At 45.2% G+C, this 144,179-nt stretch overlaps 1 protein-coding gene across 1 annotated transcript; it reads right to left on the reverse strand.

Moving 5' to 3' along the window:
- Nucleotides 1-57,968: 57,968 nt before the first annotated feature.
- On the reverse strand, nt 57,969-119,870 carry LOC120979804 (beta-1,3-galactosyltransferase 2-like). The gene is made up of 2 exons (XM_040408761.1): nt 119,807-119,870; nt 57,969-59,148 (listed from the first exon to the last, which is right to left on the reverse strand). Exon 2 carries the CDS (start codon nt 59,052-59,054, stop codon nt 57,969-57,971), a length of 1,086 nt encoding a protein of 361 aa, XP_040264695.1. The 5' UTR covers nt 59,055-59,148; nt 119,807-119,870.
- Nucleotides 119,871-144,179: the final 24,309 nt, after the last annotated feature.

Genomic DNA, 144,179 nt, shown 5'->3' on the forward strand with positions numbered 1-144,179 from the left:
TACCAGAAGCTTGAATTGCATGACAAGTGTCAAAGGCCAGTGATGGTCAGTTCGCAGTGTTCGCCAGCCCGTCCGGCGCTGCACAGGTAAGCCCTTACCTGTGCCTGTGCCGGGAGCCGGTCAGAAATCAAATGCAGTCACCGGGAGCAGGCAGTTCCGAGAACAGCCGCCGGGGGCCTTCATCGGGCTGTTCTCGGAACTGCCTGCTCATGGTGACTGCATTTGATTTCAGACCTGCTCCCAGCACAGGCACAGGTAAGGGCTTTCCTGTGCATCGCCGGACGGGTGAGTCTACCTTACTAAAGATAGCAGCCCACGAACACTGCGAACTGACCATCACTGTCAAAGGCATTTGTTGCCAAGTAATCGGCAGACAAAGTAAATGTAATGGTGCTGCTTAACCGTGTGACTTGATGTGATCCATCTTTAACAATGAATATTGTGGCTCTTCTTTTGCAATAAATAATTTTGTGTTTGCTTAAGGCAAAAAAATGGCAGATTCTTGAAAAGTAAAAATACATTCCATCAAAATGTAGGTTAGAAAGACCCATCCAGGATGTACCTCAGTGGTTTATCAACTCTTGATATTAACTAGAGTAACTATGAACACTTGTTTTGCAGTAATATTTTTGCATAATAGTAGAATGAATTATCCAAAAATGTCCACAAAGGCAGCAATTATCATAACATATTTGTCATAACATAATGAAAGAATGAAGAACAAGAGAAAAATCCAGCATCAAATAAAAGGGAGATTTTTACTGTCTTAAAACTATAAAACAATAAGGCACTAAAAATTGAAATGAGTAAACAAAAGCTATTACTGGGAGAAGCATGCTGCAAACTCTGGGGATATAAATATAAGATGAAAATTACAGATACATTTGCAGTTTCCAATCTACACCATCCAAGTTACATTAAAGGGGTACAGAGCACTTCTAGCCCATAAATATCTGAAACCGGATGACCCCTTTAAAGGAGGTATGCAATTAATATTCCAGGGACATGTGATATATCCGAAAGCATTTATTAATGCATACATCAGGTTGTTTGGGGCAGGTTTCTTCTTCTGTTTCTTCTGTGACGCACTGCACCTTTTATGTGTCCTTACCCATGGAGGAGACTTCACTAAGAAAGTGTTGCCCTGGTATAATACGACTGGAATCAATTTCAGATCTGTTGGGGTCCTCTGTTTGCTGGCTCTCAAAAATAAGGGCCTTGATAGTAACTTCCTGGAACTCCAGAAAGTTAGCTCCTTGTTCTGCGCATGGCGCTGTACAATTGCAATGATTCACTCCTCCATTGTACCGATTAAAATCAAGTATACAATCTGGCTTTATAGATTCAGTAGTGGCCCCTCAGAACTGGAAGGGGCTGCTGCTATGACCATGTACTGTATTGTGGTCAGTACAAGGAAATCTTTTTTATTCTTGTATCTGACACAAGTGAAGATGTTTTCCCTTCAAAGGGACCTGTTCTGACTCATTGTTAGCAGTTGCCCAAGCAGTGAATTTGGGAGGTCCTTATTATTTCTTCTTATATTGTCACAGCCCACAGTTCCTCTGGTAGCAAGGTTTCTGAAGAATGACACACTCCAAATACAAATTAAAACTATCTAGAAGTAGTGTTGATCGCAAATATTCTAATCACAAATTTTTATTGTGAATATCGGCACTTCGAGGATTTGCGAAGATGTAGAATATAGTGCTATATATTCTTTTTTTTTTCATCAGTAACCACCCTTCTTGCTTGTGGGCCAATGAGAAGGCTGCAATGTCTTTGTCTGAGCTTAGCAACATCCCTAGCAACCAATAGGAAAGTTGACTACCCCTTACTATATAAGAACCTCCCCAGCAGCCATTTTCTACAGTTTTTTTGCAGTTCTCAGAGAGAGCAGTGACATTGCTGTGCTCTGTGCTTTCATCTGGATCCTATTCCTTATCTAATTACATTAGATAGTTAGTTAGCTCATACTTTATTTTATTTATTTATTATTTATTATTAAAGCGCCATTCATTCTATAGCGCTGTACATATAAAAAGGGGTATACATACATAATACAAACAATTGCACTAATCATAAACAAGACGAGTTACAAACTGGTACACAAGGAGAGAGGGCCCTGCCCGTGAGGGCTTAAAATCTACATGGTATGGGAGTAGGACACAGTGGGTGCGGGTGAAGTTGGTCATGGCGGTATAGAGGCAGCAGGGTCACTGGTTGTAGGCTTGTCTGAAGAGGTGGGTTTTCAAGTTTCTTTTGAAGGATTCCACTGTAGGTGAGAGTCTGAAAAGTTGGGGTAGCGAGTTCCAGAGTGTGGGGGATGCACGGGAGAAATCTTGGAGGTGATTGTGGGAAGAGGTGATAAGAGGAGAGCAGAGAAGGAGGTCTTTTTAAGATCGGAGAGTGCGTGTGGGGATGTATCGGGAAAGTAGCTCAGAGATGTAGGGAGGGAACAGGTTGTGGACAGCCTAGTATGCATTTGTTAGAACTTTGAAGTGAATTCGCTGGGTAATGGGGAGACAGTGAAGGGATTGGTAGAGGGGAGAGGCAGAGGAGTAATAGGGTGAGAGGTGGATTAGTCGGGCAGCAGAGTTGAGGATAGATTGGAGGGGTGCGAGAGTGCTAGATGGAAGGCCACAGAGAAGAATGTTGCAGTAGTCTAGGCGGGAGATGATGAGGGCATGTACAAGCATTTTTGCAGATTCAAAGTTAAGGAAAGGGCGGATGCGAAAGATATATATACTTTGCAAATAACGAGGCAGCACTTCCAGCTTTCGGTGACAGGGTGAAGACCCCAAAACTTTATTCCCAGCAACGTTTCGGCCTACTCAATGAGGCCTTTGTCAATATATATATATATATATATATATATATACACACACACTGCCTGTCCAAAAAAAAAGTTGCCACCTGGATTTAACTAAGTAAATAGTTATGAGCTTCCTATTGGATTATTACTGCATGGACGATTATCTTTCAGCTGCCAACAAGTTATTTAACACCAACTGGTGCAATGAGTTGCTTCTCATTTTTTAAACAACCATGTCGAAAGATACATCTCGTGCTCGTGGAAAAGATGTTAGTCTGTTTGAGAAGGGTCAAATCATTGGCATGCATCAAGCAGAGAACATCTAAGGAGATTGCAGAAACTACTGAAATTGGGTTAAGAACTGTCCAACGCATTATTAAAAACTGGAAGGATAGTGGGGACCCATCGTATTCGAGGAAGAAATGTGGCGGGAAAAAAAATCCTGAATGATCGTGATCGGCGATCACTTAAACGTTTGATGAAATTAAATCGAAGAAAAACAACAGTAGAACTCAGGGCTATGTTTAATAGTGAAAGTAAGAGCATTTCCACACGCACAATGCAAAGGGAACTCAAGGGATTGGGACTGAACAGCTGTATAGCCGTAAGAAAACCACTAATCAGTTAGGCAAACCAGAAAAAAGGCTTTGCTAGGGAGCATAAAGATTGGCCCCTGAAGCAATGGAAGAAGGTCATGAGTCCAGATTTACCCTGTTCCAGAGTGATGGGTGCATCAGGGTCAGGCCTCTTTCACACTTGCGTTGTTGGGATCCGGCGTGCACTTCCAATGCCGGAGGTGCCCGCCGGATCCGGAAAAACGCAAGTGTACTGAAAGCATTTGAAGACGGATCCGTCTTCCAAATGCTTTCAGTGTTACTATGGCAGCCAGGACGCTATTAAAGTCCTGGTTGCCATAGTAGGAGCGGGGAGCGGGGGAGCGGTATACTTACAGTCCGTGCGGCTCCCGGGGCGCTCCAGAATGACGTCAGAGCGCCCCATGCGCATGGATGACGTGATCCATGCGATCACATGATCCATGCGCTTGGGGCGCCCTGACGTCACTCTGGAGCGCCCGGGGAGCCGCACGGACGGTAAGTATACTGCTCCCCGCTACACTTTACCATGGCTGCCAGGACTTTAGCGTCCCGGCAGCCATGGTAACCACTCTGAAAAAGCTAAATGTCGGCTCCGGCAATGCGCCGAAACGACGTTTAGCTTAAGGCCGGATCCGGATCAATGCCTTCCAATGGGCATTAATTCCGGATCCGGCCTTGCGGCAAGTGTTCCGGATTTTTGGCCGGAGCAAAAAGCGCAGCATACTGCGGTATTTTCTCCGGCCAAAAAACGTTCCGTTCCGGAACTGAAGACATCCTGATGCATCCTGAATGGATTTCTCTCCATTCAGAATGCATTAGGATAATCCTGATCAGGATTCTTCCGGCATAGAGCCCCGACGACGGAACTATGCCGGAAGACAAGAACGCAGGTGTGAAAGAGCCCTAAGAAGAGAGGCAGATGAAGTGATGCACCCATCATGCCTAGTGCCTACTGTATAAGCCTGTGGGGGCAGTTCTATGATCTGGGGTTGCTGCAGTTGGTCAGGTCTAGGTTCAGCAACAGTATGTGCTCAAAGAATGAGGTCAGCTGACTACCTGAACATACTGATTGACCAGGTTATTCCATCAATGGATTTTTTTCTTCCCTGATGGCACAGGAATATTCCAAGATGACAATGCCAGGATTCATCGAGCTCAAATTGTGAAAGAGTGGTTCCGGGAGCATGAGACATCATTTTCGCACATGGATTGGCCACCACAGAGTCCATACTTTAACCCCATTGAGAATCTTTTTTTTTTTTTGGTGGCAACTTTTTTTTTTTGGACAGGCAGTGTATATATCATATACTGTATATAATACAGATGGTTAGTGGGAGATAGTCAGTGTAGGTTAGATAGTGATATAGTGTAGCTGATAGGTTCCAGTGCAGGGTGTTAGGTAGTGTGATAGGAATTACTGTTTCTCTGCTGTCCATACATAGATGCTACAGACATAGTGCTGTGATGTCACAACAATACTTAGTGCACCAATCAGTAATATCTACTCAGACCTGATAAAATGTGAAATTGCATGCGTTGCACAAAAAATGTGCGTATCATAAATAAATTCTACATTTATGAGTGTAGCCCTATAGACTGTCACATAGCTTTTACATTTTCACACCATGCCATGCCGTCTTGCTCAGCAGGTATTGATGGAAATGCACCCTCCCTTTGAAGTGAACAAAGGATTGAAATAAGGGTTATATAACTGGGAAAATGTTTTATAATAATGATCAATAATGGGCATAAGATTAAACAATGAATCATAATTTGGGTGATCTTGTGGGCATTGGGAATAATACTATAATGTAAACATTTTAATAGCAAATCGTGCCCTGAAGGCTATATGGAACATAGGTGCGACAGTAAGGTACAGTGCAGCCCTAAAACTCAGCACACATCACTGTCCCTACCTACTTGCATGATCCATTCTAAATAACAGCGGTCCCTTCCTGACTAGGTGCAGGGACCAAAAGCAGTGGTGTACATAGAGAAGTAAGGGCCACATAGCAAGGATTAAACCAGGCCCCCCACACAGGAGAGAAGGGTTTCCACCTAAACCCCTTTCAATGACCCTTGGGCCTCGTTTGCTAAAAGTTGTTTCTTTAGAGGGTAGAGTCCTGACCAAGTTTTCACCTCCAGCAGAAGAGGGGATGATCCCAACTGGGCCCCCTCTTGCCCTGGGCCCCATAGCAATTGCATGGTCTGCCGCTATGGTAGTTACGCCCCTGACCAAAAGTATAATAATGTAATGACAGGCAGGCAACTAAAATGATAGGCTAGAATAGCAAGGCAGGGGGAATAAATGGATGGGCAGGGTCAAAACCAGGAGAGAACAACAGAGCCCAAACACTAGACAAAAGTCAAAAAATACCAAGCTGGGGCAAACACAGAAGGTCACGTCTAAGGGAGGCAGGGTAAAGATCCAGGCAGAAGTCAGGATTCACAATGGTAAAATCGGCAGATAGAGGCAGGTCTAGACCAATGTCCAAAACCAGAGAATAATAATGAGACAAACAGGCTAGTGAGGATTAACAGACCAAATCACAGCAGCTGTGGCCAGCAGTTACCTGTTTAAATACCCCGTCCTGCAGGTAACATGATGCACAATGTGATCTGCATCTGATTGACCAGCACTCGTGAACTCAGAGCTCTAGCCTGATTGCTATAGAAACTGTACGCCAGCGCTGTCATGAAATCAGCTCATGACCAACGAAGATTGGCACTGAGCAATAGAACTTGTCACCAGTGAGCAGTTTATGGGAGTTCACCCATAAGGTTGCAGGTAAAGCTACAGATATTCCAAGTTCCCATATTGAAGCAATTCCAGGAGGAGAGAATTCAAACATCCCAGCAACTAAGGCTACTTTCACACTCTCGTTTTCTGCGGATCCGTCATGGGCGGATCCGTTCAGATAATACAACCGTCTGCATCCGTTCTGAACTGATCCGTTTCTATTATCTTTAACATAGCCAAGATGGATCCATCTTGAACACCATTGAAAGTCAATGGAGGACGGATCAGTTTTCTATTGTGCCAGATTGTGTCAGTGAAAACGGATTCGTCCCCATTGACTTACATTGTGTGCCAGGACGTTTTGCTCAGTTTCATCAGACGGACTCCAAAACGCTGCAAGCAGCGTTTTGGTGTCAGTCTCCAAAGCGGAATGGAGGCGGAATGGAGACGGAACTAATGCAAACTGATGAATTCTGAGCGGATCCTTTTCCATTCAGAATGCATTAGAATGCAAACTGATCCGTTTTGGACCGCTTGTGAGAGCACTGAACGGATCTCACAAACGGAAAGCCAAATCGCGAGTGTGAAAGTAGACTAACTACTACCCCCAGTCTCAGAGATATCCAGAAACACATCCACCCCTCCCCTGTCTGTACTATCACTAGCAGGGGGCTGGGGTTCACTACCCTCACATAGAGGAATGTTTTAAAGCATTGCCAGACCACTGAGACCCCTATAAGAGTATTGAGATTCCAAACCTAACATTTCCTGAGGGTTACAGAGGTCATCAGCATACGGTACCATATCTCTGGTACCAGGGAGATGTGAAGACCATAACTATAACTCCCAATATCTAATACAACACACATTGACTAATAAAAGAATCACATTGACCAGATATAGACCAAATCATAGGAAAATTACACAGTCTACTGGGACAGGTGCTGCCACTTGCTGACAGTCATGGCTGCCGGCATCCAGGATCTAACAACAGGGGTCTGATGCTTGGCTTTCACTTTATTAGACACACTTATAAAAATGGCAGTATGTCTTATAAAGTGAATACTAATAAGCACTTCCGTTAGTATGCAGAAGGCATAGGGAGCAGTGAGCGTAGCATTGGCTGTACTCGCCTCTCACTGGTATTCTTTCTGTGTCCTGACTCCATACAGCGTTAGGACATAGTGCATGTAGGTGTGCACAATAACCTGACGCTGTGCGATGTCAGGTCACAGCATAGTGCTGTGCTGGCAGAAGACCAGAGAGCGATGAACGCAGAGCACCTTCCGGAGCGGGAGAGGAAAGTTGTTTTATTTATTTTACTGTCTAATATAAGGTTTGATGAAGAATGGATTTCTGATTCGGGGGAATGATCTGAGGTCTGATGAGGATTTGGGGTTTGATCGGAGGTCTGATAAAGATTGGGGGGGTCTGATCTGAGGTCTAATTGGGGGATCTGATCTGAGGTCTGATGTAGATTGGAAGGTCTGAACTGAGTTCTGATGGGGGTTTGATTTTGGGGTCTGATGAAGATAGGGGGTCTAATCTGAGGTCTGATGAAGACTGGGGGTCTGATTTGGCAGTCTGATGAAGATTGGGAGTCTAATCTAAAGGTCTGATAAAAAAAAAAAAAAATGATAGTCTTATGATCAGAGGTGTCTTATAAAGCAAAAATTATGGTATAATACAGTACCTCCAAATTTTGCTGATTTCTGCCATTTCTGATCTATTTACTGGGGTCCATCCATGGACTTTAGCTTAAAATGAGTTGGCATTATGGGAAATATACTGCTCTGCACACAAATTGGTCTAAGCAAGCGTTAAATCAATTAAATTATCCCAATGAATTCATATATCTGGGGAACATAAGTCTCACGTGTTATCCATGTAGGGTCATCAAGGGAAGCTGCGGTGTCAGTCCTGGGGTTGTTCAGAGTTGCTAGCGAACAATAATGAGGACATGAGGAATAGTACTATAGGTTATCCACGCTAGTGGACAACAAGGATCACATGAGGAATGGTGGGTTATCCTTGCTAGCAGACTCTTTATTGGAAGTGACAATGGCATAGGCCTCTTCCACAGTATATATACTTTTGTGTAACAACCCAGAGTGGTGTTACCACTCCTGCACCCTGCTACTATCTCTAATGGGCTAACACAATGTCATATTATGTATTTTTGTCCAGGTCCTCCACAATGTGCATTCCTAATATCTTTATTCAACTGTTAGGCTCATGTAATATGCCTGGTTCACCAGCAGGTGGCAGCAAACACGGCAGAGCTATCTTAGATAGAATGGAACTTACCATTCCATTCTAACCCCCCTCTGGAAAGAAGTGGGCTAGTCCTACTTCCTGCAGGAAGGGTGGGGACCAGTTAGTTCCAGTTTAGTCTTCCCTAGGCAGGGGAAGGGTGTGCAGAGGTACGTCTCTGCTGGAGGAGCCGATGCCAGCCAGAGCACCTTAAAGGGGAATTCCTATCTTATTGATTATAGTTTATACAAATATTTTTGTGCCAGTAATAATTTTCCTAATTATATGTTATAAAGAAATTCCTACCGTTCTTCATAAATTTACATGATTCCTCCCTCATTGTTTAGTTCAGTTTCCCATGGATACGGCCACCTTTCGCCTGCTGCATCCATGGGCCGCGCTTGTGTAGAAGAACTCAGGCGATCCAGTGGCCGGCCTCCATTGCAAGCGTGAACGAGCACGGCTCCGGGCGGCCGCGCATGCATTCCTTTGTGCCGTGTCTAAAACAGAGCCGCTCATGCGCCGCTCCATTGTGATAGATCAGCGCATGCACGGTCGCCTGAACAGTTCGGAGAGAATGGTGTAGAATCAACGGAGGAGGAGGGGAGCTGTCAGGGCTTTCAGCGTTCAGCAGCGCAGCCGGGATTTCCTCAGTGAATGGTGACGAGATCATGGCTGCGCTGCTGTGTATAACTGTGCAACCCCCCCTTCTTTCAATTTCAGGATGGCCGAGCGGAACACCATGCCCCCATGACTTTACTGATGTCGGCCGTTAACCCTTTCCATCCCGCGGTCCATAGGGACCGCTGTATGGAAGGGGGAGCTCCCTCCCCATCGAGCGCTGCTGTGTCAGCCCCGATGGTTACCATGGCAACTGGACGCCTTCACAGGCATCCGGCTTGCCATGGTATATCTAAGCCTGATCAGGCATCTGCTAAAGGCAGGAGCCTGACCATGCTAAGTGTAATAGAAAATACACTGCAGTACACTATACAGTGTACTGCAGTGTATTATAAAAGCATCAGACCCAATGGATCTTCAAGAACCAAGTGGGTCTGAGTCAAAAAAGTGTGAAAAAAAAATCTAACATTTTCCCATATACGCACTTTTATAATTCTGTAAAAATTAAGAAAATAAAATACCCTAAACATGTTTGGAATCACCACGTCCATAACGACCGGCTCTATAGAAATGTCACATGATCTAACCCCTCAGGTGAACACTGTAAAAAATAAATAAAATAAAAACAGTGGCAAAAAATAATTTTTTTAGTCACCTACTATCACAAAAAGTGAAACACCAAGCGATCAAAAGGGCACATGCCTCCTAAAATAGTACCACTCAAACTGTCACCTCATCCCGCAAAAAATTAGCTCCTACCTAAGACAATAGGCCAAAAAATAAAAAAGGTAAGGCTCTCAGACTATGGAGACACTAAAACATTTTTTTGTTTCAAAAATGCTACTATTGTGTAAAACTTAAATAAATAAATAAGAAAAAGTATACATATTAGGTATCGCCGCATCCGTAACGACCAGCTCTATAGAAATGTCACATGACCTAACCCCTCAGGTGAACACTGTAAAAAAACAAAAAACAAAAACAGTGCCAAAAAGGAATTTTTTTTGTCACCTACTATCACAAAAAGTGCAACACCAAACGATCAAAAGTGCGTATACCTCCTAAAATAGTAGCAATCAAACCGTCATCTCATCCCGCAAAAAATAAGCCCCTACCTAAGACAATTGGTTAAAAAATAAAAAAGGCTACTAAATAATACTAAAAAAGCTATGACCTGCTGTATAGAAATAGGCAACCCGACACACTCTTTTATGAGGTAAAAATTGCCATAGAAGCCAAGAGGAAGCTTTTTTGGCCTCCATCAGGTGAATAGAGGCCTTTGGCTACATACGCCAACTGTGTCCACTGACTGCAGTGTGAACACAGGTTTATCAACACTGGTGCATGGTGCTGAGCAGCGCTTCATAAATACAGCATCTTGTGCAGAAAATTGACAGATAACCCGTTATTTTTCAGTCATTTGCGTAAAAGGACATGAATATGGGTAGGTTCACACAGAGATTTTTGGAGGAGGTTTTGAGGCAAATTTTCCTGCAGGTTTTTCATTAAAAACCAGAAGTGGGTTCGAAAGGAATCGGAAATGTAAAATAAGGACTCAACGACGCCTTCCTTCTGGATTCACTGCTGGTGTTGGCTGAATAATCTGAAGGGAAATCTGCCTTAAAACCTGCTTCAAAAAATCTCAGTGTGAACCTACCCTTAGGGCTCATGCACAAGAAAGTATTTTTTGTCCGTGTCCATTCCATTTTTTTTTTTCCGCCCGTATATGGAACTATATACACTCACCTAAAGAATTATTAGGAACACCTGTTCTATTTCTCATTAATGCAATTATCTAGTCATCCAATCACATGGCAGTTGCTTCAATGCATTGAGGGGGGGTGGTCCTGGTCAAGACAATCTCCTGAACTCCAAACTGAATGTCAGAATGGGAAAGAAAGGCGATATAAACAATTTTGAGCGTGGCATGGTTGTTGGTGCCAGACGGGCCGGTCTGAGTATTTCACAATCTGCTCAGTTACTGGGATCTTCACGCACAACCATTTCTAGGGTTTACAAAGAATGGTGTGAAAAGGGAAAAACATCCAGTATGCGGCAGTCCTGTGGGCAAAAATGCCTTGTGGATGCTAGAGGCAAGAGGAGAATGGGCCGACTGATTTAAGCTAATAGAAGAGCAACGTTGACTGAAATAACCACTTGTTACAACCGAGGTATGCAGCAAAGCATTTGTGAAGCCACAACACGCATAACCTTGAGGCGGATGGGCTACAACAGCAGAAGACCCCACCGGGTACCACTCATCTCCACTACAAATAGGAAAAAGAGGCTACAATTTGCACGAGCTAACCAAAATTGGACTGTTGAGGACTGGAAAAATGTTGCCTGGTCTGATGAGTCTCGATTTCTGTTGAGACATTCAAATGGTAGAGTCCGAATTTGGCGTAAACAGAATGAGAACATGTATCCATCCTCTGATGGCTACTTCCAGCAGGATAATGCACCATGTCACAAAGCTTGAATCATTTCAAATTGGTTTCTTGAACATGACAATGAGTTCACTGTACTAAAATGGCCCCCACAGTCACCAGATCTCAACCCAATAGAGCATCTTTGGGATGTGGTGGAACGGGAGCTTCGTGCCCTGGATGTGCATCCCTCAAATCGCCATCAACTGCAAGATGCTATCCTATCAATATGGGCCAACATTTCTAAAGAATGCTATCAGCACCTTGTTGAATCAATGCCACGTAGAATTAAGGCAGTTCTGAAGGCAAAAGGGGGTCCAACACCGTATTAGTATGGTGTTCCTAATAATTCTTTAGGTGAGTGTACAGTGTTAGGCGCCTCCATAATGCTGATTATTCTCTTAGCAAAGATGCATATTGTTAATAGAAGATCTGACATTATTTGAAAAGAGGACTAAAACCCTTGGAAAGTTATTTTCCATAGTCTGATTGCCGAGCTGAATATTTTATCACATTAATATCATATATTTCTGATTGCTCATAGGAAAACAGAGTCAAGGGATAACAGTTATTTTCCTGTATAATCCGTGTTTTATTGTTATAGCATGTTTGATAAACAGAAGATCCTAAGTTTATCTTGGTATATGAGTCTGTTTGTTAAAAGTATGACACTGGTTGTCATAAATCACTAAGTCACACTGTGCTGATCAGATAGGGGTGTGTTAGCACCACCGTGTGGTACATTTTGGGTATTATTTTGAAACTCCATGATTTGTTTTGCAATTGTATTGATTTTATATTCTTTGTTTATAATAAACTATATATATATTTTTGCATATATAATTGTCCCTTTGTTTCACTGCTTGCACAAATCAAATTAAGATACTCGATAAAAAGAACTTAGAGGCGTGTTTATGTCCGCCTGAAGGGTCATATAATTTTTTTTTTTTATACATCTTTTTTTTCTTGATCCTCTTTTTTATATGAAGATTTTTTTTTTATATATAGAAGATATATGACATGAATGGAGGTCCGCACCGAGATTGAGTAATTATTTTATTGATTGTGCAAATAGTGAAAGGTTCCACATTTCTTCTTGGCTAGCCAGTGTGGTGTTTGATCATTGATCAGAAGGAAGAGTGCTACAGGCAGTGACCCGAGTAGTGTCGATTCTACAGCAGGCAGTCCACCCAGCCCGATGCAGCTGATCCATAATGTTGTTGAATATATACACTCACAGAGTAAAATTGATAAAGATATAAATGAATGGATTAATGAGCTGCAGGAAAAAGCCAAGGAAGAACGTGGGATATATGGCAGTTAGGTGGCATGGTTGAAAGATACCTGACATATTGATGTGTTACAAGATAAAACAACAAGGACCAACACCTTTTACGCACATTGCCACCTGTTTTGTATGCATTACTGGCGGTCAGTACTCTTTCACAAAAGAGACGTGAGTCTGTGCAGGGAATGGAGATCCATATAGCCCATCTAGAAGCAGATATCAGAGTCACACAGGCCAAGATTACGGACTTAAAATACAACCTTGATCTCAGCCATGATGCATATCAAAAAGCAAAAAGTGACTTAGAGTAGTTACATCTCCGGCATTCCAAAATTCAGCAGACAGGCAAATCAAGCCATACTATAATTGATATTGATCAAGATCCGTCTGATACTGAGGGATTTACAGACCCCCCAAATCTTACGCCCCAACATCTAGACATGTCATCACATGCTCTTAAAGCAGACTCCATTCCAGACCACAAGCCACCCAGAAGTGATGTCATGATTACACAGGAGGCATTAACCCAATTAAGTCGGGCATTCCAAATTGTAACCACCTTACTAGGTGCCAGCAACACAGAAGCCCCTAGAAGTGTCTCTCCACATATTCCCCTGGAAAGAGATGTAAGGGTAAAATCCCCTGCGCCATATGTGTCTTATGGAAGTGATCAAAGTGCATGTGATTCTGACAGTGATACGGGAAAACGTGTGTCTTATTCCCTACCACGCAGGCATGAGTTTGCCCATAAGAAAGATCAGGGTCCCAGGCGACCAACATATGCTGAAGTGGTCTCTAGGAAGAAAAATCCTCAATATTCAGAAAAGGGTCAGAGTTCCTCAAGCATCATTAAGTTTCTGAATGCCACTGTGTCACTACCAGAGCTTTGGGACGTTCTCACAGCTCTGTTTCTCCACCCCTGTGATGATGTCACTACTAGAGCTGGGAGGAGTTCTCACTGCTCTGTTTACTTTTGGTTTCCTTCCTCCCAGCTGTTCCTCATGCCTTTGATTTCCCTCTCTTTATATCACCCCTCCTCCTATTGTAGGGCGTGGATTATAGTTCTCATTTCAGTTGTAGCTCTTGCTTTAGTATCTTCACTTGTAGCTATCAGTACACTGGACCTGTGTTCTGCTGCAGCAAGCACTCCGGATATTACCAGCTGTCCTTGGATCCGTCTTCTCTGCGGCTGCAACACCTTCAGCTAAGTGTACAGACATTGTTGTGTACCAGATTATTTTCTGACTGGATCTGAGGTGGCCACGGTTCCCTCCATATACTGAGTAGGGCACCGGTGGCCGTGCCCCTTCCACTATTGTAGGGGTTACAGTGGTCATCAGTCTTAGGTACGTGGGCATGCCTCGTTCCGCCATTTGGATCCGGGCATGTGCTTAGCAGCATAGGGAGAGCTTTGAGGGTCTGACAGGGGTCACCCTTTATCCTCCCTAGTTTGGGTCCGGTCAGTAGCTCTTTTACTGTGTATACTATTGTTGCTCACATACAGCCGTGACACACTGTGCCCAAGTTCTCTAAGAAAGGTTCTTCTCAAATAGAAAACCACTTAGAACTGTATGAGTCCACAATGGATTCTTTAAAGTTGTACTCTGAGGTTGACAGGATCAGATTCCTACCATGGGCATTTGATGATAGGTACCATCATTACTTTATTTCCTTTAGAGATAGAGGAATTCAAAACTGGCAAGATGTTTTGCATGAAATTAAACTGGAATTCGGACTGTACCGAACCCTTACTGCTGCAAAACGTGAGATATATAAACTTACATGTAGGCCCAATCAGAGTCCCCGTGAATTCCTCTCTGTCCTTAAAAATGCCTATGGGTTAGCATATAGATCCCCAAATTGGGAATCTGAAGAGTTTAAGCAGCTGTTCTATGATGCAAAGCCAACCCAAATCAAACTGAGCCTAGCTAGAGATCTTGATATTGAAGCTCCCCTGGACAGGTTGGTGACAGCTGCCACCACACTGTATCATATCAGTGAGTGCCATGCTACAGGTGAGAGGAGGTTCAAAAAGTCCCCAGAGCAAAATGTAGCTGAAGCTAAGGTAAACCATAGCTTGGGATTTGAAATGCAGCCACGTAAATATCCTCAATCTACAGGTCCTGTCCAACAAGCACAGCGACAACAGGTAGGACCCAAACAGATAAAACCCCAAAACCTCAATGGGTCAGAGGGAGATATTTCTGGTGCTGAGATGTCTAACCAGTGGCATACATACCATATAGGCAGACCATGCAGCTGCTATGGGGCCTGTGAGGAAGAGGGGCCCGCAGTGGAGGAGAATCCCTGCCCCCGTCTATCTTCCTAACTGTCTCCCATCTACTAGCCTCGCCTCCCACCTCCTAGCCCCGCCTCCCACCTGCTAGCTCCACCTCCCGCCTGATTCCTCTGGATTGCCACAACCCCACCAGTAATGAAGTAAGTGACGACTTGTAGGTGAGGAGTCGGGACAGTGCAGAGGTGTATGTGTGGGGGGTCCCTCAGCTTTCCCAGGCTATTCCTCTGCACATATGCCATTCAGAACAGGAGGAAAGCTGGTTGTCACTACAATATGTAATGTGACTCCACTTTCCTAATGTCCTGCATGGCATGATAAGATATGAGGATAGGTGGGAGTTGTTACTCAGCTTTCTCAGACTATTCTCATTTCTCTCCACATGTGCCATACAGGACATCAGAAAAGCTGGGTGCTATTACATCATGTAATGTCATCCAGATTTCCTTCTATCCTGCAAGGCATAAATGCAGATAATAAGAACATGGAAAGGAAGGGGGGAGGGGTTCACTCAGCTTTCCCAGAGACTCATGTCTCTGCACATGTGTCATTCAGGATAGCAAGTAATGTCAGTGTCTCCCAGCTGTCTAGACAGCACCCGATGGTTTAGGGAGGGTGATGAGGGACTGGTGGTTCCCCCACCCCTTCCCGGGTTGTTAATAAATATGGCCCCCTCTTTCAAATGTTGGCCCGACGGGCTGTAAATGGATGAGAAGGGTGGGATGCCGGAGAGGGATCTATAGGGTTAAGAGGAAAGTGGTGGAGTTCTGGAACAGGAAGGGGAGGTGGCATGGGGAAGAGTTAAATACTCCCTCCATGGGGGGGCGGAGCCTGGACGTTGGCGTGGATGGCTGTGTGAAAGACCTGCTCCTCCACGTACTAGCATCTACAGCCTTATTAATAGTGGTGACCAGACCAGAAATGGTCAAATATGGTAGAGATAGGGGCCTAGACCCCCCAGATACCCCTAGATCACATAAAGGTCAGCAAGACATGCAGAAGTTTCTAAAAAAGAGAAGCGCTCACTCACCGGGAGCTGGCGCCAAAATGGCGGCGGTGCGCATGAAAGAAACTGAAGCCGAAGACTCAGGGGAAGACAGTGAACATGGCGGCATATCGGAAGAGCAGGATCCGGCACCCTTGTCTAAATCCTGCCTCACTAAGGTGCTTAGCCAAGCTCTAGACAAAGCTCTTAAACCAGTCCTATCTGAACTTGCGGACATTAAAACAGAGATCTCCCAGGTGGGGAACAGAGTAGAAGCTCTGGAGCAAGCGACGCAAGATTTAAGATCACACGCAAATGGTGTGGCTGAGTGTCTCACCGGCCATGCTGAAGAGCTTAACCGAGCGTTTTCGATGTTGGAGGACCGGGAAAACCGTAGCAGGCGGCGCAATATTCGTATAAAAGACCTACCTGAGATCTGGGCAGCTGAATCGCTGCGCAAGGTAGCTATGGAGATCTTTGCAGACATCCTGGATCCTGATTCGGCGGCGTCGATCATCATAGAACGCATCCATAGAGCGTTAAGACCCCAGCCGAAGCCAAGTGAGAGGCCTAGAGATGCGGTCTGCGGCCTACTGTCCTTTGTAGACACCGCACGGATAATGGAAGCGGCTCGTGCTAAGAGTCGGATTGCATATGGAGATGTTGAAATTGCCTTGTATCAGGACATTGCGCCGTCGACTCTAGCTAAAAGGCGCGTACTGAAACCCCTGCTTGATGCACTCAGGGGAAAGAAAATCCCATATTCCTGGATGTATCCATTTGGACTCTCCATTAACAAGAATGGGAAGCGTATCATCATACATACACCGGACGACTTGGATAAAGCATGGGAACATATCGGCATCCAGCCCATCGACATACCCACATGGCTGCCTGTGAATTATCCGACGGCGCTTCCGAATCTACCGCAACCAGAGTCCTGGAAAAGAGTCAGCCGCACCAAGTCCGGGAAATCGCCGAAGCAACTGATCGGAGCCATGGACTTTCCACCTTGAGTCTCCTTTGTCAGCTCCGGGTCTAGTATTAATGTAACATGGAGGGACGTCAGTGGTAATCCTACCATGTTATCATTGTTTAACATTTAGTTGTACTTGTTGTACAGAATGTTCACTGTTAACCACTCATTAAGGAATATTATGTTCCGCTACCCACATAACACAAGTCATGAGACTATTAAGGTAGCTATATCATGAGATACAGATTAGACATAGTCTTGGTCAATGGTATTAGATCCTGTTCCTACCAGTTATATAGAAAATGTTACTTGACCTGCTAGCATGCGTCTACGCACGCATGAAGTTAGGGAGACAGGGCATTCCTGTTAATGTTAGACATGTAATTACCATGATGAGATGAGCAGAGTACTACAAGAGCTATACCCCAGATTAGTCCCGTATCCCTAACTTGCCAAACAAGCATCGGGTTCCCATTGCGCTCAAATCACTGGGGGCACGGGGTGCTATAAGCAACACCAAAATGTACAGAATGATTACCCGCATGATGGGAGATAAAGCAAGGTTATACCCACTGTAAACGCTATTGTGACTAACTTGATTAGGAAGCGTATTAGATAGAGGCCAATAGTTACCAACCCCCCCCCTCCCATTTCTAATGTGGCTTGAGTACTAGCCCCTACGAACCCCTATCTTTCAAGCTTGGCCCACATGGTGGATTATATACGGAACCAGTCTACCCGGATATAATAAGCTCAATAATTGTATGCTCCCCTTCTCTATACTTGTTCCAATATAGATGCTCTGTTCTCCTGCTCATTTGAATACCAAACACATGTTTTGTCTTACATCTCCATATTTGTCCATAGGATCTAGACGTTAAATAAAAGAATAAGGTCACCAAATGTCGTATTAAACCCTGTGGCTGTGATGTCTATGTATCACGTACAGGCTAGTTATATATTTGTGTTCTCCCCCTTGCTATCTGCATACATAACTATTTGTTCCGGTTCTGATAGCATACTTTCCGGCCTTAATCCCGGTATCTATCAGAATCACAGATTATTTCTTCTTCCTTCTCTTTTTACCTTTTCTCTTTTTTCTTTCTTTTCTCTCCCCCCCCCTCCCCCTCCCTTAAAAACCTTCCCACCACCTCCTTCTAGTGGATATCTCTCTCAGGCTTGCAAAGATATTATAAGGAGACCTTGAGGTTCGCAATCTCATTTTAGCAGCGGATTGCTTATTAACTAAGATGACTAATATTAAGGTTACGACATTTAATGTCAAAGGTTTAAACTCGCCACAGAAACGAGGTCAGGTCATGTTAGCTCTCAGAAAATTGGGATCTCAGATAGTGTTCCTTCAGGAGACTCACCTTCGCCAGAAGAAAATGCCAGGGATGCCTAAACGTCCGTTTGCACATTGGTTTCACAGTGTCCAACCAGCCTCGGCCTCTAAAGGAGTGGCGATAGCAATTCACCAATCCATCCCATTCACATTGTCAAAACAACACACAGATACTGAGGGACGCCTTCTTTTTGTCAAAGGCTTAATGGCAGGTAGAAAATTCACTTTAGCAAACCTTTATGTTCCAAATAAGTCTCCTGTACAATGGCTTCTACAGGCTTTAGACACACTCAAACTCTTCGCTGAGGGTGAGATAATTTTAGGAGCAGACTTAAACCTAGTTCTAAATCCAGCCATTGACTCATCTTCAGCTAAATCCCAAGTGACACAAAGGCTTCTTAGCAAACTCCATAAGAAACTTCATGACTTACGTTTGATTGATGTTTGGAGAAGCCTTCACCCAACTAGTAGGGACTTTTCCTTTTACTCAACTCCACATAAAACATACCAGCGTCTAGACCACGTCTTAACCTCTGCATCTCTTCTTTCCTCTTTCAGGAAGGCAGAAATGGGCAATATCACCTTGTCCGATCATGCGCCATGCTCAGCGACTTTCGCCCTCGCCTCTTTGCCAAAAAGGGATTGGAACTGGAAGCTAAATGAATCTCTGCTGTACAGTCAACTCCATTTGGATCAGGTCAGGACTCAACTTACAGAGTACTTTGCGCTTAACTCCCCCACACACAGCTCGCAACCCATGGTTTGGGAGGCCCACAAGGCTTTTATTAGAGGGTGCTTTATCTCCCTGGGCACTAGAGTAAAAAAGGAACAGCAAAAAAATGTAGACACACTATTAGCAGAAATAGCGAAAATAGAAAGGAAACATAAAGCTTCACTGTGTAATGACTATCTAAAAACCCTGACAGAACTCAGACTTAAACTACGAGATTTGCTTTGGCATAGAGTAGCGAAACAAATGATGAACTTCCAGCATAGGGTTTATGCACATGGAGAGAAAGGGGGAAAATGGATGACATCCTTGCTTAAGAAAGCTAGAAATGTCACTCACATCACCTCAATAAAACAGCCAAACGGTAACATGACTAGCGACACCCCAGAAATAGCTAGTGCCTTCAAGGAATTTTATTCAAAACTATATAACTTGAATCAAGAAGGTGCCCCCGAAGAGGAATCTCAGAAGGAGAAACGCATAAAAACTTTCTTAGAGTCCCTTCACCTTCCGACAATAACATCAGAAGACTCAAGTTACTTAGTTAGGCCAATATCAGTAGAAGAAGTAAGTAACATCCTTAATACTTTTCCCCCGGGAAAAAGCCCAGGACCTGACGGCCTACCCCTACTATATTATAAAAAGTTTCAAGACATTCTCATCCCCAAGTTTAAGGAGGTGTGTAATGCGCTCATGCAGGGACACTCCCTACCCAAGCAGACACTCGAATCTTATGTTACCCTGACACCCAAAGAAGGTAAGGACCCCTTGAATTGCGGCAGTTATAGGCCAATTTCCCTCTTGAACCTGGACTTAAAACTATGGGCCAAAATTCTGGCCTGCAGACTGAGCAAGTTTCTGCCCAACCTAATAGGACATGAACAATCCGGTTTTGTCCAGGGTCGAGAGGGAAAAGATAACACACGTAGGATATTCCACGCTATACACATGGCACATGAAAAGAAGATACCCTTGACTCTGTTAAGTATAGATGCTGAAAAAGCGTTTGACAGAGTCAATTGGCTATACATGAAACAGACGCTGCAACGTTTCGCTTTTCCAGAAGTTTTCATAACAGCGATATTTACCCTATATAAAAACCTGTACGCCAGATTAAAGGTAAATGGGACGCTTTCCCCTTCCTTTGACATTACAAATGGAACCAGGCAGGGATGTCCTCTGTCCCCCTCACTGTTTATCTTAGTAGCAGAATCACTCTTACAACTAGTCAGACAGACACCAGAAATTTTGGGAATTAAATATGGCAAGAGAGAATTAAAATGTACTGCATTTGCGGACGACTTATTGTTTCTAGTCAGGGACCCGGAGAAGGGACTGTTCCCGCTGATTGAGAAAATAAATGAATACAGCGCTCTATCAGACTTCAAGGTTAATCACTCTAAATCGGAGATAATGAATGTCTCTCTGCCTACGGCCAAAATCGCCCCCTTGAAGGCCCGCCTTCCATTTCAATGGTCCAGAGGACCAATCAAATATTTAGGGATCTTGATCCCCAGTAGTACTCATGACCTGTATCAACACAACTACATCTCACTAATGAAAGACATTCAGCGCTTACTACACACTTATAGCCTACCCTATCTCTCTTGGATGGGAAGGAAAAACGTCCTGAAAGCATACGTCATGCCGAAAGTCCTATATACCATGCAGTTAGTACCGATCTGGCTCCCTAAATCCTTCTTACAGAGTATGAGAAGTATGTTCTCTAGGTTCTTATGGAATGGTAGAAGGTCTAGGATATCACACGAAATCCTAACTAGACACAAAGAAAAAGGAGGGCTGGGCCTACCAGACATATCCAGATACTATAAAGCGATACAGCTTAATAGATGGCTTGAAATGGTAGACCCCAAAAGACAACCAGATGTCCAGGCAATTTGTAGCTATAGTGTAGGTAAGTGTTTTCAGAAACACTTATGGCTACCAGATAAAAACATACATAATGACAAAACAATGGATCCCTTGATGTATAGTCTTAGTAAAACCTGGAAAGAATTGAAAGAGAAACTTGCACCTGACCCATCTCCTCTACTACCGATAAACCTGCTACCAGACCTCCTAGAACATAACAACTTAGACAAACCACGGATATGGAACTTTCTAACATCAATAAAATTACGGGAAGCCATCCCAAATATAGAAACTTCCATCTTAACAGCCCTTCCGTCCTCAATTACTGATTCCCCAGGTTTTTTCCTTGCAAAATCACATATCAAAGCTGTGTGTGGGGAGTTGACGGCGAAGTATTCCCTCCAGAGATCCTTAACGGAATTTGAGAAGTTAGTAACGTCACCTCTTCCTGCTGCAAAGAAAGTGGCGAAGTTATACCCAGTGGTAGGAGGCGAGGGTGAACAGTTGAGACCTCAATACATCAAAGAGTGGGAAAAGGAACTGAACAGAGTGTTAACAGATGCAGAGGTAAAAAGGATATTAAGAAGCTCTCATGGCTTCTCCCGTTGCTCTCGACTACAGGAGAATCATTATAAGCTTCTTTCAAGGTGGTATAAAACGCCTGAGTTTCTATACAAAAGGGGCCTGGCACCTACTGGGGAATGCTGGAGATGTGGCAATGAAGTGGGATCCCTCTCGCACATCTGGTGGAATTGTCTGAAAATTAAGACTTACTGGAGTGAAGTAGAATCACTAATTAAGAAACTCACATCCCCCAGTTTTAATCTCACCTTAGAAATGGTAGTACTTGCACTCCCAACATCCCAATACTCCCCTTCTAAAAAGAATCTGGTCTCACATATTATAGCGGCGGCAAAAGCATTGACCCCCCTACATTGGCTAGATGTCAACCCCCCCTCTACGCAGGAAATGATAGCCAAAGTAACCCAAATCTACAGGTTTGAGGAAATGTCTAGCTGGATTGAAAGGACACATGACAAGTTTGCAAAACTATGGAACCCTTGGAGATCTCTCGCGAGGGTGAGCCCTGTGCCCTGAGTCCGAGCTAGTTCTTGTTTTAGCTTTAGGACCTGAATTTGCGATATCCCTCCCCCCCCCCCCCTTTTTTTACCTCACACTCTTCCCCTATTCCTAACTTTTACTTTAATTTCTTACTCTTCTTTTCTCCACTCCTCTGAACTATCTCTCATATTACTCTACTTCTTAAGCGGGGTTTTAATAAGAGGCATCCTGGATACTCTGAAGGGAAAAATATTTACGCTTTTACTTCCGGACTAGAGTGTTATGAGGAGCCAACTTTTGACAATTATTAGGACCCTTATATGTACTAGAATAACATGCGTGATGACTGAGATACAACTATGTAATATGTACCATAAATGCATCTTTTTCTTATGTCACATCAATGCATATATGTTGTTTAACTCTATGAAAATGGAAAATAAAGAATTTACAAAAAAAAATAAAAAATACTCCCTCCATGCTCCTGGCCCTTCCTCTTTACGGCGAAGGCTAGCTGGTGAGTTGTGCTGGCTGCCTGTCCCCACAAGAGATGGCCGCAGGAGACGCTGAGCTGCGCAATGCGCTCCTGGCGAGATTTAGTGAGGAGGGGAGGGCTGGCTTCGCTCCTTTCTGGGAAGCTTGTCTGCTCCCCCTTCCTCTGTCCCTCATGCGCCTGTTTCTGCTGCAGTGGGGACGCCGCAGGTGGTAACCCCCTCCGCCCCTTCCCCATCATACCTAGTGAGCGGCGGTCGGCTCTGACGCATCGCCCTCCTGTGCGTCTGGGGCGTAATCCGGCCTCCTTCAGGGGTCCTGTTTCAACTCCTGCTGGATCCCAAGCTGGTTTCGCGCTGCCGGGAGTTAGCTCCGCCCTTCTGGTTCTGCCGTTTCAGCCACTGTGGTCTCCGGCATGGCGAGCGGCGGCAGAGAGTAGCATGGGGGCTAATAATAGTGCTATTGCGGTGGAGGACCGCCCATTAACCCCTCCTGAGTCCCAGCCAGCCCCACCATCCTCACTAGGAGAGATTTTAACCCCCCCTGCAGCAGGGGTTGGGTTTCCACTGCCGGTGGCTCCGGTTTTGGAGGTGGCTGGTGCGGGTACTCCCGCTGCTGGGCCTTCCCTGACTGCCCCGTTGCCCCCCCCTTGTCCCATTGCGGCTTCCCCTGTCCGCTCACGCAGGCGCAGGGAGGTGTCCTTGTCCCCCTCCTCGTCCAGGGACCGCAGAAGTAGGAGCAGGCGCGGCCGCCGTCGCCGCCGCTCGCGTCATGGTTCTCGGTCGTCCAGATATAGTCGGCGGTCCAGATCCTCTCGGTGGCGCTCTCCATCGTCTTCGGATGTGTCCTCGGGCGCATCAGAGGAGTCTGTGAGAACACTGCATTATAGAAGAAGTAGACCGGGTCTGGCGGATGGATCCAAGGCTCCTAGCCTGGCGACTTCGGCAGTACACAGGGAGGTCATGCCTGTACCTGCAGCTTCGGCGCCGATGCCTCCTTCGGCTGGTGAGTACCAATATGCCAGGGCTTGGGGGGCGGGCGGGTCAAGTACGGGTTTAGAGGTGTTATTAAAGTCGTTGTTGGATAGGCTGCCCTCCTTGTTGCCCCTCACAGCTCCTGTGCCTGACCCGCCGGCGTTGGGATCTAATCAGCGGGAGACTTCGTCGTCTTCCAGTGGGGTTCCCCCAACATTGGCGGGTGTGCATAAAGACTAGTTTTTCTGCGGTGTCAGTCCGTTAGGTTCTCACTTAGATGAGGCGGTGAAGGAAAAAATTTGGGACAATCAATTTGTAGATATTTGGTCCCTGATATCGGTGGACCAGCATACAGTAGATAGGGAGAAAAGTTTTCTGGATAAGCCTAATGATCGGAGGGTTAAGGTGTCGAAGTCAATGAACAACTGGTTACAGGCGTTTTCCATATTGGGTTGTGTTATGGGTCAGCATCACCCTGAGCGCTGTTCTGAGTTGTTCATTTACTTGGACCATTTATAGCGCATATAAGGCCCATGGAGGCAGTGCATGGTGGATATACAATGAGGAGTTTAGGAGACGTTTTTCGCTGAAGCCAACGCTGGGGTGGGGGGGTTAAGGCGACGGATGTTTGGCTTCACCTGATGGTGTCCCAAAGACCACCTTCCTTTCAAGGGGCGGCCACTGGGGCCGGGGCCTTCGCAGCCCAGGGTCCAGTGGCCGTCCGACGACCAGGTGCGTGCTGGTTGTTTAATGAGGGATTCTGCAAGTATGCTGGTTTGTGCAGATACAAGCACGAATGCTCGGCATGTGGGGGCACCCACCCAGCGGGCCGGTGTTCCAAGTCCCAAGTTAAGCCCGGTAAACCTCCCTCCCCTTTTGAGCAAAAGGACGCCGGTCAGCGTAGTAGAGATGGGGCCGTGGCTAGACAGGTATCCTAGTAGGGAGGCAGCTTCCACTTTGAGTAAGGGTTTTTCGGAAGTTTTTTTCATTCCGTTTGTTCCGCAGAGGTCGCCGTTTTTTTCAGATAATCTTAGATCGGCCAGAGAGAATCTGGAGGTGCTGGAAGCTAAGTTGCGGAAGGAGTTGTCAGCTGGGAGGATTGCTGGTCCGTTCGTTGCCCCACATCACCTGTCTCACCCTCCGTTAATGATGCTATACTGCAAGAGGAGGCGTCGGTGACGTATGTCTCGTTCGATAGGACGGTTGCTCTGGTGAGGGCGGCAGGCCAGGGGGCTCTCATGGCCAAATCTGATATAGAGTCGGCGTTTAGACTTTTGCCCATACACCCTGATTGTTTCCATCTGTTGGGGGGTTGTTTTGAGGTGCTGTTTTATTATGATATGTGTTTGCCTATGGGGTGCTCCATTTCGTGCCATTATTTCGAGATGGTCAGCTAATTTTTGGAGTGGGTGGTGCGTGTCGAATCGGGAATGTCGTCGGTGATTCACTATCTTGACGATTTCCTTTTTGTAGCACCGGGAGAGGGCGACGGCTGTCATTTTCTCCTGTCTACGTTTCTGGAGCTAATCGCGCGATTTGGAGTCCCTATTTCGGCGGAAAAGACGGAGGGTCCGGTGACCTGTCTCTCCTTTCTGGGCATTGAGATTGATACGGTTGCTATGGTGTTCCGTCTTCCCTTGGAAAAATTGAACACTCTTGTTGGTTTTTCAGTAGTCAACTCCAGTCTCTCTTGGGTTTGCTTTGTTTTGCTTGCCGAGTTATGCCCATGGGCCGGGTTTTCTCGTGGCGCCTCTCATTGGCCACGCGGGGGGCCCGATCCCCTCAGCATCGCATTCGGCTTCCGAAGTCTCTGAAGGCTGATTTGAGAGTTTGGCGTTCCTTTCTAGGTTCCTATAATGATCACACTTGCTTTATTTCTGCAGAAGTTTCAAACTTGGAACTGGCGTTGTGGTCCGATGTGGCCGGTTCCTGTGGTTTTGGTACAGACTTAGGAAAAGAGTGCTGTGCGGCTTTGTGGGCGGAGGATTGGTGCGATTCAGGGCTTGTTCGGAACCTTACGTTGTTGGAGCTGTTCCCTATAGTGGTGGCGGTGGAGATTTGGGGGGAGCTTCTGGCTAATCGTCATGTTTGTTTCTGGTCTGATAATTTGGGGACTGTTCAATCATTTGTCTTCTTCATCCCTCCCGTTTTTTTCGTTGCTGCGGCACCTGGTTCTACATTGTCTGGAGCGTAATATCTATTTTAGGGCCAAGCACGTTCCTGGGGTTAAAAATCGTATTGCTGATGCTCTTTCTCGCTTTAATTGGCAGGTTTTTCGGGACCTGCTCCCGGAGGCGGAGCTGGATGGAGTGGAATGCCCGCGGTACTTATGGAAGCTAGTGGTCAGCGATTGATGTCCGTTGTGAGTGCGTCGGTGTCTCCGGCGACGTGGCAGGCACATGGTAAGGCCTGGGCAGACTGGTTGGTGGTGCGTGGGGTTAGAGATGTTGCGAGGAGGGATGATCTTTGCTTGGAAGTTACGGTGGAATGGCTGTTAGGGCTGAGGTCTTTGGGGGTTTCGGCCCCGGTTGCACTGCGACGGTTGGCAGGGGTGGCATTCTATTTTAAGTTATGTGGTTGGGCGGATGTTACGAAGAATTTTGTGGTGAGGCAGGCTATGAAGGGTTGGCAACGGGAGTACGTAGTAAGGGATAGCAGATGGCCTATTTCTTTCACCCTACTGTGTAAGTTAATTGGGAATTGCGGGGAGGTTTGTTCATCGGCATTTGAGCGTTCTATGGCGGACGCTAGTTTCAGTCTCGCCTTCTTTGCAGCTTTGAGGGTGGGGGAACTCCTTCCGGCTCCAGACTTGGTGGCCTGTTGGATGTGGATGTGGTGCTTGGCAATAATGCCCTCAGGATCCTTATTAGAAAGTCAAAGACGGACCAGTTTGGGAACGGGGTGTGGTTGCCGATCTCACCAGTGCCGGGTATAGCTTGTCCGGTTCGGTTGGTATCCGAGTATAGGTCGGTTAGGAAAGGGGGCGTTAATTTTTTCGCTCATGCTGATGGGTCCCCTTTTACAAAATTTCAATTCTCTTCGGTGTTGCGCAAGTGCTTGCGGCATTCAGGGGTGGATCCGGGGGAATTCGGTACTCACTCTTTTTCGCATAGCTGCTGCCACGGAGGCGGAAAGGGCAGGTTTATCGGAATCGGAGGTGATGCGCATTGGTAGATGGCGGTCAGCTTGCTTTTGAGATATATTCGCCCCGATTTGCTGCTGTGAAGTTGCTGAGTTTGCAGGGTTTAAAAAAAAAAAAAACAACGTTTGATATGTGCTCATGATTGGTGTGTCTCTAATGGTTTTTCTATTTCAGGGGCTGTTCGTCCGGTGGTGTTACTGTTAGGCCACTCTTAGATCTTTTGGGCGGCACAAAGAGCGGATTGCAGGCCTGGAGCCCGGAGCCTTGGATTCAGGGAAGTGGAAGTTTTTTGGAAGGGTATACGGGGGCTTCGTTGGTCTCAACTGTTACCGAAAGTGGTGGATTTAGGTCTCCGGTCAGCGGGACCGGTTATATTAGTGATACATGCGGGTGGAAACGATCTCTGCGCCCTGCGGCTGACAGAGTTAATGGTGCTCATGTGTTCCGATCTGGAGAGGTTTCCGGCCTTCTTTAAAGAGTTGGTGATCGTATGGTCGGAGGTGGTGCCCCGAGTGGTGTGGCACGAAGCTCGGAATGGGGAGGCACTGGAGAGGTGCCGTAGGACCTTGAATGCCCGGATTTCTCGGTTCGTTCGCTCCCGAGGAGGGGTGGTGGTTAGGCACCGTCAGTTGGAAGGTGACAAAAGGGCGCTAATGAGGCCGGATGGGGTGCATCTCACGGACATTGGGATGGATATATTTTTGTCAGGCCTACAGGATGGCATTGAACAGGGGTTTTGTTTGCTGGGTGGTGGTCGGAGTTCTGTGTAGATGGCGGTCCTCCTCCGTGGCGGCAAGTGAGACAAAAGGAGCTGGTGATAAAAGATTTGGCGCACATGCCCCCTGGGGTCCAGGGGTTGGCACACTGCACCGGAAGAATGGTTGGGGGAGGAGCTTAATTTGCCGTTGTAATGTTTAGCTGTGGCCGATTATCACCCAGTAAAACAAGTTAAAGTTATAAACAGTGTCCTTTATTATGGTAAAGGTGGATAAAGGGGGAGGGGGCCCGTGGTAAGCTCTCCAACCCTGATCCCCGGTCCTGAGTACCAGCAGTCTGGACAGCACCCGACAGTTTAGGGAGTGTGATGAGGGACGGATGGTTCCCCCACCCCTTCCCGGGTTGTTAATAAATATGGCCCTCTCCTATAAATGTTGGCCCGATGGGCTGTAAATGGATGAGAAGGGTGGGATGCCGGAGAGGGATCTATAGGGTTAAGAGGAAAGTGGTGGAGTTCTGAAACAGGAAGGGGAGGTGGCATGGGGAACAGTTAAATACTCCCTCCATACTCCTGGCCCTTCCTTTTTATGGCAAAGGCTAGCTGGTCCCGCACTCCCTCCCTTTTTGTGGTATATTAGTGTTTATTATTGGATGGTCATGTGTGCTTTTCTTTCTTTTGAGGTTCCTGGTTATGGAGTTGGAAGTCAGAGCTGGCGGCAAGTGAGACAAAAGGAGCTGGTGATAAAAGATTTTGCGCACATGCCCCCTGGGGTCCAGGGGTTGGCACACCGCACCGGAAGAATGGTTGGGGGATGAGCTTAATTTTGCTGTTGTAATGTTTAGCTGTGGCCGGTTATCACCCAGTAAAACAAGTTAAAGTTATAAACAGTGTCCGTGTCCTTTATTATGGTAATGGTGGATAAAGGGGGAGGGGGCCTGTGGTAAGCTCTCCAACCCTAATCCCCGGTCCTGAGTACCAGCAGTCCTGCATGACAGAGAGGATGGGGGAAGGGGGGCACTCACTTCCTCACACTTTTCTCATGTCTCTGCACATGTGCCATGCTGGACAGCAGGAAAGTTGGGTGGTATTACATCATGTAATGCCCCAGATTCTTGTCAAAATATGCTGAACACCGCCGAAACCTAATAGATCCCATTCACTACAATGGATCTGTTGGGTTCCGGCATGAGTACTGCCAATTTGTAGAGCAAAATACTGCTGCATGAGATGGGACAGGTCGAGAGGTTAGGGAGGGTAGTGAGAGGAGCCAGGGCGTATAGTGGAGAAGACTAGGAACGGGCATGGGGGCCCAATCTAAATTCTTGCTATGGGGCCTAATGATTTCTATGTACGCCCCTGGGTCTAACTACCGTCCCTATTACAATAGTGGTCCCCAGGGATCTAGGCCCTTTAACAATAGGGGTTCCCAGGGATACAGGAACTGGAATAACAGGCCCAGACAACAAAGGGAATATAGGCAAGAACCCTCAAATTTACCTAGGAGTAGGTCACCCACCAATAACCAGGCTGCCCTACAAAATCAAAATGTACGCAAACCAAACAGGTTTTATCAACTAGCTGAACAAATGACCCAGCTGTATGACATTGTAAGTAAGTTGTCCCAGGGTTCCCAAGGAAAACAGCCTGAACCTTTTTAAGTGCAACTCCAGGTCCCAGCTCAGCCCCATAAAGCAAATAAGGCAGAGTCAGAGCCTAGGCCAACGCAAGGTTATCAAGGTGGTTGAGGAAGAATCTAAATTGATTTCTAATTATATTTTGCCTTGCAGCGCTCGTGACCCTAAAGTTGGGGCCAGGGAGGAGGTGTCTAATATGTTATCTATTTTGCAGACTAATCTTGTCGATCCATACAATCCTGTGTCTTCTCCAACAAGTGATCCTATCGTATCATCGTCAGGCTGTGAACCGTCTATAAACTGTGACGTAGCCCAGCTTTCCCCAAAGGTGGGGCTACTACTTCTGCACCCTGCAACAGGAATGTGAAGGATTCACCAGAGGTTGCGACGATGAAGAGAGGTCACGCTCTCAGAAAACAGGAAAAGAACACTCACCCTAACTTTCTATGTGATATGTTTCAGGTCAAAGGCCGATATTTCGTGGATTCTTATCTTCAAGATGAGCATATCGGGCCGATCTGGGGTTTAATTGATACAGGATCACAGGCCACTATCTTATCACATAGTTATTTCCAACAGGTTCTGGATTTAACAGCAAAGAGACCGATATTGAAATTGTTTGATGGCTCTCTGATAAGTGTAGGTGGAGACGCTTTGCAGGTAAAAGGTACATCATGGTTGACATTCAAAATTGGCAAAAAGACAATTAAACACCCCAGACTGATTGTGGACCTTCCATATCATCATCTGATCATAGGAATTGACCTTCTGTAAAGGTTGAGTTCCATAATAGACTTCATTAATGAAGCAGTTTGGGCTCAGGTAAAGTCACCCATTGCCTATGATTCTTCTCGCAATGCACAAACCCAACGTAGTTGTCATGTGATTGAACAGATGCCTAACTCTGTTGAAGTTCATTTTAGGAAGAAAAAAAGAAAAAGCCAGTGGAGATAATATATCCAAAATAATGTTGATTTAATTGTATATTAAAATATGTAGAAAAAGGCAAGATGGAAAAAAGTATACAGAGAAGTGAAGGGCAAACTATACAGCTGGATTGTCATGTATCCCCACAAGGCTAATAAGCACTTAATGGGTACCAGGTCAGATACTGTGACTCACAGGCACCCAATATATGTATCACTATCAATAACAAACACCCCAATGGGGGACTATACAGCGTGATACCACAATATATGGGAATGCCCTGGATGTCCGTGAGATCCACAGTCTGCGTCCTAAATGGTCATAGACAGCATATATATAACAGGCTTAATAGAGTATATCCGCAGCCTAGTCTATAACAAAGCACATATATACAGCCTAAAGGATAACATAGGCCTAATTTGGATATAATATATAGCAGGATGTGTAGTGGTTAGAGTTGAGCGAACACCTGGATGTTCGGGTTCTAGAAATTCGGCCGAACTTCCCGGAAATGTTCGGGTTCGGGATCCGAACCCGACCCGAACTTCGTCCCGAACCCGATTGAAGTCAATGGGGACCCGAACTTTTTGGCACTAAAAAGGATGTAAAACAGCCCAGGAAAGGGCTAGAGTGCTGCAAAAGGCAGCAAAATGTAGTTAAATCCCCTGCAAACAAATGTGGATAGGGAAATGAATTAAAATAAAAATAAAATAAATAAAAATTAACCAATATCAATTGGAGAGAGGTCCCATAGCAGAGAATCAGGCTTCATGTCACCCACCACTAGAACAGGCCACTGTCAGATATTTAGACCCCGACACCCAGACAGAGGAGAGAGGTCCCATTGCAGAGAATCAGGCTTCATGTCATAGCAGAGAATCAGGCTTCATGTCATAGCAGAGAATCAGGCTTCATGTCATAGCAGAGAATCAGGCTTCATGTCACCCAAAACTGGAACAGGCCACTGTCAGATATTTTTAGGCCCCGGCACCCAGACAAAGGAGAGAGGTCCCATAGCAGAGAATCAGGCTTCATGTCATAGCAGAGAATCATGCTTCATGTCACCCACTACTGGAACAGGCCATTGTCAGATATTTTTAGGCCCCGGCACCCAGACAGAGGAGAGAGGTCCCATAGCAGAGAATCAGGCTTCATGTCATAGCAGAGAATCAGGCTTCATGTCATAGCAGAGAATCAGGCTTCATGTCACCCAACACTGGAACAGGCCACTGTCAGATATTTTTAGGCCCCGGCACCCAGACAGAGGAGAGGTTCATTCAATTTTGGGTTGCCCCGCAATATAATGGTAAAATGAAAATAAAAAAAGGATTGAATGAGGAAGTGCCCTGGAGTACAATAATATATGGTTAAGGGGAGGTAGTTATAAATGTCTAATCTGCACAAGGGATGGACAGGTCCTGTGGGATCCATGCCTGGTTCATTTTTATGAACGTCAGCTTGTCCACATTGGCTGTAGACAGACGGCTGCGTTTGTCTGTAATGACGCCCCCTACCGTGCTGAATACACGTTCAGACAAAACGCTGGCCGCCGGGCAGGCCAGCACCTCCAAGGCATAAAAGGCTAGCTCTGGCCACGTGGACAATTTGGAGACCCAGAAGTTGAATCGGGCCGAACCATCAGTCAGTACGTGGAGGGGTGTGCACAGGAACTGTTCCACCATGTTAGTGAAATGTTGCCTCCTGCTAACATGTTCCGTATCAGGTGGTGGTGCAGTTAGCTGTGGCGTGTTGACAAAACTTTTCCACATCTCTGCCATGCTAACCCTGCCCTCAGAGGAGCTGGCTGTGACACAGCTGCGTTGGCGACCTCTTGCTCCTCCTCTGCCTTCGCCTTGGGCTTCCACTTGTTCCCCTGTGACATTTGGGAATGCTCTTAGTAGCGCGTCTACCAATGTGCGCTTGTACTCGCGCATCTTCCTATCACGCTCCAGTGTAGGAAGTAAGGTGGGCAAATTGTTTTTGTACCGGGGATCCAGCAGGGTGGCAACCCAGTAGTCCGCACACGTTAAAATGTGGGCAACTCTGCTGTCGTTGCGCAGGCACTGAAGCATGTAGTCGCTCATGTGTGCCAGGCTGCCCAGAGGTAAGGACAAGCTGTCCTCTGTGGGAGGGGTATCGTCATCATCCTGCGTTTCCCCCCAGCCAGGCACCAGTGATGGGCCCGAGCTGCGTTGGGTGCCAGCCCGCTGTGAACCTGCTTCATCCTCATCCTCCTCCACCTCCTCCTCATCCTCGTCCTCCTCCAGTAGTGGGCCCTGTCTGGCCACATTTGTATCTGGCCTCTGGTGTTGCAAAAAACCTCCCTCTGAGTCACTTTGAAGAGACTGGCCTGAAAGTGCTAAAAATGACCGCTCTTCCTCCTCTTCCTCCTGGGCCACCTCCACTTCCATCATCGCCCTAAGTGTTTTCTCAAGGAGACATAGAAGTGGTATTGTAACGCTGATAACGGCGTCATCGCCACTGGCCATGTTGATGGAGTACTCGAAACAGCGCAACAGGGCACACAGGTCTCGCATGGAGGCCCAGTCATTGGTGGTGAAGTGGTGCTGTTCCGCAGAGCGACTGACCCGTGCGTGGTGCAGCTGAAACTCCACTATGGCCTGCTGCTGCTCGCACAGTCTCTCCAGCATGTGCAAGGTGGAGTTTCACCTGGTGGGCACGTCGCATATGAGGCGGTGAGCGGGAAGGCCGAAGTTACGCTGTAGCGCAGACAGGCGAGCAGCGGCAGGATGTGAACGCCGGAAGCGCGAACAGATGGCCCGCACTTTATGCAGCAGCTCTGACATGTCGAGGTAGTTGTGAATGAACTTCTGCACCACCAAATTCAGCACATGCGCCAGGCAAGGGATGTGCGTCAAACCGGCTAGTCCTAGAGCTGCAACGAGATTTCGCCCATTATCGCACACCACCTGGCCGGGCTTGAGGCTCACCGGCAGCAACCACTCGTCGGTCTGTTGTTCTATACCCCCCCCACAACTCCTGTGCGGTGTGGGGCCTGTCCCCCAAACATATGAGTTTCAGAACGGCCTGCTGACGTTTACCCCGGGCTGTGCTGAAGTTGGTGGTGAAGGTGTGTGGCTGACTGGATGAGCAGGTGGAAGAAGAGGAGGAGGAAGCTGAGTAGGAGGAGGAGGAGACAGGAGGCTAAGAATGTTGCCCTGCTATCCTTGGCGGCGGAAGGACATGCGCCAAACAACTCTCCGCCTGGGGCCCAGCCGCCACTACATTTACCCAGTGTGCAGTTAGGGAGATATAGCGTCCCTGGCCGTGCTTACTGGTCCACGTATCTGTGGTTAGGTGGACCTTGCCACAGATGGCGTTGCGCAGTGCACACTTGATTTTATCGGATACTTGGTTGTGCAGGGAAGGCACTGCTCTCTTGGAGAAGTAGTGCCGGCTGGGAACAACATACTGTGGGACAGCAAGCGACATGAGCTGTTTGAATCTGTCTGTGTCCACCAGCCTAAATGACAGCATTTCATAGGCCAGTAGTTTAGAAATGCTGGCATTCAGGGCCAGGGATCGAGGGTGGCTAGGTGGGAATTTATGCTTTCTCTCAAATGTTTGTGAGATGGAGAGCTGAACGCTGCCGTGTGACATGGTTGAGATGCTTGGTGACGCAGGTGGTGGTGTTGGTGGTACATCCCATGTTTGCTGGGTGGCAGGTGCCAACATTCCTCCAGAGGCGGAGGAAGAGGCCGAGGCGGCGGCAGCAGCAGAAGAGGCCGAGGCGGCAGCAGCAGAAGAGGTAGCAGGGGGAGCCTGAGTGACTTCCTTGTTTTTAAGGTGTTTACTCCACTGCAGTTCATGCTTTGCATGCAGGTGCCTGGTCATGCAGGTTGTGCTAAGATTCAGAACGTTAATGCCTCGCTTCAGGCTCTGATGGCACAGCGTGCAAACCACTCGGGTCTTGTCGTCAGCACATTGTTTGAAGAAGTGCCATGCCAGGGAACTCCTTGAAGCTGCCTTTGGGGTGCTCGGTCCCAGATGGCGGCGGTCAGTAGCAGGCTTAGTCTCTTGGCGGCGGGTGTTCTGATTTTGCCCACTGCTCCCTCTTTGTCTTTTGCTACGCTGTTGGCTCAGTCTCACCACTGCCTCTGTCTCCGAACTGTGAAAGTCAGTAGCACGACCTTCATTCCATGTGGGGTCTAGGACCTCATCGTCCCCTGAATCGTCTTCCACCCAGTCTTGATCCCTGACCTCCTGTTCAGTCTGCACACTGCAGAAAGTCGCAGCAGTTGGCACCTGTGTTTCGTCATCATCAGAGACGTGCTGAGGTGGTATTCCCATGTCCTCATCATCAGGAAACATAAGTGGTTGTGCGTTAGTGCATTCTATGTCTTCCACCGCTGGGGAAGGGCTAGGTGGATGCCCTTGGGAAACCCTGCCAGCAGAGTCTTCAAACAGTATAAGAGACTGCTGCATAACTTGAGGCTCAGACAGTTTCCCTGATATGCATGGGGGTGATGTGACAGACTGATGGGCTTGGTTTTCATGCGCCATCTGTGCGCTTTCTGCAGAAGACTGGGTGGGAGATAATGTGAACGTGCTGGATGCACTGTCGGCCACCCAATTGACTAATGCCTGTACCTGCTCAGGCCTTACCATCCTTAGAACGGCATTGGGCCCCACCAAATATCCCTGTAAATTCTGGCGGCTACTGGGACCTGAGGTAGTTGGTACACTAGGACGTGTGACTGTGGCAGAACAGCCACGTCCTCTCCCAGCACCAGAGGGTCCACTAACACCACCACGACCATGTCCGCGTCCCTTACTAGATGTTTTCCTCATTGTTACCGTTCACCACAATAAGAAAAATATTATTCGGGCCAATGTATTGAATTCAAATTTAGGCCTTTTTTTACAGACACCTAACACTATCTGGCTATCTATTTAGGTACCGTATTACACTAATACAGGCACTCCAGTAATGACAGATTTAGCTGAATATAAATTTGAGGCCTATTATTTAGATTTAAAGTAGGCCTGATACAGCAGAAACCACTAATTTTGAGAATTGCAAAATTGGGAATTGTATTTCAACCCAGAACAAAAACTGTGCTTTGACGGACACTAAATAACTTGACCAGCTAAAACAGTAATGACAGATTTGGATGAATATAAATGTGAGGCCTATTTTTTAGGCGCTGGGTGACAGGTATACGTTTAATCACAGAATTAGACTTGGATCTGCACTGTAGCGTGTGTGTGAAGTTCTTGAGAATTACCTTATCAGCACCTTGAATCTAATATACCCTTTTAGGGATAGATTTAAAGTAGGCCTGATACAGCAGAAACCACTAATTTTGAGAATTGCAAAATTGGGAATTGTATTTCAACCCAGAACAAAAACTGTGCTTTGACGGACACTAAATAACTTGACCAGCTAAAGCAGTAATGACAGATTTGGATGAATATAAATGTGAGGCCTATTTTTTAGGCGCTGGGTGACAGGCTCAACTTGCCCCTGATGTAGTATATGGCCAAAAAATAACCACACTATTGATGGTTAAATGCACTTGATGACATCTTGACCCTGATGTAGGATATAGCCAAAAAATAACCACACTATTGATGGTTAAATGCACTTGGGTGACAGGCTCAGCTTGCCCCTGATGTAGTATATGGCCAAAAAATAACCACACTATTGATGGTTAAATGCACTTGATGACAGCTTGACCCTGATGTAGGATACAGCAAAAAATAACCACACTATTGATGGTTAAATCTACTTGGTGGCAGCTTGTGCTGGCGCACCACAAGCCACAAAATGGCCGCCGATCACCCCAGAAAAAAGTGACTGAAAAACGCTCTGGGCAGCCTAAAAACAGTGAGCAATTGAATAGCAGCAGTTCAATGATCCACAGCTGTAGATCAATCACTGAATGAAGTCTTTTGGAGGAGTTAATCACTGCCTAATCTCGCCCTAACACCGCAGCTGCAACCTCTTCCTACACTTGTATCAGCAGAGTGACGTGCAGCGCTACGTGACCCAAGCTTATATAGAGGCTGGGTCCCATGCTGCACTGGCCAATCACAGCAATGCCAATAGTAGGCATGGCTGTGATGGCCTCTTGGGGCAAGTAGTATGATGCTTGTTGATTTGCAGCCTTTTCAAAAAGCGCCAAGAAAGCGCCAAACACCGAACTCGAACCCGGACTTTTACGAAAATGTTCGGGTTTGGGTCCGTGTCACGGACACCCCAAAATTCTATACAGTTCGGGTTCGCTCATCCCTAGTGATTATATCACAGAAAAATATTAAATTGAATTTTTTTTATCTGAAAGGTATTTTAGTGAGTGACACCCTGTAACGGTATGAGTGGAGGCCCAGCCAGTGGCCACAATACAGTCTGTGTGGGCCTGACACACACTGACTTGCAACTGTGATTATATTACAGAAAAAGATTAAGTATAATTTTTTTTTATCTGAAAGGTATTTGAGTGAGTGAGTGACACCCTGTAACGGTATGAGTGGAGGCCTAGCCACTAGCCAGTGGCCACAATACAGTCTGAGTGGGCCTGACACACACGGGCTTGCAAATGTGATTATATCACAGAAAAAGATTAAATTGAATTTTTTTTATCTGCAAGGTATTTGAGTGAGTGACACCCTGTAACGGTATGAGTGGAGGCCTAGCCAGTGGCCACAATACAGTCTGTGTGGGCCAGACACACACTGACTTGCAACTGTGATTATATAACAGAAAAAGATTAAATAGAATTTTTTTTTATCTGCAAGGTATTTTCTGTCACACCCTGTATGAATGGTGTGCACACAGTACAGTCTGTGACTGAGCCTGCAGCCTCTCACACAAGGGCAGGCAACTGCAATATATATATATATATATATATATATATATATATATATATATACATTTTTTTAAAAAAAAGCAGACTGATGTACCAGCCCTGAAAAGGGCTTTTTGGGGTGCTGTCAGGACGCTGTCCTTACAGCAGATGAGTCTGTGGACACAGAACACTGCCCTAGCTAACGCTTTCCCTATTGAATCAGCAGCAGCAGCACTGTCCCTCCTCTCACTGAGAATGCAGCTTCCGAATTAATCTAAAATGGATGCTGTTAAGGAGGTGGGAGGGTCTGGGAGGGAGGGTCTGCTGCTGATTGGCTGGAATGTGTCTGCTGACTGTGAGGTACAGGGTCAAAGTTTACTCAATGATGATGTATAGGGGGCGGACCGAACATCGCATATGTTCGCCCGCCGCGGCGAACGCGAACAAGCTATGTTCGCCGGGAAATATTCGCCGGCGAACAATTCAGGACATCTCTAGTGACAACGGAAGCAATTTGTTGGCGGCATTGAATTTGGGCAAGTTGACACATGTGCCGTGCATGGCACATGTGTGTAATCTGATCGTACAACGCTTTGTGCAAAAGTACCCAGGCTTACAGGACGTCCTGAAGCAGGCCAGGAAGGTGTGTGGCCATTTCAGGCGTTCCTACACGGCCATGGCCCACTTTTCAGATATCCAGCGGCGAAACAACATGCCAGTGAGGCGCTTAATTTGCGACAGCCCAACACGTTGGAATTCAACACTCCTAATGTTCGACCGCCTGCTCCAACAACAAAAAAGCCGTCAACGAGTATTTGTATGACTGGGGTGCTAGGACAGCCTCTGCGGAGCTGGGAATTTTTTTGCCACGTTACTGGACGCTTATACGCAATACCTGTAGGCTCATGCGTCCTTTTGAGGAGGTGACAAACCTAGTCAGTCGCACAGAAGGCACCATCAGCGACATCATCCCATTTGTTTTCTTCCTGGAGCGTGCCCTGCGAAGAGTGCTGGATCAGGCCGTAGATGAGCGTGAAGAGGAAGAGTTGTGGTCACCATCACCACCAGAAACAGCCTTATCAGCATCGCTTGCTGGACCTGCGGCAACACTGTAAGAGGAGTGTGAGGAAGAGGAGTCAGAGGAGGAATGTGGCTTTGAGGAGGAAGACCAACCACAACAGGCATCCCAGGGTGCTCGTTGTCACCTATCTGGTACCCGTGGTGTTGTACGTGGCTGGGGGGAAGAACATACCTTCAGTGAGATCACTGAGGACGAGGAACGGGACATGAGTAGCTCAGCATCCAACCTTGTGCAAATGGGGTCTTTTATGCTGTCGTGCCTTTTGAGGGACCCTCATATAAAAAGGCTGAAGGAGAACGACCTGTACTGGGTGGCCACGCTACTAGACCCCCGGTATAAGCAGAAAGTGCCTGAAATGTTACCGAATTACCAGAAGTCGGAAAGGATGCAGCAGTTCCAAAATAAATTAAAAAGTATGCTTTACACAGCGTATAAGGGTGATGTCACAGCACAACGGGAATATAACAGGGGAAGAGGTGAAAGTAATCCTCCTCCTCCCACGACCACGCCGGCAAGGACAGGACGCTTTACAGACATGTTGTTGATGGAGGACATGCAGAGCTTTTTAAGTCCTATGCATCGCCACAGCCCTTCGGGGTCCACCCTCAGAGAACGACTCGACCGACAGGTAGCAGACTACCTCGCCTTAACTGCAGATATTGACACTCTGAGGAGCGATGAACCCCTTGACTACTGGGTGTGCAGGCTTGACCTGTGGCCTGAGCTATCCCAATTTGTGATAAAACTTCTGGCCTGCCCCCCTTCAAGTGTCCTGTCAGAAAGGACCTTTAGTGCAGCAGGAGGTATTGTCACTGAGAAGAGAAGTCGCCTAGGTCAAAAAAGTCTAGATTACCTCACCTTTATTAAGATGAATGAGGGATGGATCCCGAAGGGACTGACAGTGGGCGATACATTCGACTAAAAAAGGCCTGATGAGATGAGCTACCTTGGGCTAAAAATGGTCCACACGCTGCTGTATTTTATCTCTGAATGCCGGATGACTTGCGTGACTTATCCGGCACCAACTAGGGTTCAAGCCACAATGTTTTAGGGCACTTTCTGCCTGGGAAACATCAATTTTTCAGGCCGCTGCTACAGCAGCGGCTGCAACAATATCAAGTTTTTCAGGCGTGTACATGCCTAATTCTTCTGGCCTCTGGTGCTGCACTGTGGCTTCAAAAACCAAACAAAAAAAAGGCACATACATGTGTCAATACCCCTTCGTGATAGTTACCTTGTTGTGGTGAAGGGGCTTGCGTATCACAATGAAGCGACCACCTCTATGAGTGTGTTGGCAATGGCAATGTTGGCACACCCCAGATGATAAGGTCGTTGCTTCATTGTGAACAGACCAAAAGCGATCGGCTGGATAATTTTGCGTAGAAAAAACATTAATTTTCTTTGTGATCATCTAAGGTGATCATTAAAGCCTACTAGGCCAACAATGGGCCCACACTGCAGAATCATTGTTTTCTGGGTCACTTAACGGTCACTGAACTACCTCAGCACGACCATAGGCTTTGAAAAAACCCCATTGCCTGCAATCTCCCATACGTGCGCACAAGCACAGTCATCAGTACACCAACATTGACGCATAGAGATATAAAACTTATGTCATGAGTGTGTCAACTATATTTACAACTCTTTGCGGTTGTCTAAAATCTATTCCATACACGTCCCCTGATAGGGGACTGTGACAAACTGCAATTTGCCACTGGGCATTGTAGAGGACTTATGGCTAGCCTCCTGCCCTACGACTATGGCCCCGGGACATATTACCTTCTTCCATACTGAACTTTCAGCTCCAGAGACTAAGTCCCGTTCGAAGATGGGACTTAGTCGTTTTCTGCATGAAATTGACCGACCGCACAGCCCAAATCTATGGAACTGTTTTGGGCAGGAAATTGTGCTTGCGGTCGGTCATAAAGGACTTCCACTAAACTTTTGATCCGCTGGAGGGATTTGTGTGATTTTTGGAAGTGTTTATGTTTGATGTATGCTGAGTTTAAATATGTAATATGTTTTTATGGAGATGGAATGTATGGTTTTAAAGTTACAGTGTATGTTTAAAAACTGTATTTTTACTGTCTGTGATAGTTATGTTAATCCATAATTATATCCCAGACAGAAGGGAGGATTTTGTGTATTCGGGTGGGGATTCCTCTCCTATTGTTCCCACATGTGTATTGGTGATCTCCCTTTGTCCTGGGAGATAATTGAATGGCACTTCGGGTGTCTCCAGGGCAGAGAGGAGGAAACCATGATGCATTGTGGGGACCTGCATAAATACGGGCGGGTAACCCTCAATAAAGAGTTCGGTTCAGTTCATGTTTTGCTAACCCTTCAAAACGCAGCCTTGTCTCGTTATTGGAGGGAATTGCTGTATCACGCTGGGGATTGCTATGCTCTGCATATTCCCTGGAGGAGAGATCTTTCCCACACGGTCCTGAATTTTGGAGGTTCATTCAGGGTGGAAGGAAGACGGCGCGGCTCCAGTTAAGCTATGGCGGTTGTGGAGTCTGCGGTGGTTGTGGTGTCCAGTGCGGTGCTTGTGGTCCTCGGCGCAAGCTAGGAAGCGTCCATTAACCCCTTAAGGACTTAGGACGTACCGGTACGGCATGGGTCCCGAATCCTTAAGGACCCATGACGTACCGGTACGTCATGGCTTTAATTTGCTATTCCGGCGCCGCAGGGTTAATCGGAACGGGATTTCGGCTTAAATCATTCAGCCGGCATCCCGTAACAATGCAGGGGGGGGGTCAATTGAACCCCCCCCCGTATCGACGATCGCAGAAAACCGCAGTTCAATTCAGACCTGTGGTTTTCTGCGTTTCCGGTCCATTCGGGTGTCCTGTGACCCGATGAACCGGAAAAAGACTGCGATCGGTGGCGTAATTATACACCACCTATCGCAGTCCGAGGATTTGGAGAGGCGGTGCTGGTTCTGGTGCTGAACGCCGCTGTCCAGGGTGCTGATTGGTGCAGGGGAGAGAGGCGCGAGATTCAAACTTCCTGCGCTCCTCTCTCCCCTCCTCTTCCTGTCCAGCACCCTGACCGTGCAGCACCGTCCAGCGTCCAGCTCCTGAGTCCCCCTAATCGTAATCCATCACCCTCCTGCACCCATCGCCACCCAGGTAGGTTAGGGTCAGTGAGGGAGAGGCACCGTTAGGAAGGGAAAGAAGGGAAAAGTTAGGAAAAAAAAAAACTTTTACACTAAACTTTCTTTTCTTTCTTTCTGATCCATCTATCAGACCCCAGACCCCCCCCTGCCACTTGTACAGTATGGTCATGACACGTCCTCGGTTTGAGGCCATCCGGAAATGTCTGCATTATTCCGATAATGCAGCATGTCCACCCCGAGGTGATCCTGCCTATGACCGGCTGTATAAGATACGGCCGGTCATCGATCACTTTGGGGCCACATTTCAGCAGGCCTACGTACCTGGAAGGGAGGTCGCGGTTGATGAGTCTCTCGTTGCGTTCAAGGGGAGACTCAGTTTCCGCCAATATATTCCCACAAAGCGGGCGAGGTATGGCGTGAAGCTATACAAAATTTGTGAGAGTACCTCAGGGTACACTTACAAATTTCGTGTGTACGAGGGGCGAGATTCCCGGATTCAACCCCCAGAATGTCCCCCCACTCTGGGTGTTACCGGGAAACTCGTGTGGGACCTTATGTACCCACTGCTGGATAACGGTTACCACTTGTACATGGACAACTTTTATACCAGCATTCCCTTGTTCAGGTCCCTTGCCGCCAGATCCACGTTCGCTTGTGGGACCGTGCAGAAAAATCAACGCGGCCTCCCTGCCCACCCCCTCCAGGTACCTATCCCCAGGGGTGAGACCCGTGCACTTACCAGTGGAAACCTGTTGCTGGTCAGATATAAGGACAAGAGGGATGTCCTTATGCTGTCCACAATCCACGGTGACAGCACCACCCCAGTCCCTGTGCGAGGTACCGCGGCAACAGTCCTCAAGCCCGATTGTATCGTCGACTACAATCGGTATATGGGAGGAGTTGATCTCTCTGATCAAGTCCTCAAGCCATATAATGCCATGCGCAAAACCCGGGCATGGTACAAAAAAGTTGCGGTCTACTTGGTACAGGTTGCCATGTACAACTCTTTTGTACTATCCCGAAGCGCTGGCAGCACAGGGACATTCCTCCAATTCTATGAGGCAGTCCTCAAAGACCTGATCTTTTCGGACCGGGAGAGAGCAGGCCGGAGTACCTCGGGAATTGGAGGCGCCCGGATCGTCCCTGGCCAACACTTTCCAGGTGTGGTCCCCCATACTGGAAAGAAGGGACGAACCCAAAAAAGATGCAGAGTGTGTCACAAGAGGGGGATACGGAAGGACACCACTACTCAATGTGACACGTGCCCCGATCATCCGGGCCTCTGCATTATCAATTGCTTCAGGGAGTATCACACTTCCATGGAGTACTAAATTTTTATAATCCCCAACAGTCCACTAGAGAACATAAAAAACTATGGCTCTCAGACTTTGGAGACACGGAAACAATTTTTTTTCCCCAAAAAAATATTAGTTTTAGAGCAGGCATCCTCAAACTGCGGCCCTCCAGATGTTGTAAAACTATAACTCCCAGCATGCCCAGACAACCTACAGCCATCAGCAGGGCATGGTGGGAATTGTAGTTTTACAACATCTGGAGGGCCGTAGTTTTTAGGATGCCTGCTTAGTGTCTCTAAAGTCTGAGAGCCATACATATTGGGCATCGTCGCGTGCGTAAAAGTCGTCGCTATAAAAATAACTTTTGATCAAACGCCTCGGATGAACGGTGTTAAAAAAATTAAATAAAAACGGTGCCAAAACACCAATTTTTGGGCAAAATTTCCATTTCAATCCTTTTTGCCGGTAATAAAGCAAGGGTTAACAGCCAAACAAAACTCAATATTTATGGCCCTGATTCTGTAGTTTGCAGAAACACCCCATATGTGGTCGTAAATGGCTATATAGCCGCACGGCAGGGCATAGAACGAAGGGAACTCCATACTGTTTCTGGAAGGCAGATTTTGATGGACAGTTTTTTTTTTTTACACCATGTCCCATTAGAAGCCCCCCCTGATGTAGCCTAGACTAGAAACTCCAAAAAAGTGACCCCATCTAAGAAACTACACCCCTCAAGGTATTCAAAAGTTACTTTACAAACTGTGTTAACCCTTTAGGTGTTCCACAAAACTAAATAGCGAATGTAGAAACAATTTTAGAATTTTTTTTTTTGTTACATTGCCTCAAAAAAGAGTAATATAGAGCAACCAAAAATCATATTTACCCCTAAAATAGTCCCAAAACAACAACCACCTTATCCCGTAGTTTCCTAGATGGGGTCACTTTTATGGAGTTTCTTCTCTAGGGGTGCATCAGGGGGCTTGAAAGGGTACATGGTGTAAATAAACCAGTCCAGCAAAATCTGCCTTCCAAAAACCATATGATGTTCCCCTTCTTCTATGTCCTGCCGTTTAGCCAAATAGTAGTTTACGACCACATATGGGGTGTTTCTGCAAACTACAGAATCAGAGCAACCCATTTTGAGTTTTGTTTGGCAGTTAACCCTTGTTTTACTCCTGGAATAAATTGATTATATTGGAAAATTTTCCAAAAAATGGAAATGTCTAAATTGTTTCTCCATCTGTCAATAACTCTTGTGGAACACCTAAAGGGTTAACAAAGTTTGTAAACCCAGTTTTGAATACCTTGAGGGGTGTACTTTCTTAGATGGAGTCACTTTTTTGAAATTTCTATTCTAGGGGTGCAACAGGGGGCTTCAAATGGGACATGGTATAAACAAAACCAGTCCTGCAAAATCTGCCTTCCAAAACCCATATGGTGTTCCCCTCCTTCTATGTGCTCCCGTTTGGCCAAACAGTAGTTTACGACCATATATGGGGTGTTTTTGCAAACTACAGAATCAGGGCAACCCATTTTTTATTTTGTTTGGCAGTTAACCCCTGTTTTACTCCTGGAAAAAATTGATTATATTGGAAAATTTTCCAAAAAATTGAAATTCCTAAATTGTTTCTCCATCTGCCAATAACTCTTGTGGAGCACCTAAAGGGTTAACAAAGTTTGTAAACCCAATTTTGAATACCTTGAGGGGTGTACTTTCTTAGATGGAGTAACTTTTTTGAAATTTCTATTTTAGGGGTGCAACAGGGGGCTTCAAATGGGACATGGTATAAACAAAACCAGTCCTGCAAAATCTGCCTTCCAAAACCCATATGGTGTTCCCCTCCTTCTATGTGTTCCCGTTTGGCCAAACAGTAGTTTACGACCACATATGGGGTGTTTTTGCAAACTACAGAATCAGGGCAACCCATTTTGAGTTTTGTTTGGCAGTTAACCCTTGTTTTACTTCTGGAAAAAAATTGATTATATTGGAAAATTTTCCAAAAAATAGAAATTTCTAAATTGTTTCTCAATCTGCCAATAACTCTTGTGGAAGACCTAAAGGGTTAATACAGTTTGAAAAAACAGTTTTGAATACCTTGAGGGGTGTAGTTTCTAGAATGGGGTCATTTTTGGGAGGTTTCTATTATCTAAGCCTCACAATATGACTTTTTTGAAGATTTTGAAGATTTCTGAAAAATTTCAAAATTTGCTTCTAAACTTCTAAGCCTTGTAACATCCCCAAAAAATAAAATATCATTCCCAAAATGCTACAAACATGAAGTAGACATATGGGGAATGTAAAGTCATCACAAGTTTTGGGGGTATTACTATGTATTACAGAGGTAGAGAAACTGAAACTTTGAAATTTGCTAATTTTTCAAAATTTTTGGTAAAATTTTTATTTTTTTATGCAAAGAAATTAACTTTTTTGACCCAATTTTAGCAGTGTCATGAAGTACAATATGTGACGAAAAAACAATCTCAGAACGGCCTGGGTAAGTCAAAGCGTTTTAAAGTTATGAGCACTTAAAGTGACACTGGTCAGATTTGCAAAAAATGGCCAAGTCCTTAAGGTGAAATAGGGCTGAGTCCTTAAGGGGTTAACGGAAGCGGATCCGTTACATTTGTGGCAAGCGGTGGGATGGCTTCCCTAGTGCGAGGAGCAGCATCTTGGGAACACCAAGCAATGCTGGAGTATTGGTATAGTCACGTACGGTTTGACGCTATGCTGAAGAGGCGGTTGGCTATCTACGGGCCCCACCTAACAGAGGAACTTGTACCGGAAGTGAGGAGAGAACTGACGGAGTATCTGCAGCAGGAAGCAGAATATCGGGCAGAGATGGCGAAGTATTCCGTCCCTGCGCCCCAGCAAAAACGTGAGTTACAGGGGGCCGAAGGTGTCGTCCTTCCCCCCCAGCGGCAGTGTGTACCCCAGGGGGCCGAAGGTGTCGTCCTTCTCCCCCAGCGGCAGTGTGTACCCCAGGGGGCCGAAGGTGTCGTCCTTCCTCCCCAGCGGCAGTGTGAACCCCAGGGGGCCGAAGGTGTCGTCCTTCCCCCCCAGCGGCACTGTGTACCCCAGGGGGCAGAAGGTGTCGTCCTTCCCCCCCAGCAGCAGTGTGTACCCCAGGGGGCCGAAGGTGTCGTCCTTCCCCCCCAGCGGCAGTGTGTACCCCAGGGGGCCGAAGGTGTCGTCCTTCCTCCCCAGCAGCAGTGTGAACCCCAGGGGGCCGAAGGTGTCGTCCTTCCCCCCCAGCGGCAGTGTGAACCCCAGGGAGCTGAAGGTGGCGTCCTTCCTCTCCAGCGGCAGTGTGTACCCCAGGGGGCCGAAGGTGTCGTCCTTCCCCCCCAGCGGCAGTGTGAACCCCAGGGAGCTGAAGGTGTCGTCCTTCCTCCCCAGCGGCAGCCTGTGTTTCAGGGAGAGGAGCGAAGCACCCTCTCTCCACAGCGGCAGCTTACCATAACAAGGGGAGACACCAATCGCCCAGACGGCGCAGATAGGACCGTGGTCTCTGCGCCTGACCTACCAGGATGCTGGACAGCCTGTCCAGATCCCCCACTACACTCACCAGGACAACAGGAGGAGGGGGTAAGTACAAATTCCCCTCCCCAGTTAACTCCTAACGTGGCCTCAGGGTTAACAGAGGCGATGTTAACCCCTGCTGACTCCCATGTTCCTCTGGCTACTGAGCCGGACTATGGTCTCAGCACCCCAGCAGAAGAGCTGGCAGCTGGGCAGAGTGCAGTCGGCCTCAGCCCTACCTCAAGTCCCCACAGCATGTTGCCCCATCACCACAGCAAAATACCCAGGTGCAGTAACTGTTTCTTGTGGGTGGGTCACCCTTGTACCTGTTTTTTGTGGGTGGGCTACTCGGGCATCTGGTTACTGTGGGTTGGTGGATCGACTAACGGAGGCACTGACCGACAGAAGGTCAGGTGCTTGGTTAGTCTTCCCCCCAAAGGGGAGATGTGTGACAAACTGCCATTTGCCACTGGGCATTGTAGAGGACTTATGGCTAGCCTCCTGCCCTACGACTATGGCCCCGGGATATATTACCTTCTTCCATACTGAACTTTCAGCTCCAGAGACTAAGTCGCGTTCGAAGATGGGACTTAGTCGTTTTCTGCATGAAATTGACCGACCGCACAGTCCAAATCTATGGAACTGTTTTAGGCAGGAAATTGTGCTTGCGGTCGGTCATAAAGGACTTCCACTAAACTTTTGATCCACTGGAGGGATTTGTGTGATTTTTGGAAGTGTTTATGTTTGATGTATGCTGAGTTTAAATATGTAATTTTTATGGAGATGGAATGTATGGTTTTAAAGTTACAGTGTATGTTTAAAAACTGTATTTTTACTGTCTGTGATAGTTATGTTAATCCATAATTATATCCCAGACAGAAGGGAGGATTTTGTGTATTCGGGTGGGGATTCCTCTCCTATTGTTCCCACATGTGTATTGGTGATCTCCCTTTGTCCTGGGAGATAATTGAATTACACTTCGGGTGTCTCCAGGGCAGAGAGGAGGAAACCATGATGCATTGTGGGGACCTGCATAAATACGGGCGGGTAGCCCTCAATAAAGAGTTCGGTTCAGTTCATGTTTTGCTAACCCTTCAAAACGCAGCCTTGTCTCGTTATTGGAGAAAATTGCTGTATCACGCTGGGGATTGCTATGCTCTGCATATTCCCTGGAGGAGAGATCTTTCCCACACGGTCCTGAATTTTGTAGGTTCATTCAGGGTGGAAGGAAGACGGCGCAGCTCCAGTTAAGCTACGGCGGTTGTGGAGTCTGCGGTGGTTGTGGTGTCCAGTGCGGTGCTTGTGGTCCTCGGCGCAAGCTAGGAAGCGTCCATTAACGGAAGCGGATCCGTTACAGGGACGTAACAGGGATTAAACTGATAGGAATAGTACTACTTAACACACCACTCCTATCTGGTGGCACAGTAGATTGCACGCGCAGTGCCCCAAATTGGACGTAGGAGGACCGACCAAGCATCTTTTTCCATCTCCCGGTTCCTAAAATCGATTCCATATACACGTCCCCTGATAGGGGACGTAACAGGGATTAAACTGATAAGAATAGTACTACTTAACACACCGCTCCTATCTGGTGGCACAGTAGATTGCACGCGCAGTGCCCCAAATTGGACGTAGGAGGACCGACCAAGCATCTTTTTCCATCTCCCGATTCCTAAAATCGATTCCATATACACGTCCCCTGATAGGGGACGTAACAGGGATTAAACTGATAAGAATAGTACTACTTAACACACTGCTCCTATCTGGTGGCACAGTAGATTGCACGCGCAGTGCCCCAAATTGGAAGTAGGAGGACCGACCAAGCATCTTTTTCCATCTCCTGGTTCTTAAAATCGATTCCATATATACGTCCCCTGATAGGGGCCGTTACAGGGATTAAACTGATAGGAATAGTACTACTTAACACACCTTATAATAACGCAGAGAGAGGCAACGCAGAGAGAGGAGTCTGAAGAAGAGGAGTCAGAGGAGGAAGGTGGCTTTGAGGAGGTGGAAGACCAACCACAGCAGGCGTCCCAGGGGGCTTGTTGTCACCTTTCGGGGACCCTTGGTGTTGTACGTGGCTGGGTGGAGGAAGAGACCTTCAATGACATCAGTGAGGAAAAGGAACGGGACATGGCTAGCTTGGTATCCAACCTTGTGCAAATGGGGAGTTTGCGGTTGTGCAAATGGACTGTTTGCAGTTGTTTGCGGTGCGTTAAACGGGGAGTTTGGTCTGTCACTGTGAAGCGGGCGTAACCCTTACACTACCTGATCGATACAACATCATACCTGATGTTTTAAAGCACGTTATTCCAAACAATTTAGGAATGTTAGATGATTTATGCCCTTTATGGATTAAAACCAGACTCTGCGTCAACTATGTAATTTTCCATGGCAGTTTTGCCATGGATCCCCCTCCGGCATGCCACAGTCCAGGTGTTAGTCCCCTTGAAACAACTTTTCCATCACTATTGTGGCCAGAAAGAGACCCTGTGGGTTTTAAAATTCGCCTGCCTAATGCAGTCTATGGCGGTTCACCCGGTTCGACCGTTCGCGAACATTTGCGGAAATTCGCGTTTGCTGTTCGCGAACGGAAAATTTTATGTTCGCGACATCTCTAGCTTCTACCTCACAGGGGTTTTTGAGTTCCTTTGGATCAACTTGCAGGATAACAGGCTGAACTGGATGGGCGTCCGTATGTCTTTTTTAGCCTTATAAACTAGGTTACCAAAATGCCTGCCAACTCCATTAAATATAAACAACTTCACCTTTGTTTTAAGTCCTGGTGTTCAGTTCACACCATGGTCACTGGTCAAGTCCTGGTGTGTGTTCAGACCTTGCCACAGATCCGCTTAAAGGGTTCAAGAACCTGAACAAAGTCAACCTGTCCTCCCAGACAAGTTTCAAACATCCACACAGGTACAAACACCAGACCTATCCCACACTCTTGCTGCTTTTAATGAGATTTGGGTGTCTGCAAAGCCCGGACCAGTAAAAATAAAAAATAAAAAGTGAGGGTTAATCAAATCTTAAAGGGGTTTTCCAATCTTAATGATAACTGTTAAATCTGTTAATGATTTGACAGTGATCCTTTTTGTAAATTTATTTTCTTAAGCAATTCCAACCATTTAGGAGAAAATTCATCCCCACTTACCTCATTGTTGTCTTTCGGTCTCCCCTGGTTATGGTCATCGCTCTTCTCCGGAATACCAGTGGCCGCACTTGCGCAGAAGACTCCTTCTTTTCTCCCGGCCGGGCCGCTCGCTGTCCTGAACGTGCACGCTGCCGTGCATGCGCGATGGTGACACGCCGCAAATGCGCACGCCGGCTCTGTACTATACTGGGCAGGAATAAGTCACTACGGCGCATGCGCAGCGGCATGCACATTTAGTCCAGCGCGCGGCCCAGCCAGGAGAAGACTTCAATCAAGATGAAGCCCGCCCCCAGCCAGATTCCAGGAAGTGAAGGATCAACTAGAGACGTCAGTGGGTGGAGAGCACTAGTGGGTAGGCTGGCTATAAGAGTGTTGCGTGGACAGAATACGGATATAGATAGCTAGAAAGGAGGAAACAAGAATGGAGGATAAGGCTGCCCAGTGGGGTAAACCATGCAGATATCAATCAGCATGTAAAACGCATATAGTAAACGTAATGTCCATGGTGGATGGGTGCAAAAGCTGGACCCAAGGCGCAAGGACAATATTGATCGCCATATATGTCGCTCCTGATGGAGGGGTTAACTGTTATACGCCGAAATGCGTTAAGACGGATTTTTAAGAGTTATTAAAGAAGTTGATCAGAAGCCTTTCTAGACGTTTGCTGCATTCATCTTCCACCATCCTAAAGACGATCCAGGCAAGGGGGGTATTTGGTGTCCCGGTGTCTTGAGTTTATCCGGGCTACCACCCTCCCGGTGAACATCTTATGATTTTAACCTTTTGGCACTGCATTTTAATTCTGTGGCACTGCATTTATAATCGATTCTAACATATCACCGGGTATGTTCATCCTGACCAAGGATCCTAAATTGGAAAGGTAATATTGACTAATCTTTAAATTTTTAAAGGGGATTTAGCGCTCTTAACTGGGATCAATATTGTCCTTGCGCCTTGGGTCCAGCTTTTGAACCCATCGACCATAGACATTCTGTTTACTATATTTGAAGGGTAGCAGACAGCTCTCTGCTGGACCCCATTATAGTCAATGGGACCGCCGGGCATTTTGGTAACATCCGACAATACCAGATCCAGAGAGCTCTGGCAGGCTGTTCTCTACCGGAGAAGCTCACTTAGGCCTCCTGCACACGACAGTATTTTTTCACGGTTCGCAAAACAGGGTTCCGTTGATCCGTGATCCGTGACAGTTTTTTCGTCCGTGGGTCTTCCTTGATTTTTGGAGGATCCACGGACATAAAAAAAATGTCGTTTTGGTGTCCGCCTGGCCGTGCGGAGCCAAACGGATCCGTCCTGAATTACAATGCAAGTCAATGGGGACGGATCAGTTTGACGTTGACACAATATGGTGCAATTTCAAACGGATCCATCCCCCATTGACTTTCAATGTAAATCAGGAGTCCCTATTATAACATCGGATCACCAATGATATTACAATAAAGGGAGGGGGGCCGCACTGGCCACCAATGAAATTAAAACTGGGGAGGGAGGGGGGTCTGCCCCCTGCTGCCTGGCAGCCCCTGATCTCTTATAGGGGGCTATGATATGCACAATTAACCCCTCAGGTGCAGCACCTGAGTGGTTAATTGTGCGGATCACAGCCCCCTGTAAGAGATCGGGTGCTGCCAGGCAGCAGGGGGCAGTCATGTACACAGTTCGTAGTATATTCTAACTAGAAGCGTCCCCATCACTATGGGAACGCCTCTATGTTAGAATATACTGTCGGATATGAGTTTCACGATCTAACTCATATCCGACAGTATATTCTAACATAGAGGCGTTCCCATGGTGATGGGGACGCTTCAAGTTAAAATATACCATCGGATTGGAGAAAGCTCCGGCCGGGAGCTCCTCCTACTGGTAAGTGACAGATCATTAAGCAATGTGCCGCACAGACCTGTCACTTACCAGTAGGAGGAGCTCCCGGCCGGTCACAGACAGCGCAGCAGGTAAGTATGATGCTTCTAATATTGTAATATTGTTAAGTAACCATGGCAACCAGGCCTGCAGTAGCGTCCTGGTTGCCATGGTTACCGATCGGAGCCCCAGAGCGATTAAACTGGGACTCCGATCGGAATCTCCGCTGCCACCAATGATCGGGGGGGGGGAAAGGGGAGGCCGCACACTGGCCACCAATGATATTAACCACCTCAGCCCCCATAGCTTAAACACCCTTAATGACCAGGCCACTTTTTACACTTCTGACCTACCCTAATTTCACCGTTTATTGCTCGGTCATGCAACTTACCACCCAAATGAATTTTACCTCCTTTTCTTCTCACTAATAGAGCTTTCATTTGGTGGTATTTCATTGCTGCTGACATTTTTACTTTTTTTGTTATTAATCGAAATTTAACGATTTTTTTGCAAAAAAATGACATTTTTCACTTTCAGTTGTAAAATTTTGCAAAAAAAACGAGATCCATATATAAATTTTTCTCAAAATTTATTGTTATACATGTCTTTGATAAAAAAAAAATGTTTGGGTAAAAAAAAATGGTTTGGGTAAAAGTTATAGCGTTTACAAACTATGGTACAAAAATGTGAATTTCCGCTTTTTGAAGCAGCTCTGACTTTCTGAGCACCTGTCATGTTTCCTGAGGTTCTACAATGCCCAGACAGTACAAACACCCCACAAATGACCCCATTTCGGAAAGTAGACACACTAAGGTATTCGCTGATGGGCATAGTGAGTTCATAGAACTTTTTATTTTTTGTCACAAGTTAGCGGAAAATGATGATTTGTTTTTGTTTTTTTTCTTACAAAGTCTCATATTCCACTAACTTGTGACAAAAAATAAAAACTTCTATGAACTCACTATGCACCTTTGCGCACCTAGGCTGCAAAAAAGTGTCACACATGTGGTATCGCCGTATTCAGGAGAAGTTGGGCAATGTGATTTGGGGTGTCTTTTTACATATACTCATGCTGGGTGAGAGAAATATCTCGGCAAAAGACAACTTTTCCCATTTTTTATACAAAGTTGGCATTTGACCAAGATATTTATCTCACCCAGCATGGGTATATGTAAAATGACACCCCAAAACACATTGCCCAACTTCTTCTGAGTACGGCGATACCAGATGTGTGACACTTTTTTGCAGCCTAGGTGTGCAAAGGGGCCCACATTCCTTTTATGAGGGCATTTTTAGACATTTGGATCCCAGACTTCTTCTCACGCTTTAGGGCGCCTAAAAAGCCAGGTCAGTATAAATACCCCACATGTGACCCCATTTTGGAAAGAAGACACCCCAAGGTATTCAATGAGGGGCATGGCGAGTTCATAGAAATTTTTTTTTTTTGGCACAAGTTAGCGGAAATTGTTTTTTTTTTTTTTTTTCTCACAAAGTCTCCCTTTCCGCTAACTTGGGACAAAAATTTTAATCTTTCATGGACTCAATATGCCCCTCAGCGAATACCTTGGGGTGTCTACTTTCCGAAATGGGGTCACATGTGGGGTATTTATACTGCCCTGGCATTCTAGGGGCCCTAAAGCGTGAGAAGAAGTCTGGAATATAAATGTCTAAAAATGTTTACGCATTTGGATTCCATGAGGGGTATGGTGAGTTCATGTGAGATTTTATTTTTTGACACAAGTTAGTGGAATATGAGACTTTGTAAGAAAAAAAAATAATAATTCCGCTAATTTGGGCCAAAAGAATGTCTGAATGGAGCCTTACAGGGGGGTGATCAATGACAGGGGGGTGATCAGGTAGTCTATATGGGGTGATCACCCCCCTGTCATTGATCACCCCCCTGTAAGGCTCCATTCAGACGTCCGTATGTGTTTTGCGGATCCGATCCATGTATCAGTGGATCCGTAAAAATCATACGGACGTCTGAATGGAGCCTTACAAGGGGGTGATCAATGACAGGGGGGTGATCAGGGAGTCTATATGGGGTGATCACCCCCCTGTCATTGATCACCCCTCTATAAGGCTCCATTCAGATGTCCGTATGTGTTTTGCGGATCCGATCCATGTATCAGTGTATCCGTAAAAATCATACGGACATCTGAATGCAGCCTTACAGGGGGGTGATCAATGACAGGGGGAAGATCAATGACAGGGGGGTGATCAGGGAGTCTATATGGGGTGATCACCCCCCTGTCATTGATCACCCCCTATAAGGCTCCATTCAGATGTCCGTATGTGTTTTGCGGATCCGATCCATGTATCAGTGGATCCGTAAAAATCATACGGACATCTGAATGCAGCCTTACAGGGGGGTGATCAATGACAGGGGGGTGATCAATGACAGGGGGGTGATCAGGGAGTCTATATGGGGTGATCACCCCCCTGTCATTGATCACCCCCCTGTAAGGCTCCATTCAGATGTCCGTATGTTTTTTGCGGATCCGACCCATGTATCAGTGGATCCGTAAAAATCATACGGACATCTGAATGCAGCCTTACAAGGGGTGATCAATGACAGGGGGGTGATCAATGACAGGGGGGTGATCAGGTTGTCTATATGGGATGATCACCCCCCTGTCATTGATCTCCCCCCTGTAAGGCTCCATTCAGACGTCCGTATGTGTTTTGCGGATCCGATCCATGTATCCGTGGATCCGTAAAAAACATACGGACATCTGAATGCAGCCTTACAGGGGGGTGATCAATGACAGGGGGGTGATCAGGGAGTCTATATGGGGTGATCACCCCCTGTCATTGATCACCCCCTGTGAGGCTCCATTCAGACGTCCGTATGTGTTTTGCGGATCCGATCCATGTATCAGTGGATCCGTAAAAATCATATGGACGTCTGAATGGAGCCTTACAAGGGGGTGATCAATGACAGGGGGGTGATCAGGGAGTCTATATGGGGTGATCACCCCCCTGTAAGGCTCCATTCAGACGCCTGTATGTGTTTTGCGGATCCGATCCATGTGTCCGTGGATCCGTAAAATCATACGGACATCTGAATGAAGCCTTACAAGGGGGTGATCAATGACAGGGGGGTGATTAGGGAGTCTATATGGGGTGATCACCCCCGTCATTGATCACCCCCCTGTAAGGCTCCATTCAGACGTCCGTATGCGTTTTGCGGATCCGATCCATGTATCAGTGGATCCGTAAAAATCATACGGACGTCTGAATGGAGCCTTACAAGGGGGTGATCAATGACAGGGGGGTGATCAGGGAGTCTATATGGGGTGATCACCCCCCTGTAAGGCTCCATTCAGACGCCTGTATGTGTTTTGCGGATCCGATCCATGTATCCGTGGATCCGTAAAAATCATACGGACATCTGAATGAAGCCTTACAAGGGGGTGATCAATGACAGGGGGGTGATCAATGACAGGGGGGTGATTAGGGAGTCTATATGGGGTGATCACCCCCGTCATTGATCACCCCCCTGTAAGGCTCCATTCAGACGTCCGTATGCGTTTTGCGGATCCGATCCATGTATCAGTGGATCCGTAAAAATCATACGGACGTCTGAATGAAGCCTTACAAGGGGGTGATCAATGACAGGGGGGTGATCAATGACAGGGGGGTGATCAGGGAGTCTATATGGGGTGATCAGGGGTGAATAAGGGGTTAATAAGTGACGGGGGGTGTAGTGTAGTGTGGTGCTTGGTGCTACATATTACTGAGCTGCCTGTGTCCTCTGGTGGTCGATCCAAACAAAGAGACCACCAGAGGACCAGGTAGCAGGTATATTAGATGCTGTTATCAAAACAGCGTCTAATATACCTGTTAGGGGTTAAAAAAATCGCATCTCCAGCCTGCCAGCGAACGATCGCTGCTGGCAGGCTGGAGATCCACTCGCTTACCTTCCGATCCTGTGAACGCGCGTTCACAGGAAATCTCGCGTCTCGCGAGATGACGCATATATGCGTGACTCTGCGCAGGGCTGCCGCCTCCGGAACGCGATCCTGCGTTAGGCGTCCGAAGGCGGTTAATACAATAGAGGGGGGGCCGGGGGGGCGCACACTGGCCACCAATGATAATACAATAAAGGGAGAAAGGGGGGGGGGGCGGGGGAGGCCGCACACTGGCCACCAATGATAATACAATAAAGGGAAGGGGGCCGGGGGGGGCCGCACTGACCACCAATGATATTACAATAGAGGGAGGGGGGCCGAGGGGGGGGCCGCACTGGCCACCAATGAAATTAAAACTGGGGAGGGGGGTCTGCCCCCTGCTGCCTGGCAGCCCCTGATCTCTTATAGGGGGCTATGATATGCACAATTAACCCCTCAGGTGCAGCACCTGAGGGGTTAATTGTGCGGATCACAGCCCCCTGTAAGAGATCGGGTGCTGCCAGGCAGCAGGGGGCAGTCATGTACACAGTTCGTAGTATATTCCAACTAGAAGCGTCCCCATCACTATGGGAACGCCTCTGTGTTAGAATATACTGTCGGATATGAGTTTTCACGAAGTGAAAACTCAGCTCTGAAAAAGCTTTTATACAGACGGATCTTCAGATCCGTCTGTATGAAAGTAACCTACTGCCACGGATCACGGACGCGGATGCCAATCTTGTGTGCATCCGTGTTCTTTCACGGACCCATTGACTTGAATGGGTCCGTGAACCGTTGTCCGTCAAAAAAATAGGACAGGTCCTATTTTTTTGACGGACAGGAAACACGGATCACGGATGCGGCTGCAAAACGGTGCATTTTCCGATTTTTCCACGGACCCATTGAAAGTCAATGGGTCCGCGAAAAAAAAATGCAAAACGGCACAACGGCCACGGGTGCACACAACGGTCGTGTGCAGGAGGCCTTATTGTGAAAGAAGCCTTAGGGTACTTTCACACTAGCATTTTTGTTTTCCGGTATTGAGTTCAATCCCAGAACAAAACTGATCAGTTTTATCCTAATACATTCTGAATGGAGAGCATTCCATTCAGGATGCATCAGTTCAGTCCCTCTTACATTTTTTGGACGGAGAAAATGCCGCAGAATGCTGCAGTTTTCTCTCCGCCCAAAAATACTGAACACTTGCCAGATCCGGCATCAAGTGTTTCGGCAAAACAGATCCAGCTTTCCGGTCTGCGCATGCAGATGACAGGTGACACCGGAGAGACGGATCCGGTATTTCAATGCATTTGTCAGACGGATCCACATCCGGATCCGTCTGACAAACGCCATCAGTTTGCGTCCGGATTGCCAGATCCGGCAGGCAGTTCCGGCGACGGAACTGCCTACCGGAATCCTCTGCCGCAAGTGTGAAAGTACACTTAGACTGCTGGTGGTGTGTAGCAATTGCCACTAACTACCTAAACAGCAGAAATCACATGTATGCAAAGAACTGTACAAAAAGCACAAAATGGTGTGAAAAGCCCCTCCCTCTGTCAAGCACCATATATAATGTGATCACTATTTCAGAAGGGGACAACTCATAGTAACATAGTACATAAGGCCGAAAAAAGACATTTGTCCATCCAGTTCGGCCTGTCATCCTGCAAGTTGATCCAGAGGAAGGCAAAAAAAAAAACTGTGAGGTAGAAGCCAATTTTCCTCACTTTAGGGGAATAAAAAATTCCTTCCCGACTCCAAATCGGACAATCAGAATAACTCCCTGGATCAACGACCCCTCTCTAGTAGCTATAGCCTGTAATATTATTACACACCAGAAATACATCCAGGCCCCTCTTGAATTCCTTTATTGTACTCACCATCACCACCTCCTCAGGCAGAGAGTTCCATAGTCTCACTGCTCTTACCGTAAAGAATCCTTTTCTATGTTTGTGTACAAACCTTCTTTCCTCCAGACGCAGAGGATGTCCCCTCTTCACAGTCCTGGGGATAAATAGCTGATGGGATAGATCTCTGTACTGACCCCTGATATATTTATACATAGTAATTAGATCTCCCCTCAGTCGTCTTTTTTCTAACGTGAATAACCCTAATTTTGATAATCTTTCAGGGTACTGTAGTTGCCCCATTCCAGTTATTCCTTTAGTTGCCCTCCTCCAATTAGAGAACATGTAACTGCACTGTATTCACTGGCTAGTGCTGTATCGATGGATCACATAAGAGAACCAGTAATGCTGCTAAAGGTTACGGACAGGTTGCAACTAGCGAGCACAAGGAGAAGTTGTGCTGGGTCTTATTCTGAACTTTTGCAGCAGGGCCGGTGAGCACTTAGGTACACACTTTGTTGGATTAGAAACACAGCTTAGTATACAGTTTCAACCATGACTGGCTATAGATGTAGCCTAGCTAAAATTGACTCTAATAACACACGTCACAAGGTTATCTTGGTTATTTCCTGACAAAAAACATTTAAATCCATTGAAAAGTCAGTTAACATTTTCTTCCCATTCTTTACTTAACGTGTTAACCATCATGTTTAGCTCGGCTGCATCTGTATGTTACAGGCCTCAGGGATATAACATGATAAAATTAGATACAGATGTGTTCAATGTGCTTGCCCATTCAAGCTGTTTAGTGCAGAATGGAGATAGTGAGGGAAGTTCCTTTGGACTTAAGTGATGTGATCCAGCAGTCTAATAAAACTGAGTTTAAGTGTAATAAAATGGCCAGGGGAGGTGTAAGGGACCGAGATACTGCAGACTGAACAGTGTAGAAGGCAGGGCCAGCCCTGTGACATATCACACTACAAAGCATGCTGGAATTGGTTAGAAAAACTACAGGAAACTGAAGAAAACAGGAAGTGCTGGATGTAAGCATCCTGAAAAATGCTCTGATGCCCTGACAATGTGAAGAAAAACAGGGACATGAAAACATGTTTAATGCCCCATTCACATGTCAGTGTTTTCCATCAGTGATTGTGAGCCTAAACCAGATGTGAAGCCTACACACAGATCAGGTATAAGGGAAAGATCTGCACCTGTTCTATGTTTAAAGCAGTACCTGGTTTTGGCTCAAAATCACTGACTGAAATAACTGGCCAAAACACTGATGTGTGAATGAGGCATAAATAGCTAGTGTTTGGGTTGTTAAGAGCAGAAAAAAAATGTTTTTGGGGCTAGTGAACCCCTTTAATATTGCAATTTGAGAGTCTAATACATTGTAAACAAATTTTTATATAGAACATGGCCATATTTATATTTAGATAATATTTATACATATTATACACATATTGTACATGTGTTAGCTATGACTTTCTAGAGCTTAAACATTTCTCTTTATTTTCCTGTGCAATTTTCCAATAATTGATAAGGTCAGTCGGTGTCATATAATGAGAGGTAATAATTCTGTTATACACACATGGATCGAATGAAACACGATAATTATGGAACAAGTTATTTTTTGGTGGTTTTGTTATCTTAATACCTTCCCTATCAAGGCAGATTCCTACAAACACATCTTCTAGATAAACATAGTTTACTTTAAACGATGACCTTAAAATCTTTGGTGCTACATCCCCAGAGAATACATAGCCTGTCCCTGAGCAAAAGGTAGGATAAAATTCATCTGGATAGAGGGAATGAGGCATGTGCCATTTACTGTGAATGCTTCTGTGTGGTTTGTTATTTTCCATTAGATATCCTGTAAAATAGTTTTGTTTTTGAGGTTGGTCCGGACCCAATAAATCTAATAAAAGTTCAGTGTTAACATACATATCACTGTCGGTCTTCATGACATATTTTGCTTTAGGGCAGTAGTTGGAGACCCATTCTATTCCCATCAATGTTTTAATGGTCAAGTTTTTGTATGTATCTTGAAAGTCCTTTTGGATGATATCATGGTACTTCTCACTTTCTTCTGCAATGGAATTGGGTTCCTGCTTACTGTCTTTACCCAACAGGAACAAATATTTGATAGATGTTCCATTTATCCCTGTTGTATTTACAAATGTGGCCCTTATTGCTCTGCGGTTTTCAACTTCTCTGGCTGTTGTTTCTATTAAAAACATTAAGAAGGGACTTTCATCCTTGCATTTATTGGGCTGATTTATGATGTATGGATAGGACTCAATATTTATATAACTCAACGAGGAAGCTGATGGAGTTGGCAGTATTTTATTAATTGAATCTTCATTCCACTGAAATCCATTTTCATGTCTTTCTAAAGTTTCTGGATTTGTTGTAGACTTTTTGAATCTTACTTGTTCTTCATAAATTAAATGTGCTTTCTGGTAATATTGATAAGCAACAAATAGGCTGCAGAGGACAATGTAAAGTGAAAGCAAAATTGATATGTTAAAAATACTGAATTGTACTTTTTTATGTAGCACCATTGTAAATTATGGATTTTCGAAAGGTAATATTAGAGATATTATTCTGTATGCAGATATTTTTTTTTCCTCTCCAACGCTTACATTTCCACTTCACCTAGAAAAAGCATAATGATAGTATATCAGAACAGATAACAGTAGTTCTAGTCATCAAATAAAATCATCAAAATATTCAGTGGCACCTTATCAGACAAAATTATAAAATGCATGGATAACATTACATTCCTTTTTTTTTTTTTTACTTTTTCTTGCCTTTGTGATTACACATAAGAAAATTAAAATGTACAATATTCTAATTCTAAAAAAATATTTCCAAACATTCATAACATATTAAAACCACCGAAAAAAATCTTCTTTTTGGGAATATCTACAACTCTCCCATCTCTATTGTAAAATTTGCAAAATTTGCAGTTAGTGTCTTCAAGGAAACCCCTAACCAAGTTTCAAGGATTCTCAGGGTTTCATAGGACTCTGATTTGTATTTCGAAACTAAAATTATATCTTAAATGGGGATGAGTAAATAAATGCACAGCATCAATTTTAGGATCAAAGTAGTAAAATACATGTGACTGGTCTGACATGCCATGAGAGGATTATTGTACAGCAATTTGCATTAAAAAAATAGGTGTATGAGGATCATTTTCACTAATCTTATTGTGGTGCAATTATTAATTCTCCCACAATGTAAGATCTAGGGAATAACCCACAATATACATCATTACATTCACCATATTCTTCATTTTCTGTAATATATTTGATTAATAAAGATCTAAGTCAAAGAGAATCCTCCACTTTTCTGTCGTCACACACAAAGTGCAATAGTGTAAGAAGAATAAACTTTATTATTTTTGCACAGAAGTCTGACATCTGGACAGCAGTCCTTTCCCCTTTAAACACTATCCCTACAAGACATCAAAAAAGATTTAAAGGGTTTCTGTCACCCCACTAAAGTGATTTTTTTTTTTGGGCTAGTTAAATTAGTTATATAGCGATATATTAAAATATAATAGTGTTCCTTACTTTGATCCAGCAGTTTAGTCAAAAAACGAAGTTTTATCATATGCAAATTCGGTCTCTACCAGCAAGTAGGGCGTCTACTTGCTGGTAGCTGCTGCAGAAATCCGCCCCCTCCTCTTGTTGATTGACAGGGCCAGCCGGGATCTCCTCCTCCGGCCAGCCCTGTCGGCCTTTCAAAAATCGCGCGCCCGTGTTGAATCTGCGCAGGCGCTCTGAGATGAGGAGGCTCGTCTCCTCAGAACTCCCTCAGTGCGCCTGCGCCGATGACGTCTTCTATTTCGATGATGTCATCAGCGCAGGCGCACTGAGGGAGCTCTGAGGAGACGAGCCTCCTCATCTCAGAGCGCCTGCGCAGATTCAACACAGGCGCGCGATTTTTGAAATGCCGACAGGGCTGGCCGGAGGAGGAGATCCCGGCTGGCCCTGTCAATCAACAAGAGGAGGGGGCGGATTTCTGCAGCAGCTACCAGCAAGTAGACGCCCTACTTGCTGGTAGAGACCGAATTTGCATATGATAAAACTTCGTTTTTTGACTAAACTGCTGGATCAAAGTAAGGAACACTATTATATTTTAATATATCGCTATATAACTAATTTAACTAGCCCAAAAAAAAAAATCACTTTAGTGGGGTGACAGAAGCCCTTTAATCTATCTTACATTACTTTACTTTCTGTTCTGACTGTGATGGAACTGGAGAAGAAGTTGTGGATGGCTAGTATTGCTTCTGTGGCGTCTGCGTAATGTTCACATACACAGCAAATACATATTTCTAAGAGGCTACTGTAAGTGATTTCTTATGAACAAGATACACAATATAAAGTAGTTCTTGCTAACTATTAGATAAAGTGTGCCATTCTCCACTGATATGAAGAGAATTTACGGGTGATCTCCAGTATTCTGTGATACACTTTAGATGAATGTTGGCTGAACACATCAATTTTAAGTGGGACTGGCTGACCATCTAAGGCTACTTTCACACTAGCGTTCGGAGCGGATCCGTCTGATGTTTCATCAGACGGATCCGCTCCGATAATGCAGACGTTCGCATCCGTTCAGAACGGATGCGTCTGCATTAAAACTTATAAAATTTTCTAAGTGTGAAAGTTGTCTGAGCGGATCCGTTCAGACTTTACATTGAAAGTCAATGGGGAACGGATCCGCTTGAAGATTGAGCCATATTGTGTCATCTTCAAGCGGATCCGTCCCTATTGACTTCCATTATAAGTCTGGACGGATCCGCTCGCCTCCGCACGGCCAGGCGGACACCCGAACGCTGCAAGCAGCGTTCAGGTGTCCGCTCACTGAGCGGAGCGGAGGCTGAACGCTGGCAGGCGGATGCATTCTCAGTGGATCCGCCTCCACTGAGAATGCATTGGGGCCAGACGGATGCGTTCGGAGCCGCTCGTGAGCCCCTTCAAACGGTGCGCACGAGCGGACACCCGAATGCTAGTGTGAAAGTAGCCTAACACGTATGAGGGCTTCCCAACTGTCCCCAATGGCAAATGTTGTGGGAGAGAAGCATTGGGCTGTTCAATTTTACATATACTGTATAAAGCTTTTGTTTTCAGCTGTGATAAGCCACTACCAGGGGAGTCTGGAAGTTACTCTCAATCCTCTCCCCATTCAGAACATGTGCACACTCAGGAGAATATGCATGTGTATAGGAAGATTAGGAGAGACAACTATCTATAAAATGTTTGGTCATCTTAGAGGGTTTGTTTCAGACAACCCCTATAGTTGCTTAAAATGAAATAAAAAAAATCTTATACCCTCATGTTTCTCCAGTGTCATTCTTTGAAGTGTTTATCCAGTTCTCCCACTTGCTATATGGACCGAATTAGGTGGTGGTGAAATTGCTTATGTGAAACAGGCTTTTTTTGGGAAAATTGATGGGTATTTTCAAACCTCCTTTTTAGGTATGCACTGAATTGCGTCGTCGTGGGTCCTGCAGTAAACATAATGAAGACGATGATGACAACACACCAGCAGAATTTGCCTTTACCATCTATTCACAATTAAATCAAGCAGCTTCAGTAAGTTGAAAACATGAATGTGTTTTTATCTGCTCCGTCTGCATTCGATCTCCACAGCACACAAGACATGAGAGGAGAGCCTCTTTTTTGGAGTCCAAGTCCAGTTTATTAAGATCAGGAGTTCAGCGGAAAGCAAATAGAGGAGGCTGAACTCTGCTGCTCTGTATCTCTTGTGAAGTCAGTGTCTCCAACTATGCCCCTATAGCGATTTACAGCAAATACATTATTTTCATGTTGAGATGCAATAATTATGTTAGAGACATGTAGTGTATGAAAGCCATGTGCAACTCCTCTTATCACTCTCACACTGTTTTGCACCTGGTTTGCCTGGGCGAACAGAGTCACACAGGGGAGGAACTGCTCCATGTCCTTCATCAAGAAATCCAATCCTGGCTTTTTCCGCGACAACTTAAAATGAAAACCATGGTGACCGACAACGGGAATAACATGGTGTCGGCTCTGCATCAAGGAGGGCTGAGCCAAGCGCCCTGCATGGCACACGTGTTCAAGCGGTTCCTGAAGTCTTCCACCCATCTGCAAGACATCCTAAAAATGGGCAGGAAACTTTGCATGCACTTCAGCCACTTGTACAATGCAAAGCACACCCTCCTTGAGCTGCAGAGGCAGAATGGCATCCCTCAACATAGGCTGATTTGCAACGTTTCCACCCACTGGAATTCCACCCTCCATATGTTGGACCAACTATACGAACAGAGAAAGGCCATCAACGATTTCTTGATGATCCAAGCGGCGAGAGTAATGAGGTCATTGCTAATGTTATACTCATATAAGGTATGTAAAAATGATGATTGATATTATATACATATATTTTAATCTTATAGATAAACCATATAATCTAATTTCAATAGGATTCATATCCTTATTTGGTGTTTATCATGTATTCTATTCATTACACAATAACTGGGCCTTAGAGAACATTCTGAAGGCCATTTGCAATTGTGCTGCAACATGAATCCTTGTAAGGAAAAATAAGTATTTCACCCAATTTGGAACTCAATGAAGAAGGTTGGGAAATATGGAGTGTGAGCTAATATATGACGATGTTCTCAAGAGATTCTAGGAAATGTTTTCTCCATAATGGGTCCAGATGTTTGGAATATGTGACAAAATTGAATTAAGAGCTAGAGAATAGTGATGAGCGGCAGGGGCAATATTTGAATTTGCGATATTTCGCGAATATTTGTGCGAATATTCGCCATATATTCGAGAATTCGCAAATTCATGATCTCCAGGCATTATTTTCTTGATTGCGAAAATTCGCATAAAATTGGCATAAAATATGCGCATAAAATATTCGCATGAACTGGTATTTTTAAAAAATTGAATATTCGCAATTACGAATATATTTAGCGATATTCTAAATATTCGCGAATTCTCGAAGTGCCGATATTCGCGATTAAAATTTGCAATTCGAATATTCGTGATCAACACTCCTAGTATTTGACCCCGGCTTCTCCTTACCATTCTTTGCCTTACCCTTTGTACTGCGTAGCTCTCTTGGTTCTGACCCGGTCCGTTCATGTTCTGTATTTTGTCTTGTCTGTCTTCCCTGCACGTATCCTAAGTTAGGGACTGTCGTCCAGTTTTCCCCTGTCATCAGGACTCGTGAGGCAAATAGGCAGGGCCAGGGGTGAGGGTGGAGTGCAGTGGTCACTATCCTTCCCCCTGTGTGTGTGTGGATGTGACCGTTACAAACAGGTTAAAGATTAATGTCTAGAAATACTGCGGTGAGTGGCGGGCCCCGCCCCTAGTTCCGGACTCCAGCCCCTCCTCTCACCCCGCTCATACATCACAGGCTGTGATGCTGCAGCATCTCAGACTGCGATGTAAAATGGAAGCATTCGCCCCATAAGACCCTGGGGCATTTTCCCCCCACTTTTTAAAAAAAATACGGTATGCAATTTTCCACGTTTGATTATTAAGTATTGTAACCGCCCTGAAACACCCAGTTACTACCATTATCAGGAAGGTATAAGAATAAAGATTTTGGGGCGGTCTGAGGGATCTCCTCAGATACAAATAAATTGAGTCTTGTGTCTGTGACAATTTGTCGGCCGACTTAACTATTTAATTACTCTGTACCTGAAAATTTAACTACTCTGACAAAGAGGACAGGAGTACTCCCCTGTGTAACTTTGATGTCAGCCAGTGGCCGCTCATGCGTGACACCTGCCGTTTGCTAGGGCCCTTTGAGGAGGCCACGTTATTTGTCAGTCGCCAGGACTACGGGATGAACAACATTATTCCACTGCTTCATGTCCTGGAACAGATGATGGTAAATCTGGCTGGTCGGGGACTGGAGACATGGCGCCTAGATCTCACGGCCACGTGAGCTCTGTGGGGGCTAAACTGGAGGAGGAGGAGGTGGTTTTTCTACACAGGTGACAGGAGAGAAGGAGTAGGATCAGCCGGAGGAGCTACAGGGCCATGATTAAGACGAGGCAGAGGACCCAGACATACCGTAGCAGTATGCAGTGGAGATGGATGCAGGGAGTCCCTCTGAGTCACTTGTGCAAATCGCCTGCTGCATGCTCACTTGCTTGCATAGTGACAGCCGAATTGTCGGCTGAGGGATGACTTCTGGCTCTCCACATTGTTTGACCCTCGCTATCTGTCCAAAATGCCTTTTTTACACCTGCTGGCGGAGAACAAACTTAAATACTCTAGTCTAGAGACATACTATGTAGTCAGTTGGCTGCTGCCCATCTGCGCCATCGTCCATCTTTTCGCAGGTCTGACCGGGGGGGCCCTCTTCGCTCACCTTCCACTGCCATGGCTGCTGTGGAGGGGTGGGGTGGCAGGAGCAGTACCAGCTCTATCAGCAGAAGCCTAAGTCTAGAGTCACTGATGAGCAGTTTTCTTCACCCGCCTAGTGCGGCTAGACATAGAGCAGAATCTGAACCAGCAGGCATACTTGGAGTGCACCCTGTCATCCGTCATTGAAGATCTGCTGGACTACTGGACAACCAAACTGGATTTGTGGCCGCAACTCGCTGAGTCTGCCATGGAAAAGCTGTCCTGCCCAGCCAGTAGTGTGGCTTTAGAGGGGGTGATTAGTGTGTGTGGGTGGGCATAATTACCCCAAGGAAAACTCGCCTATCCACCGTAAATGTGGAGAGACTGACTTTTGTCAACATGAATCAGGTGTGGATCAGATAGGATTTCCACCCACCAATGCCTGATGCATCAGACTAGATCATCAATGGTGCCTCACCAACACTTTGACAAAAGAGACCGGTTTGTTCTTGGCTACCTGCCTCAGCTACTATTCTGATGCTGCCACCCCCCTGATGCCACACATCTGATGCCAAGTGTTCCTTCTTTCACCCAACATCTTCAGCGGGTACTGGTATTACCACCCACCTCCGCACTATGTCACCTTGCCACTCTGTGGTCTTTTGATGCTGCTGCCACCTCCACACTATGTCACCTTGCTACTCTGTGGTCTCCTCATGCTGCTACCACCTCAACACTATATCACCTTGCCACTTTGTGGTCTTCTGCTGCTGCTGACACCTCTACGCTATGTCAACTTGCCACTCTGTGGCCTCCTCATGCTGCCTTTCGGCTTGGCTGACATCATAATTCATTTGACCCTTCTTCTTATCTGTCAGAAGGAAGGAAAAATGAGACTCACAATGGATACTGTCTGTGTAGCAGCTGTAAGGCCTGTATGGTCCCATTAGAATTGGCATATGATTTGGTAGCCAAAAGCAGGAGTGTGTAGAAAACACAGAAGACATGCAAATATTCCTTTTACGTGTCATCAGCATTAGCAATACTGATGGATTACTGACCAAATGCTGACCGAGTGAAGGCGGATGCTCAACAGACAGGATCCTTTTTTTGGGGGGTTATTGTTCTGACGGATCAGAGGAAGTGCAAAACAATCAGTGACATCAACAGAAACTTACTGCTGACATCCTCTCCACTCTGTTGGGGGGCTCAACTTGTATAAGCGTTTAATAGAACAGGTTCTGCAGACATCTATGTGGAATCAGCTGACGACAGTATAAAAGGAGTGCGCTTCTTCTTGGTGCTAACATCGACCTGTCATCTGCATGTCATGCGGACTCACAGTATTATTTCACTGCCACAGCAGACTCCCTATGCGTGTTACTGCAAGGCACCGTGTTCTACATCACTATAAAGGCTCTCTGCAGCCAAGAAATAGCATTTTTTTAACGAAATTCACCGCAAATAAATTTGGATCGAACCAAATTTTTGGAAAAATTTGCTCATCTCTAATGTTAATAATGCTAGGTTGATATGCTGTTACTTGCTTGAATATTAAGTACTTTTGAATCTCCTATACCTGTAAGCATCATCAGTTAAAGATCACCCATACAAATATCATTAGATACAACTCCTTGTAAAAATGTAAGACCACATAAATCAATATCAGCTTGTGCTATTAATTTATTCATACCGAAAATAAATTAGTGATGAGTGATGAGAATCTTTTCTTATTAGAAAAAAATATTCTGCCGTATTCAAACCAGCATTTGGATGTGAATACTTTTCTAATTGCAAGCCGTTTAAAAATGTATTTGTACAGCACCACCTATAGTTTAAACTTTTTTGTATTTCTCTGTCCTCCTCGCTAAAGTGGATGCACATGCTCAGTTCCATCCTTCAACTCTTGATCTGTGACAGGGAGAGAGCTCCAGCAGAATGGAGCTCCTGAGATGCCAGCCTATTATAAATCTAGCAGAGCAAGTGGGGAGGTTCAGGGCTGATTCCAGCTTTATTAGGTAGAGATTTTGTACTGTATTATGCCTCATTTTTATATTTTTTACATTAATCATGGGATAACCCCTTTAAGTTAGAATGAAGAATTCTCTGAGGCCCATTCAGCTCTGGATGGAGATGTCAGATCATGAAGACCATCTTTAGGTGTTCTTCCATGTTTCTGATTTGTAACACATTAGTAGGAAATAATTCATTTTTAAACTTTCCCACCACCACAAGATTGTTCTCTTTATTTGCCTAATTTCAGATCATCTGAAGTTAAACATTTAGAAATAACATGGGTTTCACTACAGTCTCAAGGTAAAATTTTCTAATATTCTGCTTCACTGCAAACTAAAATACATAAATAAAGCAAAAAAATACATTTGCACATTAGTTAAGCGTTTAAACAGTCTGGTAAATCATCTGAAATTTCCCAAAGGGGTCTTACGGTACAGTAAGACTAGACATCAATTTCCTCCTACCCCTTAATGAGACCAGTTGTGTGAGCAGACTACAGAATAACCTACAGCATTTTCACCCTTCATTATCTAATGTTTCCATCTGTTTAATAGGTCTCATATTTACAACTTATCACAATGAAATGCTCTACAGATCTTCATGAACATGACAGCGCATTACAAATAATCACTTCATGTTACTTTTGTAAAAGTCCTTATTTGATTGCAGCAGGATATAAATTAATTACTGTAGCATTATTAGTAAAAGGGCCCTTGCACACGACCGCATGCCCTCCGAGACATATGGTCCGTGAGCGGGCCATATGTCCCGGAGCAGCATTGATTGTGCGCACGGGAGTACACAGCATCATAGATTATAATGATGCTTTGCACGTCAGGTCGCCCGCGAGACTATAAGATCATATGAGTGCGGGACAATAGCCCCACGGATGGCCGGATGTGCATAGCACCATTGTAATCTATGATGCTGTGTACTCCCGTGTGCATGATTAATGCCGCTCCAGGACATATGGCCTGCTCACGGACCATATGTTTCGGAGGGCAGGTAGCAAAGGGTCAGATTGTTGAACAGACACAGGTCCGGTCAGGCAGCAGAGGGTCAGGATGGTGAACAAGCACGGCTCCAGTCAGGCGGCAGAGGGTCAAAATCTAGAAATCAGGCACAAGTTGGTTCACAGGCAGACAAGAAGATTATAGCACCTATGCAGGATCTAGCAATCTAGTGAAACATATTCCTCAGGAAAAAGGTGAGACAAACATTACAGTATATATAGCAGAGCTGATTAGCACATTAGCAAGTAAAAAGGGAATTAACCATTGCTGTATTGCAGGGTAAGGTGAGGTTCAGTTAATAGTATCGCTAATCCACACACGGGAAACCGGCACCAGGGCCCACTGCTGGAAGGCTGGAACTGCAACAGGTACAGCACGATTAGAGCAGCACCTGTGCTTGCCCAGGAGCATGGGATAGTATTGGCCACGAACCGCCATTGTAACAGTACGAAGAAGAAACTGTATCAAGTGAAACATCATTCATCAGGTGATCCTGTCGCTTGTGTAGGCACATAAATTATCATTTCTGGGCAGCAGATAACGCTGTCTAAACAGCAACCTACTGCTTAGAAACAATGTAGCTTTATGAAGATGAGCGATCGCAATGGAGATCCCTAGTTCTTATACTGTGTAGGAGATCACTTCATGTAAATGCAGGGGACTTCTTCACTGAGCGAGCAGCCGATGTAGCCACCCGCGGCATCCATGGGGTTAGCACCCTTCGTCATTGGACTGTCGCTGCTGCGATGGAGAAGCCCAATGGTTACCATGGCAACCCGACGCCTTACAAAGGCATCTGGGCTTGCCATGTACCTAAGTCTGATCAGACCCTTAGGGTCTGATCAGGCTTAGTGTCAGTGTAAAATTGACAATACAGTGCATTACAATAGATGACTATTGCATTGCACTGTATTGCCATCAGGCCCACTGGATATTTAAGATCCTAATGAGTCTTGATTAGGGATGAACGAACACCTGGAAGTTCGGGTTCGCCGGGTTTGGCCAAACTTCGTCTCAAAGTTCGGGTTCGAGACCCGAACTTGACCCCGAACCCCATTGAAGTCAATGGGGACCCCAACTTTGGGGCACTAAAATGCCTGTAAAATACTCATAGTAAGGGCTACAAGGCTGCAAAAGAAAGCAAAATGGGGGTAAGAGCAGGACAATTGCCCTGCAAACAAATGTGTATAGGGAAATGACATAAAATAACATAGAATAGAAAAACAATTAAAAATAATAATCTTGAACTAGGAGGCAGAGAGCAATGTTGAGTAGGAGGTTGAGGAGTCGATGGATGTGGCGATGTAGGTAGAAGCGGTGGTGGGGGAGGAAGAGGTTGCCAACACTGTTTTTGTTTTTGATTTTTTTTTCCCTTATTTATTTTTTTCTAAATTTGGGAAGACCCCAAAACATTGGGAAATAGAAAAGAGAATGCAAAGAGAAAGTGCGCTGGAGTATAACAATGGATGGGTGCGGCCGGTATACTTGTCTATTCAGCACAAGGTACGAACAAGTCCTTTGGGATCCATGCCTGGCTCTTTTTAATGAACGTGAGCTTGTCCACATTGGCTGTGGACAGGTGGCTGCCCTTGTCTGTGATCACCCCCCTTGCTGTGCTAAGCACATGTTCGGACAATGCACTACTAGACGAAGGGCAGGCCAACACCTCCAAGGCGTAAAGAGCAAGCTCAGGCCATGTGCCCAATTTGGAGACCCAGAAGTTAAATGGGGCAGATCCATCATTCAGTACGTGTAGGCGTGTGCACACATACTGCTCCACCATGTTGGTGAAATGCTGTCTCCTGCTAAGATTTTCCATATCAGCTGGTGGTGCTGGTTGTTGTGATGTCCTGACAAAGCTTTTCAACATTTCGGCCATGCTAATCCTCCCTTCTGAGGTGCTGGCAGTGCCCCAGCTGCATTGGCGACTTCTTCCTCCTCCTCCTCCTCTGCCTTCGCCTTGTTCTTCCACTGAGCCCCTTCTGCAGGGTGGGAATGCTGTCAGGAGCACGTCTACCAGCACACGCTTGTACTCGTGCATCTTCCGATCACGCTCCAGTGACGGAATTAAGGATGGCATGTTGTCCTTGTAGCGGGGATCCAGCAGGGTGACCACCCAGTAATCAGCACTGGTTAGAATTTGGGCAACTCGACGGTCGTTGTGCAGGCACTGCAGCATGTAATCGCTCATGTGTGCCAGGCTGCCCAGAGGCAATGACAAGCTGTCCTCTGTGGGAGGTGTATCGGCTGTGTCCGCTGTATCCCCCCAGCCATGCTCCAGTGATGCCCATGAGCTGCTTTGGGTGCCACCCTGCTGTGAACACGGTTCCTCCTCATTTGAGATAAGCGAATCAAAGCTGATGAAGTCAAATTTGTTACGAATTTCAGGAAAAATTTGATTCTGAACGAATGCGAATAATGAATCACAATTTTTCCTAACATGGCGGCTAGCCGGCTACAATGGCGGTTAAAATGGCGGCTACACATGTGAGGACATGGGGCAAGGAACTCTGGGAATGCGGGATGACCGATAATGCCATGCATGCAGCCAATCAGCAGCCAGCACAGTGATGTCACAGCCCTATAAATACAGCGGCCATCTTAGAGTCTGCCATTCACTATCATACTTTGTTCAGGGACAGACATGTATGCAGGCACTAGGGAGAGTGAAAGAAAAACTAATTGTTAAAAAAAAAGAAGGAAAGAAGCGGTTTACTAGTGCAGGGAAAGGATAGTGAGAGGAATAATTTCACAGTCAGTGAAAAACGTGTGCAGATGCTAGGGAGAGTCATAGGAAAATCCTCATTGTGAAAAAAAGTGATTTATAAGTGCTGGAAAACACTACATGGGGATCCAGATAGTCTCATAATACAGCTCTGTCAATCCAGCAATTAGTTATTGGGGTGCAAGTGCTATGTTGAAAAGACTTTAGTGGCTTTTATCTGTGGAAAAAGATAAATATATACGCAGGTTACTTTTGCTGTTAACTGCGCTGATATCATTTAGTGGCCTATTTCAATACAATACGAGAAATATTTACGCAGGTCACTTTTGTTGTTATTTGTGCTAAAAGCGTTTATTGCCATATTTAAAGAGAAAAATAGAAAAATTGACTAAGTTCATATTTGGAGTTATTTGCACTAAAATCATTTCTTGTCATATTTTGCTACAATGCGAGAAAAATAAACGCAGTTCACATTTGGTGTTACTTGCGCTAAAAGCGTTTATTGCCATATTTCTAGTGAAAAAGAGAAAAAAGACTAAGTTCATATTTGCAGTTTTTTGCGCTAAAAGCGTTTCTTGTCATATTTCACTACAATACGAGAAAAATAAACGCAGTTCACATTTGGTGTTATTTGCGCTAAAAGCGTTTATTGCCATATTTCTAGAGAAAAAGAGAAAAATAGACTAAGTACATATTTGCTGTTTTTTACGCTAAAAGCGTTTCTTGTCATATTTCACTCCAATACGAGAAAAATAGATGCAGTTCACATTTGGTGTTATTTGCGCTAAAAGCGTTTATTGCCATATTTCAGTAGAAAAAGATAAAAATATACGCAGTTCACTTTTTCTGTTATTTACTCTGAAATCGCTTAGTGGCCTATTTTAGTCCAATACGAGAAATATATACGCAGGTCACGTTTGCTTGTATTTGTTCAGAAATAATTTAGTGGCCTATTTCAGTACAATACGAGAAATATATTCTCAGTTCACGTTTGCTGTTATTTACGCAGAAATATTTATTGGCCTATTTTTTTTTTAAATTTATCTTTATTTTTATTTTAGAGAGGAACATAAAATTAATACATAGCCTATTATTAATCACATTAGTATATAATATATAGAAGTATATCACATATCGATTGCGACTATGTATATAACATAGAAATCATAAACATCCCTATAACCCCCCTCCCCCCCCCCATTGGCTGTCGTTCCCCTCAGTTCAATCCAGAAAAGCGTAAAACACAATTTACTTATTTCTACGTGGCTTGAGTGCAACTCTCCGATTCCTTTCAATCTCTTCATATATTTTAATTTGCTGAAAGTATAAAGCTCACTCCCTTGACGAGGGCTGGGAGACAGAGCCCCAATACCTGACCAATATAGCTTTTGCTACCATCAAACCTCTCATCCAGATCCGTCTGACATGTGAGGGAACTTCTGTTTCTGAACCATAATCACCAAAGATCACTATCAAGATCCCCGGGTTATAATTCATTGAGGATTCCTTTTGTAAAGCAAAAAAGACCTCATCCCAAAATGTTCTTACTTTGCTACAGCTCCAAAGCAAATGGACAAAATTCACATTCACATATCCACATTTAGGGCAACAAAAGACCCGATCCCTATTTTGGGGGAATTTTCCTTGGGTTTTAGGCGTATAATACAGTCTATTGGCCTATTTTAGTACAAAAAGAAACATATACCGGTATTCGTTGCTTTTAAGGGTGTTTTCATTTCCGTTTCATTTGTTTAGTTCAACTACAATTATGTCAGGCAGAGAAGTGCCAGGTCATGCACAGAGGAGTGGCAGAGGCATGAATGTTTCTGGCACAAGCAGAGGTCGCAGCAGACAAAGGGGTCATGGGAGCAGTAGTCGCAGCGAGAGGCCTCGGTGTCATCTAGCGGTCGTGTCTTGACCAGCAACCCAGCGGTTCTTTATTGGTTAACTTGGTCATCCAAGTCATCCCAAGTGATATCAGACACACCCAGTCAACAGTCGGTGGGTTCGTCAGAAACAACCCTTAGTTGGCATGGCCCAGGAGCAGGCCCTGTGCCCTCACCTGTCCTCAACTTGCATCTGTCCTTTTCTGTTCCCTCACCGTGAGAAGTAGTATATGCTGTAGGCCCTGCTCCACTTTTATGATTCATCGTTTTTATTGGTTTTGTATAGCATATGTGTACAGACATTGTATATTATGCAAAGAATTATTATATAAAGAACAATTGGTATAACACCAATAACATAGTGAAACAATACAGTTGAGGGTGAGGCACAAACCCTCCATTTGCCTCATAGTGATGACAGAAAGTCAGGAACAATACAAGTATTAAAATTGTCACTGAATTAGAGAATAATTGACAGAAGAACTACATTTTGAGTGCTTCACTTTAGCAAGAAAGTATAAAATAAAATAAAATTAATAATTATAGTAATTAAGGTCTCTTGAGCAATGCGGCAGCCAACCCAGTAGTTAATATATGATTCAAGGTAAGTAATGGGAGCTCAACTTCCAGGGGGACCAGGTTTTTATCTTTACAGTCTGGTTTAACATTGAGTCTGGGAGTAGACTCTCAAGTCTACATGTAGTGTTTATAGTTTGGATTGCTTCAGAGATAACTGGTGAAGTTAATGCTTTCCAGTGTCTCGTGATGACCAATTTGGCACTAAGCAGGATATGTCCTATTATACGTCTATTATCAAACGGTAGATCTTCTATATTGAGAAACAGAAGAGCTAGCGTCGGAGAAGGAGGTAATTGTATACCTGTGGTATGAGCTATTAGATCAAATGTTGCGCTCCAGAAGGGAGTCAGTTTCGGACATGCCCAAAGAATGTGTAGGAGAGAACCGGTGTTACCACATTCACGCCAGCAACAAGCCGAGGTACCAGGGTAGATGATGCTTAGACGATGAGGCGTATAGTACCACCTTTATCCCGGCTTTATAATGTGTAACACATTTAAACGTAGATCCAATAAAACGGATGGCCGCAGCCCATTTCTCCTCTGAGAAAGATAACTTTAGTTCTTTTTCCCATTTCAATATGGGAGGAGATTTACTAAAATTAGCTTTATCATTTAATATATTGTATAAGTGGTGAGTGGTATGATACCTAAATAAAGAAGGTGCCTTGAAAATCCTCATCACTTCTGTGTGTGATCTAGGCGGGGAGAGAAGGAAATGCTGAGGAAGTGTTCTATTCTCATATAGGAGAGAAATTGGGAGGAAGGTAAGCAATATAATTGGCGTAATTTGTCAAAGGAGATCATGGCAGAATTTTCCACCAGTTGGGCAGCTGATGAAATGCCAGCTGTAGTCCAGGTTGAAAGATCAATATTATTTATGCATAAACTTAGGGTATTCATCGATACTTGCGGTAAAATGTTGAGGTTAGCTGAACCTTGCGATAAATGAAACTTGGACTATAGTGTAATAGCTTGTTTCACCATAATCAGGGGGTGATCTATCTGTTTAGGTTTTAATAGAGATAGATAGAGTAAATCCCTCAACGATCCCTTAAGGGTGAGAGAAGATTAAATCTCAACCCATGGTTTTGTTGAAAGAGGATTCCTCCATTCTCTAGTAAAAGAAAGATTGATAGATATAAAATAATCCTTAATAGAGGGAAGGCCTAGCCCACCCACTTGTCTCCTTCTAAACATAATAGATTGAGCTACTCTAGGACGACTTGATTTCCATATATAACTGTTTATAATCTTTTGAGCATCCTTAAAAAAGGATTCAGGAATTGGAACGGGTAGAGCTCTAAAAATATAAATAAGTTTGGGTAGAGTCATCATTTGGAAAGCCGCTATCCTACCAACCCAGGAAATCTCTTGAATGTTGAATGAAGCGAAATCCTTAGTCAAAGTGGAGAGTAATGGAGCGTAATTGTATTGGTATGCAAGTGAACAAGGATATGACAATTTGATTCCCAGATATGGGAGATGTGATGTTTGCCAATCTAACGGAAACATGTTTTTTAAGATTCTCAGTTCTGGTAGTGGAATGTTAATAGGGAGTACCTGAGATTTGGAGTTATTAATTTTATAATATGAAAGACCTCCATAATGGGAGATAATGGAAAATGCATGAGTTAGTGATTGGGTAGGATTCATCATTGTCAGAATAATATCATCAGCATATAGTGATATCACATGGGATTTTGGACCTATTTTCAGACTGTGTATGTCGGGCGAAAGGCGAATGTGTTGGGCAAGGGGTTCTAGGGCTAGGATAAATAAAAGGGGGGAAAGAGGACAACCCTGTCGGGAACCATTAGTGATATGAAAACTTTGTGAAAGAACTCCGTTGACAAAGATCTTCGCTATAGGGTCTGAGTATAAGCCACGGATTGCATGGATAATGGGACCAGTAAAACCCATGGAATCAAGTACAGAAAAAGCATAATGCCAATGGAGGCGGTCAAACGCCTTTTCTGCGTCCAGGGTAACCGCAACCATTGGAGTATTACGTGATTCTGCAACATTAATAATGTTGAATAAGCGTCTGGTGTTATCAGATGCCTGTCTGCCTTTTACGAAGCCTGATTGATCATCACCTATTAATTTGGGAAGGATTGTGGCAAGCCTGGAAGCAATTAGTTTAGCGAAAATTTTTATATCAGAGTTTAGAAGGGATATTGGCCTAAAGTTTTGGGGTGAGTCTGGGGTTTTACCAGGTTTGGGTAAAGTGACAATTAATGCCATTAGCATGTCTGAGGGGAAGTAGGATCCAGACATCGTTTTTTGAAACAATGGGAGCAGGAAAGGGGCTAGAGTAGGGTAAAATTGTTTGTAATATTCATTTGATAACCCGTCTGGGCCTGGAGATTTTCCTAGAGGGAGGGAGGAGACTAACTTATTTAATTCAAAGTCAGTAATTGGGGTGTTTAGTTGTGATAGGTGAGATTGAGATAATTTAGGCAATTTAGCCTTCTCTATAAAGTCCTGAACAAGTGTTTCATAGTCAGATGGAAGGGTTAAGCTGTCTTTAAGATTATATAAGTCTTTATAGTAAAGGCGGAACTGCCCTGCTATATCTCTAGGGTCAATAATTTTTGATTTAGTTGTGGGGTGCAAGAGGAAAGGGATTCTAGATTTTGCTTGCTGATGTTTAAGTTTTGAGGCTAGGAGTTTCCCCGCTTTGTTACCCTGAGCGTAAAACCTGGCTTTACTGCGCATGAGGGATTTAGTGAAGTCATTATTAAGGAGACACATTAATCTGTCCCTTTCACCACGCAGGTCAGCGGTTATCTCTGCCGTTGGATGTTGCTTATTTCTAGATTCTAAAGATGAGATCCGTGCTAGAGTATCTGTTAATTCTTTTTCCTTTTTTTTTCTTTCAATGTGTTTTATTTGTATCAAGATGCCTCTTATAAATGCTTTATGCGCCTGCCATACTATGTATGGGTCAGGAACTGAGTTCGCATTCAAATGGAAGTATTCCTGCAGGGATTTTGTAATTTCAAGTTTGTGTTTGGGGTGAGAAAGGATAAATGAATTATTCCTCCACACTGGAGGGGGAGATGATTGGAACTGTCCTGCCAATTGGAGTAGAATAGGGGCGTGGTCGGACCATTTAATAATACCGATGGATGAGTTTAAGGTGTGGAAAAGGGATGTTTGGTCTATTAGAAACATGTCTATCCTAGAATAAGAAAGGTGCGAGGAGGATAGAAAAGTGTAGTCTCTTTCTTGGCCATGCTGAGCCCTCCAGACGTCTATAAGGCCTTCGGAGTGAAGAAAAGCTGCTAAGCCTATAGGAGAACGTCTAGAAGGATTAGTTGAGTCAAGAGAGGGATCCACTATTGAATTGAAATCACCACATATGATTAGTTTAACTTGCTTAATTTTGTGGACTTTCTTCATAACTCTATGTAGGAAGGAAATTTGGTGTTCGTTTGGTGCATAAATATTCACCAGTGTATATTTGATATTGTTCACCATACATACCAAGACAACGTATCTGCCCCAAGGATCTATCACCTGTGAGAGTAGAGAAAAGGACACTGAGTTTTTAACAGCGATAAATACTCCTCTGTTTTTTTGTGTATTATGAGAATGAATTATAGTTGGAAACAAGCGGTGTCTAATCCTGTATGCATCCTTCTGTAAAATGTGAGATTCCTGAATACACAGTACATCAGCTTTACCAGACATCGCCTCTTTCCAAAGATAAGCTCTCTTCTGTGGACAGTTTAGTCCCCTGGAGTTGAGGGAAAGAATTGTCAGTCCCATGGTCTTAATCCATGGCGCCTGAGATGACCACCACACTGCCCAAAAGGACCTGAAGGAGACATAAGCAAAATTAAAAACAATGCAAGGTGAAGCATTAATGCAACATTTCTGAGTGAATTAAAAGAAAATAACGGAAAAAACAAAAGTAGACATAGCAATGTGTCTACAAGTAGGGGCAAAAGTTCCATGTTGAAACTAAGAATAGGTGTCTATTCAGCCTTGGAGAGGTATATCATAACCTAGGATGCACCTATGGGGAGGTATAGGTAAGAATTTGGTTGTAAAACGCATTTCACCACCTGTGGTAGAAAATTGAACAAAGACAAACATTTGGTAGAGAACAAACACTTGAAGGGACCCTTGAGGAAAGAGAGAGATGAATTTGTGTCTTCTCCTTAGGAATCTTCGCAGCTTGCCCACGAAGAGTTAACGGTTTTCTTTTCGCCACGAGGGTAGATTAAGTGACTGTTAATTGTAGTAATGAAACAGGAAATGGCCTTGAAGAGACAACAGAGTAAATCATTTTTGATATAGAGGAGCATATGAGTAGTTGTGAACCAAGGTAGAGATGGTTATTTGCCAGCCTTTTAGTAAGGTTTTCCCTTCCTCAAGGGAACGGACCAAATGAGAGCGTCCATCTTTTGAAATAAGTAATTTCATAGGGTATCCCCACTTGTAAGCAATTTCGTGTTTACGCAGGGAGAGTGTAATAGGTAGAAGCTCACGTCGTTGTTTCAAGGTGGCTGCTGAGAGATCTGTAAATAATCTAACAGATTGGAAAGGAGCCGGGAGAGTGCCTATTTTTCTGGCTGCAGCCATCACCGCTTCTTTTGTTGAGAAAAAATGGATGCGTGCTAGAGCGTCTCTAGGTATGTCTGGGCCCAGGTGTTTCGGTTTTGGGACCCTATGGGCTCGGTCTACAATTAAATCATGAGAGGAGAGCTTAGGGATAAGGGACACAAAAAGCTTTTGAATATAGGAAGGCAGCTCCGTATTAGATATATCCTCTGGGATGCCGCGGAACTTAATGTTGTTTCGTCGCAAACGATCCTCTAGGTCTGCCATTTTCAGTTTTATGCTTTCCATTTCGTCCGCCATTTCATTATGTGCGTCGATTACTTCATTTTGGGATGTAGCAAAGTCCGACATTTTCGACTCAATATGCGTCACCCTTTGTTCAACTTTATAAAATGTAGCAGACATGGGAGCAATTAAAGCTGCTAAATCTTGCTGCATTGCGGATTTTAAAGCTAACAGCATTTGTTTTAGCGAATCTTCTGACACTGGTTTGTCAGAGACAGGATAATTAGTAAAAAGTTCAGTCTCCTGGGGAGAGGAAACCGGACTAACCTGGATGTCCTCCGGTAGTTCTACCCTCTGTCTCCTCTTCTGTGGGCTTGAGGAAGGAGAGCTGGAAGCGCCTGCGACGCCATCTTGAGTGTCTCTGTATCCCGGTCCTGCCGCTCTGACGTCCTCCGGAGTAGCGGGGAACTGAGGTGTAGCGAGGTGAGAGGGGTCCGGTAAGATAGGGGATGAAGCAGAGGGGAAATTTTCTGGCATCTGCGACGGAGACGCTCAGCGGTGGTGAGGCGGGAGCCGATGCAGCTTCAGGGCTCCGGGCGCCATCTTGGATTTTCCCTCTTTCAAAGTATCTCTCCATATTCTCGCTATTCATCCTTGGGAGCAGCCTTTTATTCTTCCCCATCGTGTGCTGGTTTGAATGAATCTCTTTTCGGCTTAAATCAAGTGGAATTGCGGGTATAATGCTTGATTTGAGTCGCTATGGTGCAGGAGCTGCTGAGCTAAGCGTCCATCCGACTCGGCAGCCAAGCCACGCCCCCCCCTGCTCCACTTTTCAGTGAGGAAAAGCTACTAGAGGACAGTCAGCAGCTACTGCCCAGCCAAGATCTGGAGGAGACATTTGCTGTTTCCTCCACTAGTCAGGCAAGTAGTGATGAGGAGAGTGGCATGGGAGCTTGTGCTGCGAGTGGTCAGGCTCCTGACCCAGAGGCCATTGAAGAGGACATAAGTGATGTGCAGACACTAATCGATGATGATGAAGCCGATCGCACTTGGGAGCTGGGTGCAGAAGGGGCTTCATCATCATCAGGAGAAGAGAGTGGCAGCTTGCCCGTGAGTCAGCGGTGGAGCCAGCAAGGTAGTAGCATGGCTGGGAGTCAGCAGGGTGGCAGCAGTGGGAGGTCGGAAGCCAAACGTGCCCGGGGTAGACCACCTGCTTCGCAGCAGTCTACCTGCCCGGGAAGAAGTGGTGAAGGGGTTCACGGAGGCAGCGGTGGTAGCAATCAGTTAGTGCAGACTGTTGGGGGGAAAATCACCTCCTCGGCGGTATGGCAGTTTTTTTCCAAAGTGTCAGAGGAGGTGAACGTGGCCAAATGTCTCATCTGTGGGCAGAAGGTGAAGCGTGGCCAGGGTGCCAATGTTGGCACTACATCACTGTGTCAACATATGCAGTGTCGCCATACAGTGGCCTGGGAGAACCATGGCTCCGATGTGGTGGTCCAGCCTGCCGCAGCAACCGCTACATCACCCAGTGGCACGAACCCAGTTTTAGCCAGTCAAGACTCCACCACCTCAGCCGAAGGGAGCTGTCTGTCAATCCCATCTTCTGCTGGTCCAGATGCTCCTGCTCCTACTCCTCGTCAGTCATTCCATCAGCAATCAATCACCGAAGCGATTGTCACGAGACAACAGTATGCGTGCACGCATCCAACGGCGCAGAAGCTGAACATGCTCCTGACCAAGTTGCTGGTGCTATAGTCCCTCCCTTTCCAAGTGGTGGACTCTGCACTTTTCAGAGAACTAATGGCTTGTGCCGAGCCAAGGTGGAGAGTCCCAAGCCGTCATTTCTTTCCGAAAAAAGCTGTACCATCCCTGCACACACATGTAGAACAGAAGGTGGGCCAGTCCTTGAAACTGTCGGTGTCTGCCAAAGTGCACGGCAGTGCCGATGTGTGGAGCTGTAACTACGGGACAAGTCAAAGTGCCCCTCCAGCATACCACATGTGCAGGGCTCGGCCGTGTCACGCTGTTCTGCACCTGGCTTGACTTGGCTAACAGAGTCACACAGGGGAGCAAATGCTCCGTGTGATGTATCAAGAAATCGAACCCTGGCTCCCTCCCTGACAACTTAAAATCGGAACTATGGTGACCAACAACGGTAAGAACATTGTGTTGGCGCTGCGTCAAGAAAGGCTGAGCCATGCGCCCTGCATGGCACACATGTCCAATCTGGTTGTCCAGCGGTTCCTTAAGTCTTCCACCCATCTGCAAGACGTCTTAAAAATGGACAGGAAACTTTGCATGCACTACAGCCACTCGTATACCGCAAAGGATAAGGTCAACTGACTACCTGAACATACTGAATGACCAGGTTATTCCATCAATGGATTTTTTCTTCCCTGATGGCTCGGGCATATTCCAAGATGACAATGCCAGGATTCATCGGGCTTAAATTGTGAAAGAGTGGTTCAGGGAGCATGAGACATCATTTTCACACATGAATTGGCCCCCACAGAGTCCAGACCTTAACCCTATTGAGAATCTTTGGGATGTGCTGGAGAAGGCTTTGCGCAGCAGTCAGACTCTACCATCATCAATGCAAGATCTTGGTGAAAAATGAATGCAACACTGGATGGAAATAAATCTTGTGACATTGCAGAAGCTTATCGAAACAATGCCACAGCGAATGTGTGCCGTAATCAAAGCTAAAGGCTTTTTTTGGTGGTGACTTTTTTTTTGGACAGGCAGTGTATATATATATATATATATATATATATATACAGTACAGACCAAAGGTTTGGACACACCTTCTCATTCAAAGAGTTTTCTTTATTTTCATGACTATGAAGGCATCAAAACTAGGAATTAACACGTGGAATTATATACATAACAAACAAGTGTGAAACAACTGAAAATATGTCATATTCTAGGTTCTTCAAAGTAGCCACCTTTTGCTTTGATTACTGCTTTGCACACTCTTGGCATTCTCTTGATGAGCTTCAAGAGGTAGTCCCCTGAAATGGTCTTCCAACAGTCTTGAAAGAGTTCCCAGAGATGCTTAGCACTTGTTGGCCCTTTTGCCTTCACTCTGCGGTCCAGCTCACCCAAAACCATCTCGATTGGGTTCAGGTCCGGTGACTGTGGAGGCCAGGTCATCTGGCGCAGCACCCCATCACTCTCCTTCATGGTCAAATAGCCCTTACTTTCAAAGTTTTCCCAATTTTTTGGCTGACTGACTGACCTTCATTTCTTAAAGTAATGATTGCCACTCGTTTTTCTTTACTTAGCGGCTTTTTTCTTGCCATAATCCAAATTCTAACAGTCTATTCAGTAGGACTATCAGCTGTGTATCCACCTGACTTCTCCTCAACGCAACTGATGGTCCCAACCCTATTTATAAGGCAAGAAATCCCACTTATTAAACCTGACAGGGCACACCTGTGAAGTGAAAACCATTTCAGGGGACTACCTCTTGAAGCTCATCAAGAGAATGCCAAGAGTGGGCAAAGCAGTAATCAAAGCAAAAGGTGGCTACTTTGAAGAACCTAGAATATGACATATTATGTATATAATTCCACATGTGTTAATTCATAGTTTTGATGCCTTCAGTGTGAATCTACAATTTTCATAGTCATGAAAATAAAGAAAACTCTTTGAATGAGGTGTGTCCAAACTTGGTCTGTACTGTATATATATATATATATATATATATTTATATTTAGCCATAATATATTTACACATATTATTTTATATTTAGAATATAATTTAGAGTATATAATATATTATAATATATATATATATATATATTATGGCTAAAACATCAGTAGTAGTTTCCCACATATTATTTATTCACAGGGCCGGATTAATGTAGGGGCTGATGGAGCTGCAGCTCCAGGCCCCTACCATAAAATAGGCCCATCTGCCAGCCAAAAGTCCTCTGTTGTAGTGATGTCCGGTTCATGAACGAATCGTTTATTTGAATCGATTCAGTTCACTGAACCGGAGGAGTCGATTCACCTGACTGATCCGATCCGTGTGAAACGGCTCAGCTCAGTCACATAGCACACAGACAATGCAGAGACGCTCACCTCACGCTGGCAGCAGGGAGCCTGAGGGAGGGACTCGGGAGGAGCGTAATATGATCCTAGAGTGGAAGCTGCTTCTGCCAGCCCCTCCCCTTCCCGCCCACCAACCAATCAGAGCTGAGGCAAGGCAAGCACTAGCAGCTCTGAGTCGTCGGAGTAGTACAGGGAGTCTAATAGAAATGAATCGAATGAGCCACAAGTTAAAAGAATCTAAAGATCCGATTAGTTAGTGACTCATTCGATTCTTTGAGTTAAAAGAGCCGTTAGTCAGACTCTAGAACAGTTTACACTAAGGCTGTGGGCTGTTGCTTTTGTTGCAGCAGTGATAAGATTAAAGGACAGGAGCAGAGAGATAAGAGAAGTGACAGATGACACAGAGTTTAGATTACAGGTTTAATTAACCCTTTAGGATCAAATTGGCTTCTCGGGAGATATATATGGTAAAGGCATCTCATTCAGTAGCTATATAACTAAGGGTGGGTTCACATCTCCTTTATGGATTCCGTTAAGTGGGGACTATTTTATTATCAGCCAGTGACTGTGTTACTGTAATACTGTTATCAATTCAGCACATAGTTTTCCCTGTGTGTGCATTCACATTTCACTTCACTTGGTTCGTTGTACTACTGTCAGTGTCAGACTGTTGTCACTGTGGGTAACAATGCACAACAGACAACAATGCACACCACAGTGACAGCTCCTGACTCCTGTCCTGAGTCCTCCTGTCCGGCGTCAGCCTCAGCTTCCCTTCACTATCACTATAATCAATCACTCTTCCTGATCCTGACTTACTCATTAGAGAGCTGAAGAGCCGACTGAGTCAGCAGCAGCAAGTGAATCGAATGGATAGCATCTGCGCATGCGCACAGGCACCTAGAGTCTTCGGTTCACTTGCGAGTCAGCTCAGCAGTCAGTGACTCAGCAAGTGAACCGAAGATCCGATTCATGAATCGGTTCATTTGAAAGATCCGAACTTCCCATCACTACTCTGTTGTACACAGCGCAGCGTGCAGGAGGGATAACCGTGGGCGCACTGAGGTCATATTCGGCGGGCCGTTGCATTACAGGAACCGCACCAGATGCTCTGACGTCCTGTGCCGGATATACGAGGGAGGGGGGGCAAAAAAAAAAAAGGCAATCATAGTGCTGTTATGATTTATGGACACAGCTCTCAGCATGCTTAGGGCTCTTTCACACCTGCGTTATTGTCTTCCGGCATAGAGTTCCGTCGTCGGGGCTCTATGCCGGAAGAATCCTGATCAGGATTATCCTAATGCATTCTGAATGGAGAGTAATCCGTTCAGGATGCATCAGGATGTCTTCAGTTCCGGTACGGAACGTTTGTTGGCCGGAGAAAATACCGCAGCATGCTGCGCTTTTTGCTCCGGCCAAAAATCCGGAACACTTGCCGCAAGGCCGGATCCGGAATTAATGCCCATTGGAAGGCATTGATCCGGATCCGGCCTTAAGCTAAACGTCGTTTCGGCGCATTGCCGGAGCCGACATTTAGCTTTTTCTGAATGGTTACCATAGCTGCCGGGACGCTAAAGTCCTGACAGCCATGGTAAGTGTAGCGGGGAGCGGGGGAGCAGTGTACTTACCGTCCGTGCGGCTCCCCGGGCGCTCCAGAGTGACGTCAGGGCGCCCCAAGCGCATGGATCACGTGATCGCATGGATCACGTCATCCATGCGCATGGGGCGCTCTGACGTCATTCTGGAGCGCCCCGGGAGCCGCACGGACTGTAAGTATACCGCTCCCCCGCTCCCCACTACTACTATGGCAACCAGGACTTTAATAGCGTCCTGGGTGCCATAGTAACACTGAAAGCATTTGGAAGACGGTTCCGTCTTCAAATGCTTTCAGTACACTTGCGTTTTTCCGGATCCGGAGTGTAATTCCGGCAAGTGGAGTACACGCCGGATCCGGACAACGCAAGTGTGAAAGAGGCCTTAGCCAGCCTTCTATCTGGCTTTGCATCTTGAGAGTCACAGTCCACAGGCTGTTTCTGAGCCTGTGGACTGTGACTCTCAAGAAGCACAGCCAGATAGAAGGCTGGCTAAGACAGCTGAGAGCTGTGTCCATAAATCATAACAGCACTATGAAAATTACTGACTGGCTAAGCATGCTGAGAGCTCAGTCTAAATAACATAACACATTAAAGAAATTACTGTTTCTAGCTGCCAGTCCACAGCAGCTAGAAACAGTAATTTCTTTAATGTGTTATGTTATTTAGACACAGCTCTCAGCATGCTTAGCCAGCCTTCTATCTGACTGGCTAAGCATGCTGAGTGCTGTGTCCATAAATCATAACACATCTCTATGAAAATTACTGTTTCTAGCTGCTGTTGTCCACAGTCCACAGCAGCTAGAAAACAGTAATCTTCATAGTCATGTTAAATGATCACTATAATGTCAGGAAAACAAAGCGGTTTTCCTGACACTATAGTGCCCTGAGGGTGCCCCCACCCTCAGGGTCCCCCTCCCGTGGTCCCCCTCCATGTTGCCAAGATAGACGCCAAATGAAGGGGTAGTTGCAGGAACAAAATACTTTAATGGTATCGATAAAATATATATGTAATTGAGTGCAATTGAGTGCAGTTGGCTTTTATTTGGAGATTCAGTATATGCTGTCTATATTTATATATATATTTTACCAATACCATTAAAGTATTTTGTTCCTGCAACTACCCCTTCATTTGGCGTCTATCTTGGCAACACAAAGGGAAGTAGTGATTCTTCAGCGAACACTTACATCTGGTTTCCAGCATTTGATCTCCAAAACATATATTGGTAAATGCACTGATAGTCTGAGCCACTTTCTAAGGCTACTTTCACACTAGCGTTCTGCTGTCCGCTCGTGAGCTCCGTTTGAAGGGGCTCACGAGCGGAGCAGAACGCTTCCGTCCAGCCCTGATGCAGTCTGAATGGATGCGGATCCGCTCAGACTGCATCAGTCTGGCGGCGTTCAGCCTCCGCTCCGCTCGCCTCCGCACGGCCAGGCGGACAGCTGAACGCTGCTTGCAGCGTTCGGGTGTCCGCCTGGCCGTGCGGAGGCGAGCGGATCCGTCCACACTTACAATGTAAGTCAATGGGGACGGATCCGCTTGAAGATGACACAATATGGCTCAATCTTCAAGCGGATCCGTTCCCCATTGACTTTTAATGTAAAGTCTGAACGGATCCGCTCAGGCTACTTTCACACTTAGAAAATTTTCTAAGTTTTAATGCAGACGGATCCGTTCTGAACGGATGCGAACGTCTGCATTATCGGAGCGGATCCGTCTGATGAAACATCAGACGGATCCGCTCCGAACGCTAGTGTGAAAGTAGCCTTACGTCTCAGCACCACGTGAGTGGGACATTTTCTTCTCGTATAATTTATTTACATTATATACAGGCTATACTATGTATTGTGTTTTATACTTTTAGGAAGTACCCAGATACATGGTAAATTGCATGTTTTATACATTGTTTTATACACTACTTTATATGCTCTCATCATACTATCTATTTCATTTTATTTGTTGCACTCCGTGTGGTTTTGAGTGACACACACCTGGTGATTTGAGCATTTATCTTCGATATTTCCTTTTTTGTATATTGCTTTGTACATAAATTAGAATGAGTACAAATTTCAACTATGTTTGATGTGTGATGTAAAAGAGGTAGATAAATAAAGCTAAGGTACAGAGGTCTTGGGGTTTTGGAAAAGAACTACCTACATGAAAGTTGTAGACGTATGAATTAATTGGCAGCTATATGGTGGGAAAATTTGTTATGGCACTTTAATGGTAATTAAAATTTTTAATTTGTCTTAATACAAATGCTTTGCGTTTTGATTTTATATATTATGTATATATTTCCATAAAAAGGCCCAGCAAAATCCTCAGCACCAAGCCCATGATGCTCTTAATCCGGCCCTGTTCATTCATATATATCAGAAGTATGAATATATATATATATATATATATATATATATATATATATAAAATCACAAATACAACAGCAGCACAGTCAGACCACGTGTATTGGGTGCAATTCCCCACAGAGGCAGGCTTCTCCTCCACGATATGTACTTTGCAAATAACGAGGCAGCACTTCCAGCTTTTGGTGACAGGGTGACGACCCCAAATCTTTATTCCCAGCAACGTTTCAGCCTACTCAATGACAATGACCTCATTGAGTAGGCTGAAACGTTGCTGGGAATAAAGATTTGGGGTCGTCACCCTGTCACCAAAAGCTGGAAGTGCTGCCTCGTTATTTGCAAAGTATATATATATATATATATATATATATATATATATATAGAAGATGAGAAAACGGACAGCACTCCAGGTAAAAGTAAGTGGTGTTTTATTCACCCATGTGGATGGCAACGTTTCAGCTCATACAAGAGCCTTGTATGAGCTGAAACGTTGCCATCCACATGGGTGAATAAAACACCACTTACTTTTACCTGGAGTGCTGTCCGTTTTCTCATCTTCCATTGACGGGGTAAGCTGCTTCATCCCTGGACATAGCACCCTCCTTGTGTTATTCTTCCGGTGCCGCCATTATTTTCCTTTTTTATATATATATATATATATATATATATTAGTAATTAAACATTTATTTTGAGCCATACATTTTTTACAATTACTAAAAAAAAATATAAAATATATAAATCTAATTTAACCTATATTTCTGAAAAAGTTTGTGACTGGATTTGAACTCACATCTTCTGCATCATAGCCTAGAACTTTAACCACTACACTATATAGCTGCATTGCCAGTCAATAAAAAACTTCTACTGTAGAAGTACAGTACAGTAGAAGTCTTATATATATATATATATATATATTTTTTTTTTAAAGAAATTGGCTATACAGCTATTATAGCTGAGTGGTTAAGTGCCTTGCCTCTAATACAGAAGGTCGTGAGTTCGAATCCAGGCAGAAATGTTTCTGAAATACATGCTAAATTAGATTTAAATACATTGGTTAAATCGATAAAATTGAGGCCAAAAAATCCTTGATGCAGTTTCCCTGCCTCAAAGAATCGTTTGAAGCATATGACCACAGAGTGGAAGTAAAATGGAGCTTCTCACCGCTCCGTGACCTCCCGAGTCCCAGCTTGGCACCGCGCTGCAGGGCCTTGCGTACACGCATCGCCGCACTGCCATTAACGGTAAGTCAGCAGCGGCAGGCCAGGGGAGAAACGGGGCACCTGTGAATTGGCAATGGCATGTTTTTGGCGTGGGGGGGATACGGGTTAATTGGGGCACCAGGCTGTGATTTAGCATGTATAAAGAGATATGAGAGGGAGGTGGGGGATGGAGAGGGCACCAGTGATTTGGCAATGGCATGTATAAAGTTATTGGAGGGGGGAGGGGTTAATCGGGGCACCTGTGATTTGACATGTATAAAGAGAAATGAGCAGGAGGTGGGGGAATGGAGAGGGGTTAATTGAGGGGCACCTGTGATTTGGCATGTATAAAGTTATTGGCGGGGGTGAGGGGTTAATGGGGGCACCTGTGATTTGGCATATATAAAGTTATTGGTTTGGAGAGGGGTTAATGGGGCACCTGTGATTTGGCATGGAGGGGCTGATCTGGGGGAATGGGGGACATGGTGGATGTCATAGAGGCACTTGGGAAGGGGGACATCATGGCAATCTGGATGGCATGGAGGGGCTGATGACAGTGCCATCATGGGGGCACTGGGGAACATGGCATGGAGGGGCTGCTGATCTGATGGCATTGGAGGCACTGGGGAAGGGGGACATCCCTCTCTGCACTTCCACAGCTAGTGCAGAACCTAAAGAAGTCCATACAGTGTTTAGCTTTTGAGGCTGCACCATTAATGTCATACCAGGCTCATGTGGTACAACAGATCAAAACAAGATGGCAAGAACTGTCTACGTTTCAACCTGACTCTTCAAACACTGCCCTAATTGCCGCTGCTCTGGATACCAGATTTAAGAAACTTTAATTCTTGTCTGCTGATGAATCATTCAAGGTCCAAAGCACAGTACTGACCATGGCACTTGTTGCCAAAAAGGAAATGACACGGCCCAGTGAACATGATGGAGCTTCTTCTAGAAGAGGACAAGAAGATAACCCTGCTGCAGCAAAGCATGCCAAGGATCATGCAACAGCCACATCATTGATATTGATCATCAGAGTCCAGCTCCAGTGATGAAGAGGATAAGGAGCAGCAGTTAAGTCAATCTGTGCAGAAGGAGGTCTTGATATACTTTGGAGAACATCCAGTATCCAAGAAACAGAATCCGCTGTCATGGTGGAAAACAAATGAAACACGCTATCCAGTACTAGCAAAGATGGCAAAGTTCTTTCTGTGTATTCCAGCAACATCCACGCCATCAGAGTGGACTGTTTTCTGCAGCAGGAAATATAGCATCAAAGTGCAGGGCCAGCCTCAGTAATGAGCATGTGGATATGCTCACTTTTCTTCATAGCAACAACCAAATCCTTTAGGCCACGAATCAGCAACCTTTGGCACTCCTGCTGCTGTGAAACTCCTATAGAAGTTATTGAAGCTTTCTGTGAGTTGTAGTTCCTGGATAGCTGGAGTGCCAGAGGTTGCTGATCACTGCTTTAGGGTAAGCTGGTTCATGCAAGCTTACATGCACTTTACCATATGTACTTTATTCAGGAGATAGCTTTATCCAAACTGGTGTAAAGGTCAACTGGTTTAGCGACCAATCAGATTCCACCTTTCATTATTCAGAACTCCTTTGGGAAATGAAAGGTGGAATCTGACTGGTTGCTATTGGGAAACTAAGCATATACTACCATTGGAGTGCTAGCAAAGCCTGAACAGATTTAGAGCTTTGATTCATATTTCTGTTATTGGGAAACTAAGCCAGTTTTCCATTACACCACTTTTGATAAATCTATTCTCCCTTTTATAGTTTTTGCTTTTGCCTTCTTAAAATGCCAGAAAGCCTTAGATGAAAACAGTATGTGCAAGACAGTCAGAACTAAAGTTGCCTTTGAACAACATAAAGGGTAAGGCAATGTTTATGTCTTACTACTTTGATTACTTGTATTTTTATTTTATTTTTGTAATTTAGCATTCTTTTATTTGAATTTTGCTTTTAAAAGTAATTTGATCTTGTTTAGGTTTCTTTAACAGCTTAGGCCAGGTTCACATTGCAGTGTGAACACTTGGACTCTGATTATCTGGCGACTGGCCGGATGTCACTGTGTGCAGCATTTGTTGTCCTGATCCCCATTACAGTCAATGGGCATCCAGCTATGACAGATGGAGCCGGTGTACTCCAGCAGTCTGATCCTCCACCGGAACAGACTGCCGGAGTTCACAACATAACCTTAGATACACATTCTGGCAGAAGAACAGCCTGCAGGAGTATACCGTATTGGGTATAGCCGGATACAACCAGCTATATGCTCTCATTGACTATAATGTGGTCCAAGGCCATTTGGCCATGTTCCGGCATAGATGCTGGGTATCGTCCAAAGCTTTTTTTTTTTGTCTGGCCAAAACCCAGCTTGAATGCTGTAACAAGGCCGAACCCCATTACACCATTACAGTCAATTTCTGCAGCATCCGGCAGTTTCCAGCTATACCCGATATGGTACATTCTAGCTGGCTGTTCTTCTGACAGAATGTATATTGCAGCTATGAAAGAAGCCTTATGTGTGTGCAATTATTTGCTATACCACTGTAAGAAATAAAAATATTGTTATTATAAAGCAATACATTATTTTAAGAAAGTTTTTCTTATTAGATTACTCGATTAATCGCAAAAAATAATCGATAGAATACTCGATTACTAAAATATTTGTTTACTGCAGCCCTAATGGACATAGCTATATATAGAGTCAGAGCAGGGACTCCTAAGGCGAACTAGAGTCCTGACACCCTCCCCTCTTCAGAGCAGGGGGTGCCTGGGGTTATCCCATTGACTTCCATTGTGCTCGGGTGAGAACACCTGAGCATCGCAAAGTGTTCTTCTTGAGCCCACAAGCACACAAGCACTTTGGTGCTCCATCAACACTGCCCTGGGTGCTGGCTCTCACGGGGGTGCCAGGCCCAGAAGCAATGAGCGCTTACATCAATTCAGATGGAAGCGCTCATTGTTGGAGTGCTGACGCCCACATACTGCGGCGGGGCACGGGAGTGCATAGTTCCCTGTCTGCCCCGCCGCCGATCACTGCCATAGGCTTCAGGCCTAGTAGGCCTGAGGCCTATGCTGTAGTGAAATCCCGGTGCAGGCGTGCACGATTACGTCATCCCGGGATGCAGCAGCACAGTGAAGTGTGCTCGCCTTCCTCTGTGAGCCAGTGCTTGGACATAGGTGAGTATTTAGCTTTTTTTTTTTTTATGTGCCAACTTTGGGGGACACAGGAGAACATGTGGGGAAAAAATATTATGGTGGGAGACTGTGTGGGGGCAAATTATTATGGGAGGGATTACTATGTGGGGGGCAAATTACTATATGGGGCAATGTGGGGGAACTACTGTGTGGGGCAAATTACTATATGGGTGTAGTGGGGGCAGTGGGGGGGATTACTGTATGGGGGCAGTGTGGGCGAAACTACTGTGTGGGGGCCAGTGTGTGGGAAATTACTGTGTGGGGGACTCTACTGTATGGAGGCAGTGTGGGGGCAATGTCTACATGACAGGAGATGTCCCTGGATGTAAGAGGTATGCGGTCAAGTATTGGGGGACGGGGGGAATGCCATAGAAAGGACCCGCCCCAGGTGCCAAACACCCTAGGCATGCCACTGCGCCTGATGCCACACATCTGATGCCAAGAGCTCCTTTTTTCACCCACCAGTCAGTGGGTACTGATATTGCCACCTACCACCCCACTCTGTTACCGGGTCACTTTCAGGTCTCCTGATGCTGCTGCTGCTGCCGCCATCTCCGCACTATGTCACCTTGCTACTCTGTGGTCACCTCCTGCTGTCATCTCCACACTATGTCACCTTGCCACTCTGTGGTATCCTCCTGCTGCCATCTCCAAAATATGTCACCTTGCCACTCTGTGGTCACCTCCTGCTGCTGCCATCTCCACACTATGTCATCCTTGCCACTCTATGATATCCTCCTGATTCTGCTGCTGATGCCATCTCCACATTATGTCAACTTGCCACTCTGTGGTCTCTTCATGCTGCTGTTGCTGCTATCTCCACACTATATTGCCTTGTCACTCTGTGGTCTCCTCCTGCTGCTGCCGCCATCTCCACAATATGTCACTTTGCCACTCTGTGGTCTCCTCATGCTGCTGCCGCCATCTCCACACTATGCCACCTTGCCACTCTGTGGGGTCCTCCTTATGCTGCTGATGCTGCTACTACCATCTCCACACTATGTCACCTTTCCAATCTGTGGGATCCTGCTGCTACTGCTGCCATCACCACACTTTGTCACCTTACCACTCTGTGGGATCCTGCTGCTGCCATCTGCACACTATGTCACCTTGCCACTCGCTGGCCTCATCATACTGCTGCCATCTATAGACTCTGTCATTGTGCCACTCAGTGGCCTTCTCATGATGCTGCTGCATCCTCCACCTCCATACTCTGTCATTGTGCCACTTGGTGGCCTCCTCATACTGCTTCCACCTCCAGACCCTGTCATTGGGCCACTGTTTGGTCTCCTCCTGCTGCTTCCACCTCACCACTATGTCATAGGTCCACTCTGTGGACTTTTAATGCTGTTACCACCCTCCCCACTTCATGACTGATCCACTATTTTGGCTTTCAGCCTGGCTGACATCATTATGTATTTAACCTATCTTCTGATCTGTCAGAAGGAAAGAAAAATGAGATGCACAACAGATCCTGTCTGTGTAGCAGCTGTAAGGCCTGTATGGTCCCATCAGAATTGGTTTATGATTTGGTAGCCAAAAGCAGGAGTGGGTACAAAACACAGAAGACATGCAAATATTCCATTCATGTGTCATCTCTGTTTTAGATTCACTCCTGTTTTGTTTTTGGCATTAGCAATACTGATGGATTATTGAGCAAATGCTGACCGAGTGAAGGCATATGCTCCACAGACAGGATCCGTTTTTTGTGGGTTATTGTTCTGACGGATCAGAGGAAGGGCAAATTAATCAGTGAAGTCAACACAAACAGGTTCTGTAGACATCTATGTGGAATTAGCTGAGGAGGGTGTAAAAGGAGTGTGCTTCTTCTTTACACTAACATCAACCTGTAAGGCTGAGTTAATACTTGAGTTATTTGGTCGGTTTTGGCCCCGAGACTGCCCAAATAAGTGAAGTGTATAGTGTGATTCTAATAGCGACGCCTATCATTTGCATGTCATACTGACTGACAGTACTACTTCCCTACCCCAGCACACTCCCTATGCATGTTACTGCAAAGCACATTGTTCTACACCCATATAAAGGCTCTATGCAGCCCGGAAATAGCCGTTTTATATTGCGATTTGTCGCGAATATATTCGGATCGAGCAAATTTTTTCTTAAAATTCGGCAAACCGGCCGAATCAAATTCTTCCTCCTCCTTATCCTCCAGAACTGTGTCCTGGCTGGACAGTTGTGTACCTGGCCTCTGTTGGTGCAGGAACCCACCCTCAAAGCCACTTCTGAATGACTGGCCTGATCCCCGTGGAAATGATCCCTTTTACTCCTCCTCTTACTCCTGTGCCACATCCTCTTCCATCATCGCCCGAAGCTTTTTTTCAAGGAGACATAGAAGTGGGATAGAAACGCTGAGGACAGCATCATTGGCACTGTCCATGTTGGTGAAGTACTCGAAACAGCGCAACACAGCACACATGTCCTGCATGGAGGCCCACTCGTTGGTGGTGAAGTGGTGCTGTTCCACAGAGCGACTTACCCATGCGTGCTGCAGCTGAAACTCCACAATCGCCTGCTGCTGCTCGCACAGACGGCCTGCACTATTTGCAGCAGCTCTGACATATCGGGGGAATTTTTCAGGAACCTCTGCACCACCAAATTCAGCACATGCGCCAGGTAAGGGATGTGCATCAAACTGGCTAGGCCCAGAGCTGCTATGAGATTTCCCCCGTTATCACACACCACCAGACCGAGCTTGAGGCTTAGTGGCACCAACCACTCATCGGTCTGTTGTTCCATGCCCATCCAAAGCTACTGCGCGATGTGAGGTTTTTCCCCTAAACAGATGAGTTTCAAAATAACCTGCTGTCGTTTCCCCCTTGCTGTGCTGAAGTTGGTGGTGAAGGTGTTACACTGACTGGATGAGGAGGTGGCAGAGAAGGAAACGTCCTGCAATTCTCGGTGGCGGAAGGACATGCGCCAAACTGCTATCTGCCTCAGGCCTAGCTGCCACTGCATTTATCCAGTGTGCAGTTAGGGAGATATAACGTTCTTGCCTTTGCTTAATGGTCCACGTATCAGTGGTTATGTGGGCCTTGCCACAGATGGCGTCGCGCAGTGCACACCTGATTTTGTCCGCCACTTGGTTGTGCAGGGCAGGGATGGCTCGCTTGGAAAAGTAATGGAGGCTGGGAACCATGTACTGTGAGACAGCCACCGTTTTTAAAAGTCTCCATCTCCACCATACGGAAGGACGGCATTTTAAAGGCCAGGAATTTTGAAATGCTGGCATTCAGGGCCAGGGATCGCAGGTGGGTAGCAGGGTACTTCCTCTTTCTCTCCAGTGTTTGGGAGATGGACAGCTAAACGCTTCCATGGGACAGTGTGAAGATGCTTGGTGATGGTGACGGGGGTGGTGGTGTTGCTGCCACATCTTCTGTTTGCAGGGTGGCAGGTGTCCCTGTCACTCCAGAGAAGGAGGGAGACGCCGAGACTGCAGCAGAAGAGGGAGCAGGAGGAGCCTGAGATATTTCAAGTTTTTGGAGGTTTTTACTCCACTGCAGCTGATGATTTGCACTTAGATGCCTGGTCATGCAGGTGGAGCTCAAGTTTAGAACATTTATGCCTCGCTTCAGGCTCTGATTGCACAGTGTGCAAACCACTCTCGTCTTGTCGTCAGCACATTGTCTGAAGAACTGCCATGCCAGGGAACTACTTGTAGCTGGCTTTGATGTGCTCAGTCCCTGGGTGCGGTGGGCAGTAGCAGGTGTACTGGCTAGGGGACGGCCACTCTGCTTTAGCACCCTGCTTCCTCTTTTGCTGTGCGGCTGGCGCTGTGTTACCACCGCCTCTTCCTCCGAACTGCACGTTACTCCTATGAACTTGATTCCATGTTGGGTCTAGGATCTCATTATCCTCCACATCATCTTCCACCCACTCTTCACCCCTGCCAGTCTGTACACTGCAGAAGGCCACAGCAGTTGGCACTTGTGTTTTGTCATTATCAGAGACGTGCTGCGGTGGTCCTACCATGTACACATCCTGAAATATAAGTGGTTACGCATCGGTGCACTCAATCTCTTCCACTTCTGGGGCAGGGCTATGTGGATGGCCCACGGAAACCCTGCTAGCAGAGTCATCAAAAAGCATAAGAGACTGCAGCATAAGAGACTGCTTTGCTGATTTGCAAGGGGGTGAGGTGAAAGACAGATGCCCATGGGCTGCAGGTGCCAACTCTACGCTTTCAGTGGGAGAAAATGTAAAGGAACTGGAGGCACTGTCATCCACCCAATCTACTACAGCCTCTTCTTGTTCTGGCCTCATCATTCGTACACTGGTATTTGGGTCTACAAAATAACAATGAACATTCTGTCGCCTACGTGCACCTAAGGAAGGTGTTTAATTTGAGCGTGTAGCTGGCACAGATTGACCACATCTTCTCCCTGAAACAGGAGCTCCACCAACACCAGCAGCACCACAACCAGGGCCACGTCCCTTATTTGATGCTCTTCTCATTCTTTCAGGTCACCCACCGAACTAACAGATGGATTAAATATATATATATTTTCCTGTCACGTATGCAATGCATGTGTACCTCACACAAAAATTGGGTATATTTCACCCACCGAACTAACAGACAGATTAACTATATTTATTTCCCTGTCAGGTATGCAATGTAAGAGTACAGATGTAGCCGCGCTAGTGCTCATAGTAGAATCGCGTGAGCGCATAGCAATATCGTGTTTCATTAGCTAAGAAAGCGCGTAACAATAGTAGTGAGAAAAATTCAGGGTGCAATTGCGGTTTGCAAACAGCATATGGCGCATGGAACTACAGTTTCATAAAGTAGTATTTATATGTAATGAAGCTGTGATGTCTGTGAAGCAATGATGGCGTGCCCTCACAATCTGTGCAGAAAAAAATTGTACAGTAGTAAGATCTTTGGGCAATATAATTGAGCTGTCTATGAGTTTCCATGCAGCAGGAGATCCACGTCTCATGCTCCGATATAATATACAGTCACCAGTTTAAATTGTAGCACCAGAGGTCAGTGAAGTTTCCAAAAAGGAAGAATTCAATGTAGTTATGTGCATAAAAGAAAAGAAAAGCACAGTATATGCTCTGCAATGCTTCTGTACTGCTTCTGTACTGCAGTGTATTATCTGCAAGTTTACATGGGTTAAAACGGTAAACAGCGTGTAGTTTGGGGGTACGGCTTCACAAACTTACAAGCACAGATACTGCGATCTATCTATATATCTGTATCTATCTACATAGTATCTCATTTTCTACCATATAATCTATCTATCTACATAATCAATCTATCTATCTATCTATCTATCTATCTATCTACATGATCGATCTATCTATCTCCAAATAGGAGGGCGACTGCAGATTATTTCTTAATTCACTCCAAAAATTTCATTCCGAGAAAAAAAATGTGTTTATTTATAAATAAACACAGACAAGATGTGTAGAGATTCATCTGTTACATACTGCATAGAATATAACATTTCTGTCTGTGGGAATATTCATATTGTGTAAAAAGAACATTCTCAGGTTGTGGTGTGATGTAATGCAGAGATCTGTGCAATATGTGTATAATAACTGTGATCTAAATAAGACAGCAGCTTCAGCATATAAAGTACCTCTCCATAACAAATGTATACTATACTATATCAGTGCTTAATCCATATATGTCAATATGCAGATGGTTATATGGGTACTACAGAAAGATAAAGGGTAACGCAACCACATGAAAGATACCATGAATAAATAAAATTAATAAATAAAATAATTATCTGGAGAGAAAACGGCAGCCTTCATAAGGATCAGCCTGTCAGCGCTGCAATAGAAGGGGAGGGAGAAATACACTGTTTTGTTTTATTTTATTTATTCATTTTATTTATTCATGGTATCTCTCATAGTGTACATAGTATGTATATTGTATGTATATAATAGTGTATATAATATAGCATGTATATAATAGTGTATATTGTACGTTATATGTATAAATAAATATACAGTTTTGCATGCTGCACATGTCCCTGCCCATGTCCCGCACATGTAATATCCTGGGTTTCAATATAGCACTCAGTATTGAAACAAAATAATAATTAATCTGCACTTTCATTCCATGAGTACAGTATGTTGTTACATTTGCGTTAATCCATATATCTGTACTAATCTGCATATATAGCTAATATCAGTGCTTAATCCATACAATATCTGTCAATATGCAGATGGTTATATGGGTCCTGCAGAAAGATATAGGGTAATGCAACCACAGTTGTGGACCACATGAAAGATACCATGAATAAATAAAATGAATAAATAAAATAAAATAGTGCATTTCCCATAATAGCGGGAAATATTGTATTTTATTTATTCATGGTATCTTTCATTTGGTCCGGAACTTAAAGAAAAATTAGCTCCAATCCGATCCAGCACTGATGCTTTTTCATCTTCAGGGCTGCAGCTATTGACCTGTTTTTTGGCTGCAGCCATCATGTTCTGACTAGCTACGGCGGTATAGGGAATGTCAGCGCTGCAGCCAATCAGTGACCTCATACAGTACTGTAGGCGTATCAACTCAGCGTTCCATATACAGTACATCATCGCTCCCTTCTCCATCACCGCCTCAGAGGTAGATCTGTGATGGAAGAAAATGGAGGAAAGGGTTAATGTGCAGTATGACAGGAGGTCAGAGGGAAGCGCCAGAACACCCAGGGAAAATATAAATTAAAAAAAGGAGCGACATCCCAGTTTCCTAACAAAAAAAAGGCAGTTATTTTTATAGCTGGAGATGTGTTTTCATTGGTTCCACAAGTCACATGCCCTCCACTGGCCATTCACGTTAATAAAACTAGGTTTCATTCAAAGAATACATCATAGCCAGCCAATGAGATAAATGTTCCCACGGTCATGAGAGACAATCAGAGGGAAGTTCCCCAACAGAGAAAGGAAACAGTAGGTCTGCCACTCTATAATGGTCCTGGAAGATGGACCTACAGAGTCTGCGGGACCCAGAACCCAGATGAGAGAGAGAGTTGTGCTGTGTGTGGCACTCTTCGTCCACACCACACGAGAGGATCATATTCTGTGTTGCCTGGATCACTGTTGGTCCCCACAGACACCCATGTTTTTGTCATTAGGATGACACAGGTGAGGGGGGAAAGTTAGACCAAGATAAGGAAACAGGCAATCCACTATCTCCAGTATTGGCTGTGCTTTTAAAGATTTAGCAGATTCAAGTCCGGTCCCAAAGATATCCCTCACTCTGGGTGATAAAGAAGTTGTCCTGCTTTGATCGATACTGCAGCAGCCAAGACAATTGTGCACAGCAAATATGGCCTCCCCTGACTTAATCTCCCAGAACCCCATTCCGTGGGTAGAAGTGGATGGGAAATTAGTACACTCCCCTTTTTAACAAAACCCATCTGTGTTAGATTTGCCCTTATCCAAGAAGTACTTGACCGGTTGCTGGTCAGTGATAACACCCTCTGTTGCCTCCTGGATACAGACTTATTTGCAAAAGTATGTGCCAGCATCTCATACAAGGAGGATGGCACTGTGATGTGGGCTATTGGACCCACAGATGTTGGCAAGCTCCCAGTTCCTTGTGTGGAAGTGGTGATGAAACTTGGCGCCCCACTTCCCAGGAAGATGCAGTATGTCTTGAGAATGGCACAGTCAGATGCCATATCTCAAACAGTCCAAAACTTTTTTAAAAAAGGGGTTATCAAGGAGATTGTATCCCCTTCTAATACTCTTTTGTACCCTGTGAAAAAGAAAAGTAAGAAGGGCAAACCCACCCAGTACCAGATGGTATGTGACCTACGTGCTGTAAATGAAGCCACAGTTTGTAACAGCCCCATTGTGCCCAATACACACCTTGTTGGCTCAGGTTCCCACTACCCCTACCCACTCCCCTGTGATTGATTTGACAAATGTTTTCTTTTGAGTACCACTACATTCAGACAGTTGGTAGTTGTTTGCCTTCACACATGAGGGTAAACAGTATACCTGGGTGGTGCTGCAGCAGGGAGCCTAGAACTCACCTAGTATGTATACTGCAGCCATGTCACAGGGCATCCCTTTGCCCAGAAACAGGAATGCACTGAGGACATCATTTTTATTGAAGCACCAGTCAGAAGATGCTTTGTGTGATATAGTGCATAATGCATGGTACGCCCCAGGGTTTAGCATTGTAGCAGTTAGATATACTCAAGGATGTATCATTTTTGCCCAGAACAATGTGAGACAAGGTGGTTAAGGTAGCCCAGAAACACACATCTTGCCCTTTGTATCTGTTTCAATGCTTGCAGACTACCTTCAACTACCCAAGGTGGGCATGTATGAGTATGTATTGGTGTGCGATGACTTGTTTTCAGGATGGCCAGAAGCATACCCGGTAGCTAAGACCACAGCAATGAATATTGTAAAGGATCTCCTGACACCCCGACTGGGTACCTCCCTCGATGAATGCTCCTAGCGCTTCCCGAGGACTCCAAGCACTCCACTCAACACCGTAACCACTACAGGAACCAGGAACAGCTCTTACAAGAGCTAGGAGTTATAGCCAGGGGAGTATACAGCATATAGCAATCCCCATACACATGAGACGAGGCTCTATGTTGAATGTAAAACAAGAACTCTTTATTGAACACACAGCATTGACTTATATACACATGACATACTGAGGACATGACATAGCAGCCAATCCTGTACAGTTTAAACACAAAACGAACCCAATTCAAAAAACACAATGGCATTGTCTTTGACGCAATTAACTAACACAATGGCATGGTCTGTGACGCAATTAACAAAATACAATTACCAAAACACATTGGGCTCTGCCTGTGATGAAATTACTAAACATAATGGGCTAACTTAATCACTCACAGACAGAAAACACAATTTTTTCCCAAAACACAGAAAACACCTCAAAACCCCACATATCCCCATAATGTATATATCCATGAATAGCTCTGATCTGGGTGAACAACATATCTAAAAATCACCCAGATCCGAGCAAGGGTTCCCGAATTCCATAGAAGTCACATTTGGCCGACCGCAAGCATGGCTTTCCTGCCCAAAACAGTTCCACTGATTTAGGCTGTGCGGCCGGTCTGTCTTCTCCTTCAAAGTTAGTATATGGGCCATAATCCTGAGGCAAGAGGCTGGCAAACAGACCCCTCCAAAACCCAGTGGCGAGGTTATTTTCGCCACAAATATTATGGCCGAAGTTGTATGCAGTTATGGGGTACCTGATACCATTGAAAGTGACACAGGTGTTCACTTCACAGGTGAAGTGATGCAGAAGATAATAAAGGTTTTGGGTGTAGAACAGGCCTTACATGCTTTGTACCATCCACAAAGCAGCGGTAGAGTAGGGAAAAAAGCAACTGACCGGGACACTAAAGGTAAAGATTAAAAAAGCCATGGCAGAGACTGGTAAGCCATGAACAGAGTGCCTGCTGGAAGCTGTATTTTCAGTAAGGTATACCCCTAACCGTGAGACAGGCCTTAGTCCCTATAAGGTCCTTAGTGGGTCAGGCCTTAGGACAGGATTGTATTTCCCACAGCAGCTCCAGATGCAACATGGTTGTCTGACAGATTATGTGATCAGTTTGCACAAGCATTTGACTAAAATACATTCTCGAGTTTTTGCTTCACTTCCGGATGTTGATAAAGCACCAGGAACCCACCCACTTGTGTCTGGAGATTGGGTGGTGGTAAAAAGACACGTTTGAAAAGTCCTGTCCTCAAATACTGGTTTGATGGTCCATTCCAAGTGTTCTTGACCACAAGCACATCAGTGAAACTTGAAAGGATGTTTCTTGTTCCCCCGTGACTGCTGATTCTGACTAAAAGAATATGGATTCTTATTGAGATAATAAAAATAGGTTTCTGGGCTGGGGAAAAGTTGTGCAAAAGGAAGAACAAAGTTGTTACAGTCCAATACTTCTAGCCCAGTGAATAGTATAGTCCAAAGACTCCCGGTATTAATAGTTCTTATGTTCACACTAATCAATGACCAGGTCATGAAGGCCCTAAAAGGGCTTACTTCCTATTCTTGAATTTTATCTTTAATTCTGCTATTTGCATTAATTGTTTGTTGTGTCATCCCCTACGTTAGGAGGTTTTTGTTCAAAGTCATAGCTGAGGCTACCCCGCAGATGCTCATGGAAGACCTCCATAAGGACGGGAGACCTCCGTGAGGATGGGAGGCAAGGTCCACTTTGTTCTGTTGGTCCCCCCCTGCTTATGACGCCACCTGGAGATCATCGATTATAGGGACTGACATCTGACTTTCCCATGCTAAGTCCAGTGTCATGGGAGGCTATACACTAGGCTAGGTTGTCATGGAAGCTGGTGAAGAGGATTCGAAGCATGGGAACAAATGTTCGTTAGGGAAAGAATGAGGTTCAAGGGGGGACTGAGAGATTTGACCACATTCTTTGAATTCAGCTAAGAAAGCTCCCACATAGTTTAGCTCTCAGACAACATCTTATCTTCTCCAGAGCACAAAGGTTCCATCCTACCCAAGAGAACACGCCTCCTTGCTACGTCATATATGCTTTTTCTGCTGTAAAAGAACTCCATTATAAGATGGCGCTTACAGCTAGATATTTACATAGTTCACATATCACAGTTAGTAAAACAATGCACAATGGGCAGATACCAAGTGTTATCTCTTCTCTTATTTTCATATTTCAGCAAATGTAACAATGCAACATGCCTCAGGGGGAATGCCTCTCTGATGTCTATATAAACTGCTGTATTTCCTGTAATAAACAAGAATTTGCTTTGACCCCAGTGTGTGTGTCATAGTTATTTTCTTCCGTGCACGTAGAACCCTTGGGTTACTATTCATTTGGAGCAGTAGAGCAAACGTGATCGGCCCTGATTAGGGGCATCTTTATCAGCGTCTTATGGGGCGAATGCTGCCATTTAACACTGATACATCGCCGGCCGCAATGCTGCACAGCGCGGAAGGGGATGTCTCAACGAGGAGGGAGGAGGGGCTGGGTGTCGGCAACTGATATTGGAACGGCAGCGGGGCCTGGTGCAGTCACTGTATTCTATTACACCGGGCCCGCTCACTGTAGCATTCATATGTAACCTGTAGGCATGGGAGCTTTGTTAAACTATAGAAATCCTCTGAAGCAGTATCGCAATCCACGTAGTACTTACTCAAAACTCCAGTAGCAGGCAGGCCGGGCGGCAGCGTAACATCGCTTACTACGTCACGCGCCTGCTTCAGAGGATTTCTATAGTTTAACAAAGCTCCAATGCCTACAGGTTACATGTGAATACTACAGTGAGCGGGACCCGGTGTAATAGAATACAGTGACTGCACCGGGCCCCGCTGCCATTCCAATATCAGTTGTCAGCCCCCGCCCACTGTATTGGGGGTCATTCACTATTTACACAGGGACACTGTTATGGGAGGGATCTGTGCATGACATATATATAGCATAAGATTCTATATATGTGTCATTCACAGATCCCCCCCCCCCATAGCAGTGTCATCCACAGATCCCCTCCATAACAGTGTCATCCACAGATCCCCTCCATAACAGTGTCATCCACAGATCCCCTCCATAACAGTGTCATCCACAGATCCCCTCCATAACAGTGTCATCCACAGATCCCCTCCATAACAGTGTCATCCACAGATCCCCATAATAGTGTCTTCCACAGACCACCATTAGTTCAAAACCCACCAAAAGCACACCTTTTGGTTAAAAATATTTTTTTCTTAGTTTCCTCCTCAAAAACCTAGGTGTGTCTTATGGGCCGGTGCAACTTATAGGGAGAAAAATCACATACTGTACAAACTGTAAATATACACATACATCCATATATACACACACAAAAGGAGGGGGGAGGGGGAAGGACAGTCAGGCAGAAAATAGACTTCATACGCCGGGTTCCGGGTCCATCTGAGAGCTGCTGCTCTCGCTAATGATTTGAACCCAGTGCTCCGGCAATGAAATAAGAACAGCCACTCAGCGGTCCCTGCATTCTCTGAGGGTCGGATCGCCACAAGATATTTAGGTCATAGCCAATCTGTAAGATTCCAGTGTCAGCCTACAGAACTGGAAAAGCAGCTTTGGGAGTGACTGGAGCATAACAGCAGATTTACGGATGCTTTTTTTTTCTATGATTCATCAGAAACCACTTAAGATCAGCAAGATACTGTGTATATGTTTCTTTGAGGCCCCGATCACATCATAGTTGTGGGCGAATTACACGTACAGTACTTAGTGTTGATGGATATCGCAGGATGAGGAGGAAAGGCTTTAATTAGGCAGACTAACTTGCAGATACAGTGGATATAAAAAGTCCACACACCCCTGTTAAAATGTCAGGTTTCTGTGCTGTAAAACAATTTGACAAAGATAAATCATTTCAGAACTTTTTCCACCTTTAATGTGACCTATAAACTGTACCACTCAATTGAAAAACAAACTGAAATCTTTTAGGTGGAGGGAAGAAAAAAAAAAATAATAATAATGTGGTTGCATAAGTGTGCACACCCTCTTATAATTGGGGATGTAGCTGTGTTCAGAATTAAGCAATCAAAATCATGTTAAATAGGAGTCAGCATACACCTGCCATCATTTAAAGTGCCTCTGATTAACCCCAAATAAAGTTCAGCTGCTCTAGTTGGTCTTTCCTGAAATTTTCTTAGTCGCATCCCACAGCAAAAGCCATGGTCCACAGTGAGCTTCCAAAGCATCAGAGGGATCTCATTGTTAAAAGGTATCAGTCAGGAGAAGGGTACAAAATAATTTCCAAGGCATTAAATATACCATGGAACACCGTGAAGACAGTCATCATTAAGTGGAGAAAATATGGCACAGCAGTGACATTACCAAGAACTGGACGTCCCTCCAAAATTGATGAAAAGACCAGAAGAAAACTGGTCTGGGAGGCTACCAAGAGGCCTACAGCAACAATAAAGGAGCTGCAGGAATATCTGGCAAGTACTGGCTGTGTGGTACATGTGACAACAATCTCCCGTATTCTTCATATGTCTGGGCTATGGGGTAGAGTGGCAAGACGAAAGCCTTTTCTTACAAAGAAAAACATTCAAGCCAGGCTACATTTTGCAAAAACACATCTGAAGTCTCCCAAAAGCATGTGGGAAAAGGTGTTATGGTCTAATGAAACCAAGGTTGAAGTTTTTGGCCATAGTTCCAAAAGATATGTTTGGCGCAAAAACAACACTGCATATCACTAAAAGAACACCATACCCACAGTAAAGCATGGTGGTGGCAGCATCATGATTTAAGTCTGTTTTTCTTCAGCTGGAACTGGGCCCCAGTTAAGCTAGAGGGAACTATGAACAGTTCCAAAAAACAGTCAATATTGGCACAAAACCTTCAGGTTTCTGCTAGAAAGCTGAACATGAAGAGGAACTTCATCTTTCAGCATGACAACGACCCAAAGCATACATCCAAATCAACAAAGGAATGGCTTCACCAGAAGAATATAAAAGTTTTGGAATGGCCCAGCCAAAGCCCAGACCTGAATCCGATTGAAAGTGGGGTGATCTGAAGAGGGCTGTGCACAGGAGATGCCCTCGCAATCTGGCATATTTGGAGTGTTTTTGCAAAGAAGAGTGTATCTTGCCAAGTCAAAATGGACTTACACCCAAAAAGACTGAGTGCTGTAATAAAATCAAAAGGTGCTTCAACAAAGTATTAGTTTAAGGGTGTGCACCTTTTTTTTCTTCCTTCTACCTAAAAGATTTCAGTTAGTTTTTTTCAATTGAGTTGTACAGTTTATAGGTCACATTAAAGGTGGAAAAAGTGTAGACTTTTTATATCCACTGTAGCAGGCGGCTTCCCCAAGGCTACGGAGCATGTTGGGCTCCATCGGCTTGGCGGTTATGTCCCAGCGCAGAAATTCCCAGAGCAGTCAGAGATGTAGATAGGGAGAAGAGGCACAGCAAAAATTAAAAATAATAATTAACATGCAGTAAATCATAAAAACAACTGTGCATATTTAGTGCCATCGTGATCACACTACACATAAAATAAAATTAAAGTTACGCACTGAACAAAAATCTTATTTTATGTGTCAGTATGGTCACGATGGAAGCCCGACAACCGCTCCCAGTGTCGGACTGGGGTACCTAGGGCCCACCAGTAAAATTAATTTTGGGGGCCCACCATACGGATACATTCAAATATAATAAATAATCTAACAAGTTTTTTATATGAACATAGACTGGTTAAGGTGCTGTACATTGAATATATGTATGTAGTGCAGTAAGTCTACTGTTATGTGCCACTTGTGCCGGGGGTGGTAGACTAGGGGTCCACTTTGCTCATGGGCCCACGGGGGGATTCCCCTGTACCCCTGTAGGCCAGTCCGAGCCTGCCCGCTCCAGCTGCAGGAAGACTTGCAGCGCCTCAGGACCATGGGACAGGAGCTCTCCCAGTGCCAGGTGCTGGGCCTCACTGTACAGGTCCGGGGCAGCAGGAGACCAGGGGCAAGTCATTCAGACACTGGGACAGGTTTGCCATGGCAGTAGAAAGGTTGCGGAGGAGGATCGGGCTCAGTGTAGTGTAGTGTAGCAATCTAACAGACGGATTAACTATATTAATTTCCCTGTCACGTATGCAATGCAGGTGTACCTCACACAAAAAATTTGTATATGTCACCCACCGAACTAACAGACGAATTAACTATATCAATTTCACTGTCACTTATGCAATGCACGTGTACCTCACAAAAATTGGGTATATGTAAGCAACCAAACTAACAAACAGATTAATTATATTTACAGTCAGGTCCATAAATATTGGGACATCTGCGCAATTCTAAAATTTTTGGCTCTATACACCACCACAAGGGATTTGAAATGAAACAAACAATATGTGCTTTAACTGCAGACTGTCAGCTTTAATTTGAGGGTATTTACATCCAAATCAGGTGAACGGTGTAGAAATTACAACAGTTTGCATATGTGCCTCCCACTTGTTAAGGGACTAAAAGTAATGGGACAATTGGCTTTTCAGCTGTTCCATGGCCAGGTGTGTGTTATTCCCTCATTATCCCAATTACAATGAGCAGATAAAAGGTCCAGAGGTCATTTCAAGTGTGCTATATGCATTTGGAATCTGTTGCTGTCAACTCTGAAGATGAGATCCAAAGAGCTGTCACTATCAGTGAAGCAAGCCATCATTAGGCTGAAAAAACACAACAAACCCATCAGAGAGATAGCAAAAACATTAGGCGTGGCCAAAACAACTGTTTGGAACATTCTTAAAAAGAAGGAACACACCGGTGAGCTCAGCAACACCAAAAGACCCGGAAGACCATGGAAAACAGCTGTGGTGGATGACCAAAGAATTATTTCCCTTATGAAGAAAACACCCTTCACAACAGTTGGCCAGATCAAGAACACTCTCTAGGAGGTAGGTGTATGTGTGTCAAAGTCAACAATCAAGAGAAGACTTCACCAGAGCGAATACAGAGGGTTCACCACAAGATGTAAACCATTGGTGAGCCTCAAAAACAGGAAGGCCAGATTAGAGTTTGCCAAACGACATCTAAAAAAGCCTTCACAGTTCTGGAACAACATCCTATGGACAGATGAGACCAAGATCAACTTGTACCAGAGTGATGGGAAGAGAAGAGTATGGAGAAGGAAAGGAACTGCTCATGATCCTAAGCATACCACCTCATCAGTGAAGCATGGTGGTGGTAGTGTCATGGCGTGGGCATGTATGCAGGGCCGGCGCTTCCATAGAGGCAAGGGGGGAAATTGCCCCCGGGCCCCCTATTCCTTAGGGGCCCCCTCGTGCCAGCCCGCAACTAACTTTAGACAGGCAGGACAGTCAGTATCAGACGGAGATGAGCGCTTCCATTGTGGAAGCGCTCATCTCCTGTCATCTGTATTGCCGTCCTCAGGACAGCGATACAGATGGCTGTGTGGCAGGGGAGGGAGAGGTGTGTCCCTTTCCCTTCCTCTGATAGGCTGTAAGCACTAAACCGGCAGCCTATCAGAGGCCAGCGCAGGCGGCGCGATGACGTCATCGCGCCACCTGAGCCCTGAGCCGTACACAGCGCAGGACACAGGCCGGAAAAGGCCTGCAATGCATCGCTGCCAAGGAGGTAAGTATAAGTGTTTTTTTCCTTTTTTTTATTTCTGTACAATACTGGCAAATGATAGGGGGGGGGGGGCGCCTATGGCTACTGGCACATGATAGGAGGGGGGGGCCGCCTATGGCTAGTGGCACATGATAGGGGGGCAGCCTATGGCTAGTGGCACATGATAGGGGGGCCCTATGGCTAGTGGCACATGATAGGGGGGCCCTATGGCTAGTGGCACATGATAGGGGGGCCCTATGGCTACTGGCAAATGATAGGGGGGGGCCCTATGGCTAGTGGCACATGATAGGGGGGCCCTATGGCCAGTGGCACATGATAGGGGCGGCCCTATGGCTAGTGGCACATGATAGGGGGGCCCTATGGCTAGTGGCACATGATAGGGGGTCCCTGTGGCTAGTGGCACATGATAGGGGGGCCCTATGGCTAGTGGCACATGATAGGGGGGCCGCCTATGGCTACTGTCACATGTTGATGGGGGGCTCAGGCTACTGGCACATGATTGGGGGGCATCTATGGGGACACATTTTACTGGCACATTATTGGGGGACATCTATGGGGGCACTTCTTACTGGCACATTATTGGTGGCACTGTAGGGGCATCTACTGAGGCCACAAAGAACGGTTATTTTATATAGGGGCTCTGTATAGGGACATTTTATACTGGGACACATTGTGGTGGGTACTATGGGGAAGGGGAAGAGGACTACTATGGGGTCATCTATGGGGGCACTGAGAAGGGGTATTTTATGCTTACAAATTATGAGGGACACTGAGGGCATCTACTGGCGCACTATATATCGGGCATTTTATACTGGTACATTATGGGGGGCACTAGGGGGGAGAGGAGCACTATGGGGGCATTTTTCTGGGGTCACTATATAGGGGTATTTTATACTGGCACATTATGGGAGCACTATGGGGACATTAGCTCAACTGGGGGCATTACAAGGGGGTATTTTTTGCACATTACAAGGAGAATTATTTCTACTGGGGGGGCATTTTGGTGGGCTTTATGACTCTCCCGTGGTATGACCCCCTAGTAGCAGCACCAGCCTCTCCCTGCTCTGCTATCCCTCTGCCCCTTCTCCAAATTCTTATTATGAAATCTTTCTCATTTGGATAAAACACATCAGCTCCGCCGAGCCCCCGGCCAAGTGTTGAAGTGGTGTCCGAGATCCCCAAGGGCCAAGCCAAGTAATTGTAAGTTTTCATGTGAAATATGTTTGTTATACACATATAACCTACACTGTGACCCACAATATACAGTATACCTCTACACTGTGCCCCACAATATACAGTATACCGCTATACTGTACCCCACAATATACAGTATACCTCTATACTGTGCCACACAATATACAGTATACCTCTACACTGTGCCACACAATATACAGTATACCGCTACACTGTGCCCCACAATATACAGTATACTCTACACTGTGCCACACAATATACAGTATACCTCTACACTGTGCCCCACAATATACAGTATACCGCTACACTGTGCCCCAAAATATACTGTTTCTTCTGTAAAAGTCATCAAGTGTCATGGGGGGGCCTCTTATTGTTTTTCGCCCTATTTCACCTAGAAACGGCACTAAATGTAGGGCTGCCAATGGAACTGGTTCTCTTGTATGTATTGATGATGTGACTGCTGACAAAAGCAGCAGGATGAATTCTGAAGTGTTTCGGGCAATATTATCTGCTCATATTCAGCAAAATGCTTCAGAACTCATTGGACGGCGCTTCACACTGCAGATAGACAATGACCCAAAGCATACTGCAAAAGCAACCAAAGAGTTTTTTCAGGGAAAGAAGTGTAATGTTATGCAATGGCCAAGTCAATCACCTGACCTGAATCCGATTGAGCATGCATTTCACTTGCTGAAGACAAAACCTGAGGGAGAATGCACCAAGAATAAGCAGGAACGGAAGACAGTTGCAGTAGAGGCCTGGCAGAGCATCACCAGGGATGAAACCCAGCGTCTGGTGATGTCTATGCATTCCAGACTTCAGGCTGTAATTGACTGCAAAGGATTTGCAACCAAGTATTAAAAAGTGAAAGTTTGATTTATGATTATTATTCTGTCCCATTACTTTTGGTCCCGTAACAAGTGGGAGGCACATATGAAAACTATTGTAATTCCTACACCGTTCACCTGATTTGGATGTAAATACCCTTAAATTAAAGCTGACAGTCTGCAGTTAAAGCACATCTTGTTTGTTTCATTTCACATCCATTGTGGTGGTGTATAGAGCCAAAAATGTTAGAATTGTGTTGATGTCCCAATATTTATAGACCTGGCTGTATTTCCTTGTCAGGTATGCAGTGCAGGTGTACCTCACAACAAGAATGGATATATGTCATCCACCAATCTTACAGACGGATTAGCTATATTAATTTTCCTGTCAGGTATGCAATGCAGGAGTACCTCACACAAAAATTGGGTATATGTCACCCACCGAACTAACAGACAAATTAAATATATTTATTTCCCTGTCAGGTATGCAGTGTAGGTGTACCTCACAACAAGAATGGGAATATATCACCTACCGAATTAACAGACAGATTAACTATTATATTTTTTTGTCAGGGGTGCAAAGATGGTGCAGTGCACCGACAAAAGATCGCTTTAGGTCACCCACAAAATTAACAGCCAGATTAATTATTATATTTCTTTCTCAGGGGTGCAAAGCAGGTGTATAGCACCCACAAGAAATTCACTATAGGTCACCAACAAAACAAATAGCCAGATGAAATTACTAACACTCTCCCTCATTTCAGCTGCCTGCTTCCTGTCCCTGCATTACTCAGAGCTGATGGGTGGTGCTACACGTGATCCAGCTTTTATAGAGGCTGGGTCACATGATGCACCGGCCAATCACAGCCATGCCATTACTAGGCATGGCTGTGATGGCTTCTAAGTTCCCACAGCTTAAAAGCTTGTTGATTGGCTTCCCTGAAGGCTTTCAACAAGCTTTATTAAATGCCTGAACACAGAACCCGAACTTTTCCGGCAAAGTTCAGGTTTGGGTCTGGGTCCCCAAAATTGTAAAGTTCGGTAGGGACCCGAACTTTACAGTTCGGGTTCGCTCAACACTAGTCTTGATTAAAAAAAAGTGTAAAATAATAATAATAATAATAATAATAAATAAACCAAATAAAAATAAAACAACAATTATCTTTTCCCTTATGTGTTCATTTATACTGTAAGTCATTAAAAAATAAAAAAAATTAAAAACTACACATAATTGATATCACCATGTCTGTAACGACCTGATCTATAAGAAAAATATATATAATGTTAAATGTAATGATGGAATCACCTATGCAAAAAATAAAAATAAATAACATAGAAACATAGAAACATAGAATGTGTCGGCAGATAAGAACCATTTGGCCCATCTAGTCTGCCCAATATACTGAATACTATGGATAGCCCCCGGCCCTATCTTATATGAAGGATGGCCTTATGCCTATCCCATGCATGCTTAAACCCCTTCACTGTATTTGCAGCTACCACTTCTGCAGGAAGGCTATTCCATGCATCCACTACTCTCTCAGTAAAGTAATACTTCCTTATATTACTTTTAAACCTTTGCCCCTCTAATTTAAAACTGTGTCCTCTTGTGGTAGTTTTTCTTCTTTTAAATATGCTCTCTTCCTTTACCGAGTTGATTCCCTTTATGTATTTAAAAGTTTCTATCATATCCCCTCTGTCTATTCTTTCTTCCAAGCTATACATATTAAGGTCCTTTAACCTTTCCTGGTAAGTTTTATCCTGCAATCCATGTACTAGTTTAGTAGCTCTTCTCTGAACTCTCTCTAGAGTATTTATATCCTTCTGGAGATATGGCCTCCAGTACTGCGCACAATACTCCAAGTGAGGTCTCACCAGTGTTCTGTACAGCGGCATAAGCACTTCACTCTTTCTACTGCTTATACCTCTCCCTATACATCCAAGCATTCTGCTGGCATTTCGTGCTGCTCTATTACATTGTCATCCCACCTTTAAGTCTTCTGAAATAATTACTCCTAAATCCCTTTCCTCAGATACTGAGGTCAGGACTGTGTCAAATATTCTATATTCTGAACCAGATAAAAGGACGGCTCTGCCTCCTGATTTGGGATGGGCAGGTGCACCTATCTGATGTCGCACTCAAAGCACCGAATAATATTGAAAGAAATAGAGATGGGCACTCTAATATCCGGAACCACTGGGTAATAAATCTAATATTTTAATAAATTGATATCAATAGCATAAATAATCACAATATCATAAACACAATATCAAAATACAGATAATAAGTTTAAAATAGGACTAATAGCCGAATGAATATTAAATGGTCACTAAAGACAAAATTGAGGTAGATAGGGTTAATGATACGCTGCCTGTAAGATAAACTCTGATTGCAATAGTTAATACGTCGGGTAAGTATTCAGTGAGTGTTCGGTGAGCACCTGCAGATGCTCATCACCATGTGAAGGAAAATTCGTATACGTGACAAGTCTTTCAAATAAAGTACAATCCAAACAGGAAAAATAAATATAAAAATAAACGTTGGTGATCACTTGCAAATCGTGCAAAGAAAAAATATCAATTAATACTGTGAAGTGTTCCTTTGTTTCAAAGATAAATAATGAAAAATCAGGGTGTATATACTACCCGCATTCAAGAGGGGTTTAATGGTGGCAGTTCCACGACTCTAGCAAATGTCTCCTAATACAAATGTTAGCTCCAATAATAATCAGTTTCCACGGATTTAGGCAAATACAAAGGTTTTAGCAGTCACTCCTGTTTAAAGTGGTACTCACGCTTGATACTGTGATTCAATCTGTAGCGTGGCTGCAAGAAAGGCTTACCTCATGTGTGGAATAAAGAGGTACCTTGCTGGTATACCTTACTGATATACCTGGACTCTATGGTCCGCTTCCACTATTAATAAATAATAATTAATAGTGGAAGCGGACCATAGAGTCCAGGTATATCAGTAAGGTATACCAGCAAGGTACCTCTTTATTCCACACATGAGGTAAGCCTTTCTTGCAGCCACGCTACAGATTGAATCACAGTATCAAGCGTGAGTACCACTTTAAACAGGAGTGACTGCTAAAACCTTTGTATTTGCCTAAATCCGTGGAAATTGATTATTATTGGAGCTAACATTTGTATTAGGAGACATTTGCTAGAGTCGTGGAACTGCCACCATTAAACCCCTCTTGAATGCGGGTAGTATATACACCCTGATTTTTCATTATTTATCTTTGAAACAAAGGAACACTTCACAGTATTAATTGATATTTTTTCTTTGCACGATTTGCAAGTGATCACCAATGTTTATTTTTATATTTATTTTTCCTGTTTGGATTGTACTTTATTTGAAAGACTTGTCACGTATACGAATTTCCCTTCACATGGTGATGAGCATCTGCAGGTGCTCACCGAACACTCACTGAATACTTACCCGACGTATTAACTATTGCAATCGGAGTTTATCTTACAGGCAGCGTATCATTAACCCTATCTACCTCAATTTTGTCTTTAGTGACCATTTAATATTCATTCGGCTATTAGTCCTATTTTAAACTTATTATCTGTATTTTGATATTGTGTTTATGATATTGTGATTATTTATGCTATTGATATCAATTTATTAAAATATTAGATTTATTACCCAGTGGTTCCGGATATTAGAGTGCCCATCTCTATTTCTTTCAATATTATTCTATATTCTGCCCTTGGGTTTTTACGCCCCAGGTGCATTATCTTGCACTTATCCACATTAAATTTCAGTTTCCAGAGTTCTGACCATTCTTCTAGTTTTCCTAAATCCTTTTCCATTTGGCGTTTCCCTCCAGGAACATCAACCCTGTTACATATCTTTGTGTCATCAGCAAAAAGACAAACCTTACCAGCGAGGCCTTTTGCAATATCACTTATGAAGATATTAAACAAAATCGGTCCCAGTACAGATCCCTGTGGAACCCCACTGGTAACATTACCTTGTTTTGAATGTTCTCCATTGACTACAACCCTCTGTTGTCTGTCACTCAGCCACTGCCTAATCCACTCAACAATATGGGAGTCCATGCTCAATGACTGCAGTTTATTGATAAGTCTTCTATGTGGGACAGTGTCAAAAGCCTTACTAAAATCTAGATATGCGATGTCTACTGCACCTCCACCGTCTATTATTTTATTCACCCAGTCAAAAAAATCTATAAGATTTGTTTGACATGATCTCCCTGAAGTAAACCCATGTTGTTTTTCATCTTGCAATCCATGGGATTTTAGATGTTCCACAATCCTATCCTTTAATAGGGTTTCCATTAATTTGCCTACTATTGATGTCAGACTCACTGGTCTATAGTTGCTCGATTCCTCCCTACTACCTTTCTTGTGAATGGGCACGACATTTGCCAATTTCCAATCTTCCAAGTCATCAAAATTATACCATTAAAATATACAGCTTGTCCCATAAAAAAACAAGCCCCTACATAGCTACATTGGTGAAAATATAAAAAAGTTATTGACTTTAGTACGGTATATGAAGATGCAAAATATTTATTTTTTAACACAAAAGTAATTTTATGCTGTAAAAGTAGTAAAACATAAAACACTATATAAATTTAGTATCGCCATAATCATATCAATCCACAGAATAAAATTATTATATAATTTTTACCGCAATAGGAACCCCATATAAAATAAAAAACAGAATTGCCATTTTTGCCCACTTCATCTCCTCAAAAAAATTGTATAAAAAGTGATCAAAAAGACATATGTACCCTAAAAGGATGCCAATAAAAACTACAGCCCATCCCACAAAAAACAAGCTCCCACACAGCTACATTGGTGATAAATTTAAAATGTTATCATTTTAAATATTAAAAGGCTATATAAATTTGGTATTTGGTATATTAGCCCACAGAATAAAATTATCATATATTTATTACAAGAAAAACTCCATAAAACTAAAAAAGCACTGACAGAATTGACATTTTTGCCCACCTTCTGCCACAAAAAATGGTATAAAAAGTTTTGAAAAAGACATATGTACCCCAAAATGATACTTATAAAAACTACAGCCCGTCCCGCAAAAAAACAAGCACCCACACAGCTACATTGGTGAAAAAATAAAAATGTTATGGGCCTTAAAAACTATTTCAGCAAATTATATGTTAGAAAATCCTGATGCCGCTCCATCCCTTCTGAATGCTTCTATGCTCCCAAACAGTGATTTACGGCCACATATATGGTGTTGGCTAAGGCAACATTATATTGGAAATAAAAGTCTATTTTTCATTTTCACAGACATGTGTTTCTAAATTCTATGAAACACTTGTTGGGTCAAAGCATTAACTTCACCGCTAGATATATTCCTTGAAGGGGGTAGTTTTGAAAATGGGGTAACTTTTTGGGGTTTTCTTTCTAGGGGTACCTCCAGGGCCGGCGCCACCTGTAAGGCGACCTAGGCAGCCGCCTAGGGCGCAATTTAGCAGGGGGCGCCTGCCCCGTGCGGTTTAAAAAAAAAGCGTTGGTTAAGTGGCGGCCGGGCCGGTCCTGCCGCAAGTTTTTTTTTTTAAGTACGGCGGCAGGCCCTCCCCCGCACCAGGCGGCTGCCGCACTGCCCGGGCTGGCGCATCTATGATTGTTCACCGCCCGGGCGCAGCCTGAAGAGAGGGACTGACAGGAGGGAAGCGCCTCTAATGTAGCGTGCACTTCCTTTCAGTAGAAGAGAGTGACAAGGGAGGGGGGAGAAGAGAGTGACAAGGGAGGGAGGGGGGAGAAGAGAGTGACAAGGGAGGGAGGGGGGAGAAGATAGTGACAAGGGAGGGAGGGGAGAGAAGATAGTGACAAGGGAGGGAGGGGAGAAGAGAGTGACAAGGGAGGGAGGGGAGAAGAGAGTGACAAGGGAGGGAGGAGGGGGAGAAGAGAGTGACAAGGGAGGGGGGGGAGGAGAGAGTTACGGCGGCCCAGTCTAAGCGCTAAACGGCTCCCCCGTGCAGCGGGGAGCGCGGACCTGGCTCTCACATGAGAGCAGGATCCCTGCTCTAACAGCCCGGACCGGCAGGAGTGCCGATCCGGGCTGTTTAACCCTTTACATGCCGGGCGCAATGGCGCCCGCTGCATGTAAAGTGGTGACAGAGGGAGCGGTCTCCCTCTGTCTCCCATCAGCACCCCAAAAATGCGATCGCGGGGTGCTGATGTGTTGGGAGGCTTACCTTGCTTCCGATCAGGGCCCCGAGCCTGTCTTCCGTTACCTCCATCAGGCTGTGCCTCTCTGGCGCAGCCTGCTGGTCAATGTTTGAATAGCATTGCTATTGAAATGCAATGCATTATAGAGATAATGCATTACATTTTAAAAGCAATCAAAATACTGTATATTATAGTCCCCTTGTGGGACTATTAAGTAGTAAAAAAAATAGAAAAAAATACACATTTATTAAATAAAAAAATTCCATAAAATAAAAAAATATGCTTTTTTTTCCATTGAAAATACGCTTTTCAATGAAAAAAATTGCAAAAAGAAAATATCCCCCATATGTTTGGTATTGCCGCGTCCGTACCGACCGGGACTACATAAATATTACATAAATTATCCCCTATGGTGAACGCCGTAAAAAAAAAAGACAGAATTTTAAATTTATTCTTAGTTTCCACCGAATTAAACGTAATAACAAGCGATCAAAAAGCGGCATTTACTCCAAAATCATACCAATGAAAAATACAAGTCGTCTTTCAAAAGTCAAGCCCTCACACAATTCCATATAAAAAAAAAAAAGTTATGGGTCTTGTGAAGTGGCAATGCAAAATCATTTTTTTGGTAATAAAAGGGGTTTTATTGCAAAAAAAGTAGTAAAACGTAAACAAAATTATAAGTATTTAGTATCACTGTAATCGTACTGACCCATAGAATAAAGATATTATGTTATTTGTACTGAAAAATGAACACCATAAAATTTATAATGTAAAAACGCAGTGGCAGTATTGCTATTTTTCCCCATCTCCCTCCCAGAAAGAGTTAATAAAAGTTAATCAGAAAGTTATGTGTACCCCAAAATGGCGCCATTAAAAACTACAACTTGTCCCGTAAAAAACAAGCCCTCATAAAGCTATATAGACGAAAAAATACAAAAGTTATAGCTCTTGGAACGAGACCATGAAAAAAGGAAGAAAAACGCTTGGTCATAAAGTCCCAAACAGGCTTGGTCACTAAGGGGTTAAATGCTGAGAAAGGGGTGGAACATATGTGATGTCATGATATGGGCAGATCCTCTGATAAGGGGGGGGGGCAGCAATTTTTATCTTGCCTAGGGCGGCAAAAATACTTGCACCGGCCCTGGGTACCTCAGGGTCACATCAAATGTGATATGGCACCTGAAAATAATTCCTGTAAAAAATGCCCTCCCTTAACAATATGGCACTACTTTCCTTCTGTGCCCTGCCGTGTGCCCATACAACAGGTTACGACCACATATGGGGTGTTTCTGTAAACCACATTTACATAAAGAGATCACCTTCACAGTATGAGGAAAAGCCATGGCTACTGCTATTGCTAGTCCTCATTCAGCTGCATTGTTTCTGGGCTGCTGCCCATAAACATGAACTGCTGCCCATAAACAATGACTGAGGTGTCAACACCAACAATTTTTCACCCGAAGAACGAGTGTTTCACTTGTTATTTGGGTGATCTACGGCACTTTTAGATGGGCAGATTTTCAGGAACGAGTGTTTGTAGAAAAGTTTGTTCCCAATAATCTGTCTGACAATTAGGAATTCTAAAGGAAACATTAGTTTATATTTAATCATTCTTACAGATTTCTCAGTTTGGACTACAGACTCTAGACTCTAGATCTCAAGTACACTGCTCAAAAAAATAAAGGGAACACAAAAATAACGCATCCTAGATCTGAGTTAATTAAGGCCTCTTTCACATGGGCGTTGCGGAAAAATGTCCGGGTGCGTTGCGGGAACACCCGCGATTTTTCCGCGCGAGTGCAAAACCTTGTAATGCGTTTTGCACTCGCGTGAGAAAAATCGCGCGTGTTTGGTACCCAAACCCGAACTTCATCACAGAAGTTCGGGCTTGGGATCGGTGTTCTGTAAATAGTATTATTTTCCCTTATAACATGGTTAGTAAAACAGGGCTGGAGGGGGTTAAAAAAAAAAAAAAATCATTTAACTCACCTTTATCCACTTGCTCGCGTAGCATCTCCGTCTGACTCTTTTACTGTCTAGGACCTGTGGAGAGCATTAACTATAGTTTAAGGACCTGGGATGACGTCACTCTGGTCATCACATGGTACGTCACATGATCTTTTACCTACGCGAGCAAGTGGATAAAGGTGAGTTAAATGACTTTTTATTTTTTTTTAACCCCTCCAGCCCTGTTTTACTTAGCATTCTGTATTCAGAATGCTATTATTTTCCCTTATAACCATGTTATAAGGGAAAATAATAAGGTTCGGGTCTCCATCCCGATCGTCTCCTAGCAACCGTGCGTGAAAATCGCACCACATCCGCACTTGCTTGCGGATGCTTGCGATTTTCACGCAACCCCATTCATTTCTATGGGGCCTGCGTTACGTGAAAAACGCACAAAGAGGAGCATGCTGCGATTTTCACGCAACGCAAAAGTGATGCGTGAAAATCACCGCTCGTGTGCACAGCCCCATAGAAATGAATGGGTCAGTATTCAGTGCGGGTGCAATGCGTTCACCTCCCGCATCGCATCCGCGCGGAATACTCGCTCGTGTGAAAGGGGCCTAAATATTCCTCTGAAATACTTTGTTCTTTACATAGTTGAATGTGCTGACAACAAAATCACACAAAAATAAAAAAATGGAAATCAAATTTTTCAACCCATGGAGGTCTGGATTTGGAGTCACACTCAAAATTAAAGTGGATATACACACTACAGGCTGATCCAACTTTGATGTAATGTCCTTAAAACAAGTCAAAATGAGGCTCAGGAGTGTGTGTTGCCTCCACGTGCCTGTATGACCTCCCTACAACGCCTGTGCATGCTCCTGATGAGGTGGCGGACGGTCTCCTGAGGGATCTCCTCCCACACCTGGACTAAAGAATCTGCCAACTCCTGGACAGTCTGTGGTGCAACGTGACGTTGGTGGATAGAGCGAGACATGATGTCCCAGATGTGCTCAATTGGATTCAGGTCTGGGGAACGGGCGGGCCAGTCCATAGCATCAATGCCTTCGTCTTGCAGGAACTGCTGACACACTCCAGCCAATGAGGTCTAGCATTGTCTTGCATTAGGAGGAACCCAGGGCCAACCGCACCAGCATATGGTCTCACAAGGGGTCTGAGGATCTCATCTCGGTACCTAATGGCAGTCAGGCTACCTCTGGCGAGCACATGGAGGGCTGTGCGGCCCTCCAAAGAAATGCCACCCCACACCATTACTGACCCAATGCCAAACCGGTCATGCTGGAGGATGTTGCAGGCAGCAGAATGTTCTCCACGGCGTCTCCAGACTCTGTCACGTCTGTCACATGTGCTCAGTGTGAACCTGCTTTCATCTGTGAAGAGCACAGGGCGCCAGTGGCGAATTTGCCAATCTTGGTGTTCTCTGGCAAATGCCAAACATCCTGCACGGTGTTGGGCTGTAAGCACAACCCCCACCTGTGGACGTCGGGCCCTCATATCACCCTCATGGAGTCTGTTTCTGACCGTTTGAGCAGACACATGCATATTTCTGGCCTGCTGGAGGTCATTTTGCAAGTCTCTGGCAGTGCTCCTCCTGTTCCTCCTTGCACAAAGGCGGAGGTAGCGGTCCTGCTGCTGGGTTGTTGCCCTCCTACGGCCTCCTCCACGTCTCCTGATGTACTGGCCTGTCTCCTGGTAGCGCCTCCATGCTCTGGACACTACGCTAGCAGACACAGCAAACCTTCTTGCCACAGCTCGCATTGATGTGCTATCCTGGATAAGCTGCACTACCTGAGCCACTTGTGTGGGTTGTAGACTCCGTCTCATGCTACCACTAGAGTGAAAGCACCGCCAGCATTCAAAAGTGACCAAAACATCAGCCAGGAAGCATAGGAACTGCGAAGTGGTCTGTGGTCACCACCTGCAGAACCACTCCTTTATTGGGGGTGTCTTGCTAAGTGCCTATAATTTCCACCTGTTGTCTATCCCATTTGCACAACAGCATGTGAAATTGATTGTCACTCAGTGTTGCTTCCTAAGTGGACAGTTTGATTTCACAGAAGTGTGATTGACTTGGAGTTACATTGTGTTGTTTAAGTGTTCCCTTTATTTTTTTGAGCAGTGTACATATATACCATCCATATGGCAACATTTACATGAATTAACTAACCACAACAAAAGCAGCTACTGACAGCAGAACTTGAGAACCAAATACATGTATCAATAGTTTCTAAAAGGGGTTGTCTCACTTCAGCAAATGGCATTTATTATGTAGAGAAAGTTAATACAAGGCACTTCCTAATGTATTGTGATTGTCCATATTGCCTACTTTGCTGACTTAATTGATTTTTCCATCACACTATACACTGCTTGTTTCCATGGTTATGACCACCCTGCAATCCAGCAACAGTGACCGTGCTTGCACATGAAATGAAAAATTGCTGGACTATGGCCACTTACAGGGTCCCGGCCACCAGAGAGGATGGTGCTTTTACATATAATGTGCAAGCATAACCACCCTGCTGGATTACAGGGTAGTTGTAACCATGGAAATGAGCAGTGTATAATATGATGGAAGAACTAATCCAGCCAGCAAAGGAGGAAATACGGACAATCACAATACATTTATAAGTGCCTTGTATTAACTCTCTCTACTTGATAAATTCCATGTGCAGAAGTGAGACAACCCGATAGAAAGGCAGAGAATCCACCAGATGCCAGTGCCGAAGATTACATAATTAGCTAGCGAAATGCTCAATCTTCAGGTAATATACTTGTTTGTGCAGATCATCATTTTCCGGTAGCAGATCGTGATGTCTAAAGAGCACTCTGCTGTGGCAAAAAAACGAGTCTGTACGGGAACAAGCGATGGCATTAGTGATCACTCCTCCTCATATTGTAGAGGAGATCACTGCATTTGCCTCCATCCCAATAATCGTCTGCAAAATTGTCCCGTTTAAAGGGACCTTTAGAAAAACACCTTTATCAGTCAGTGACCATGAAAATAAAGCAATGAGGATTAGCTCATAAGGAATAATTGATTTAGGCAATTTGATTGGGTATTTCTTATAAAGGAATGCTAGGATAACGGGTGGGTATAGGTGGGGTGTCCTATATGAAATCACTCTCTGTCAGCAAGAGATAAGGGCAAACTACAAATACACATTGTCTGCTCTGTCTATGAAACATACGCCTATCTTATTGAATCAATCACCTGTACATGTAAGCATATTTCATACCTGTGTCTCATGTGCATTACAGGAGGACAGGGAAGTTGTGACCAGATCCCCTTGAGGCTTGCAGGTGAATGCATTAACATAGAGTTCTATCTCATATAAAAATACCTGTTCAACCACACCTTCCAATGGTAATCAGTAGAAACTACAGTAGAACGTTGCAAAACGTGTAAAGTTACTTTCTTGGAGCTTGGTTGTCCTATAGTGAATGATAATAGAACTGTAATCTATCTGGTTTTGTCCTCTATGCACAATAACCTTTTACTATTGAAAGTCAGAAGCTTTATGTTTTCAGCAATGATGTTGTAAGTTTTTATTTTAATGTAATCATGTGCTCTAATATTTAAAAGGCAGCTACTAGAGTTTAATTGTAATGTATAACACCGAATGTAATACACAATACAAATATTAGATATAAATTTTATCTTACATATAGTATTGATCACTAAGAAAGTGAATGATTAGACATGAGCAAAGTCTTCAAAAATTTGATTCAGACACTTTACTGAATTGAATTTCTTTTTTGCTTCGCTCTGAATTAATTTGTCACGAAGCGTGTTAAATCAGCTATATCCCGACCTGCAGGCAGAGTGTATCTCGTGTACATCACTGGGTATTGCAGAAACATGAATAGCTAGTCCTTTCTGGTAGTAATATAACAAAACAATAACAAACATAGGTGCACTCTGCAGTCTCACTAATTCTCAAACTGATTTTAAAATTGAGAGATTAGTCAACATGTCCTACGGTGTAGAACATGTCTTAAGCCCGGACACACATCCGCACTTGTTACCTTGTGTAGGATGTCTATTGTGGTACTTGTGGTTCGCCGCGGGCATCCTCCATTGTATGCATTTTGCTGGGGATTGCCATTAGCAACGGGCCACAAGTGCAGGATTTGCTCCCCTATATATATGCACAACTGCATGTGGGTTTGAGCAGCTCCTGCTGATGCCAACCTGTCTTCTTAGTTCCTTTCTGGTAGTGAAACAGTTGCTGTGACAGGTAGTGAACACTAGAGATGAGTGGAATGCGATCCGAATTTCAGGATAAATTTGATTCGCCTCAAAGCCTCCAATTTCCTCGTGCTTCATGGTAGCAAATCGATTTAACCTGAAATAGTGTAAAAAAAAAAAAAAAAAAATCTAACTTACCGCCTCCATTTGCTCGTGACGGGCCACCAGGCGGCATCCTGATTGAAGATCTCGGCCGTAATCCCGTGCATGGTGACGTATGACGTCACCACACACTGCACAAGATTTTGTGCAAGATCTTCAAGCAAGAGGTGTTAAGTAGTGTTGAGCGAACAGTTCGAGCATAGTTCGGGTCCGTACCGAATTTTGGGGTGTTCGTGACACGGACCCGAACCCGAACTTTTTCGTAAAAGTTCGGGTTCGTCGTTCGGCATGTATTTTGGCGCATTTTGAAAGGCTGCAAAGCAGCCAATCAACATGCATCATACTACTTGCCCTAAGATGCCATCGCAGCCATGCCTACTATTGGCAAGGCTGTGATTGGCCAAGTGCAGCATGTGACTCAGCCTCTTTATAAGCTTGTGCGCACGTCGGGACGTGCTCACTCCCGATGTGAATAGAACAGGGATAGACGCAGCTGATGCTAGGGCGAGAATAGGCAGGGATAATTGAATAACTGGAAGCAAATTTCTCTCCTCCACCTGTGATTCATCTGAACAACTGCAGCTGAGCTGCTTTTTTGATAGGGATTGGCTATTTTTAGAGTGGCCAGAGTGATTTTTCCATCCACATGTACCTGGGCTGACCGCCGGCCGCCATTTTGCGACTTGTAGTGCTGCAGCAGAAGCTGCCACAGTGTGCATTCCAAAGCTCCAAACAAGTCAGACATCTACACCTGGGATTCAGACCAATAGCGATTTAGCAGCACAGTCCAAGGCTATTTTTTTTAAAGGTTGTGCAGACCATTTTGTGGCACATGTTACTGGGCTGATAGGCGGCGGCCATCTTGGGACTAGTGCTGCAGCACAATCTCTCCCAACGTCCATTAATCACTTGTAATAGTGGACTGTGCCATAGAAATCCTACATCAGGGACTTGGGTGTGCTTGTGTCACCCCTACTAATACCAGTCCACCTGTAATCCATACAGTGAAAAGCCATAAAGTATTCCAGTGAGGGAATTTTTATTTTATTTAAAAAAGGCCAAGTTAGTTTATCTGGCGTTCAATATACTAGATACAGTTAGGCCTGCGTTTCATACATCTGGAATTAGCAAACTAATGTGCTGGGGTTGGGAAAACATATATGTACCCATACTAGAATCTGTCAAAGAAAGCGGTACTCACATATAACAGTCATTCCATCTGTAATCCATACAGTCAAAAGACTGAAAGTATTCCAGTGAGGGAATTTTTTTTATTTAAAAAAGGCCAAGTTAGTTTATCTGGCGTTCAATATACTAGATACAGTTAGGCCTGCGTTTCATACATCTGGAATTAGCAAACTAATGTGCTGGGGTTGGGAAAACATATATGTACCCATACTAGAATCTGTCAAAGAAAGCGGTACTCACATATAACAGTCATTCCATCTGTAATCCATACAGTCAAAAGACTGAAAGTATTCCAGTGAGGGGATTTTGCTTATAAAAAATAATATATTTCATTGTGGTGCGAGTTGAATCGCAACAATGAAGAAAAATACTATTAAGGGACGAGGACGCGGTCGTGGTGGTGTCCGTGGAGCCTCTGTTGCTGGTAGAGGACGTGGCCGTTCGGCCCCAGGCGCACACAGTAGGGAACGAACTCCCTCAACTAGCCGGCAGAATGTACCGCAATATCTCGTGGGGCCCAATGCCGCTCTTAGGATGGTAAGGCCTGAGCAGGTACAGGCATTAATCGATTGGGTGGCCGACAGTGCTTCCAGCACGTTCACCACATGGTCTTCCACCCAGTCTTCTGCGGAAAGCGCACAGGTGGCACCTGAAAACCAAGCCCATCAGTCTGTCACATCACCCCCAAGCATATCAGGGAAACGGTCTGAGCCACAAGTTATGCAGCAGTCTCTTCTTCTGTTTAAAGACTCTGCTTCCAGGGTTTCCCAGGGGCGTCCACCTAGCCCTTCCCCAGTGGAGGAAGACATACCATGCACTGACGCACAACCACTTATGTCTCCAGATGAAGAGGACATGGGAATACCACCACAGCAGAGTCACCGACTCTCTGATGATGACGAAACACAGGTGCCCACTGCCGCGTCTTTTTGCAGTGTGCAGACTGAACAGGAGGAGGTCAGGGAGGGAGACTGGGTGGAAGACGATGCAGAGGACGATGAGGTCTTAGACCCCACATGGACTGAAGGTCGTGGCGATGACTTTCACAGTTCAGAGGAAGAGGTAGTGGTGAGACCGAGACAACAGCGAAGCCAAAGAGGGAGCAGGGGGCCAAAGCAGACGAGCCGCCGCCCCCAGAGTTCGCCTGCTACTGGACATCGCCAACAGGGACCCAGCCCCACAAAGGCAGCTTCAAAGAGTTCCCTGGCATGGCACTTCTTTAAACAATGTCCTACCGACAAGACCCGAGTGACTTGCACGCTCTGCCATCAGAGCCTGAGGCGAGGCATTAACGTTCTGAACCTCAGCACAACCTGCATGACCAGGCATCTACATGCAAAGCATGAACTGCAGTGGGGTACACACCTTAAAAACCAGGCACTCGCTGAGGCTCCCCCTGCTCCCTCTACCGCTGCTGCCTCGGCTTCCGCCTCGAGAGGAATGTTGCCACCTGCCGAGCAGCAAACAGAGGATGTGCCACCGACACCACCACCACCGCCACCGTCAACTAGCGTCTCCACTATATCACACAGCAGCGTTCAGCTCTCAATATCTCAAACCTTAGAGAGGAAGCGCAAATTCCCCCCGAGTCACCCTCGAGCCCTTGGCCTGAACGCCAGCATTTCTAAACTGCTGGCCTTTGAAATGCTGTCATTCCGGCTGGTGGACACAGACAGCTTCAAACAGCTGATGGCCATGGCTGTCCCGCAGTATGTGGTTCCCAGCCGCCACTACTTCTCCAAGACAGCCGTGCCTTCCCTGCACATGCAAGTGTCCGATAAAATCAAGTGTGCACTGCGCAACGCCATTTGTGGCAAGGTCCACCTAACCACAGATACGTGGACCAGTAAGCACGGCCAGGGACGCTATATCTCACTAACTGCACACTGGATGAATGTAGTGGCGGCTGGGCCCCCGGCGGACAGTTCCTTGGCGCACGTCCTTCCGCCCCCTAGGATCGCAGGGCATCATTCTCTGCCTCCTCCTCCTACTCGGCTTCCTCCTCCACTGCTTCCACCAGCTCATCCGGTCAGCCACACACCTTCACCACCAACTTCAGCACAGCCCGGGGTAAACGTCAGCAGGCCATTCTGAAACTCATATGTTTGGGGGACAGGCCCCACAGCGCAAAGGAGTTGTGGCGGGGTATTGAACAACAGACCGACGAGTGGTTTCTGCCGGTGGGCCTCAAGCCAGGCCTGGTGGTATGCGATAATGGGCGAAATCTCGTGGCAGCTCTGGGACTAGCCGGTTTGACGCACATCCCTTGCCTGGCGCATGTGCTGAACTTGGTGGTGCAGAGGTTCATTCACCACTACCCCAACATGTCAGAGCTGCTGCATAAAGTGCGGGCCGTCTGTGCGCGCTTCCGCCGTTCACATCCTGCCGCTGCTCGCCTGTCTGCGCTACAGCGGAACTTCGGCCTTCCCGCTCACCGCCTCATATGCGACGTGCCCACCCGGTGGAACTCCACCTTGCACATGCTGGAGAGACTGTGCGAGCAGCAGCAGGCCATAGTGGAGTTTCAGCTGCAGCACGCTCGCGTCAGTCGTACTGCCGAACAGCACCACTTCACCACCAATGATTGGGCCTCCATGCGAGACCTGTGTGCCCTGCTGCGCTGTTTCGAGTACTCCACCAACATGGCCAGTGTCGATGACACTGTTATCAGCGTTACAATACCACTTCTATGTCTCCTTGAGAAAACACTTAGGGCAATGATGTTAGAGGAGGTGGCCCAGGTGGAGGAGGATGAGGGCTCGTTTCTAACACTTTCGGGCCAGTCTGTTCGAAGTGGCTCAGAGGGAGGTTTGTTTAAGCAGCAGAGGACAGGTTCACAAGTCGCCAGCCAAGGCACTGTACTGGAGGACGAGAAGGATGAGGAGGAGGAGGTGGAGGGGGACGAGGATGACGCAAGTTCACAGCGGGGTGGCAGCCCAGGCCCATCACTGGTGCGTGGCTGGGGGGATACGGTGGACGATGACGATACGCCTCCCACAGAGGACAGCTTGTCCTTACCCATGGGTAGCCTGGCCCACATGAGCGAATATATGCTCCAATGCCTGCGCAACGACAGCAGAGTTGCCCACGTTTTAACGTGTGCAGACTACTGGGTGGCCACCCTGCTGGATCCCCGGTATAAAGACAATGTGCCCACTTTAATTCCTGAACTGGAGCGCGACCGTAAGATGCGCGAGTACAAGCGCACGCTGATAGAGGCGCTCTTGAGAGCATTCCCACATGTCACAGGGGAACAGGTGGAAGGTGAAGGCAGAGGAGTGGCAAGAGGTCGCCAACGCAGCTGTGTCACGGCCAGCTCATCTGAGGGCAGGGTTAGCATGGCAGAAATGTGGAAAAGTTTTGTCTCCACGCCACAGCTATCTGCACCGACACCTGATACGGAACGTGTTAGCAGGAAGCAGCATTTCACTAACATGGTTGAACAGTATGTCTGCACACCCCTCCACATCCTGACGGATGGTTCGGCCCCATTCAACTACTGGGTTTCGAAATTGTCCACGTGGCCAGAGTTAGCATGTTATGCCTTGGAGGTGCTTTCCTGCCCGGCGGCCAGCGTTTTATCTGAACGCGTATTCAGCATGGCAGGGGGCGTCATTACTGACAAGCGCAGCCGCCTGTCCACAGCCAACGTGGACAAGCTGACCTTCATAAAGATGAACCAGGCATGGATCCCACAGGACCTGTCCCTCCCTTGTGCAGAGTAGTCCTTATTAACTGCCTAAAACATGTCTTGTTGTGCTACGGGCCACTTCTTTATTTGATACAAATTTTATGAAACCCACAGTTGAATGAAACTCTTCTCTGTCTGGGCGCCGGGGCCTAACCAGATGAAAGTGGCCGGTTAAACTAACGGGTGACATGAAGCCATAACCTCTGCCATGCTACCTCTGTCTTCTGTCTGGGTGCTGAGGCCTAAGTCAAATAAAGCGGTCTTCTGCTGTGCTGGGGGATATGAAGCTAATCTCTGACCTCTCTCCTCTGTCTGGGTCCAAAGGCCTAAATCACTGAAAGAGGCCTTCTCCTGTGGTGTGTGATATGATGCCAGAATATGTGCTGTGGGGCCTCTCTCCTCTTCCTGGGTGCAGGGGTCAAATAAACTAAATTGTGGCCTACTCCTGTGGTGGTTGATATGATGCCTGATTCTCTGATGTTGAACCTCTCTCCTCTGTTTGGGTGAAGGGGTCAAAGTAACTAAATGGTGGCTTCTCCTGTGGTGGCTGATATGATGCCAGAATATGTGCTGTGGTGCCTCTCTCCTCTTCCTGGGTGCAGGGGTCAAAGTAACTAAATGGTGGCTTCTCCTGTGGTGGCTGATATGATGCCAGAATATGTGCTGTGGGGCCTCTCTCCTCTTCCTGGGTGCAGGGGTCAAAGTAACTCAATGGTGGCTTCTCCTGTGGTGGCTGATATGATGCCAGAATATGTGCTGTGGTGCCTCTCTCCTCTGTCTGGGTCCAAAGGCCTAAATCACTGAAAGAGGCCTTCTCCTGTGGTGTGTGATATGATGCCTGAATATGTGCTGTGGTGCCTCTCTCCTCTTCCTGGGTGCGGGGGTCAAAGTAACTCAATGGTGGCTTCTCCTGTGGTGGCTGATATGATGCCAGAATATGTGCTGTGGTGCCTCTCTCCTCTTACTGGGTGCAGGGGTCAAAGTAACTCAATGGTGGCTTCTCCTGTGGTGGCTGATATGATGCCAGAATATGTGCTGTGGGGCCTCTCTCCTCTTCCTGGGTGCAGGGGTCAAAGTAACTCAATGGTGGCTTCTCCTGTGGTGGTTAGTATGATGCCAGAATATGTGCTGTGGGGCCTCTCTCCTCTTCCTGGGTGCAGGGGTCAAAGTAACTCAATGGTGGCTTCTCCTGTGGTGGCTGATATGATGCCAGAATATGTGCTGTGGTGCCTCTCTCCTCTTCCTGGGTGCGGGGGTCAAAGTAACTCAATGGTGGCTTCTCCTGTGGTGGCTGATATGATGCCATAATATGTGCTGTGGGGCCTCTCTCCTCTTCCTGGGTGCAGGGGTCAAAGTAACTCAATGGTGGCTTCTCCTGTGGTGGTTAGTATGATGCCAGAATATGTGCTGTGGGGCCTCTCTCCTCTTCCTGGGTGCAGGGGTCAAAGTAACTCAATGGTGGCTTCTCCTGTGGTGGCTGATATGATGCCAGAATATGTGCTGTGGTGCCTCTCTCCTCTTCCTGGGTGCGGGGGTCAAAGTAACTCAATGGTGGCTTCTCCTGTGGTGGCTGATATGATGCCAGAATATGTGCTGTGGGGCCTCTCTCCTCTTCCTGGGTGCAGGGGTCAAAGTAACTCAATGGTGGCTTCTCCTGTGGTGGTTAGTATGATGCCAGAATATGTGCTGTGGGGCCTCTCTCCTCTTCCTGGGTGCAGGGGTCAAAGTAACTCAATGGTGGCTTCTCCTGTGGTGGCTGATATGATGCCAGAATATGTGCTGTGGTGCCTCTCTCCTCTGTCTGGGTCCAAAGGCCTAAATCCCTGAAAGAGACCTTCTCCTGTGGTGTGTGATATGATGCCTGAATATGTGCTGTGGTGCCTCTCTCCTCTTCCTGGGTGCGGGGGTCAAAGTAACTCAATGGTGGCTTCTCCTGTGGTGGCTGATATGATGCCAGAATATGTGCTGTGGTGCCTCTCTCCTCTTCCTGGGTGCGGGGGTCAAAGTAACTCAATGGTGGCTTCTCCTGTGGTGGCTGATATGATGCCAGAATATGTGCTGTGGGGCCTCTCTCCTCTTCCTGGGTGCAGGGGTCAAAGTAACTCAATGGTGGCTTCTCCTGTGGTGGTTAGTATGATGCCAGAATATGTGCTGTGGGGCCTCTCTTCTCTTCCTGGGTGCAGGGGTCAAAGTAACTCAATGGTGGCTTCTCCTGTGGTGGCTGATATGATGCCAGAATATGTGCTGTGGTGCCTCTCTCCTCTTCCTGGGTGCGGGGGTCAAAGTAACTCAATGGTGGCTTCTCCTGTGGTGGCTGATATGATGCCAGAATATGTGCTGTGGGGCCTCTCTCCTCTTCCTGGGTGCAGGGGTCAAAGTAACTCAATGGTGGCTTCTCCTGTGGTGGTTAGTAAGATGCCAGAATATGTGCTGTGGGGCCTCTCTCCTCTTCCTGGGTGCAGGGGTCAAAGTAACTCAATGGTGGCTTCTCCTGTGGTGGCTGATATGATGCCAGAATATGTGCTGTGGTGCCTCTCTCCTCTTCCTGGGTGCGGGGGTCAAAGTAACTCAATGGTGGCTTCTCCTGTGGTGGCTGATATGATGCCAGAATATGTGCTGTGGGGCCTCTCTCCTCTTCCTGGGTGCAGGGGTCAAAGTAACTCAATGGTGGCTTCTCCTGTGGTGGTTAGTATGATGCCAGAATATGTGCTGTGGGGCCTCTCTCCTCTTCCTGGGTGCCGGGGTCAAAGTAACTCAATGGTGGCTTCTCCTGTGGTGGCTGATATGATGCCAGAATATGTGCTGTGGTGCCTCTCTCCTCTTCCTGGGTGCGGGGGTCAAAGTAACTCAATGGTGGCTTCTCCTGTGGTGGCTGATATGATGCCAGAATATGTGCTGTGGGGCCTCTCTCCTCTTCCTGGGTGCAGGGGTCAAAGTAACTCAATGGTGGCTTCTCCTGTGCTGATTGATATAAAGCTGATGGTTGTGCCATCTGACATGGTTGCCAGGGTCTAATTCAATGGGGGCCTACTCCTGTGGTGGGTGATCTAAATGCCTGATTCTCTGCTGTGAAACCTCTCTCCTCCGTCTGGGTGTAGGGGTCAAAGTCTTTCAAAGTCGCCTTCTCCTGTGCTGATTGATATGAAGCTGATGGTTGTGCCATCTGACATGGTTGCCGGGGTCCCATTAAATTGTGGCCTACTCCTGTGGTGGTTGATATGATGCCTGATTCTCTGATGTGGAACCTCTCTCCTCTGTTTGGGTGAAGGGGTCAAAGTAACTAAATGGTGGCTTCTCCTGTGGTGGCTGATATGATGCCAGAATATGTGCTGTGGGGCCTCTCTCCTCTTCCTGGGTGCAGGGGTCAAAGTAACTCAATGGTGGCTTCTCCTGTGGTGGCTGATATGATGCCAGAATATGTGCTGTGGTGCCTCTCTCCTCTTCCTGGGTGCGGGGGTCAAAGTAACTCAATGGTGGCTTCTCCTGTGGTGGCTGATATGATGCCAGAATATGTGCTGTGGTGCCTCTCTCCTCTTCCTGGGTGCGGGGGTCAAAGTAACTCAATGGTGGCTTCTCCTGTGGTGGCTGATATGATGCCAGAATATGTGCTGTGGTGCCTCTCTCCTCTTCCTGGGTGCAGGGGTCAAAGTAACTAAATGGTGGCTTCTCCTGTGGTGGTTGATATGATGCCTGATTCTCTGCTGTGAAACCTCTCTCCTCCATCTGGGTGTAGGGGTCAAAGTCTTTCAAAGTCGCCTTCTCCTGTGCTGATTGATATAAAGCTGATGGTTGTGCCATCTGACATGGTTGCCAGGGTCTGATTCAATGGGGGCCTACTCCTGTGGTGGGTGATCTAAATGCCTGATTCTCTGCTGTGAAACCTCTCTCCTCCGTCTGGGTGTAGGGGTCAAAGTCTTTCAAAGTCGCCTTCTCCTGTGCTGATTGATATGAAGCTGATGGTTGTGCCATCTGACATGGTTGCCGGGGTCCCATTAAATTGGGGCCTACTCCTGTGGTGGGTGATATAAATGCCTGATTCTCTGCTTTGAAACCTCTCTCCTCCGTCCGGGTGTAGGGGTCAAAGTCTGTCAAAGTCGCCTTCTCCTGTGCTGATTGATATAAAGCTTATGCTTGTGCCATCTGACATGGTTGCCGGGGTCTGATTCAATGGTGGCCTACTCCTGTGGTGGGTGATCTAAATGCCTGATTCTCTGCTGTGTAACCTCTCTCCTCCGTCTGGGTGTAGGGGTCAAAGTAACTAAATGGTGGCCTACTCCTGTGGTGGGTGATATGATGCCTGGTTCTCTGCTGTGGGACCTCTCTCCTTTGTCTGGGTGCTGTGGTCAAAATAATAGTAAGTGACCTTCCCCATTGGTGGGTGACTTGAAGCCTGATTCTGTGCTATGGGACCTCACTCCAATTAATATTGTTTAATTTTTATTTATTTTATGTTAACTCATCATTTCCCTATCTACATTTGTTTGCAGGGGATTTAACTACATTTTGCTGCCTTTTGCAGCCCTCTAGCCCTTTCCGGGTGTGTTTTACAGCCTTTTTAGTGCCCAAAAGTTCGGGTCCCCATTGACTTCTATGGGGTTCGGGTTCGGGATGAAGTTCGGGTCGAGTTCGGATCCCGAACCCGAACATTTTTCGAAAGTTCGGCCGAACTCGTCGAACCCGAACATCCAGGTGTTCGCTCAACTCTAGTGTTAAGTTTGATTATTATTTTTTTTTTATGTTACTTTTACACTGCTTTTACACTCGATCATGCTGCGATCATGTATGAATGTGGCATATGAGGGGTACAATGATGGGGAGCAGCACTATTTCAGCTACCTGTTATAGCACCCGCTACTTACAAAAAAATAGTAGAATTAGACAGCGTATTCACCCCAATTTGACAATCAAGGTCTAATGGAATTGCTTATCAATTAAAGAAGGTGGACAACCCAATAACAATAGTATTAGACAGCTTATTAACCCCAATTTGAAAATCAAGGGCTAATGGAACTACTTATCTAAAAAACAAGGCGGGCACCCCAATAACAGTTCAATTACACAGCTTATTCACCCCAATTTGAGAATCAAAGTCTAATGGAATTGCTTATCTAATAAACAAAGTGGACACTGTTCAATCAGATAGCTCTGTGCCCTACGCATGGATTGATGCAAAGTGGGCTGTCCATAAGGTTCCCTTCAGCTTTAGATTACTGAGCCTGCACTGTCCCTCCAGTCTTCCTATGCTGTCCCTATGCTCCCCCTACAGTGTGTAAAAGCTCTCCCTAAGATCTCTCTACACTGACCCTGTAGTCTCCCTACGCCCTATTCCACAATTAAAGGCTTCTTGAACACTGTCCCTAGGGCTTTTCACATCTTTCCCTATGCTCAGATCACAGTCAAATGGCAAAGACCGCGTAGGATGAGACTTTTAAAGGGCTGTGATATCATGGGGCATGGCCATCTGCTGTTTGGCTGGCTGCATAGCATTAAGGGTCAAATCACGTTCCCGGGCTACTTACCTTCACTTTGTAAGTCGTGTAGCCACCATTTTAGATTATTATTTTTTTTTACCACTAATTACCCGGAAATTTGGATTATTTGCGAATCTAATTTTTCCTAAATTTCGGATCAAATTCCAAGTAAGGTGCTTTGATTCGCTCAACACTAAAAATTATGACTGTAAGTCAACTTTAGAGAATATTCACTGTAATTAGAGATGAGAAAACCAAATGAGATTCATTTAAGATGCGGTTCGCCAAATTTGTGAAAAATTTCATTCTGGACACGAATAGTTTCAAGCCAAGCTTAAGTTGCTCTAATTGCCCTGAAAGTTGGTATATAACTTCCTCTAGCCTCCTAATTTTAGGAAAATGTGTTATCTCTTATATTATTTATCACCTGGCTACAGGTGCCACTATTACCACCACCATCAACATAAGTATACATGGGGTCACCAGCCTCCTCCCCAACCTCCTCCTTAGGACAGCCCAAAGGTGAGGCTCTCACACAAGTCATCAAAAAGGAGACTCTCTTGACTATCTACCGTAGGGCGTGGTGGGATTTTCTTGCCACTTTTTGGGAAAAAGGAAGGCACCTCTCTAGGAAGGTGCAGTGATGACTGGGAGGACTTTAATGAAAGCCTCCGTTAGGGCTACAAGGAGGAGAAATAGGAGGAACTCTGTGACCGCTAGCTCCATGCCACTCTGAAGTAACCTCCACATCATTCTGCTGTGCCTGAGAGGAGGAGTGAGCCATCCAATTCACAATCTTATCCTCTGTCTCTTCAACTATAATGTTGCGCCTTTCAGAAGCCAGCAGGGACAACTATGGCCTACTATTTCTACAACTACAGCTACTACTTCTGACTGGATAGTTGGTTCTGCTACTACCCACATTCTGGCTTTAGGTCATTAATTTGGATCCCTTCCGTAGCCCAGACATTTTTGGGCCTCACAGATAATGTTGTGCACAACCCTGTGCATTGGTATAGTAATCAACCACCCTCCCCCCCAAAAAAATAAAAAAAAAATATAAAAAACGTGTGAATATAGAAAAATTTATTTATGCCTAAATTTGTTATGCTTCACAGATACTTTTGTGTGCTGGCCAGTGTATTTGTGGTGACAGCCTATATGCTGGTTTAATTAAATTGAACACTCAATTTTTTGTTAATACACACATGTAGATTGCTGCTATACCTTGTGTCTTGTAGTAATTATTATATTATATACTGGTTTAATCACATTTAACTATAAAAAAAAAATATGTATTCCAACCTTGTGGAAACAAAAAAATAAGTAAAAAGACTGAGGCGTGATGCTCAATTTCAACTTAACATAGGTAGATTGCTGCCACATGGTGGGTATTGCTGCAGTAATCAAGTATATATGCTGCTTAATTAACACTTAATTAAATTGAAAGCACCCCCCAAAAATGAAATAGTGACCGTATAGAAACTGAAAATACACAGACGACTGAGGCTTAATGCTCAATATCTTGTTAATACGCACAGGTAGATTGCTGCTATACCTTGTAGTAATTACATAAATACTGTATGCTAGTTTATTTACATTTAACAATCCCCCAAAAAATTAAAACTCCAACCGCGTGAAAACTGAAAACACCTTAATGGACGACTGAGGCTTGACAATCACTTTCAACTTAACACACACAGGTAGATTGCTTCCACACTGTGGATATTGCTGCAGTAATCAAGTATATATGCTGCTTAATTAACACTTAATTAAATTGAAAGCACCCCCCAAAAATGAAATAGTAACCGTATAGAAACTGAAAATACACAGATGACTGAGGCTTAACGCTTAATTTCAACTTAATACCTACAGGTCGATTGCTGCCACACCGTGCTGCAGTAATAACATTATATATATATATATATATATATATATATAAATATAATGTAATATATATATAATATGTACAAGAAGCGGGGCTCACACTGCACACAAAAGGTGTTCATGGGTGCACTATCTGGTTGGAAACCTAAACCCAAACCGACCAAATAAAATATAGTATACTAAGTATAAATAGCCAACATCACCTTCTGGAAAAATATGGCTGAACACCTTAGATGAAAAACGAATTCCCAAATTTATTTGCATGCATAAAAAAAAAACACATAAAATATGTAATAAAAATATGGTATATATTAAAAAAAATATACTAAATAGACTGATAAATTCACATAACACATTAATAATTCATCAATTGATTGCATTCCTGGGATGCTTCGCATATAAAAATGCAATCAACATTAAATTAAAAATAATACTCAATAGTCATTATAGGTGAGTCACAATTAATGTGCATACTGGTGTCAATCAAAGTTCATAGTTAGGGTCAAAAAGTTCTGTTATCAATTGGAATTCATGATTAATTAAAAATAAATTGTCCTATCCATATATTCCTAATATTTGTATTTTTTACACTATCAATCTGTCTCAGAGTTGGATACTCCGCTATTTATACCCTCTGTCACGAGGGTGTCAAGAACCACGCCTGACTCCGTTATACCCGGGGTCAGGAAGTCGCAGCGGTTGGCTGCGCGCTCTATGTAAGATAGGGCTGTCTCCTTATGGTAGCTTTCTGGGTTTGCTTTGCAAACCCTTTTGGCTCACTCAGGGATCCGTAGCTCCTTCTCCTCAGCTGTTCCTTGTCCAGCACTCCCAACCTCCTTATATTCCCCTCTCACACTTCTCTGGTTGCCAGATATAGAGCTTCCTGCCTGGACATCTATTCTGACCCTCTGGAGCTGTGTTGCTGCGTTCTCTGGTTGTTGGTCCAGAACGCTACCCTCCGGATCCCTGTTGGACCTTTGTGGTCTGCTGTGGTCGCCCACCTGGGTGTATGTGTTTGTCTGTCCTCTCCCTGGTGTTTCCCTCTTAGTGTCAGTGGTGCGGACTAGCGATCCCACCGGCCCGTTCACTATCTAGGGCTTATTTTAGGGAAAGCCAGGGTTTAGGCACGTGATCGCCGCACGGGTGAGGAACCCGTCTAAGGACGTCAGGGCAGTCAGGTGCCAGCCGCAAGGTGAGTCAGGGGTCACCACCTTTCCCTCTCCCTTGGGTAGGGCTTTCCCTTTTCCCTCCCTGTGCGTGACGCCGGTCATTACATTATATCTGGCCCTTATTTTGTGTAGGTAAAAAAAATAATTTTTTTTTTTACCTACTTAGAATCCAGTATGGATCAAATTGCTGCTCTGTCCAAACAATTTCATGGCCTGTCTTTGGAGGTGGCAGGATTGAAGGCGTCCGTCCTCCAGCAACAGCAGCAATTACAACTGACCGCAAGCCCAGCGGTTGCTACTGGTAACCAGGTTGTTGCGGAACCCAAGGTCCCTCTCCCTGACAGATTTTCTGGGTGAAGGGACAAGTTTTTGACATTCCGTGAGGCCTGTAAATTATATTTTAAACTGCGCCCTTACTCCTCAGTTAATGAAGAACAGCGGGTGGGGGTTGTTATTTCCCTGCTGCAGGGGGACCCGAAGTCCTGGGCGTTCTCTTTACCTACTGATTCCCAGGCACTTCGGTCAGTGGATGAGTTTTTCGGGGCCTTGGGTCTCATATATGACGACCCTGACCGAGTCGCACTGGCTGAATCAAGATTACGGAGACTCCTACAAGGAGAGCGGCCGGTAGAGGAGTATTGCTCTGACTTCCGTAGGTGGGCTACGGATACCCAATGGAACGACCCGGCTCTCAGGAGTCAGTTCTGCTCTGGGTTATCCGAAAGGGTTAAGGATGCGCTTGCATTATATGAGACCCCCTTTTCCCTTGATGCGGTTATGTCCCTTTCTATCCGAATAGATAGACGCCTTAGGGACAGGTTGAAAAAACCGGAGCAATTGGTAACCCCTCCCAAGCAGCAGTTAGTCTGTACAGACTTAGACGAGCCTATGCAGCTAGGAGGAACTACTCGTCAGGCCCGTCCTCCTGAGGCTCGCCATAGGCGTGGGGTTTGTTTTTTTTGTGGGGAGAGGGGTCATTTCATTAATGTCTGCCCTTCTTTCCTCAGAAACAAAAGACCGTCGGAAAACTACTAACCCCAGGCTGTGTGGAGGATATCAGCCGGGGGGTATACGTTTCCTCCATACGTACATCGCAATTTGTGTTACCAGCGGTTATTGTTTTTGGTGATAAGACGGAGACTATTTCTTTCTTTCTTGACAGTGGAGCAGGGGTAAATTTGATAGATGCCCATTTTGCCCGCACTATGGGTTTGTCTCTCTGTACGCTACAGAGACCTATTCCCATATTCACTATTGATTCTAATCCTCTGTCTCAGAGAAACCTCACCCACATTGTTCATAATTTACACCTTCGGGTAGGGGACCACCATAACGAGATGCTTTCATGTTATGTTCTGGAGGGGCTTCCCACTCCGGTAGTGCTGGGTCTTCCCTGGTTGGTAGCGCACAATCCAGTGGTGGATTGGCAGGCCAGGGAGATATTGGAGTGGAGTGAGCAGTGCAGAGAAAATTGCTTAAATAGCAATTGCGTAGTCGCCTCCATAACTACCCTACCTACATTTATTTTGGATTTTAAGGACGTTTTTTCTGAAAAGGGTTGTCAGAAGTTACCACCTCATCGTCCTTATGATTGCCCGGTTAACCTTATTCCCGGCGCAAAATTACCCAAGACCAGGTTATATAATCTTTCAGGTCCAGAGAGACAAGCCATGAAAGATTATATCTCCGAGAGCCTGGCTAAGGGACACATTAGATCCTCTTCTTCACCCGTGGCAGCAGGGTTTTTCTTCGTTAAAAAGAAAGATGGGGGCCTGCGTCCTTGCCTAGATTTTCGCGAATTAAATCGGATAACCATCCGAGACCCATACCCTCTTCCTCTCATTCCTGACCTGTTTAACCAGATTGCGGGTGCTAGGTGGTTCTCCAAACTTGATCTTAGGGGGGCCTACAATCTGATTCGTATTAAGGAGGGGGATGAGAGGAAGACAGCTTTTAACACCCCTGAGGGGCATTATGAAAATCTAGTTATGCCTTTCGGTCTGACCAATGCTCCTGCCGTCTTTCAACATTTCGTTAATGACATTTTTAGTCATCTAATCGGCAGGTTTGTGGTAATATACCTAGATGATATTTTAATTTATTCGTCTGATCTGAGAACACATGAGGTGCATGTCAGACAAGTACTGCAGGTCCTACGGACGAATAAATTATATGCTAAAATTGAAAAATGTGTCTTCGCCGTTCAGGAGATACAATTCCTAGGTTATTTTTTATCTGCTTCTGGTTTCCGTATGGATCCTAGGAAGGTCCAGGCAATTTTAGATTGGGATCTTCCTGAGAACATCAAAGCACTGCAACGGTTCTTGGGCTTCGCGAATTTCTATAGGAAATTCATTAAAAATTATTCACTTATTGTAAAACCCCTTACTGACATGACTAAGAAGGGGACTGATTTTTCTAAATGGTCTGACGCCGCTAAAGTTGCTTTTTCCTCTCAAAAAGAGAGGTTTACCTCAGCACCTGTACTAGTCCAACCTGATGTCTCCCAGCCTTTTATTGTTGAAGTCGATGCGTCAGAGGTGGGAGTGGGGGCGGTGCTGTCTCAGGGTCCGTCTCCTGGCAAATGGCGTCCTTGTGCTTTCTTTTCTAAAAAACTATCTGCAGCAGAAAAGAACTACGATATTGGCAATAGGGAACTATTAGCTATTAAACTAACGTTTGAAGAATGGCGTCACTTTTTAGAGGGGGCAGTCCACCCCGTCACTGTGATTACGGACCACAAAAATCTTCTGTACCTCGAATCAGCTAAGTGTCTCACCCCTAGACAAGCTAGGTGGTCGCTATTTTTTACCAGGTTTAACTTTGTGATTACCTATCATCCTGGGGCAAAGAATACCAAGGCTGATGCTGATCTCGTTGTTTCCCTGGAGGGGGTAATGTGAGTGATCCGGTGCCCATTCTTCAAAGAGGAGTGGTTGTTTCTGCGGTACACTCTGTTCCGGAGGGGAAGGTGTTAGCGGCCCAGGGGGACGCCCCGGTCTCTTGCCCCTCAGAGAAATTGTTTGTACCGTTGAAGCTGCGTTTCGAATGATTAAAGGAACATCATAATTCGGCACTTTCTGGGCACCCGGGTAGTAAAGCAACCTTGGAGCTATTGTCTCGTCGTTTTTGGTGGCCAAGGTTGCGTCAGGATGTATTGGATTTTGTGTCTTCTTGTTCTACCTGTGCGCGAGCAAAAGTTTCACATACACGTCCTGCAGGGTCTCTATTACCACTCGTCATTCCCAATAGACCATGGACACATCTGTCAATGGATTTTATCACTGACTTACCTTTGTCTGCAGGTAAAAGTTATTTTGGTAGTAGTGGACAGGTTTAGCAAAATGGTACACTTCATTGCGTTACCCGCACTACCTAATGCTAAGACTCTAGCTCAGGTATTCGTCAGTGAAATCGTGAAGCTTCACGGGGTCCCCTCCGATGTTGTTTCAGATCGGGGTACCCAGTTTATTTCTAAATTTTGGAAAGCTTTTTGTTCCCGTTTGGGGGTACACTTGTCCTTTTCCTCAGCTTTCCATCCTCAGTTGAATGGACAGACTGAGCGTACCAACCAAAACCTGGAGACATATCCAAGATGTTTTGTGTCTGAAAACCAAGAGTTGTGGTCATCATATTTACCGTTAGCTGAGTTTGCCATAAATAATCAATGTCAGGAATCCACTGGCAAGTCACCATTTCTTGGTGCATATGGTTTTCATCCCCAATTCTGTACTTTCAAAGAGGGGGGGTCTTCTGGGGTTCCCGAAGAAGAACGGTTTTCGTCATCTCTTTCATCTGTATGGCAGAAGGTGCAAGCTAACTTGAAAAATATGGGTGGTAAATACAAATGCATGGCTGATAAGAGACGGTCGCCAGGTCCGGACCTAGGAGTGAATGACTATGTGTGGTTGTCTACTAGGAATATTAAATTGAAGGTTCCCTCTTGGAAACTGGGTCCTAGGTTTATTGGTCCTTACAAAATTGTAGCCATCATCAACCCCGTGGCTTTTCGCCTGGAGTTACTTCAGACTTTTAAAATCCATAATGTCTTTCATAAGTCGTTACTCAAGAAATATGTTCCACCTCTAGAACCGTCACCGCTGCCACCCCCTCCTGTTGTTGTGGATGGTAATCTAGAATTTCAGATATCCAAAATTGTTAATTCTCGTCGGGTCCGCTGCTCTCTTGAATATCTGGTGCATTGGAGAGGTTACGGTCCCGAGGAAAGAATGTGGGTTCCTGCGTCTGAGGTAAACGCCGACAGGATAGTTCGGGTTTTTCATGCCTCTCATCCTGAGAGATCTGGTCCTGAGTGTCCGGAGGCCCCTCGTAGAGAGGGGGGTACTGTCACGAGGGTGTCAAGAACCACGCCTGACTCCGTTATACCCTGGGTCAGGAAGTCGCAGCGGTTGGCTGCGCGCTCTATGTAAGATAGGGCTGTTTCCTTATGGTAGCTTTCTGGGTTTGCTTTGCAAACCCTTTTGACTCACTCAGGGATCCGTAGCTCCTTCTCCTCAGCTGTTCCTTGTCCAGCACTCCCAACCTCCTTATATTCCCCTCTCACACTTCTCTGGTTGCCAGATATAAAGCTTCCTGCCTTGACATCTATTCTGACCCTCTGGAGCTGTGTTACTGCGTTCTCTGGTTGTTGGTCCAGAACGCTACCCTCCGGATCCCTGTTGGACCTTTGTGGTCTGCTGTGGTCGCCCACCTGGGTGTATGTGTTTGTCTGTATTGTCTGTCCTCTCCCTGGTGTTTCCCTTTTAGTGTCAGTGGTGCGGACTAGCGATCCCACCGGCCCGTTCACTATCTAGCTCATTTTAGGGAAAGCCAGGGTTTAGGCACGTGATCGCCGCACGGGTGAGGAACCTGTCTAGGGACGTCAGGGCAGTCAGCTGCCAGTGCAAGGTGAGTCAGGGGTCACCACCTTTCCCTCTCCCTTGGGCAGGGCTTTCCCTTTTCCCTCCCTGTGCGTGACGCCGGTCATTACACCCTCTTGTGTGAGGGTGATTTCCCTAAAGTACTGGTAACTCTTTTCGAGTAGCACTTATGTTGGTAAGTATTGCAAGTGAGCTCCTTGCTACCACTGATAGTAATGTTCAGATTTCCAGCGTGCCCCCCTGCGCACACGTGTTCATTAATCATGCTGCTCACCAAACAAACACTCCGTTAACCAGTAAGCACCTGCTTGAAAGATTTTGGGAGTTTCACTCACTCTTTGCTTGGCATAGAGATCTCTAGACGGATGTCGACATCAAACATATAGTGACATATGTACCGCTAGACGCGTTTCGGAGCCTCTGCTCACTTAAAATGTGTAGTCCTTTTATACTGTTCAATACTGGCCATGAACTGAACCAGGTGGATTGGAATCAATACCATTAGGGTACAACAAAAGCCTGTACATAGAACAAGACCTCTATTGCATTTATTCAATTTATTCTTCCCTTTTCTCTATTATCTTCAGTTCGTCCCTATAAACCAGTGTTTACAAAATTGACCCACTTTTATTGATTTAAAATCTTTTCAATATCTGCAATAATATTGCATTTTTATTGTGGTTCTTCATTTAACCTGGCTTTTATTTTCTTTATTTTTTATCATTGGAGTGATTCCCAAACTAAATAGATTATATGGAGTCACAATGTACATCAAATAATATATAACAACAGAAATTGTGTCAAAACACCTATATGTTGACATGATTGATGCAGTTTTTTTCTTTTTTCATTTTTATTGTTATTTTATATCTATTGGGATTTGCTCCATGTAGTCTGTTCACTCTATGAGTTATTTTTATAAAAATAAATATAAAAACTAAAATATAATATACTTCAAAGGTACTTCAATAAACTTAAACATACTGAATGAAGGTTGATATGAGGATCTTCAGCTGGTGAAAGGGGAAGGAACCTGGACCCAAGGAGAGATCAGGGTGCCAGATACACTGCGTGCAGAATTATTAGGCAAATTAGTATTTTGACCACATCATCCTCTTTATGCATGTTGTCTTACTCCAATCTGTATAGGCTCGAAAGCCTACTACCAATTAAGCATATTAAGGGATGTGCATCTCTGTAATGAGAAGGGGTGTGGTCTAATGACATCAACACCCTATATCAGGTGTGCATAATTATTAGGCAACTTTCTTTCCTTTGGCAAAATGGGTCAAAAGAAGGAATTGACAGGCTCAGAAAAGTCAAAAATAGTGAGATATCTTGCAGAGGGATGCAACACTCTTAAAATTGCAAAGCTTCTGAAGCGTGATCATCGAACAATCAAGCGTTTCATTCAAAATAGTCAACAGGGTCGCAAGAAGCGTGTGGAAAAACCAAGGCCCAAAATAACTGCCCATGAACTGAGAAAAGTCAAGCGTGCAGCTGCCAAGATGCCACTTGCCACCAGTTTGGCCATATTTCAGAGCTGCAACATCACTGGAGTGCCCAAAAGCACAAGGTGTGCAATACTCAGAGACATGGCCAAGGTAAGAAAGGCTGAAAGACGACCACCACTGAACAAGACACACAAGCTGAAACGTCAAGACTGGGCCAAGAAATATCTCAAGACTGATTTTTCTAAGGTTTTATGGACTGATGAAATGAGAGTGAGTCTTGATGGGCCAGATGGATGGGCCCGTGGCTGGATTGGTAAAGGGCAGAGAGCTCCAGTCCGACTCAGACGCCAGCAAGGTGGAGGTGGAGTACTGGTTTGGGCTGGTATCATCAAAGATGAGCTTGTGGGGCCTTTTCGGGTTGAGGATGGAGTCAAGCTCAACTCCCAGTCCTACTGCCAGTTTCTGGAAGACACCTTCTTCAAGCAGTGGTACAGGAAGAAGTCTGCATCCTTCAAGAAAAACATGATTTTCATGCAGGACAATGCTCCATCACACGTGTCCAAATACTCTACAGCGTGGCTGGCAAGAAAGGGTATAAAAGAAGAAAATCTAATGACATGGCCTCCTTGTTCACCTGATCTGAACCCCATTGAGAACCTGTGGTCCATCATCAAATGTGAGATTTACAAGGAGGGAAAACAGTACACCTCTCTGAACAGTGTCTGGGAGGCTGTGGTTGCTGCTGCACGCAATGTTGATGGTGAACAGATCAAAACACTGACAGAATCCATGGATGGCAGGCTTTTGAGTGTCCTTGCAAAGAAAGGTGGCTATTTTGGTCACTGATTTGTTTTTGTTTTGTTTTTGAATGTCAGAAATGTATATTTGTGAATGTTGAGATGTTATATTGGTTTCACTGGTAAAAATAAATAATTGAAATGGGTATATATTTGTTTTTTGTTAAGTTGCCTAATAATTATGCACAGTAATAGTCACCTGCACACACAGATATCCCCCTAAAATAGCTAAAACTAAAAACAAACTAAAAATTACTTCCAAAAATATTCAGCTTTGATATTAATGAGTTTTTTGGGTTCATTGAGAACATGGTTGTTGTTCAATAATAAAATTAATCCTCAAAAATACAACTTGCCTAATAATTCTGCACTCCCTGTATATTTACACTCACCTAAAGAATTATTAGGAACACCTGTTCTATTTCTCATTAATGAAATTATCTAGTCAACCAATCACATGGCAGTTGCTTCAATGCATTTAGGGGTGTGGTCCTTGTCAAGACAATCTCCTGAACTCCAAACGGAATGTCAGAATGGGAAAGAAAGGTGATTTAAGCAATTTTGAGCGTGGCATGGTTGTTGGTGCCAGACGGGCCGGTCTGAGTATTTCACAATCTGCTCAGTTACTGGGATTTTCACGCACAACCATTTCTAGGGTTTACAAAGAATGGTGTGAAAAGGGACAAACATCCAGTATGCGACAGTCCTGTGGGCAAAAATGCCTTGTGGATGCTAGAGGTCAGAGAAGAATGGGCCGACTGATTCAAGCTGATAGAAGAGCAACGTTGACTGAAATAACCACTCGTTACAACCGAGGTATGCAGCAAAGCATTTGTGAAGCCACAACACGCACAACCTTGAGGCGGATGGGCTACAACAGCAGAAGACCCCACCGGGTACCACTCATCTCCACTACAAATAGAAAAAGAGGCTACAATTTGCACGAGCTCACCAAAATTGGACTGTTGAAGACTGGAAAAATGTTGCCTGGTCTGATGAGTCTCGATTTCTGTTGAGACATTCAAATGGTAGAGTCCGAATTTGGCGTAAACAGAATGAGAACATGTATCCATCCTCTGATGGCTACTTCCAGCAGGATAATGCACCATGTCGCAAAACTCGAATGATTTCAAATTGGTTTCTTGACATGACAATGAGTTCACTGTACTAAAATGGCCCCCACAGTCACCAGATCTCAACCCAATAGAGCATCTTTGGGATGTGGTGGAACGGGAGCTTCGTGCCCTGGATGTGCATCCCTCAAATCTCAATGAACTGCAAGATGCTATCCTATCAATATGGGCCAACATTTCTAAAGAATGCTATCAGCACCTTGTTAAATCAATGCCACGTAGAATTATGGAAGTTCTGAAGGCAAAAGGGGGTCCAACACCGTATTAATATGGTGTTCCTAATAATTCTTTAGGTGAGTGTATATACGGCCTAACCACGATCTACCATCAAGATCAGGTCCCAACCCCATCTTCCCAAAAAGCCAAATATCTCCTTATCTGCATTAAGGCCTTGTGGGATTAGAGTTATAAAGTTGAAAATTGTCTGGATTCTGCCCCGGACATACCAGCAATGTGGTTACCTCCTCTCCAATTACACTGGATCGTCTCAATAGCTGTAAATGTCAGGCACCTAGGATCCTTATTATAATTTTCTTTAAAATGCTTTGATAGAGTTTGTTTTTCAAACACATTTTGAATATTTGTCAAATGTTCATTTTTTCAGGGTTCTCTTTATATACTGTATTGTTTGTCGCAAGGACACTGAATCATACAGTATACAGTATATCACGTTTGTCGTATTGCAAGTTGAAAATTCTTTAATTTCCCATTTATAGGAATTCTGTGTGGAACTCACTATAGTTGTCTTCCTGGGACCTGTGGTGATCTTACAATTCCCACATATTTCTCATTTGTAGAAGCCATTTAACTTCAACCCCTCTGAAACAGAGGAAGCCCTAGTGCTGTATTGCCATGCTAATATCACTTGGAGTTAATGTATACATAGGTGAGGATAAGTAGGTTTCAGCAGAGGTTAGAGGTGGTGAATGCCCCATATCCATATGGTTTATTTTTTCTTCAATTAAGTCACCATTTTGTTACTAGGCAATTAGCCATTATGATTTTGGGATTGTAGATGGCATATGACACTAAATTTCTTGTACTTGATTAGGAATGATAAGGTGGTATAGTTATTTTGGATTCCCTACTAATATTCTTAGGCTACTTTCACACTCGCGTCATGGACGGATCCGTTCAAATCATACAACCGTCTGCATCCGTTCAGAACGGATCCGTTTGTATTATCTTTAACATAGCCAAGACGGATCCGTCTTGAACACATTGAAAGTAGGGATGAGCGAACCCGAACTGTATAGTTCGGGTTCGTACCGAATTTTGGGGTGTCCGTGACACGGACCCGAACCCGAATATTTTCGTAAAAGTCTGGGTTCGGGTTCGGTGTTCGGCGCTTTCTTGGCGCTTTTTGAAAGGCTGCAAAGCAGCCAATCAACAAGCGTCATACTACTTGCCCAAAGAGGCCATCACAGCCTTGCCTACTATTGGCATGGCTGTGATTGGCCAGTGCAGCATGTGACCCAGCCTCTATATAAGCTTGGGTCACTTAGCGCTGCACGTCACTCTGCTGATTCAAGCATAGGGAGAGGTTGCAGCTGCGACGTTAGGGCGAGATTAGGCAGATTAACTCCTC

The sequence above is a fragment of the Bufo bufo genome, chromosome 9 (assembly GCF_905171765.1).
Source record: "Bufo bufo chromosome 9, aBufBuf1.1, whole genome shotgun sequence".
NCBI lineage: Eukaryota > Metazoa > Chordata > Amphibia > Anura > Bufonidae > Bufo > Bufo bufo.

Coding starts and splice junctions, on each gene's coding strand:
- LOC120979804 (XM_040408761.1), bottom strand. CDS start 59,054: ATGGTGCTACATAAAAAAGTACAATTCAGTATTTTTAACATATCAATT.